The following is a 144,179-nucleotide window of genomic DNA, read 5'->3' on the forward strand; positions in this document are numbered from 1 at the left end:
ACTAACACTAGTGATAAAAAAAACAGTTTTGTTTTCTATTCAGTTTCATGTAATTGAAGCAAAATTTTTTTTCCATGCGATTTCCCAGTGGGGAAAAGCAAAAGTCACTAAAAATAATGTTTTTAGGATTTTTTAAAAGTTTTACTGAGGAAAACAAGTCGTATTACTTCCTAAATCCATGTTCACACTTTTGCATTTACCTGCATTTTTTCTGTAGCTCTTAACACCTGGTAATCTGCACTCTTTAGATTTCCTGGATCTTGTTCACATCACCATGGAGAAGTGTGATGTGTTTTTAGAAATGCTACATATTTTCAATATGCTACATATTTTCAACACAAAATGCTCTAGAATACTTCATTGTAAATATTACCTTGTTTTCTCCACAGGAAAATGCACCATATAGGAATCAACCCCAGCCATTATTTTACAAACTCCTTTTCCTGTTCCTTGATTCTTGCAGATGAAGCTGAGGATATATCTGAATCAAGTGCAGTTGAGGAATGCACTGAGTATTGCTACAAGGTCAGCCCCTGTCATTTAAACATTTTATGAACTGTTCATGTTTCATATTCTATACCACACATTCCCATATACAGTATTTTGTATTCATCCTTATTAGTTAAACTGTTTCATTTCATCACAACTGTCCTTTTGTGGGGAATAATTATTAATTTTTAGTTATTTATCTTTAAAATAACTGCTAAAATACTTTACAATAGTAAGCTATGTAATTTGAATTGTGTACAAAACTTGAATTGTTGCTGCACTGAAAATTCTATTCTCCCCTATTTTTTGTGGTGCCAGTTTGAAATACATTGAAGGTTACTTTATTATTGTAATTTATCTCTTTGATTTTCTACGTGTTTATACTTACACATTTCAATAAAGCCAACTGGTCACTGTTCCAAATATATTTTAATAAAGACTACTCATGATTCCAATGTTATTTTAATAACATCAAGTGCTCATAATGCTAAATTTTCAGGCTAAGTCTAACTTTTTGTTGTATATAGTATTTTTAGGCATAGGATTTTTAGGATTTTATACCACATGGTTATTTTTTATGCTAAATACTCACTAATTTTACATAATGGAAATGGAAAATTCAGAAATTTTGGAGATAATAACATCTAAATATAAGAGAATATAACACATAATCCTGGTATGCTGTATACCTTTTCTCCATGAACAGTTCCATTACTTCTTGGCATAAGGTGAGCCAACAATAGGGAATAACACCAACTGAAGATCAAGTTTCCAGCCAGAAAGAGGAAGAAGGCCAACAAAGCAAGACAAATACAGCAGATATATTTATAAAAAGACCTCTCCAATCACTGGCCTAAACTTGGTGGCAAGGTGCTGTGCTTTGTTCATCTTTATTAGAAGTATATTTATTAGAAGTTAAAAGCATTTTCCCTGAAATGGCAGTTGCTTCCACTAAAGCCTTGTTTGTAACTCTTTACATGGTATTCTCTGCATTTGTTTTAAATGACAGGTTATTTTGACTTTTAAACTTTGCTTCCTGTCTTTCATTTCTGCCACGAGAAGTTCCTGTACTGCATTTAGGGCTGCTGAAAGATACAGCAGCAATAGTCCAAATGCTGTATATTATGATAAGTAAAAGCAACATGAATATAATCTTTTTTATATGGCTTAACTAACAACAGGGAGGATCAAGGATGTAATGGACTGGAGATATGTCTGGTGTGATGCTCATCATTACTATTTCTCTTTCCATTTCTGGCAGCAACTTCAGCTATTCAGTGGCATTGCAAGGGTTTATTACTATGCAATATATATTATTATGTAGTATTATTATTTTCAATGTCATTTTCATGTTTTAAATATAGTGCAGTTTTGGTAGCTTTTCTGGAACATGGACACTGAATTCTTGAATATCACACATTTTATAAGAAAAGGCCGCCTGGTTTGGTACACAAATACAACGACTGATGCTACATAACACATCATCAGTGATGTTCCTGGAAACATCAGGTGTTTCAGGTCTTTCAACATCATACATCCTAATCCAGGTGACTAGCTGTGGCAGATCAAACTCCAACTTTTGTCCAGTTGGCACATTACTATTTTGTCCAGGCTCACTCGTCTTTTGAGCCTTAGCCATTGAAAGGCTCTTTCTGCTGTATCTGTTTTCTTACAGTTGGCTGTCCTCATCCCACATCCTACTACTGGTGGCCTTGACTAGGGAGCAGACTACCCTCCATTCCACTTGCTGACATTGCCCAACCAGTCCAGCAAGTTCAGTGAGCTTCCCCTCAGAGGCCTCTTCTAGAAATTCTTCCTATGGGCCAGCCGGCTCCTATTTCACCACTTGCTTGGTGGCCTAAGACAAGATGACAATGTCTGGTCTCAAGGTAGTAACGGCAGTATGGCTGGGGAACATCATCTATCATTCAAGGTCCACCAGCAACTGCCAATCTATTGCTGAGGCCAAGGTACCTAAAGATGTTTGCCCTATGGTTTTTGGTGGAATGCCTGCTTCAATAAAAAAGAGATGGGAACACTTGGCTGCTGTATTTCTTGCACTTATAGTTTCAACAAACCTCTTCAAGACTTGGCCATTCTTCCATCTGTAATGTTCCTCATCAAGTGTTTTGGAGAAGCCTAGTCAAGATGTGTTCCAAGGTGCCTCACTTGAAGATGAGTAGACAAACCAGAGACTCTGTTTAACCCCAAATACTTACTTATTGTACATATTCCAATCTGAACGTTGCAGTAATTATGGACCAGGTTCAGGTTCAGTGGTGTAGACAGTACTGCCTGGGTGAGGAATTTTATGCTGCATAGCTCAGATTTTCATAACTTCGCTCAGGTCATCTTCCTCTTCACCGCATCCACAAATTTGTTCCATGATCCTTGTTGTCTTATTGCGACTGCCCAACATGAGCTTTCTTATTTTGTTGAATTAGTTATCACTCATCCCTCCCTCCAATGGTTGTAATGTGGAGTTCAAAGGAGCTCTTTCCAGCTCGACCTCATGTCACTATGTCCACCAACCTCTTGTGGAATAGTCTTGCCTCAGCCTGTTGAACAGCCACCTCCGCCCTCTATTTTTTTTTTGTTATCACTCTAATTCCAGCTGCAGATACCTTTGGATCGATTGAGTGCCAATACTACATCACTTCCATTGTTTCATCCAGCTGTCTGCCTCTATGCAGGTTGCATGCACAGATGCAGCATCATTTATCAAGCTATTAAAAACCTTTTACAAACTCTTTACAGACTTCACTGAGATGGCTTCAATATGTGTTACTGCATTAATTCATCTGAACTTGTCTACTACTTTATCCTTTGCCGGTACTAAAGATCTCAGTTGGCTGGCTTGAAATGCACCCACCCAATGTCCACTGCATTAACTTTTCCGACTACAGTACTGCAAAATCCATCGACAGCCAGGAAAAGATTCTGTGGTAATAGTCAGATTTCCCATTAATGCCTTTATAAGTGGTTTATTTTAGGCAGACTTCTTTTTGGGGTATCTACACTCCGGCTCAGCAGATTCCACAAGCATGTTTATGGCAAGAGAGAACCAGATCACAGAGATGTTACATCCTATGTTGATATCAATCTCTGCTTTCTGCCAACTTGATGTAACTGCATCTTAGAAGACCCTTAATCTGAAATTGTTGTAATAATCTATGAAAAGAATCTCTGGCTCTGTTGGAAATATTTCATTAATATGAGCTCCACTTAGCTTGGGAGGCATAGAGCCTTATGCATTTGTTAGGTCTAACCACAGCACTGACAGATTTTATTTATTCTCTCTTGCTTGCACTTATAGTTTCAACAAACCTCTTCAAGACTTGGTCATTCTTCCATCTGTAATGTTCCTCATCAAGTGTGATGAGCCGCATCACCACACCATTATGTTCCAGGCACTCTGGCACCCCAGTTTTATGTATGCATTATTTAAACCCCCAAAGAGCCAATAGTGTGGTAAAGAATAAACACAATTTAGAAAAAAGGCATACACATGTCTATTGTCTTTTAAACTCTATTGAATATACAATTTTTGGTCTTCTCTTTTTCTGTCTCTCACTTTGTTTCTGTCTGTCTGGTTGGCTAGGTGGGGAAATATTTTCCTTTGGCCAAACAAAAAGGTTTTGTTACTGTATATTCCTCATCCACGCTCTACTGCCAAAAGTAAAAGAATAGTACTTTTTAATCTATTAACAACAATATATGTTCTGTTTCCTTCTGTCCCAGATGAATCAATTACAACCCTTTCAGCATTTATAGGTATGCCTTGTATATTTAGCGGCCCTGTCTATCACAAGCCTGTCATGAGAATTTACTGCCCAAGTTATTTTGAAGTCTCATATGCTGATATTCTCTTTTGTTTTCTCCAGATTGGATATCTGACTTTGGCATTTTGCCTTGATTTCTCTTAATTCTTCTGATCCAGTTTTATACATTCTACTAAACTAACTCCTATCTTTTAATCGATCATGGAAATGCCTTTCCAAAGCTATCTGTTGCTGTGTTTACTATCTACATGAAACGTTTTTTTTTTTTTTTTATATTGTCCTACACCTTCACTCACACGAAAATTCTTGGCATATAATTTTTTAAATCACTGCCAGATCTATCACCAGGGTGAATTCAAAATAAGAGCCCAGTGGTACAGTGAAAATAAATATATTAAAAAGAGATAGAAGCAAAAGAGCATACTGCCAACAAAAAAAGTAATACTTTGAACAAACTATAAACAGTGCAGTTGAGGCTAATGAGAACAGCCTTTCAAGACAGACTAGAGAGGGTTGGTTACAGCAGTTGTAGCAACTTTAGCAGCAACGTGTAATCCAGTTCAGTAGAGTCACCAACACAGACGTTAACAGTGTGGCAGAAAATGAAGCCATTGTAAACAATTCCAAACCTGAAGAAAGGGCCTCCTTTCCAGTCCTATAGTTTATTTGGCCTCATAAATTCAGTAACATTTCACATTTTGGCCAGAAAGTGGAATTAAATATGTTTAATTGATATACAGTACTTTAACTACAATATCAGGAAACAGTTGATTTCAATTTGTATGTTATATTTATTGAAATACAAAAATTAATATAAAGTTTTGGACTTATTCTACATTAATCTCTGTAACTGATTTATGATTTAAATATGTAATGTCCATTATTGGTGAGTATATGTGCCTGGGGCTGTCTTTGGTGAAGGTAGTGCAGTAAAGTTGTTGCACTGCCACATTGAAAACATTAGTGTTTGCTGCTTGTCTGTCTGGTCTGCTTGTACGGACAAAGAAGATAGCCATAGATGCTGTTTTGGAATTGACAGGTGATTGACAACAGCACCCCTGAAGGCTCAACAACCAGTTTTGGAGAAAATTTGCATAAGTGATGCAATTGGAAGAAAACCACCATCAAACTAGTTAAACAGATCGGCATCTGCATTGGCCATGTAAAAGGAACTATGGCTATGAAGACTTGTTTGGATAGGCAAAAGTCAGTGTTCACCTCCATAGTGACCTATAAAAAAGAAAAAGGTAAAACATAATCCTAGCTGTCAAACTGAGCTTAGTCAACACATGTCTTGAGCTTACATGTCCCAGGAAGAATGGCTTGCCAACTTACCCATTTTACAAATAATGAAATACCTATTTCTTTCAGTCTTGGTTTCTTTCTCTCTTATGATCCTGGTGTCTTTTGCACCAACTATCTTCTTTATTCTAGATTCAGTAAGCCATTTTCTTTATGGTGGCTTTAAATTCCAGGATAACTTCTGTCTGAGCACCAGAATCAAATCTAAATATGATTTTGGCTTCAATGATTCAGGCGACTTTACTCTCCTTCTCACTCTCTAGGCATTCCCATGGTGTGTGACTATTCCTATATTTGGGAGTGTTTGTTGTCACCTAGTAGGATAGAGATAATGACTGACCTGCTGCCATCCCTCATAGAATTTACCATTAGAAAGTGGTGTGGCCCAAAATTCACCTGTCATGGCACAATGTGTGTATCAATTAGGAGGATTTCTCATTTCTTGAAGATGTTCTGTGGTATCTCTCCGTCTCTTTCTGAGTACAGATCCTCTCTGGGCGTCTGTTAGAACAATTGCTTTCTAATTTCTTAAAGGAATCTCTAACCTTTTTCTCTCAGACTAGTTTCACAAGTGAAATTACTAACAGGAAAACCAGTATACTGTAACTGTAAAGTTTACTGATCCAGTTTGCTATTACCCTACTTATACCAGTACAGTGCTTGTCCTATGCCACATTGGTGCCATCTTTGAGACTGGCAATCTTTTGCAACCTGGATTTATACTGTACAATGTAATGCAAACACACTAGGAGGGTAACTAAAGTTTGGACACATATCTCCCTGTTTAATTGGTAATCAGGGAAATATATTCACCAATTTTGCCACTCTCTTAAGAACATAATTTAGTTCTTGAGTCAATCAAGATAATTGTGATGCATTTGTGGGTTTGTTTTGAATGTTACATCAGGAGTAAGTTCAGTGCTCTGAAGTTGTAGGAGCAAAAAGATGCAGCAGTCAGATTTCAGATCAGAGACTCCACTCTTCTTTGAGGCCCTTAATAAATAAAGTAACTTCCCATACATACTGTAGCTACACTGGAACATTTTGAACATGTAATCAATATAGTGACCACCAGGGACACTTATAAAAGCAAAAGATCTGACTCTTAATCAATTCTTTGAGTCTAGGCATACTGGCTCATTTACGCGAATCAGCCACAACATTAGAAACCACTGACAGGTAGGGTGAATAACATTGATTATCTTGTTATAATGGCACCTGTCAAAGGGTGGGATACTGTATATTAGGCAGAAAGTGAACACTCAGCTCTTTAAGGTGTTGTGTGAGAGGCAGGAAGTATGGGAACGAGTAAAGACCTGAGTGACTATGAAAAGGGCCAAAGTGTGATGACTAGACAACTGAATCAGAGCATCTCCAAAATGGCAGGAGTGTTCCCAATTTATAGTGGTCAGTACCTACCAAAAATGGTGACAGGAAGGATAACTGGTTAACTGGCAACAGGGTCATGGGTGCCCAAGTCTCATTAATGTGTGTGGGGAGCAAAAGCTAGCCCACTTGGTCCGATCCCACAGAAAACTACTGTGGGACCAATTGCTGAAAAAATTAGTGTTGGCCATGAGAAAAATCAGAATGAGTCATCAAATGAAGGCACTGTTTTAAAACTCCAAATAAATTCAGCATGTCTTTATGTGACCTATCTAATCATAGTTTTTCCTTCTGCGATGTCCAGCGAAAGTTTGTGCCCTAATGCAGGTCAAGACAACTCCCATATCATCTTGACAGGTAGCTTTTTTTTTCTTTCCTGTCAGAGGTATAACTGGAAAAAGGCGTCTAAAATATCTTTGTGCACTTTCACAGGCCATACTGGACTCTTTGATTTTCTGGTTTCCCTCCTAGGGTGTGTCCTAGTTCTTGTGCTTCTGGTATCTTCCTGCAATGACATCAGAAGTATCCCTAAGGCATACAGAGTTCTTAACTCCCTTTTTACTGTTGTCCGCTGTACCTCTAGTGTGGTTAGTACAAGCTGTAATTGTAAATATACTGTATGTACATATGACTATCCATTCATCAACCCATTTTCAGACCTTTTTACTGCAACTTTAGAGAAGGACCTATAGCCTATCCCTGCAGTATCAGATGCAGGAAAGTAGAGTGTGTTTTTGTGATAATACTGTATTTGTGTATGTATTATTTCAGACGTAGCAGTCTTGTGATTTAAACTATATATGTAACAAACTAATAACATTGTCTACAAATGCCTGGCTCATTTTGAAGGCCGCTTGTATCTTTGTAGTAATTAAGGTCAATGAATATGTAATTGAAGTTCATTTATCACTAGAAAGAAAGAAAACAGCATTTTCAGAATAATAACTATTTTTAATCTTTACATACCCTAAATGAAAACAATTAGACTCTAACTTTCCAAAAAATAAATTTAATGACAATATGCTTTAAGTTCCTGTTAACGGTTTAAACAATAATCCTCCCTAAGTATGGTCTCCCAATAGGGGCTCATGCGCTTCCTCCATGTCTAATAAAAGGAAGTCCCAGAATAAATTGAGGTGGGCCAGGGTTTTCCACTCACTAATCTGACTGCACATCTATGCTTAAGTCGCATTCAATCTGCTGGGTTTTTTGGATTGATAATGTTGTGTAAAATGAAGTCAATAACTCTGCTTCTGATTCTTTTTTCAGGTGAGTTACTGCTGTATCTTCTTTCTTCATGTTTAATGTGCTCCTTCAAATTGACCTTAAAAAAGAAAAAAAAAAACAAAACAAAACATAGGAAACCATTACTTCATAGGCTTGTACACACCCAAATGCACACACATAATCTGTTTTTTTAAACTGTGATGCTTGAAAATGTTGTCATGTATATAAGAAAAAAATGTTACTGGAAAACTGTTAATTTTTTTAAATATTTGTTTGGCTAAATGAAAAAAAACTGTATTTTTGTTGAAAAGATATTTGTAAAATTAGTAAAAATATCTTTGCTTGTAAACCGGATCCTTGTTAGTAATGCAAATGCTTTTTTTTCTAGGTATGTGTTTCTGAGATAGTTTGAACATTTAATGTATTATTTTTGGTGTACTTTTCATAAAAATTAAAGTAACAAATTATCTGTTTTTAAGTGAAACTTATTCTACAAGATAGAATATAAACACTTGAGTTGGACATTTGTGAATATTGTACAGCATCATTCTTGGTTTTCTCACTAACATCCAAACTAAAATGAAAGCTGCCAGGAAGCTATTCGAGGAAAATATTTAATTAACCCATTTATCTTGGGTGTAGGTGTATTTGTGTTTTTGCCTTGTGAGGGTGTAGTCCTTCCCATTGTTGTCAGGATATGCATTAGTGGCCACAGCTTTGCATGGTAAGAAACTGGGTGTAGAAGATTTTATTAAAGTTGGTGTAGTTTGGAATAATGTTTAGAGAATTACAGTGTTTTTATATCATTAGAGAAAACATTTGGAAAATAAATATTTTGGCATTAAGGCAAAGAAAGTCGATAGCTGAGATAAATAATAACAATTTCAAGCAGTCCAAGAACAAATGTATACATGCAGTAAATGCTTTAAAACTAAAAATCATAAGTTTAATTGTTTGTCATGATTGCTCTAGGTATTAATGTCTTGCTTAAACAATGCTGTAAGAGCCAATCTTAGAAAGTTAGTGTTAATGTTAATGTTAAATTTACATAAGCGTCTGCTTAATTTCAATAGAATATCAGTCTCTCCTAGTTACTTAGATTATGGTATAGTCTTTTACTCCCTGTAAGTTTACATGAAGTAGAACTTTCTTAGCTATATCTGTAAAACGGAGTGTTAATTAAGTCAGTTAGGAAATAGTCTCACTGCTACCTTGGACTGTTAGATAAGCTTGCAATCGGATATTGGCATACAGTTTTCTAACAATTCTACATGTAATATTACTGTATGACCAGACAGAGAGAAATGAAACAAGATAAATTAGGCCTTAAACAGAACTTAATTTAAACACAAACTTTTCTTCTCTTTGTAATATCAATTTTTCTCTATTTTTTATGAACTGTTTTGCTTATCATTTTTACTAAAACCTTTAAAAAGAAAACATTTCAGCCAGTCAGCTATCTTCCAACCCACTATATTCTAACACAGGGTCAATGGCAATCCCAGCCAGCACAGGCTGCAAAGCAGGAACAAATCCCCGGGCAGGGTGCCAGCCCACCATAGGGCACACACACCCATTAGGGACAATTTAGGATCGCCAATGCACCTAACCAGAGCACCCAGAGAACATGCAAACTCCACACAGGGTGGACCCGGGAAGCAAACCCAGGTCTCCTTACTGCGAGGCAGCAGTGCTACCACTGCACCACCATGCCACCTATGAAGACATTTGGATTGTGGAATTATTTGAAAAAGCATCATACTATTGCCTGTACTGTCCTATGAAGCAAACTAAATACTACAGAACTTTGGTAATTTTGAACAAACACAGCTACAAGTAAATGTCTGATAAAAACAACTAAAGAACCCGGACATCCCTCATATTACCAGTTATAAACTTGAAAGTAAGACTGTTTAAATATTTGCTTGTATTTAGGGTCACAGTTATTGGATATCTCCTAAAGGACCAAATTTTGAGTATTAATGTCTGTTAATTTAGAAAATTAATTAAATTACAAGGTGTCCAACAGATTTATCAAGCTCTGCAAGATATATTTTATCAAATTATATGAACTGTATTCATGAAGGGCAGCACGGTGGCGCTGCTGCCTTGCACTTAGGAGACCCAGGTTTGCTTCCTGGGTCCTCCCTGCGTGGAGTTTGCATGTTGTCTGCGTGGGTTTCCTCCAGGCACTCTGGTTTCCTCCTACAGTCCAAAAACATGCAGGTTAGGTGGATTTGCAAATCAAAATTGGCCTGGGTGTGTTTGTGTGTGTCCTGTGGTGGGTTGGCACCCTGCCCGGGATTTGTTCCTGCCTTGTGCCCTGTGTTGGCTGGGATTGGCTCCAGCAGACAACCGTGACCCTTTGTTCAGATTCAGTGGGTTAGAAAATGGATGGATATATTCATGGGGGTGTCGAGTAGATGCTCCTAAATGACAAGAGACCAGCAAATGGAAAAAAAGGCAAAGTGGGTTCAACACATAAGATTATGCTGTGATTCAAATGTTTGAAATGAAAGTGATTTGAAAATGACAGCAAAAATTCTGACTCCGACTCTGACTGGCTTTTCAACACTAGGGTATTTCAAAAAGAGAAAACTACAAGACAATAGGAATGTGGAGCACAGGCATATTTAAAATGTAAAATACATAGATTAAATATTTGAATATCAATATCAAAATCTGTTATTATATTTGAAAGTTAGTGAAATGTGAAAAAGAACACTTGAATTACTTAGGTTTAAACAGAGCAACTGCAGTATATTAGTACTTCCAAAGACGGGGTACAGTACAGTGAATTTTGTCCATCATAGTGAAAAGTGCCTCATGGCAAAGGCCCTAATCCTTACTGATACACATAAAGTAATGAGTGGGTCCTGATAAAAAGTAGAGCCACTATATGATGAACACAGAAGTGTGGGAATAGAACATTAGCTTAGTTAGGTGAGGAGCTACCTGGCAATTAAAAAAGTTTTGAGTGGTCAAATGATGATAAAACCCTCCTCACAATAAATTATAACCTCAAGACATACACTTCATCATCAAAACATGTGGAAGGTATTCCCATATTTGACAAGGCATATAATATTATAAAAAGAAGAAATTCTCTATGATTAATGCCCACTGTTTTCAGCTACAGTGGAAAGTGAGTCCTAATGCTTTGTGATAATAAGTTAACACACCCTAAATTTAAAGTCTATCTGCTTTGCTGGAAATTTAAATAAACGGCAATGGAAAAGCTTTCTTCTGCCATTTTAGCTAAAATGAGGCTATTGTTTCAGTGTAACCGAGACCACAGTGCTAATTCTGGACAGGAAGATTAGCATAAGCAATGAAAAGAGGCCAAGAGTAAAACCAAAGTATAAACAATTAAAACTTATTTTTAATGAATACAGGATCAGGAAGACAAGGCACACAGCATATGGGGAAAAGAATCCAAGTAAACATTTGTACAATAATGGCAGTAGGCCTAATATTCATGACCTTCTTAACAATGAATGCCTTTAGAGAAACAGATGTCTTCATGAATAACCATTCCAGTTTCTAAAATAAAGAATATAACTAGATATTTGCGTGGAGTTTGCATGTTCTTCCTGTGTCTGCGTGGGTTTCCTCCGGGTGCTCCGGTTTCCTCCCACAGTCCAAAGACATGCAGGTTAGGTGCACTGGTGATAATAGTAATTATGGAGATCATGAGAAAAGTAAGTAAAAATAGAAATAAGGAAATGTCCGTCAGTCAGTCATTATCCAACCCACTATATCCTAACAGGGTCACAGGGGTCTACTGGAGCCAATCCCAAGGAAATGTATATCTTAATTATATGTGTTAGGGGTAATTAGACATTGAAAGAAACTGGATATTTCAATAGAAGTCTTACAGCACCTTAGAAGGGGAAAGTCCAGAGCAGAACAAAAATTAATCAAGACGTTAGATGTTTCTGGACAAAATTTCTCAATAAAAATCCAATAAAATTTAAAAGATATAGAGATCATCTTAAAAATGGAGAGGAATGTGTGGACATTTTCATCGCTGTTAAATATTTGTAAGAATATTATTTTCTTTGTTATATTTTAACTGTATAGCTGGATGGATATTGAAGTTAATAGATAAAGTACAGTACACAGCAGGCTAAAGTATTTTATTAGATATTATTTGCATTTGATCTTTTTTGTGTTTTATACTTTAATAAATGAAGTAATCTCATTTAATATTAATTTGCCCTAGATTCTTACATTTTTCTGGTTTCATATGTTCAGATGGAGGTAGGTGGCCATATTAGGAGTGCCATTGAAGGGTTTAAGCAGGCTTAAAGATTTTAAAGACAGGTCTGTGAGACAATGGCCTACAACAGATAAACCAAACATGCTAAAGCCTCAACACCTAGGACTAAAGATCTGGAACTGTACGGTGACTTAAGGACCCTAAGTCCATCATTGCCACCATATGACTCACCACTTAGCCTGTGAAAGCGAGGAAAGATAACATGGGTATCCATCCAGACCAGGCTCTTAACACGTGCCTCTTCCTTTTAGTGCACTCCTGTTACCTGCAATGCTAGTTCTGAACTGAGATCCTTTTACATAGTTTTACAATAGCCTAATATTGCTCCTATTTTTGTACAACAGTACAAAGTCAATTATTTAAAAAGGTGCCTATCTCATTTTATATTTCACTGTAACAGATACCTTTACTTTGTTTTCATTTTCTTATTTAAAAATCAATACTACCCTTTCCACAGGCCACTGATCAGGCCTATCTCAAGCAGCCTAGACTTAGATTCAAAAGGTAAGCATGAGGCCTGCAGAAACAAAAAAAAAAAAAAAAACTGAGCAAAGGCTTTTAAAGTTCAAAATGTCCATAAATGGCCAGAATTTAAAGGACAAAAAAACTTTATATTTAATATCCCTACAATAAAAAGAGCACAAGAAAAACAAGTCAGGATACAGAAACAAGAAGAAGATTTTGCCTAAAAAGGCAAAACCTAAATGCAAACAAATTCAAGATATTGCAAAAACAGTTATAGTACCTACAAAACAAAAGGGGAGTCTAATCCAGAACATATAAATATGCACAAAATCACAACGAAAAAGAACCAAAGTAATAAAAACACACACTGTCAAAACAGCCGGGTCAACTGCAGCTTTTCCTTAGGTACTGCTAGGGATGGTCCTCCAGCTACAAAAATTTGTTGGCCATGCCCCTTGAGGCTCTACATAAAGAGGACAAGACAAAATGTAAAGAAATTTATGCAGATAGTCCTAACATAATACAAAATTGAAAACTAGATGACAACATATTAAATAAATAAAACACAGAAAGAACAAAATCAACAACATAATCATCAATACAATATACAATATAATATTCAAATGACTGCGGTGGGTTGGCACCCTGCCCAGGATTGGTTCCTGCCTTGTGCCCTGTGTTGGCTGGGATTGGCTCCAGCAGACCCCCGTGACCCTATTCGGATTCAGCGGGTTAGACAATGGTTGGTGGTTGGGTTATTCAAATGAGAGGAAACATGTTAAACAGAAATACACAACTGGGCCAGAGATAAAACCCTGCCTGAAATATAAAGTTACTTTTTTTATTTTCTGGTGCAGGTTAGATTTCATTGCTTTTACACCGTAGAATGCAGGGCTGTGATTCCCTCTATTCCTGTAACCAAAAATGGGTTCTAAAAATTAATTGAATGTAATATTAAACATTTTCTCTGTTATTGGGTTCTAAATAATTTCTTTTGAAAACTGAAGATTAACAAACAGAATAAAATTCTGCAAATGCAAAGTATCCTAAACAGGATCAAGTCTGCTAGAGCATGTGTACAATTAAATAATGTACAATAAAAGAAAAATACAATTTTAGCTACCAATCTAAGAATTATGAATCTCTGTTTCTGTGAGTAAAACATATACACCAGGTTGTCTCTAGAATGGCACTCTGCAAAGAGACCATGGAAAATGATGATGTCCCAATAATATTTAACAAAATTTTGAGTCCTGTTATAGATTGCAATTTCAATAATTAATTAAATTGTAGGAAACAAAAATCAGCAGCAACTCCAGAAACCTCTCAATGCATTTATTTTTACAAAGTTTTACTCCTTAATGTCTTTCGTGAATGTGTTGTCAGTTTTTATTTGTTTTGTTAAAATTGTGTTTTTTTATTTTGATGATTTCACACCAATATTTTATGCTTCGTTTGCATCTTTGTTTTGTCATCATTTTCTGGAGGTCAAGGTAACTCTTCATTCTATGCTAATGCTAATAGGATTACATATCAGATAGCAACTCACTTGGAGTTCAAAATTAATGAGGGGACTAGTGATTCAGAACAAACCAAGATGTTATTAAATGAAGAAAGTTTTAATAATATAAAGGGGGTTTAGCAGAGGAAGGTTTGAGGACATACAGTGAAGAGCCATTCTTTGCATGAAGAAAGAATAGAAAAAGTCACATAAGGTACCAAAAGTACCATATTTCAAGCTTTTAAAAATATATTTCCTTCTCTCTCAATTTAAATAAAATGTTCTACAGAGCTCACTTCAGACTTTGACTAAAATGTTGGGTTCAGTCAAACTATTGCCTTTTTAGTGTAGTGAATATGCACCGGACACTTAACAGCTTACTTACCCGTTTCTAATCAAAATATTTCTCCCACCTAAAGTTTTCTGCTGAACTTCACACTGCATCATTTAAATCAGCAAGTGGGGTGTATTTGTGAGATACAATTCAGTTACAGGAAAAAGAAGTTTGGCGATATTCATAATAACAGTTCAATGTTTAACTTGTTTAAAAAAAAAATCAGCTAAAATCATATATTTCATGCTTCAAATTCAGTCACAAATTACATGATCATATTGAAATGTGCAAAACATAATGCACCTTATCTATTCTTGACATACTAAGTGTATTTATTTACTTTTAGGACCAAATAAAGAAATATAAATATGACACAGATTCGAGCTTGAGTTTCTGAATAGTGCTATGTACAGCTACAGCTTTTCAGAAGGCAAGTACAGTACATTTTCAAAGACTAAGTAAATTGGAAACATCAACACGAAAATAGAAAACACAATGCAACATAAACAACATAGTGTATATCAAATATTTACACACATATCGAAATATCCTTATTTCTAAACATGATCTACTGCATTTGTTTTTGACTTAAGTATTTTTTGTAACAAACTCTTTTAAAGGTGAAAAGTGTCTGATATAATCAGACTTGCTTTTGATCTTTAAATCAGTTTATATAAGGGTGTCTTAATTTTTCATTCCCCACTGTATTTAAACAAATATGCATTTTTAAATTACTAAATTAAAATGTTAACAGTGCAAGTAAGACACCTTAAAAGCAGTAATAATAAGTTAATTTGGCAAGCAGAGGAGAAGAAAACAAAACTCCACTGATCCAGATAAGAAAAATAAACCTTTGGAGGGGTCAAAGCACCGCTGATCCTACCACGATTCCCAGCCCCTTCCTGGACATACTAGAGTGCATGTATGTAAAGCATAGTATTCACATTTAGTGTGGAATCGTGTGAGTCTGTGGGCTCGTTCTTTAATTACAGCTGCCTGATGTCCTTTCTAAGAACATGAGGTGGAACATTAGGTGTGTGTTATAGACACTGTAATGCTGACATTAGTTTTAATTGTAATGGGAAAACTTTAATTGTCATCAAATAAGATGGAATAAATGTATCCACTTATAAAAGGTAAAGGAGCAACAAGTAAAGTGGAGAGCTGGTTTAAACCTGATTTACCTGATACTCTTTTAATGCTGGATGAATGTCATCTTGTTTAGGAAGACAGAGATCCAGTGTGGCATGGAAAAAAGACTTTGGGGGGTGGGGGTCATCTAATTGAATGAGAAATGGTTTAAAAGGGAGCATATTACAGTTAACAATAGTTTGTAATTCAGATATTGAAATTGTGGCTTTCAGAATCCGTTCATATTATTTTCCCAGGGAGATAAATTATATCATCCTTATTGTTTATATTCCTCCCTCCACAAATGGGTACTTAGCAATGGAAATGATTCATTCTGTCACCAACACTTTAATGATGACTTATTCTGACCCTGCTGTTATAATATGTGGTGATAAAGTTCTATTAGCTTGTGACTTAAGGAAATAATTTGCCAAAATAACAAGCGGGACCTGATATATTCAAATGTTAAAGATTCCTTTAGATGTAAACTACTGGCACCTATAGACAAATCTGACCACAACCTGATTCATCTTATTCCCAGCTACAAGCCTATTATTAGAAGGCACCCTGTTACTGTACCACCAGAATAGTGAGGAAGTGGAGCTTGGAGGCTGCAATGGCTCTGAAATACTGCCTTTAAATGACAGACTGGGAAATGATGTGCGAGTATCATGAGAACAATATTGAGGCAACTCAGTCCCTGTATCACCGACTATATTAACTTTTGTGTCAATACAGTAGTACTCGCAAAGACAGTGCATTGATTTCCAAATAACGAACCCGGGATTATTGAGGAGCTAAAAGGACTTCTGATTGAGAAAAAGAGAGTATTCAAATTAGGTGACAAAAAGGCTCTGAAGAACATACAGCTTGTGCTAAAGAAAAAGCTGAGCGAAGGAAACGATGCTTACAAATAAAAAAAAAAAATAATAAAGAACCACACTCAGAATAACATGAATAATGTCCGAAATGGACTAGGTATAATTACTGGACTCTTGCAATCAGGGGCCCATGTGCTAGATGGGGATATGGACAAAGCTAATGTCTTGAACAAATTTTTTAATAGATTTTCCCTCCCGCTGCCACCTTCTTCTATGACAACTCTCCCCACACCATCCCTACAACATCAATAACTCCTACCACATCAACTGGAATGGCCAGTGACATGTCTACCTCTGACCATCAATGTGGACTGTCCATAACTGAAGACCAAGTATTGAGCCACTTGAGGAAGCTACACACAGGAAGAGCTGAAGGACAAGATAGAGTCTGTCCTCAAGTTCTGATGACCTGTGCTGACCAACTTTGTGTGTCCTCTGTCATCTGTTCAGTCTGTCCCTAAGGATTCATAAAGTGCTGCTGCTGTGGAAAGCATCCCGCATTGTTCCTGTTTTAAAGAAGGCAGGCACCTCTTCACCTAATGACTATAGATCAGTGGCAATTACATCGCACATCATGAAGAGTGAATTGGTACTGGACTATATGAGAGGTGGCAGACCTGCAGTTTGCCTATCAGACAAAGATTGGAATGGAGGATACAATTATCTATCTGCTCCACAAGGCTTATTCTCAACTGGACAAAGCTGGACAGCACTGTTGTGTTTTTTTCATAATCCATACAATCCAGTAATCCCTGTTAAGGGGTAAACGCAGAGCTATGCAGGTGGATGAGCTTATGGTTTCTTGGATAACAGACTACCTGTCAGGCAGACCGTAGTTTGTGAGACTGAAGGACTGTGTTTCTGATATGGATGTGAGCAACACTGGAGCATCACAAAGTACAGTTGTGTCTTTTCCCTTCACTCTGTACACCTCAGACTATAAATATATCACCAGGTCATGCCACTTGCAGAAATTCCTTATTGTTTATATTCTCAGATGATTCTGCACTTATGGAGTGTTTTGATAAAGGGGATGAAACAGAGTATAGGAGTCAGGTGGAGAACTTTATTTCTTGGTGCAAAAAGAATTGTCTGCAACGAAATATCAGAAAAACTAATGAATTGGTTATTGACTTTTGCCTCACCAAACAGCCTCTATATCTGGTCACTCTTCAAAGAGTAGATATAGAGGTGGTCCACTCCTACAAGGCTTGGGGTCCACATTAATGACAGCTTGGACTGGTCTAGGAACACAGAGGAACTATATAAGAAAGGGCAGAGCAGGCTCTTTTTCCTTAGGAGACTGTGTTCCATTAATGCGGGAAGTGACATTCTTCACATCTATAACTCTGTGATGTCCAGTGTGAATTTCTATGCAGTGGTGTGCTAAGTTTATAACATCAATTCAGGTGAGGTGCACCAATCTATCTATCTAACATCTTTTTATTCTATCTTTTTATTTATCTTCTTATAAAAATGGCAAGTTTAGAGGGGAACATCGTAGTCATAGTTGACTTTAATTACCCACATTTTAAGCCTTACAAGTAGAAAAAAACAAGAATAGGAGTTTTAGACATGATCAGTGACTGCTTTAACACAGTATACTAAAGCAACAATTAGGGCAGGGTCTGTCTCAATTTGGAATTCAGTAATAATCGGGATAGAATTGAGGGGGTAAAGGTGATCGAACCATTAAGATCTTGTGACCATGATATTATAGATTTCATCGTTTTTTGGTGGAGTACATATACAAAGACAAAAAAAAATTCAATTTAATTTTAGCAGGGCAAACTTTGAGCAAATGCAGCAAACCCTAAGTAGGATAAATTGGAATAAGCTTTTAGGTCATCAAGACAGTTGAGGAGACTTGTGGCAGGTTTTAAAGTGTTTTATATATGCAGGAAACGTTCATCCCAAAATATTGAAGCAGGAAGAAATCAAAGAAAACTCCAAGATGGATAAATATGTAACTAAAAGGGAAGTTACAAAGGGAAAAAAGCTACATAAGACTTAAAGGACTTTAAGACTTATAAGACACAGTGGAGTTTTTAACCAGATTGTTTAATTCAATCTTGAAAAGTGAGAGGATGCCTGAGGAGTGGAGAAGAAGTGTACTGATACCGATGTTAAGAGTAAGGGGGATGTGCAGAGCTATAGTAACTACAGTGGAATAAAATTGATGAACCACAGCATAAAGTTATGGAAAAGAGTAGTGGAAGCTAGGTTAAGAAGGGAGGTGATGATTAGCGAGCAGCAGTATGGTTTCATACTGGGAAAGGGCACCACAGATGCAATGTTTGCTCTGAGGGTGATGATGGAAAAGTACAGAGATGGCCAGAAGGAGTCACATTGTGTCTTTATGGACTTGGAAAAAGCATACGACAGGGTACCTAAACAGGAGTTGTGGTATTTTATGAGGAAGTCTGGAGTGGCAGAGAAGTATGTAAGAATGGTACAGGATATGTACAAGGGAATTTTTGTTCTTTAGATACATTTTTCTTAGCCTTGTTTGTGGTCTGTTCTTGGTTTGGGATGCTGAAGGACATTTTGGGCAGAATGATTCCTTTATGGTTATTGTTTTGAAGAGCTTTATTTTATTTAATGCTTTGTTTTGAAAAATCTGGATGCCATTTTGTTTTTGTCATACCATAGTCATAGTAGAACTTAATGAAAGAAAGAATCTCAATGTGTTTCTTTAGTTACTGTTTTGGCTTTTAACTCCTGCTATGGCCTAAGATTTTGACTTTGAATTACATTCTGAATCCGATGCTAAGTTTATTATTTACCTTTGGTTCCACTGCTTGCTGTTTTTTGTCTATAAATTTGGCTCATTAATTTCCTTGTACTTTTACATCCCTCTCAACCTTAGGCCTAAAATTGCAGTTTCTTATTGTTTATTTTATTGTTTGGGATGAATTCTATTGTGATTTATGTTATTAAATATGTTAAATATGTACTGTTTTATCCTATATTGAGTATTTCCTTGTTTATTTATTTTTTCTTTATTATCTTGTTATTTTAATTGTGCTGTTTCTAGTAGCTATTTTCCTTGCTTTTTATATATTCAGCCTAAGGAGGTTGTGCTTCATAAAAGTGCAGCTGGGGGATCACCCCTAATTCTATTTAAGAGCCTTTAAATTGTAATCATGAATCCTTCTTCTCACATTTTTGCCAGGCCTCATAAAAAAAAACCTACTTTTTTAATTCAAACTTTTTTTTTTTAGTTTTCAGAGATGCTAAATCATAACAGTCATCATAACTGGTACTCAATTATTTAATATTTATTTGTTTAAATATATTCCAATTTCCTTATACTGAATTATAATTATGATCTGAAATACTATCTTTAATTCTTTATTTCAATGCAAAATCTTGCCTGGAGAACGGGCCTGAGTTGCCTTGAAAGCTTGCATATTGTAATATTTTAATTAGTCAATAAAAGGTGTCATTTTACTTGAGTTCTCACTACATCCATAATGGCTAACACAGTACAACACCCTAGTACTACAATGCAAAATATCTAAATGTACAGGAGCAAGCCTCAAAATAAATATGGAAAAAGGTCTGTTTAATGGGCGGTGATTCTACTTGTATTAAGGAAATGATCTATCCTTCCATCCATTATCCAACCCGCTATATCCTAACTACAGGGTCACAGGGGTCTGCCGGAGCCAATCCCAACCAACACAGGGCACAAGGCAGGAAACAAACCCTGGGCAGGGCGCCAGCCCACCGCAGGACGCACACACCCACCCACACACCAAGCACACACTAGGGACAATTTAGAATCTCCAATGCACCTAACCTGCATGCCTTTGGACTGTGGGAGGAAACCAGAGCACCCGGAGGAAATCCACACAGACACGGGGAGAACATGCAAACTCCACGCAGAGAGGAGTTCAAAAGACTTTACCATTAGTTTGGCTGAATATGCACACAATTTGAAATTATAAAATGTATCATATACAACATTGCTATTTATATGTTTAATAGTTTATAAGTTCTTAACATTAACAGAAACTGTAATCTTTCATTCATTCATTCATTCATTCCATTCTGGGGCCAAAGCCTATCACATAAGTTTTGAGTACAAGGCAGAAACCAACTGCTCCATTAAGGAAAACATTCATACACAGAACCTCTTCAATTTATACTTAACAATTAACTTAAGATGCTTGTTAAAGAACATGGATGAAAAACTGATGTACCTGGTTGCTACTGTTCCCCCAAATTTTAATTTTAAAGCAAATGTTTTCATATACTCTAAATTGGAAATTATTTGCTGGGAGTGTTTGGGTTTAGAAACACCTCTGTGGGAGTGTTTTTGGCCTGAGTTGAAAAATAATTAACAATGTCACAACGTTTATTTAAAGTTATTTGAAAGCTTTGTACATCTTGCCAAATTATGAGTAATTGTTTGCTGTATATATCCAAGCAAACATCTCACAGTTGAAAAGGGTTCTTATAAATACACAAATTTTCTGTTTCAGTATAATCTGTGACCATTTGAGGAAACTGAATAGAATGTTAAATAGAGATGTTACCTTTTATTTTATGCATCACTTGGATATACTTCTGTACATCATAACACAATAAAATGTGTTTGTTTCCAGTGCTTTAGGAAACATACTATACACTCACTAATGAAACTACTCAAATGTAGCAAATCAGCTAAAACTGCTTTTTTTCTTTTGGGTATAGAAAGACACATTTCTTTCAAACCTATTTACAACATTTTTTCAAAGACAGTACAACTTTATAATAAATGCATTAGAAAAGATTAAAGGTATCTAATGAAGTATATATAGTAGAAACATGCCTGCAGATTCTAGTTTAAAATATGGAATCTGTGAGATCAGCTATTATCATTTGGTTTAATTCCAAGTGCCGTTTGTTTGAAGTTTTAGAGGAATATATTCCATCACAATTACTTTATGTCTTGCTAGCATCCTACTTTTGATTGTGCAATAGGATCTTTCTGACAATCCTTTCTACTCAGAATCACAAGCTGGAGTATAAAAGAGTATAAAAAATAAGACATTAAAGCAGGGGTGGCTGAATGCAGTGACAACACAAACTAAATTGGTAAAAAGAGCAGAAACATATCTCCATTGCTCTAACAATATAATTTTCCTCCACCCCTTAATCTCCAGTTGCACTCAGATGGCTTGGTTTAAAAGCAGTCTCCCTAATGCCTGTCTTAAGAATGCAAATTGGTCTCAGTCCTTTTAGTCTGAAACCATTTACTGCCACCTATTGGACTAGAAGTTCATGTCTGGTGTCCTGCCAATCACCATCTTTGAAAAGACAACATAGTCCTGTTTACCACTGTTTAGATTATGCGCTGTCCCCAGGCAGTTTTTACATGACCTGCCAATCCTCTTTAGCCTCATACTTTCAGAAGTAGTTCGGGGTTCTGCTGATTTGCCTGTGGTCTACTATTCTGAAAGAACACTTCTTTGTTACTTGTGCTGTTGCCCCTGTGTCTTGGCTTTCTGAAGCACCACAATCACGTATACTAATACTTGAAGTCAACTAGCAGCCCCTGTGTTCCCTAACTGGTATATGAGCGTCATCCAGTGCAGCTCTTCTTCTTACAGGAATGCTTTCTGTCTCACTGTGTTTTGAGCTGTTACAAACCTATCCCCAGACAAACATTTGCAAGTTGAGACCCCCTTCACAGTTTGTTTTAAGAAGGACACAGGGAATGCTACACTTGTGCATTTTTTCTAAAGAGTATCTCCTGTCATACACTTGAATTAGGGCTTTCGTGAACTTGTTTTGTTGCATTTTTGGAATTATACTTCATGCCTTTTTATTATTTGTTTATGTTATGTAATGCCATTTTGAGACTCATCTTGTTGTGTTTCTCAATATATTGTTGAGCTCTTGAATTGTAGGAGTTGTGTTGCTGTTGACAGTGACATCTGTTGTCAAGCATGTGATCAGATGTTGACAAAACACATGGTGTCATCTGCCCGCAAGATGATGGCAGGTTGTTAATATTCTGTTCGATCTTTTCTATAGACAAACCAAAATGTATGCTAGCCTATTTAGAGTTAAGATTTAAAGGACTATCAAAATGAGACTTGATGTTTTTTTAGAAGAATTAAGTGGATAGAACCTGGCAAGCTTTTTTGGGCTGAATGGCCTACTCTGTCTAGATTGTTGTAATGTTTTGAAAAAAAAAAGAAATTCAACTTAGTGTTACAAATTTTCTGGCTTAAAATCTCTTTTTCTTATGTACATTTCTGGCTGGTATTTTTGTCTTTTGGTTTTAATTGTTTATACTGTTACACACATGTCTCATCTGTCCCGATTATGTACTTGCCTACTTCATTCAAAAACCTAAAATTCCTTGGTGACACAATTTTAAATTTCTGTTTCAGCTCCAAACCAGTGATTTACATTTTGTGTCTCTTTCAATTCATAATATCATCCAGCATTGAAGAAACTGTTTTCCCAGGTACCACTGATTGTTGCATTTTACAGTGGTGCTGATTCCTTTATGTGCAGATGTATAGGATTTGAGAAGATGCACAGGCTGATACAAGGCACTAACTGATTTTACTCCTCTTAAATGTAGAGATGCCATCTTCCCCTTGCTTATAGCTCTATATTCAATGCTAGAAATTTTGTCCTGGATGGCAAAGTAGTGCAGTGGTGAGTGATCCTGCCTTACAGGCCCAGAGTGATGCGTTTGAGTCACAGGTTAAACAATGTAATTATGGAGCCTGCATTTTCTCACAATGCGTTCGCCTACATCTCAAAGAAATTTGTGCATGGACAAAGTCCAGGGGTCCACAGGCATGAAAAGACATTGTTCCTTCTCGCCCAATTCCTACCATTAACCAGAACCAACCAGTAGATATGTTGAATCAAAGTGTGTAATACATGCAAATGCAAAATGTTAATTTCCATTTATAGGACATCAAACAGAATCTAATAATGTCACTGTACTCGCTGAGGAGAGAGCACATACAGTATTACTTAATTTATGCAGGAATAAGTTGCTTAGGGATTAGCATGCCTTACATGAAGAGCTGGAAATCTGGGTAAAAGTACAGAAACCTGTACACATATTCAGTAATAAAACACAAATCCAGTCAAATCCAGTGATAACATGATTTGGAAAATAATGTATTCATCATTTGGCTGTTTTCCTTCACACAAATGATGAGAAAATCACGGCCATTTGTTTGCTTGAAATGAGACTGTCCTCGCTAAAGCCCAATGAACAGTGCTGTGAAAGATTTGGGAAACATGCAACATGCTGCTAACGCTCACAATCTTTATCTAAACATCTAGCGTTTCTGTAGACCTACAAACAATAATGCTTTGGATGGTATGGAAGTCAAGAAAGACAAATGTGATAACACTTATATAAGGAACAATTGTAAACCCCATTTTATACTTTTTTGGATTTATTTTTGGAATGCAATTTTTGATAATATAAAATGGTTTTAGTTTGGACAGTTTTTGACAGTTATTTGTTTTACAAATAAGGTTAAAGAAAAATTGTTTAAAATTATTCTTAAGTTGTAACCAGCCAGATTAGTATTTTGTAAATTTAAACAAGAGCAGAATGATTGTATACGGCTGAAAGGGTATAGGGTGGCACAGTGGTACCATTTCTGCCTCACAGTAAGAAGACTATGGTTTGTGTCCCGGGTCGTTCCCATGGGTTTCTTCTGGGCACTCTGGTTTCCTCCCACTGTCCAAAGACACGTAGGATTTGTAGTACTAAATTATTCCTAGTATGTGATGTGTGGGGCGGCACGGTGGTGCAGTGGTAGCGCTGCTGCCTCGCAGTTAGGAGACCTGGGTTCGCTTTCCGGGTCCTCCCTGCGTGGAGTTTGCATGTTCTCCCTGTGTCTGCATGGGTTTCCTCCGGGTGCTCCGGTTTCCTCCCACAGTCCAAAGACATGCAGGTTAGGTGGATTGGCAATTCTAAATTGGGCTTGGTGTGTGGGTGTGTTTGTGTGTGTCCTGCGGTGGGTTGGCACCCTGCCTGGGATTGGTTCCTGTGTTGGCTGGGATTGGCTACAACAGACCCCTGTGTTCGGATTCAGCGGGATGGAGGGATGGATGTGATGTGTGTTTGTTTGCCCTGCAATGGACTGGTGCCTTGTCTAGGGTTTGTTCCTGCCTTGTGCCCCCTGGGTTAGGCTCCTGAAAAATTGTTCAGGACTGATTGGGTTAGACAAAGATTGACTGAAGGGGTATATTTGTTTTTCTTCAAAATTATTTGGGGCTGATTTCCAAAGTTTTGTTTGTAAGTACTAAAAGGTATATTTTAATTTTGACCATATTGTTATCATTTTCTGATATGTATTAACTAGATATATGTTTTTAATGATATTTAGATTTTATTGTATTGTGTAAGAGAGAACATTGAAAAAGTTCATATTCAAAATGACCTAAGAATTTTCCTTCCTTCAGCACCTCTCAAGTGAGGTTCAAATATTTTTTAATGCTTAAAAAGGTCTAAAAAATTGCATACTAGTAATATGATTTTGCATTTGTGTATTGGTGTAATGAAAATGATGTTTCTGCGTATGGATTTGCATATGAGCCGTGTATAACAAGTGATTTAAAAATATTACCCAGAGTGCTGTGCGGCTCATCCTGATTGATGAGCTGATGCACACATGAAGACAGATAGATTGAGCTGTGTTTGTTTGGCAGAGAATGTGTGAGTGAGACACAGAGAGAGAAAGAGAACATGCATTTTGTAGATCTGTAATCAAATCTTATAGAGTAGTAGAAAATTAGTTTCAAGTTAAAAGAAAAGTGCCTGTGTTAATAATGCTATTCATTACATTAATTACAAAATAAAGGTAAAAAATACAACATAAATATAACACATCAAGTTGAAACTATTTTAAAAAGTGGATGGAATGGATGTTACACATATCATTTCTGTGCTTATTTGGAATTTATCTTTCTATGGTGACATTGTTGCATGTTAATTAGTACATGCAAGTTGGAATTTCAGTGTACACATGACAATGATGACTCTATATAAATCCTATACATATTTATATATAATTATTTTTACATTGCTATTTTGTTATCACAGGTGCTGCCTTTTTATTGTATTTTTTTCATTAAAGCAGCCTTATTGTTGTTGGAAAAAGTACTTGGTTGCCATCACATGACAAATGAAAGTCGTATTATGTGATGTCATGCCAAACAATGTGAACAAGATCTGTCAGCTAGCCAAAGCATGCTAACATTTCCACACAAGATCTATGACACATAAACATCAAGCATGATGATGACTGGCTACTAGAGCAGCCAAAGGAAATACTCTGTTGAAGGACAAACTACCTTAAGAAAGCCTGCAATGAGAAATTCTCATACCTGCCACTACCTACAGCCTAGATCGGAAAATGAATCACCATCAATATGGCAGACCAGCACATCTGGAAAGGCAAAGATGATGTAACCAATTGTTCATTCTACAGGCTAATCCACCCACCATACCAAACAATGAAAATATCTGAACATGCACTGGATCCATGTCTTTAAAATATTATTAATATTTTACCAAGCAATTGTGGCTTTGTGCAAAACTGTGGAACCATGGACCATCCACATGATAAGCTTTGATCAGGAAATGGGGAATGACAAAATACTATACAGTACAGTCTTATCTAGCTATTACTCAGCTTACATAATGTATTTGAGGTTTACTTTAAGTGGATACAGCTGTCATATCATATTGTCTCCACCACAGTATGAAGTGCTGCTGGACACTTGAACACCTTCCCCATCTACATTGGTGTTCATCAGAAATCTGCCTTCTTCTGTCTCTGCATGGGCACTGTGACCAGGTAACTCTAGATGAAACATCAGTGGTTGCTATTATATGCTGATAATGTTAAGATAGCTAGTGAGACATGAAATGGCTTTGAGTAACTATTGCAGAAATAGTAAACATGTCTCAATGAACTTTGAATCAGGCTTAATAAAATAATAACAGAGTATCTGGAATGGAGCAGTCAAATTAATGATACATTAAAGATTTATGATGCTGAACTAAACATTACTCCAAACAGTGGTACACTATTTGTTGCACATGCAACAGCATTTGCAGTCTGGATTTCAAGACCATTTCTCTTCACAACTGAAACCCGAATGCTACCAAAAGGTTATGAGACCAGTAGAAATGCAAAAAGCTTGATATTGAACAGCAGCAAAGAAGCATGAGCAGGCACTTCATACTGAAGATGATAACAAGGCTAGACAAAATGACAAACAATGATGTACACCAAATCCTTGGAGTAACCAAAGTAACTCATAAACTGCAAGAATAACAACTGATATTTAATGATTACACTACACAGCAATTAAATCTCTGTAGGCAAAACAAGTTTTCATACAATTAGGTGATTACTGCTGTCAACACTAGATTTTACATCAGCATTTCCCTCACTTAGGAAATGTCAGAGCTATCCCTAAGGGCTTGTTTATATTTCATACTTGTTTATGCACGCACATATCATGCCTGCCAAACGTTTCCAGCGTTTATTTGACGCACCCTCTGAGCACGTCCTCAGAAATTAACGCGATGCGTGCACGAGATGCAGTACCAGCAGTGTAATAAAAATCGAAATGTGACATCAGAGTCTCCGTTTACTATCTACATGTGACAGAAAGTCACTTTGATGATCCTCCGGGATTGATGTGCCTGCTTCAATGTTTGATGAATGGTTCAATAAGGTGAAGCGATAATGCTGACATACAAATACATTTGTGGTGCTTTTATATTCAAGCGTCGCATATTCCCCACCATAATGACATGATACTTTTTAAAGGTCTCACATACCATCTTCTGTGCTGTCATTTTTTTTTTTTGCACCTTCACAACAGCATCAGAATGTATGGCAGCGTATTTGAGCTACAGAGAAAGAAATTAAGGACATGGTGAAAAGGTGTATTTTGTGATTAAAGTGGAAATTTTGTTTTTAATCTCAAAATGTCCACTTTAACCTTGTAGTTTACTTTATCATTAAGGTAGACCATTGTAAACGCCATCTTAAAACCGACCCAGTTGTTAATCGCTGTGTGCTTCTGGGGCTTCCTCTTGACCTGACAGCAGCAATAGCCACATAGAACACATTACGTTTATAATATTCCAGCTCTCTGCACATTTAGAATCCTTAGATTTATACTTGATATCATTTTCATGATGAAATGCATTAAAGTAAATATATTACATTTTAAAGATTGTTAACTTCATTTAAATAATGAATACTGATAATAGCTACACATGTTGTGGCAGCACGGTCTGCCTCGCAGGAAGTCACGTATCCGATTACCTTGTTTTCCTTGCTAAAATGATGCAAATGTATGTGTATGTTTGTGTTCACCTTGCGATAAGCCGATACCCCATCCAGGGATTACTTCTGTCTCGTGCCCAATATAACTAATGGTTGGGATTAAGTTCATTTCTATGGTTGAGTTACAGGAGTGAAAAGCTATGTACCATCATTGAGACAGGTGTGAATTATATTTTCAAAAGCTAAATGACCTGGATTCTAAGGGAGCCTTTTGGTTAACATGCCTTTTTAATGTTTTGAATGTTGTGTGGAAGGCTGGGTAAGTGCTTCAAGACTTAGGTGGTGACTTCCATTTTAAAAAGAAAGGTAAGTCAATATGTTCCATTTATCAAACAATCACACTTCTTTGCCCTCCTGGGAATGCCTTTGCTGAGGTATTGGAATGAAGACGTGCCTTACAGTTTAACCTTAGATTAAGAAGACACTGAAAATTTCATCTTTGTGGTACAACAGAATAGCAACTGTTTCATCGTGCATATTTTAAACTTCATTGACAATTCTGTTTACATGAGTATTGCGGTTTTGGTAAAAAGCTTCTGACAATTGCAGTTTGTGGTATCTTGTGGAAGGGTACTACTTGGATTTAGATTTCAAGAATCCCTGCTGTATGCCATTTGGTCCCTGTATTTCTTTAGCAGAAGCTAATATTTGCCCTTAAGTTTATTTAGTATGGGCATGTGCCTCTGGCAGTGGTGCATTTTATTATATCCACTGTTAATAATTTTCATGGATGGGATATTAAGGCGAAGTTTAGGTTTGGAACATATTAAATTGACTATGATAAATTTTATATCTCTGCTTACAAGTGAAGTTGTCCTCTTGGTAAACACAGTAAACTCTAATGTATACTGCATTGATTTGTAGAGGGTATAATGCAATTAAGATAATAATAAAAATGTCAGTATATGTAGTTTGCTCCCTCCTGATAAAAGGAAAACAATGACCACAAGGGGAGGAGGTCAAGTACCTTGGATTCATGCTTAAGGGTGATGGTAGAGGTGAATGTGACATCGACAAATGACTTGATGCCATGATGGTTTTATTAACATGATACTGGTTTGTGATGCTGAATTCAGAGCTAACTCTTCAGACAGAGCATTTACCAGGCAGTCTATGTCTCTAGCTTCAATTATGGCCATGGGTCCTGGGTAGTGACACAAACAATAAGATTGTAATTACAATATGTCAAAGTAAAGGCTTATGGGCACATTCACTCTCTGTGTTAAGATGTGTAGCACAGGAAGATGCGTATAAAGTAATTATTTGGATCAAGAGGAGTAAGTTAAGGTGGTATGAGCATTTATAAGGTGGCGAATAAAAAGTAGCCCCATTCACAGTAAGTAAAAGTAATCAGGTAATGTTTTCATTTTGTTAGTTGTTACTGTATTGTTGTGCTTGCTGGAGATTAATTGAATAAGCACATTTCAATTGTGAAGATGTTTCATTCTGAGCACTCCTGTGGAATGCACAATTCAAAAAATGGTGAAAAAGTGGCGTGCTACAGTATTATGATCAACGGGAAGAAGTCTTTGTAAATGTATGCAGCACTTATAACAACAGACAGGTTATGATTTATTTTCATGAATACGGAATGGAACGTGCAAATTTGCATCACTGTTAGTGGAGACAATTTTTAGCACATCTTTTAAAATGGCAAATAATATTTTTAATGACATTCTCTAATAATAATAAAGTAACTTTTAAGTATAATATACTATTTTTTTATTATTTTATGAGTAATGAAACTCTCTATGACATTGACACCAAGACTGGGTTACTTTTACGAGTGTTGATTTGTACTCGGGATGACCCCTGACAGGCTCATAGACAAGGTGTATCAGGCAATATTCACTGGGAATAGACCCAGGTGAAGACCCATTACATGCTCATGAAATGATACCACTCAGATGGCCAAGGATCTTCTTGGAATTCCTCACAAGGAGCTGTAAACTATTGCTCAATTTAGGGTACTTATCTGGATCTATGTGTTACCCACAGCCCTCACTTGGGAATTACACTGAAAGCAAGTGACAGAATAAAACAACTGATCATCATTTGTAGCTCTGCAAAAATTATTCATAATGTATGTTTACAGTTACATTTTCTATTTTTTTTATTATATAGGCATACGTCAAGGTTACACTTCAGATGAAGAGCCTTTAACTACTACTTCTGCTACTACTTCTTCTGCTACTACTTCTTCTGCTACTACTACTTCTCAGTCAGGTATGTATAGTGGAAAATATAACACAATTTTTTTCACACATCCATATAAGCAATCTTTAAAGACCACTGTTCTCAAATGTTCACTCTTAAGAACCTTCAGGTGCAAAATGCAGATTGAATTTTGTCCTTCTTTCTTATTTTTTAAATAAAACAAGAAGAAGAAGTAGATATTTTATTTTATAAATCTATTATCTAAATTAAAAACACTATATATAAAAAGTAACTTTTTCCACAATATTTGAAAGTTTAAAGCAAATGAGAATTAGAAAACATAAATAATACAAAAGTGACACATTACAATAAAAATACAATATAAAAGTATAAATAAATAAATGTCCATCTCAATCCATAGGTAATCATGACTTTGCATCCAGGGGAAATAGTTGATTGTGACAAAAATGTCCATAAGGTCCAAGGAGATCAGTAGTTGTCCCTGTTGCTTGTAAAAAAATCCAAATGAATGCAAGGACACTTATCTGTGACTATAGAAATACTTTTGATGTCCACAGAGTTATTTGTGACTAGTACTAGTTTTGCAAAGTTCATTGACACATTTCAAGCAGAGCTCTTTGTCAAGGCATTTTTTGTTTGTTTTTATGATGTATTTTTTATTGATTTAAGGAACTTAACATACACATAAAAAAGAGAAAAACTGCATACCCCAAATGGCATCCAGTACCCACCCACAAATCCCCTCTCCATACACCAAAATGCCCAGAGCATAGCAACAGTTTTAAAATCAACAAATACCATAAAGAGATGGAGAGGAGGAAAATAATTAGGTAACAAAAGCATAACTGTCATATCAATGAGCATTGATTAAAGTTTTAATTTTTAAAACAGAGGTAAACCAATTCTCAGTGGCTTCTAAGGATATTTATTTTTTCTGAGAGTAAACAGTTTTAAATGAATTAGATTAAGAAAGGAAGATTGCAAATTGTCAAAAGAAAGAAGCTTGGGAGATTTCCAACAGGAGGCAACAAGTAATTTAACCATATAATGCCATGACAGAGCAGTTCATACTGGTAATGTGTCTATGGATCTCTGTATGAAGAAACACGTCCTAATATTTATGAGAAATTTATCCTTAACAAGTTTTCAACTGTGTCCCTTTGTTCTTGTCTTTTAAACTAACAGTCTCGATCCACAGTACTAATTCTTCTAATAATTATGAACACTTCAATCATGCCACCTCTTAATCACCCTATCCTTAAACTGAAAAGGCTCAGTTGTTTAATCTTTCCTTGTAAGTCATCCCCTGAAGTCCAGGAGTCAAACTAGTTGTTATTCTATGGACATTTTCTAGCACTTCTATCTGTTTTTTGTAGACTGGAGTCTAACACTGCACATAGTACTCCAGATGAGACCTTACCAATGCATTATAACTGGCATTGGAGAACCAATCCGACTCCCAATATAAAATACTAGCATTAGTGATGCTAATAATAATAAAAGTTATCAAAAGAGAAAGGCAGATTAATGATGTGTGTTTTTAGCATTTTTTGAAATGTTCAACTGTACTGGAATGGTGTATCTCTAGTAGTAAAGTATTCCAGATTTTTGTGAGTAGAAACAGTTGCATCATCAGTTCTTTTATGCTTCGCTCTCAGAATTCTTAGCAAGCCAGTTTGAGAGGATCTAAGATTGCAATTAGGAATGTAGGGAGTCATTTTAAGAAAGTGCTAGCTAGTTTATACAATTAAATGAATTTTTAAATCAATACTAAAGGACACCGGTGGCCAATGTAATGATGCTAAGACTGGTGAGATATGCTGAGATTTCCTCTGTTTAGTTAAGATTCTTGCTGCTGTGTTTTGCACTAATTGTAGCAAATATGTTATTTTTTGGTAATCCTGATAGTAGTGCATTGGAATAATCTAGACAACTAAAGACAAAGGCATGCGTTAACTTCTTACAGTGATAATAAAGATCTAACTCATGGAATGTTTCTTAAGTGAAATAATGCAGTTTTAGCGATATGATTAATGTGTGATTTTAAGTTTAGCTCTTAATCTAAAATGACAGAGACGGCCTAATTTCTTTCTAAGGTCCTTGCTTTTATTTTGCTGTCAATAATTAAAATTTTTGATTTCTCTTTGAGTTTAAGGAAATTATTACTCATCTATTCAAAAAGTCAAAAGAATTAAAGCCTCAGTGTCATCAGCAGCTATCAACAAATAAATCTGTGTATTGTTTGTAATAATTCACTTTAAGTTTTTATATGATAAGCCTAATGGGAGCAGGTAGATTGAGAATAATAAGGGGACCCAAAATAGATCCCTGTAGATCTCCATGAGTAATAACACAGATGTCTGATGTATAATTTCCACAACTGACAAATAATTTTCTTCCTGTGATTAAGGGTGGGCAATATGGCCAATACAGGAAGCATTGTAACACCTCAAACCCCAAACACAAATGCATCGACACAAGTTCTGGGTTCAAATACTTGATTTATTACACAAAAGTACCTTGCCAGATCATTCAAATTGGCACCAATCAAATATAGCTCTTCCTTCTCTCTGTTTCTTCTTCCTTCGTCCATCCACCTCTCTTTAGTGAGTGTTGCCTTCTTTCCTCTCAACTCTGACTCACTGCAGGAAACTGGACAGCTATCTTTTATTGTGGACCCATGAATACTTCCAGTGTCAGGGCATAGAACGAAGGAAGCACTGCCATGTCTGGCAGAAATCCTGAAAAATAGGGATCATGAATCCCTTCAGCACCCCCTGGTGGCACCCATAGGACCCAAGTGGATTGTTCTATGGGACTACAGTTCCCAACATGCCCTGTGGGCATCCATAAATGTAGCATAACCCAGGGGCATTACTACCTAGCATCCTGGGGGAAAATATAACCCAATTTGGCCATCTTCCCTTTCCTTCCATCAGACTGGGCTCCTGGCCTAGGTAAGAATCCTTGTATACTCCCTGCTAGGATCCCAGTCTTTGGATGCCATCTTTTACACATGATATAATTAAAAATGGCCACTGTTGCAGTATATATATCACAGGATAAATGATGTGCATATGCCTTTCAGAATGAATCCAATTTACTGTAGGTGCTTTTGTTCGCCCTAGTTCATAAATTGACAGCAGGTAGTTCTGCTATGATGTTTCTTTTTATAAGGACCATTTTAATCAACTAAAGTAATAATAGTAATATTAAAGGAAAAGGAGCAGGATTGAGGGAAGGGAAAATTCGAAGATGTGAATCATAAACAGTTTAGGAGGCAGGAGGGGTGGGGAGGAGGGTTGTGAATGTGCGCTGGGAGAAGCAGCGGCTCTGTCTTAAGGTAATGGAATGCCCGCTTCCTATAAGGCGCTGTTTCTTTCTTGACAAGCATTTCTACCAGTTGACACATTTCTACCAGTATACTGTGCACCCCTACCTATGATACACTGTAAAAATGAAAACAATTCAAGGTACTTCCCAGAATGTCTAACCCACTGCTTACGTGTGACAAATGGTGCTAAATGTTGCACTCAGGTCTTCAAGATCAATAACTGATCGATTATTTGAATCAGCATGAAGACATAAGTTATTGACTCCTTTAACCATGATTTGTAAGTACTGTACTGTATGATTTGGACTGAAACCTGACTGAAACCTTTCCAGAAAAAAAAATATAATTAAGTATTCATTTATTTGCTGAAAAACAATTTTTTTCTATAATTTTAATTAAAAAGGCAGGTTAGAAATAAACCTAAAATTGTCCAAGAGTGAAACATGATTTTAAGTAGTGACTTAACTATACAGCTTTTAGAGAGACTACCAGTGTCCAAAGAACAATTATCTTTATCTAATACATTGTTGATCAGTAAATCAGAGACATTTTTCTAAAAGCCTGTAGGGACTGGATCAAGACCACAAGTGAATGGTGATAAATGAGTAATTATTTTATGAAGCTCAGACATACTTATTTTAGTAAAGGAGTTTAACTACTGTGTTTACTACACTGAGTTTCAACTATGTTTGTTCTTGAAGTCTGTGGTATATTATATCTTGTATTAGATACTTTCTCTGAAATGAATGCTGCAAAAACCTTACATTTAGTTCCTGATATTTTAAGCATCCTTTCAACAGACTGAGGCAGTTTAAAAGACAGTCAAAGACTCTTGGATTTACTGCACTAGTTTTAAATTTGGACCCACTAATAATAAATGTTTACAGATTTCTTCTGTTTTTTTCCAAGACTGAATAAACAGACCACATGGTTCTTATGATTCATGGGAACTGTGGTTGCTAAAATTTAAATTGAATAAGCTTATTGGAACAGAGGAAACTGCCCAAAACATATCTGAGAAGTATGCATATTTCTTTTTTCTTCATATGTACTGTATGTATATCTTAACCCATATCATTCACATAAGTATATCTGCTTTCATCCATATATACATTGTGGGATCAGGCGCTATATAGACGCCAACCCAACACAGACTCACAGCGGAGACACAGGTAAAATGCACAAAAAGACTTTATTTTCTACAGACATGGGACACATCTTCCCCATGTCCCACTACACAGTTCCCAAAAACACACACAAAAGAAAAACACCACAAAAGTCACTTGTCCTCCTCCCGACTCTGGCACCTCAAGTAGTGGCTGCAGGCTCCTTTTATAGCCCACCTGGAAGTGCTTCAAGTGATAATTAACCTAATTAAGGCTGCACTTCCAGGTGTGGCTCCGTTACAGCCAACACGGACTCAGGAAGCCATGCAGCTCCCCCTGGCAGTGGCCATGAAGCCCAACAGGGATGAGCTCCGGTGTTCCACAATTGCGGCCCCGATGCAACCCAGGGGGCTGCCACCAAGTGTTCCAGGGAATGTAGTGTGCATCCCATGGCTGCTTCCCGGATCCAGTGTCAAAGGGGTATCCTGGCCAGGAATGGGTCCTGGCCATCCATCACAACATATGAAAAAATTTAAATATAATCAAATAAATGGGATTTGTTTCCCTCTAGTGGACAGTCAGATGATACTCTGTTTTAAAATATATGTGAATTCTCAGTACTTGGTAATACTCTTAGCAGGAAAAAGAAACCCATTTTAAACCATAACAGCAGGTATGATATTTTTTTAAATTTATAAAACACAATTCACTGTAGAATCAAATTCATGTGACAAACTGATGTATACCATGATTACAAACAAACACAAATAATTATCCTTTGAATCAGAAGTCGTTTTTAAAAATTTGAATTTCAAAAAAATGTATACCAAGACAGAACGCTTCCCAAGAAACTGGCTACCATATGTGTTCCTATCTAGCAAATTGGCTGACCATTCAAAGAAGTAAATCACTTTACATCATGGAAAATATAACTTTGCTTGATATTCTTATTCTAGCAGCAGTGTGTGCAAAGCAGGAACCAACCATGGAGTGGCTGCCATTCAATTGCAAGGATTACTGAGTCTCACTGTAGGCCAAATTAGAATTGCCAATATTTTCTTGAAGGTGTTTTATTTCTGGAATGGCAGGTTATACAAAAAATACTACAGAATTATTTGCATTAGGTTTTTTCCTGTGGATTTTCCCACTGTTTTATTTTTTCTTTTCTAAAATGCTTATTTTTTGCTTTATTATTTCCATGGTAAATGTGCTATTTAATTAAAATGTATTATTGTTATTATTATTATTATTACAAATTACATATGCTTATGTCAGTACAACACAACATGTAAATGTATTTTTATGTGTTGCTTGGTTTTTGCAGTGTAGGTGAAACAAATTACAGACTCGACAACAGGTGATGTTTTTCACAAGTTCTTGATTATTCTACATCAAGAGTCACAGAAAGTACAGATCCAGAGAGCACAGTCATTCGCAGCAGGCTGTTCCTCTGAACCCTGAACAACGGCTAGGGGGAGCTTTAAATACCCCTCTATCTTATGATTCCGTAAATGATGTAATATCTGAACTAGACATTATCTAAATTCCCCTTAAAACATACAGGCGCCTTGCACATATGCCCTGCAATCTTATGATCTTTCTTCTTTCCTGAGCCATGTACTTTGAGGAAGTTTAGCACTTGGGTAACATATTTTTGTCAGTTCAATAAATCAAGCTTTCTTTTTTACTGGCAGAGCACTGTTATGAAACTTAATTACCAAATACACAGAACACAAGGTGCCGAGGAGAACACTCTTCTTCTACAGCATTAACCCAAGTATCCAAGATAAGAATAGTTGTATTAAATAAATACAATATAAAATAATGATTGGCCTTTGAGTGTTTTCTTTAGGACTGTAAAATGAAACAACACATAATCGAACAAATTAGTGAAAATTTCATTTCTTCAGTCATCATTTACATACATTACCTATCCTCTAGTAGAAAGGCAGGGTAAGTGAATATTTATCACACTTTTAAGGAACTTTTTCCATGAAATGATGTATTGTTTTCCACTGCCAATGTCTGCTGCAATACATTTTTTAGAATATTGTATGTGATTGTTTTTGTGTTTCTACAATTTATTTTTTTCTGATTTTTTTGACTATACAGAACACATAACATCTAGGAATACTACCATAGCAGCTCAACAAGGTAAGTTTATTTTATATTTCTTGTTGTTTATAATAATCTCTTTGGGTGATAAAAACATACTTTGTATGAAAATATACCAGTCAGCCCAAAACAACTTATTGATTCCTATGTATCAAAAATAAGATGGCATAAGGTAATCCTCCAAGTACAACATTCAACTACTTTTTTTATTGAATGAGTTATATCTATCTACAGTTGTTTGTCAAAGTGTTTTTTAACATTAGTTATATATGAAACTGTTAATTCAGTTGCATTCATAAAGAACTGATTTTATAGTACAAACATTTATTTAACCAGTTCCTCCTAAATTTTTATGTCTGCTCCAAGTTTTTTTTTTGCTCAGGTAAAAATAGTTTAACTTTTGTGGTGGACGGCCAGGACACATGCCTGACCAGGATGTCTGGAAGGACCAGGAGAGGGACAATACCTCCCCTGAACCACAGGAGGGCCACCGCCAGGGGGGCCCAGACAGTTGTGGAGCCCTGTAGGCCAGCACTTCTGCCACACCCGGAGGTGCTGGGGGGAAGGAATTCCAGGGACCTGCACCAAGTTCATCGTAGAGCACCTGGAGCACATCTGGGTGAATATAAAAGAGGCTGTCTCCCTTGAGCAGAGAGTCGAGTTGGTAGGAAGAAGGTGAAGCTTGGGAGGAGAGGTGGAAAGGCGAAAGGAGAAGTCCGGAGAGGAGAGAAAGGACTGAACGAAAGGTGTTTGGTGGAAGAGCACTGTGTTGTGTGCCAGACTGAATTAATTAAAACGTGTGTGTTGGAAAATTCGGTGTCTGTCTGTGTCCGGGGTTGGCTTACCACACTATTTCAATCTCATCCCATACCTCATTTACAGTATAAATGAAAAACCAAATATGTATAAAAAGGTTTGAGTCTCCAACTTGGAGATTGCCATTGCATGGGTGTGTTTGACACAAAAATTATCAAAAAGGCAGTTGGATAGTGCTGAGTTGCAATCTAGCAGCACCAGACAGAAACTTCAAAGAGTTGCAGGGGTGTCCTTCTTGTTTTGACTTTTGGTGGTCAAATAGCATTCTACTGCAAGTCACAAGCTCTTTAATTCATCCTGAGACATGGGGCAATGGGGACTGTGGGGGAAAGTAATACCAGGCTTTTCACATGAGGTTTACCAATTCTATAAAAAGAAACAAACTGTGTAAACAACTGTTCCATCTCATTATCACCCCATTGTCTCCCTGATTCACTAAGCATTCAAACATCTCTGCAGAACAAGTAACTCCCCCAAGGCCAGGTCTGCTGTGAAGTCAAGAAAGGACACAGCTTTAAGTTTCATGATTATGAGAATGGGTATCAGCACTGGCATGTCAAATGCCATTGCAGTAAACAACTTTGTATTCATAGGTTTGTAGGTTTAGAAACCAACACTTGGAATTACTTGCTTTTGAACAATTACAAAGGAACATAGTTGGTAACAAGAACGAATACCCAGCTCAATCGTTAATGCTATAATTGGGTGACCACCCACTCTTTCATCAAGGCTTTGTTTCCAGATTCAGCAGTTTTCAGCTCAAGGATAACATGGGGTGTTTAGCACCTTTGAATTAGCACACTGCCAAGGCTGGTTTCAGATGCATCTGTCTGGACAATTAAAGAACAGGAAAAGTTAGGAAAAACAATACAGGCTTTGAAGTTAATGCTTTCTTAATATTGTGAAATGTTGTCTTGGATTTAGTGTCGTAATCCACTGTGTTTGGTGCTGTTTTCTTGTTAGTTCTGCTAAAGGAGTTGCACTTTCAGAAAAACAGGGCCCAGACCTTTGATAGTATCCTGGTTATCCCAGGAAGACCTGAATCTGCCTTTTTTGTTTGTAGCCATGGCCAATGTTCTGTCTGGTTTAATACTATATGCAACTGTCGTAAAATCAGTGGCAGTAGGCTGAGGTTTTGGCTTACGGCACATATTGCCATAGGACAGAAATAAAGAAAGATGTTTTAACCAAACTTTAGCAATTTTGTGTAGTTTAGTAACTATTACCTCTATTATCTCTGACTATAAGCATGGATTCTATTAAACCTTCCCCTGCTCTACAACTGGATGCAAATGCCAATGAAAACTGACAGAGTTTTAAGCAACACTTTTTTGCTGTATCTCCTTGCTATGGAAGCAACAGACCAGTCTGGGAACGTGTAAAGTAGTACTTTTCTTAACAGTAGCAGGCCCACACTCATTTGAAGTATATAATACTTTCGCAGAGATGGCTAATTGTGATGATCTGGAACTGGTAAAAAAAAACGGTTTGACAAATACTGCTCTCTTTAAAAGAACAACGTATGCGAGAGGTACTTTTTTTCATTCTAGAGTTCAGAAGGAAGGCAAGACCTTTGAATGTTTTTTAACAGACCTTAAACTAAAGGCACAAACTTTTAATTTCAAACATTTAAAAGACTTAATGATACGTGACCAGATTGTTTTTGGCATAACTTATAAAAAAGTAAGAGGACAACTTCTATGTTATATAGTGAGCTTGCCTTAGAAACTACAATCAAGATATGTCATGATAACGAGCTCTTAGCAATGCATTCTAAAACATTTGAATCTGGTGCTCTTAGTGCAGGTAGCTGAGAGACTGCCTCAGTTATTGTTGTGCAGTGAGATGGGGTGCGAGGACATTCAGAGAGGGCAAAGACTAATGCATTTACATGTAATCGCTGTGGCACCACTCATACTCCACAGCAATTCCCAGCTTTTGGGAAAAGATATGCTAATTGCAAGGGTAGAAATCATTTTGGAAGAATGTGTTTTTTTACTGCTCAACAAGAAAAATCAAAACCAGTAGATGCAGTTGATGTGGATGAAGATGAATAATTTTTCATAGGAATGGTTCATAATGTCACGGATGTGTATAGTAACTCAGCAAAGGAACTTTGGACAATCCATAAGAATATATATGCCTCTCAATGTCTATGGAACTGTTGTAACATTTAAACTGGATACTGTACCCAAAGTGAATCTTATAGGTGTTTGCAATGTAAAGAGTCTTCAAGACAAACCAAAAATTATACATAGATTAGTGACTCTGAAAGCCTATAATGAACAGGATATTCAGACTCATGGCACTTGCCAGTTGAATGCGCTGATAGACATGATTCTTTGTTGGCTTTGATGGCATGCAAAGATCTAGGCTTAAGTACAACAAATGTATACCATCAGTGGTCAGGGCACTCCACAGTTTGACAATTGGACATGGCTGGATAATATACTTGCAAAGTATTCAGATGTGTTTCGGGCTTTTAGTCCCCTGCCATTCACATATTCTATTAAACTGAAAGATGAAGCACATCCAGTAATTCATGAACCAAAAAGGGTTCCAGTAGCTTTACAAGATTCTGTACGGAAGTAGCTGGACAAGATAGTATCTTTAGGTATAATAAAGAAAGCTGAAGGGCCTACAGATTGGGTGAATTCAATAGTCTGTGTGAAAAAGAAAAATGGTGATATTCCTGTGTGTGTGGATCCAAGGGACCTCAATAACAATGTTTAAAGAGAAGAATATGAAATACCCAAGCAGGAATAGATAATGAGTGAAATGTCAGAGGCAAAAATCTTTTGGGTTTTGGCAAATTAGTCTGGATGACTCAAGTGCCAGGCTCTGCACATTTAATACGCCTTTTGGGAGGTACTTTTTTCTGCATCTCCCATTTGGCATCAGCTGCACTATTTCATAAGGCAATGGCACAAATTGTTGAAGGCCTTGAGGGGGTATGTGTTTATATTGATGATATTATTGTTTGGGGTTCATCAGAGCCAGAACATAATCTCAGATTGGAGAGTGAGCTTCAAAGAATTAAACAGTATGGTCTCAAACTAAATAGAGACACATGTAAGTTCAGAGTGAAAGAACTTACTTTTCTTGGAGATAAATTATTGGCTAATGGAGTTCAACCAGACAGAGACAAAGTTCTGGCTATTAGAAATGGATAGGCCCACTGAATAAAAGGGAATACAACATGTCCTAGGCATGCTCAATTATCTGGGAGTAGAAAGTGTCCCTGTATTTCACTGAACACTTTAGCCCATAGTGATCAACCCAAGTAAACACACAGTCTGTGAAAAGGCTAAGAATTGGTCTTACTCTGTTTGAAAATATTGTTTGTAGTAAATTACAGGGTTAAAACTAAATAGCTTAGCGGCATTTTTCTATTTTAAGACTGCCTAAAAGCACCGTTGCTGAGTCTGTTTTCTGCTTGAATGTGTACCCAGCAATCAATTGGTCCCCCGACCAACAATGTTGTTACCTGCCTTGCAGCCAGTGCTACTGGAATGATCACTGGCCTGTCTTAACGTTTAACTGGAAGGATGAAACTTACTTTACAGTATATTTCTAGTAAATGACAAATTTCCACTTGTACATTCTGAAACATGTAATCTTCCAAATCTAACTATCCATTTTGAAAACCTGCTTTATCCTGACCAAGGATGTGGGGAAGCTGGAACCGATCCCAGCAAGCATCAAGTAGAAGGCATGAATAATTCCTGAACAGGGTAATTGTCCATAGTTACTCCCAATCACTCATACCACAACAATCCACAACACTGAGAGAAAGTGCAGAGTCAATGCACCAGAACTGACCAAACCTTGAGCTACTATGCAGTTCAGATTAACATTAAGTAACATGATTAACATTATATGTACATATACAGTATATAATGTCAGTTCAACTACTGAGAATATCTTTGCAAAATAAGCCTCTTATAAAATAACACAATCATAATCTCTAAACATAGCAATGTATACATATACGAGTATATATATATATATATATATATATATATACATCAGATCTTCATGGGAAAAAAGTCATGCTGGATATCTATACTGATATGCACTGGGAAATGTGTTAGGAATGCAACAATGCCACATTGTTTTATGAAAATGAAAATGATCGACCTATAGAGGGCTGAATTCAAAGACACCCCGAAAATCAAAGTGAAAAATTGATGTGGCAGGCTAGTCCATTTTGCCGAAATTTCATTGGAGCAACTCAGAATCATACTTGGTAGTTTGTATGGCCCACACGTGCTTGTATGCATGCCTGACTGTGTCGTGGCATACTCCTAATGAGACGATGGAGGGTGTCCTGGGGGATCTACTTCCAGATCTGGACCAGGGTATCACTGAGCTCCTGGACATACTGAGTTGCAACCTGGCGGTGTCAGATGGATCAAAACATAATGTCCCAGAGGTGTTCTATTGGATTTAGGTCAGGTGAGCATGGGGGCCAGTCAATGGTATCAATTCCTTAATCCAACAAGAAATGCCAGCATACTCTAACCATATGAGGCCGGGCATTGTCGTGTACCAGGAGGAACCCAGAGTCCACTACACCAGCATACGGTATGACAATGGGTCCAGGGATTTCATCCCATTACCTAATGGGTATCAAGGTGTCCTTTTTGTCTAAGCTGTAGAGGTCTGTGCGTCCCTCCATGGATATGCCTCCCCAGACCATCACTGACCCTCCACCAAAGGAGTCATGCTGAACGATGTTACAGGCAGCATAATGTGCTCCACGGCTTCTCCAGATCCTTTCACATCTGTCACATGTGCTCAGGGTGAATCTGCTCTCATTTGTGAAAAGCATGAGGTGCCAGTGGTGGACCTGCCAGTTCTGGTGTTCTATGGCAAATACAACTCAACTCCACAGTGCCGGGCAGTGAGCACAGGGGCCACTAGATGACGTTGGACCCTCAGGCCACCCTCATGAAGTCTGTTTCTGATTGTTCTGATTCACACCAGTCACCTGCAGGAGGTCATTTTTAGGGTGCTCACCCTGTTCAAAAACAAATATTGTTTCTAAGTGTAGTACAATCAATCTGTAATAAATAAATAATCCATCAAAGCCAAGTGCATTTGTGGAGGTTAAAATCAATTCAAAAATATTCCCTAAAATGAGGTTAAAATTTCACAGGGAAGGAAACTGTTCTTTTAAAAATCCTGGTGTGCCCCTTTATCTTGGCGTCTCCTCCCCTTATCCTGACTAGACCTTGCAGGAGGAGAAGATGCCAAATCGCACAGCCATCCCTCTTAAACAGTGGGTCCGAGTCCCTGCTGCTCTATGGCTCAACAGGAGGGCTCCCCATCCAGACCCAAGCTCAGGCCCTTACTTTTCATGGACCACCAGCAAGGCTCACCATCCAAACCTTATCGACTCCCACTGCCTTCCCAGAATTCCTCAGAGATTCGCCTGCACCACCTAATCACTCCACCTCCCTGAATCACTCCACTGGAGCAATCCTCTACTACAAACCCTAAGTGCAGGCCACTCGCTCCACTGAAGGGCTTGCCTCATAGCTGCCCGCCTCCTCTCTCACTTGTTTGTTCTTGCACCTCCTCTCTCTGTTGTCTTTCTGCCTGATTCTCTCATCCCGTCTTTTAACCTCTGGTTTCTTCTCTCTCCTTCTGCTGATCTTTTTTCCGATTCTTGTGCCAGCTCATTCTTGTATGTTCCCATGGGCATCACATCTCAATCGTGCACTGCAGGAAGCCAATGAAGCAATTAAGACAGACTGCACCCTCACATGCAGGTGCGTCTTGCCCCAATTACTCTACAAACCCCTGGCAGCTGTGTGAACATGTACACCCACCCGGATCGAGCAAGTCAATTATTTATTTATTTATTAAAAATCAGCCACCTTTTTCTAAGCCGCGGACCCACTATACCACAACAAGGTGGCAGCATCCCACTGATGGGACACCCATATACTGTATATATATCTGCAGGGCAGACTGGGAATTGTAGTTCTATGGGACAGCCCTGTTGAGGTTCTTGTATGCTGACGGGGTTGGGCTATAAGAGATCAGTATGACTTCCTTAGCAGACTTACGCCTGATCCGGAGTGCTTCCAGTGTGCAAATCTGTAGCATTGGAAGTACTCCCAGGTCTGGCATAAAAGAAGCTGAGTTTCCTGAAAGAGTAGTCAGAGTTGGGAGGTGTGGACAAGGCTTCTATAGAGGTGTGAAAGAAGATAAAAGAGTCATTTTGGATATTTTTTTAATTAAGGAAGATAATTGGTAGAAAGGAGAATGTAAAACTAATAAGGAAGGTCTTGTATTTAAACCCGGGACTGTGTTGCGTAGTTGTGTCTGTGGGGTTTGGGGTGCTGCTACAGTGTTTGAGTGGTCAGTGTTGCTGACACCCAGCACCAGAATCCTGTTTTCAGGCTCAGGTTTTTTTTTCCTTGAAACTCCAGTTTTTATTTCGGGGGATAACTGATGTCTTTGAATTGTCCTTGTATTATTGAAAGCGTCATGTAAATGACACTTAGTCTAAGGTTACACATGATGCAGTGAATATTACTAACCTTCAGCACCTATGACTTTGAACTATTGCAGGTAGACATTCATAAATCATTTAGGTAAACATGTCCACTGCCAGTCTCTGCTGTAATACATTTTTTGAAATAATGTTGGTAATTTTTGTTAATTCTTTTCTTTTTTCTGTTTTTAATTATACAGTAACATCATCAACTAGTTCTTTTACCACAAAAACTACAACATGTAAGTGAATTATATATTTTCTGTTGTTTAGATAATTTTCTTGGGTTAAGCCTATCTTGTATGGAAATTTGCAATTCAACTAAATATAACTCAATAACTCCTGTGTATTCAAAATAATGCCAAGTTGACTGTGCTACATTAAACTATTTTGCTAGGAAATGAATTTCCTCTATCTACAGTTGTACAAAGAAATATTTTTTAAAACTCTAAATGAAATTTTCTTTTAACCACCTTTAACTTATCACCTAGTTTCATTTGTAAAGAACTTATTTCAAAGCTTCAGTGATTATAAACCTTATTAATTTTCTTAATTAGTTTCATTGTGTCTCTCCTAAATTTTGATTTGATTAGGTAGAAAATGTCCAGCTTTTTGAACCCCAACCATATAGGTCATATCTAGATGCGGCTATTGGCTGTAATCTGTAGTTTTCCTAATGTTGTTTTGCTTTTTGATAAATGAAAACTAAATTTACACTCAGTATTCTGGATGTCATCTCACACGAACAGAAAACAGCTTTGCTGTTTCAGACATCATAAAGCACTCCATAATAAAACTGTGGAGATCAGCTGTGATAATATTAGGAACATCCTGTAGACATGGGTGAATCATCATATCAAAATAAGTCCAGGTATAGCTACCTACTGCCATCTTTGCAAAGAACTAAAAGCAATTTCAAACAGTGTCACTGATTCACACCAATGGAAGGAAAATAGGTAATTCTTGCCCGCAAGCAAAAGCTCAGCCAGAAATGGACTGGATGGATGCAGGTAATAAAAGACTGAAATTGGTAGGTCATAGTGTAGCCATTATGTTGGAAAAATTGTAAATTAATTAATGAGATTAACATTAGAAGTTACAATATAAGTTAAAATCACAGAAATCAGTTCCTGTTAAGTGCTGCTCAAAAAGCTGACCTTTTGAATGGTTACTCATTAAAATAATTAGATAAATTTAGATGAGAACAGGCAAAGCTCACCAGTCCTATCTACTTAATTCCTCCAAAACAACATCAGCTATAGCTTTAAGGATCCCTACAATTCCACTGTCTAAAACACTACTTGGTAACTTATTCCATGTGTCCATAATTCTCTGTGTGAAGAAAAACTTCCTAATGTTTGTGTGAACTTTACCCACAAGAGGTGTCCCTGTGTTCTTGTTGCACTCATTTTAAAGTAGTAGTCTCGATCCACTGTACTAATTCACTTCATTTTTTAAACACTTCAGTCATGTCACCTCTTAATGTTCCTTTGCTTAAAATGAAACTGCTCTTTCAATCTTTCCTTATAACTCATCCCAAGCAGTTCTAGAATCAACAGTATCTCTTCTCTCGACTGGCCTCATCAGTGCATTATAAAGCTTGAGCGCTGCCTGGAAGTTGATAGTGATTAGCCTGTTATGACTCCTAAACGTTTCTCATAAGGTGTACAGTACTTTCTATTTTCAGTACTCACATTCAGTATTCATATCAAACATTTTACTTCCAATGTGTAATACTTTATATTCACTTACATTAAATTTCATCTGCCACAAATCTGCCCAAAAATGTATGCTGTCCATATCCATCTTTAATGATTCAATGGACTCCAGATTATCTGCCAATCCACCTAGCTTGGTATCATCTGCAGTCTGCAGTCATATAAATTTTTTAAACTTGTTTTCTTGCCATGCATTGCTCAATCTTTTCCTTAATATCTCCTTCCATTATTTTACCTGCGATGCATGTTAAGATTACTGTTCTATAGTTCATATACCTGGATCTGCCCGATTACCTTTTTTATATAAAAGAATAATATTTGTCATTTTCCAGTCCTTCAGAGACTACCCCAGTGCACAGTGACATCCTAAAAAATATGCATCAAGGGTTTATATTTTACTCGCTAACTTCCTTAAGTACTCAAGCTTGAAATGTGCTTATGCAACTTTCAATACAAAAATCAGGATTTATAAGAGAGCCAATGATGTATATTTGCACTGAAGAATTTTTTTTTGGTTTTCGCCAGTTTATATTTGCTGCCTGTTCTCAGTTCTTGGGGAAATGGACAACACATCAGGAATATCTCAACCAAGCTTTAACTCCATCATGTCTGCTGTGCACCATTAACTGACTGGCGAGGCACTGCATCTAGTTTTTGTATGGTGTGGGTACACATACATAAAACATAACATGTTTTTACCAACATAAAAAGGCAATTTGAAGCCATGTCCAGTTTACCTAATATAATCTGAGCCCTTTTCCCCCCTATTATTACAATAAGGTCACGTGGCAAGAATGAAGCTGCTTTTGTTAACATTGCACAGTTAAAATGACTGAGTCCCCATGATCAACCTCTCTCTTTTAGGTGACTGGTTTTGAGGGGGTACGTTGGGGCTCCTCATGCCTGCCTGCCCCCTCATTGTTTTCAGAGACTCCATCCAGCACTGCAAAGACCTGAAAACAGTTTGACACTTCCAATTTTGGGGTTGATTTTCCCAGAAATGTGCAACATTTTTCTTGTGCATAGTAAATGTGACCCACCAATATCTACCTGTTTGGTCTGGAGTCTCTCCCATGCCACCTTAGGGGTGCACACTATCTCTCTAAAGGATACCCGGGCCAGGTCCACCAGTTGTCTACTATCATGTGATTACTTACTCATAATGATGTGTTTAAATTTAACAAATGGAAGTGAAAATAGAATTTAAAATAAGTAAATATTACTTATACTGTTTATCATTTGTTTGATATGTAAAGAAACTGTTTATTTCTAAAAAAAATGCATTAAAGCACCTTAGAAGGGAATGTCCAGGGTGGTACAAATGTTAATTAAGAACTAGACTAGTAAAATCCAAACAATTTGTAGCAGAACCTTCTGATATAAATAGAATGAGATATATAAAATTTACAGATCATCATGAAGATAAAGAGAAAAGTTTAAAACTACAATATTGTTGAACTTTTGTAAGAATATTACTTTCTTTATTACTTATATTTTGAATGTAATTTTTTTTTCTTTCTTTTAATAAATAAGATATATTCTTTAAGTATTAATTTGGTATAGTTTTTTAATTTTAACTGGTGTCAGAGGTTCAGACGGGTGGTTTCAACTTAGTTGTTTCATTGAAGGATTTAGCAGAGTTAGGTATATTTAATACATCTCTATGAGACAGTCATCTGCAAATGGTAGCCAAATCTATTAAAGTCTCCACTCCAGATACTAGAACAAGAGATCTGGAACTGTAAAGTGGACCTTAAGGACCCTAAGGTTACCATTGTCTCTACATCTCTCACCTTTTAGCCTTGGAAAGAGCGACTGATAATCTGGGTGTCTCTCCAGGCCCAGATCTAGACACCAGATATAAACAACCATTCCAGTCAGATATAATGATTACGGTATTCATGACTATAGGTGTATCCAGGGTGAGAGACTTCAGGTTTGAACCCCCCACCCATATATTTTATGAGAATTCTGACTGATTGATCTTAGATAGAATTGTGATTCATGTACATTCTCATTTCCCCTTAAAATTAATTCATGACTACTCTTCTGTTTATTACTATGGTCTTTTGAGCATATAATAAAGTGAATAAAGAGGAATGTATTAAAAGTACTTAGTTGAAGTTTTAAAAAGTGATCAAATACTGAAACTTAGACATCTGTTGCCAAATAAAAACAATACCCACGACCAAGATTCAGTGGCCGCACTAGAAATAAAACCAAAGAGAGTAGTAAACACAAGGTCAGAGGTATTGGGTCATGCTAAAGTTTAGTAATATGACTGTCTGAAAAGAATATCTTCTTTTGCACTCATAAATTAATACTTGGTCTCATTTCTTCCCTTTCCAATTTGTTTCAAAAGTAGAGAAAAATCAGCAGCTCTAGAAGTTCTAAACAAGCTAACCCATTTCACAAAATTTAGGCTAGCAAGTTATTAATAATTTGGGATCTCTCTTCTATAAGAAAGTTTTTGAAGTAACCAGAGTAAGAGATTTAATTGATTCTTTTTTGTTTTGAAGAGCTACCTTTTAAAGACAGTGGACATAGAGAAAGGATAATCTTCCCACTACTCGCTTTAATTCCTTCAGAAAGGTTTCAGTCATATGTTGTGGACACAACACACAGTCCCGGGTTCAAATAAAAGTTATTTTATTTTCAGTATCTTAATAATTGTCTTGCCCACAGTCCAGCACAGTAGAGTATAAACCAATATAATAAGAAACAGACCCTTTCTTCTCATTCCACTCACCTTGGCAAGCTTTGTCCACCTCCTTCTGACTCCAGCTCCTCGAATGAGGTAGACTGGTTCTTTTTTTTACTTTGAGTTCAATAGCATTAAATCCCAAAAGCACATCCAGATTAGGCAGAGCAACCATAAAGTAGTAGATACCTACCCTGGCAGCACTGTCTGGTGGCTGATGGCTCACCTAACAGGGCTGTCCTTCTGGACTACAACCCCCATGAACCTCTGTGGGAGCCCAAACTGGGGACACAACAGCAGAGCACCACTACCTAGTCCTTTGGAAGACTCTTTGCTCCAACTGAGCAGTCTCCCATTGTTCTTAATCTATACCTTTATATTGTCCTCCTTGCCAGGTAAGGGTACAAGGGTTCATTCTGGTGGGGATGTCAGTCCACCCCTGCCATCAGTAACACTGTAGACATACAAACTCTCATTAGTGAAATTCTGCATTAATCCCCTAACTTCTTATAAAAAGTATGCACATTCCAAAATATTTTCCAAACATAATTGACATTTTTTTTATTGGTCAAGAGTAGCGAGCTCAGAGCACAAACCAACACACAAACCATAATGCTGTGCATTGCTGGCCAGTACTGACCCAATGGATCAGGAAACTGTAGACCTCATATCAGAAATAGGTTTATCTCTGAGGACACAGAGGAAATAATGTATGAAAAAGACCATAAAAATACTACCCATTAATCAAAGACAACAATAACTAACAAAGTGTATAATATCATTAAAAATGAATGCACAAGTCACTCTTTAAATCCAGATTCAGATAACTTGAGTCAATATGCAACTGGTTGCACTGACAACATCAAGGACACCTGTTCTATAACCCTCTAAATTGTATGTTGGGCAGCTTGCTATCACGAGGCCTAACCAGATCTTTTTAGGAGCAGTTTTATAATAATGCATAATGCATGAAGCACATATTATGATAGCCCATGTTTTTCTGTCTATTTGTTCATCTTTATGTCCGCATAAAACAACTCTGTCCCCAGTGGATCACTTTTGTTAAAATGTGGCAATATGGTACAGTTATTCTTTAAGGAACTTTGTCAGTTTAATTTTCGATGAGATGTCTCAACTACTGTAGATGTTGCTGTACAAAGCTTTGAATTTTGAAAATCGCCCACTGAAAAGAACTGGCATATCTATAATCTCATCTACTTTAAAACAGAGAAACATTTCTGTGACTTTGACTGTAAATGACTTTACTGTTTCAACTTTATCTTGCCAATAGATACACCAATTTGTATATTTTGCATGTTTTCCTCTTTTTCTCCTCCAATAGCTGCTACTGGCAGCAAACAGATTCCCAATACAAGTTACTTGCTGTCCTGAGCTTCTTGCATGGGTGGCTTAATGGGCAAACCTGTAAGCAAGTTAAGCTCAACATGAGAGGAAATATCTGCATCAGCAATTTTTTCTGCTTTATGAAGTCATCTCAGCTGCTTAAACCCAAACAGATAAGTGCACCAGCATTTCACTCTTAGCTATACTTTAAATCATAACTGGCAAAATAAATGTTCTTGCTAACCATAAAGGTATAAAATGTAAGCAAGCAAAACAAAAGGTTATCTATATATGTATGAAGTACCCAGTGGCGTGTAATTAATTATACACAAAGTAAATAAACATTTTCTCTTTATTAAACTGACACTAAAATAACCTCACAGCTTCATTATCTGCAGTTTATAACAATTCACTATTTCACTGATACTATAATTTACTAGAGTAACTGGACATCATGGTGACAACGGCAGTCCTGATTTCCGGCTATGTATCCTGATAAATAAGTGAAGAATAACAAAATGTGAAAGTTACAACTGGCTGTCCATCTCACAGTTTTACAGTGCTGCAAACGTTGCTTTGCTGAAACAAACATTACCTAAATATATTTACAACAGCGTCCAAGAAACTCTAATGAGGAACCCACTTTATTAACAACTTGTGTTTTTTTGAATATCAACAGGAAGAGGACCAAGAAGCATTCAAAAATAGCGAATACTTGCATTTATTTGTTTACACATAAGATACTGTATGGAATCATATCCATTTATTTGTGAAATTGCTTTTTTCATGTGCAATGATCCCTCTCTGATGATGATGAGATAAAGCAGTGATTAAACAAATAACAATGGGCTTTATGAGTGCCACATTGAATGGACTTACGTGCAACACAATTGTCCCAGTTTGAGACTTTGAAAATTTGGTCACCTTATAATTTACCATCAGAGTGCCACATTTACCTGATATGCATAATGGTCACTCACTGTAATGAAATTTGCCTTTCACTTCTGTTATTCCCTAACATTTGTCATAAGTGAAAAGCTTTTCAGGTCTCCTTTCATTAAAATTACTATTTGTTTCCTGCCTTGCACCCTGTGTTGGCTGGGATTGGCTCCAGCAGACCCCCGTGACCCTGTAGTTAGGATATAGCGGGTTGGATAATGGATGGATGGATGACCAGACCTATTCAAGCAAAGAAAGAATTAATTATAAACATTTACTTATTTAGGTTAATTTAATTGAAAATTGCAAGTTGTCACTGTTTATGAGTATGAGGCGTGTATGTGTGTTTATGTGCATGTGTGAGTGAGGGTAGTCTCTGTGATGGGCTAGAGTCCTGACCAGTATTATTTTAATTCTATTGCATGGAGTTATGGCCCGTACAACTAGAACCTACAAGCTGAACTAAGTACACTGAATTCAATGATATTAATTAGGAAAATGTGTCAATGAACAGAGCTATTGTCAGGTGACCAGTGACAAAATATTCCAAATTAAAAAATATGTTTTTTTCTGTTCTTAATAGTGTATTTAAACAAACTCTTTTTGATAAAGTGGAGATTATAACCAGCAGAAAATAATAATTATGCTTTATTTAGGTGATAAAATAAGCAGTTGAAAAATAAAAAAAACATGATTTTGCTTATAATGAAAATACTGTAATATGACCAAATTTATGATTTTTAACATATTTGTATCCAACCATGACAAAATATAAAATTATTTTGACTTTTAGTTTGCTTATTGATGGTTCAGTGGTACAGGGGTGACTAAGGCTGGCACCCAGCACCAAAGCCCTTTGTTCAGGCTGCATAGCAAGAGTTTGTGTGGAGTTTCACATTGTCCCCTGTATATGTGGGTTTTTCTTCTGCTACTTCAGTTTTTATTCCACAGACGCACTGGAGGTTAACTGATGTTTGTGAAATAGCCTTGTATAACTGAATGTGTCATGCAAATAGACTAGTACTTTATCCAGGTTTACCTATGTTGTTGCAGGTGTTCCTAACCTCCAGCATCCTAGACCTTGAACTCATAAAATTGGTTAAATGTTAAAAAAAAAAACCTGCATTGTTTTCTACTGCCAAATTCTGGCGTTATACATTTTTTTGAAATAATGTCTGTGATTGTTAAGTTTTTTCCTTTTTCTATTTTTTGGTTATACAGCACAAACATCAGATAAGGATACATCCAAAACAGTTGCACCATGTAAGTGTATTATATATTTCTTGTTGTTTATGATGGATTCCTTAGGTGAGATTTTGTATGGAAATATTACTATTCAGCTCAAAATAACTTGTCAACTGCTATTTTATGGAATACAATTTGAGCCAAAATTAAATAAGTAACATGATAATTATGGAATAAATAATTGCATGCAAAAGTTCAAATATGTATATACAGTATATATATATATATATATATATATATATATATAAATGAGTTAAAAAGCATAATTAAATAAAAGTCATCTGATTATTATCAAAAGTCATCTTTTATTAAATACAAAATCATTATTATAGAATTATTACAGATTTTTCTTCACAATTGCCTTATTTTTAAAGATCATTTTTATTTTACAGTGCAACTTTTCTGAACCGACCATTTCCAAATGGCTCTTTTATTAATTTCCCAATGCCTCTGTTTATGATGGTTTTGTCACTTGTTAATCAAATCAAAGACCACCCGGCTTAACCCTGACTGTGAACAGTAGGCTGCCTAATGTCTTTTAGCACTGTTGCTGCTGTTTATGACAACTTAATGAAATATTTTAAATACTCAGACATAGAAGTCCTCTCCAAAATGTTGATATTGATTAAAAAGTCGCTCCACGTTTGCCAAGAAAATGCCCATGAAGAAAGTACATAGACACATGATAATGCTAAATGTCCAATGATGGAAATTCCACATGACATACTTCAAGATGACCTTCAGTGCGGACATAGCATTCTATTGATCTTAAATCATCCAGTATGTCTTCATCAGCGTGAATAGGACCAATCTTCCTTCTGAGCATTCTGAATGTATCATCAATTCGTCTTTAAACAGCATTATGCTGTGGCCAACAGAATTCTCTTCAGATAGTCATTACTCCACTGAGGAGATCGATGCTTGACTGATAATAATCCATTATAAGGAAACAGAGGGGGAGCCTCTGCATTTCAAAAGTCTCGAGAACATTCAAGATGAGAGATTTTTAGATAGCGGATGTGTTGTTCTTGTTGAATTGGCGGGGATGAAACAGGGGAATGAAATAGAGGAAGAGACAGAACAGAAGTGAAAAGCCAACCACAGTTACATCAGCAATATGATGACATTAACCAGTGGTGTGGACAGATCAACATGCCCCCGGATATGTATGCTCTCTCCACTGCTCTTCTCCCTTTACACTAATGATAGAAGCTCTAAGGACCCCTCTGTCAAACTTAGCAAATATGTGGATTATACAACCATCATTGGTCTCATCAGGAATATTGATGAGTCTGCATACAGACAGGAGGTTGAGCAGCTGGCCTTTCGGTGTAGTCACAACAATCTGGATCTAAACACTCTTAAAACTGTGGAGATGACAGTGGAGTTTAGGAGAGGTCCCACAACATTATTCCTCCTCTTCATATTTAACACTACTGAGACAGTTGTGGAAATCTTTACATTTCTGGGAACCATAATCTCCCAGACCTTGAAATAGGACACCAATGTAAGGTCCGTTATAAAAAGGGCACAACAGCAAATGTACTTCCTCCAACATCTGAGGAAGTTCAGCCTTCCACAAGAGACATGACCTGTACTATTCTATTCTAGAGTCATGAAACAGGCAGGGAAAACTATCCTCAACTCTTCACAGCCAAGCTACAACCTTTTTGAACTTCTTCCATAGGCCAGGTGTTATACATTAATACATGCCAAAACAAGCAGATATCAGAATAGTTTTTTTTTCCCCACAGGCCATGAAACTCACAAATGGTTAATACAGCTTAATCACCCCCCATACCTCCCAGGTTTTGCAATACTGTTTACATATTGTTAATGCTTGTTTTTCAGTGTTCATTTCAGCATTTCTTGTACTAAGTTGCACTCTGCACTTTGTATGCATATATATGTATATTTATATCCTCTGCCTTGTTTTTTGTATCTCAGGTGTGTGATAAACAGCTATATTTATGTCAATTATTACTGGATAAATGTGTATAAATGTGATTCTGATTGTGATCTAGCAGTGAGTCCAACCAGGTGTTCCCCATGGATTGTAACAGTGAGAACAGTGAGGTCATTAGACTTTTAATGCTCAATTTATTGTTGTTTAATTAACGCACCTATTGCTTGGTGCAGTTACAATATGTTAAACTGTCTTTATAAATTTAATCTGGAAAAGTAACTATCATAATTGTCACTGCCTCTATGTTTTGCCAGTTCAAATGTGAGAAAAGTACAAGTAGTGTAGATTTTTGGTAGTAATTGACAGCAGAGAATTAGTCAATAGGAAGTGATTGGTCTTGATTGACAAGTGATAAAACCATCATAAAAAGAGGCATTGGAAAATACATAAAAGAGTCAATCGGAAATGGGCCATGTGGAAAAGTTGTGCTTTAAAATAAAAATGGTCTTTAAAAAAAGGCCATTGTGAAATAAAATCTGTAATAATAATGAAATAATGGTTTTGTATTTTATAATAGTTAGATGAGTTGCAACTACTATTTTTTCACAATTTGTTGAGTCACTTATATATATATACTGTGGGAAATCGGCCTTGACACGCACAGATACACAGACTCAAGCTCCGAACACACATTTTAATTTCTTCTTCTCACAGTACAATGCACCAATCACAACAATACTCAGCTCAGTCCTTTACTTGCTTCTTCTCCCTTCTTATTCTTTTACCGCCTTCACTCCTCTCTTCGCAAGCTCTGTGTTCTGCCTCCTGACTCTGGCTTCCTGAATGGAGTGAAGCAGCCACTTTTATAATGCATCCAGATGTGCTCCAGGTGCTCCCTGGTGATTTTCCTGCAGCACTTCCTGGTGTGGCACTCCGGGTGTACCTGCTTCCTGGTTCGGTAGCACTTCCTGTTGTGGCGGAAATGCTGCAGCCCATGTCTCCTGGGACATCTGGTCGCTCCCTGGCGTAGGCCACGGGCCCCAACAGGGTTGAGCTCCTAAGCTCCAATCCCATGGCCCTTATGCAAGCCAGGGTGGCCACACTCTAATGTCCTGGGGGAGGTATTGTCCCTCTCCAGGACTTTCACCTTCCAGGTGTCCCAGCTGTCTGCCACTATATATATACAGTACAGACCAAAGGTTTGGACACACGTCCTCATTCAATGTGTTTTCTTTATTTTCATGACCATTTACAGCACTCCATCACTCTCCTTCTTGGTCAAATAGCCCTTGCACAGCCTGGAAGTGTGTTTGGGGTCATTGTCCTGTTGAAAAATAAATGATCGTCCAACTAACCTGACTTCTGCACAACACAACTGCTGGTCCCAACCCCATTGATAAAGCAAGAAATTCCACTAAATAACCCTGATAAGGCACACCTGTGAAGCGAAAACCATTTCAGGTGACTACCTGTTGAAGCTCATTGAGAGAATGCCAAGAGTGGGCAAAGCAGTAATCAGAGCAAAGGGTGGCTATTCTGAAGAAACTATAATATAAAACATGTTTTCAGTTATTTCACCTTTTTTTGCTAAGTACATAACTCCACATGTGTTCATTCATAGTTTTGATGCCTTCAGTGAGAATCTACCAATGTAAATGGTCATGAAAATAAAGAAAACACATTGAATGAGGAGGTGTGTCCAAACTTTTGGCCTGCACTATATATATATATATATATATATATATATATATATATATATATATATATATATATATATACACTGTATGTTCCCATTTTATACAGTTATTCGTGCAAAGAGTTTTTTTAGCATGAAATTTTCTTTTTACTGCCATAACCAAATTACATTTATAAAGAACTGATTTTATAGAAATATTAATCAAAACCCTTATAAATTTGTTTATTAAATAATTTTACCATACTAAATGTCATTTTGTTTCATTGTTATATGGAAACAAAATCTACACACAGTAATTTGACAATTTGACATTTGACTGAAGGCACTAATGTTTAGGCTTAGCACATACAACACTGGGTGCAAATCCACTGCAGTATTTATTCAATGACTCCCAATCAAATCAAATCTGCCACTGCAGAATTTCCACTTTTGCCCTGTTTTTCTCTGGACTATTCAGCATTCTTATGATGTGTAGGCTAGACTCATTACAGCCTAAACTGGCTTAGAAAGAGAGAAGTGAGTACATTCTGTGATGGATTGGCTGTTTGTTTAAGGATGGCCTCTGCATGGCATCTGATTTCATTTTCAAAAAGTGGGTCCAGAAAATTTGATGAATACTAGGGGAGACCCAAATATTTCTAGAATCAGTGAATAGCACAGGGGTAGGGTGTAGTTATCAACTATGCTACTAGGTATCAACATGCCTCCTGTCTCCTGTCTGCCAAGTGCTATTGTGCTGAGCTGATCAAGATGCATATTTCTGGCATTCATCCTACAATCACTTTGGCAATTTTATTTCTAATAGCCGAAAAAAGCAGGTCATTGAACATCAAAACAATGATCATTGTGCTTTTTGATATTAATTAACTTGTTAATAAACAGTTTTCCATGAACAGATTTCTATCAGCAACATTATATTGAACTGCTAAGGTGTCTCTGGGTAAGTATCAGGGAAAAAAATTGGTGCAGTAGTGCATGCAAAACTGCTTTTTGCACCATGGCAGCATACCCACCCACACTGTTGCGCCATGTCAATACGCTCACTGTGTTATGAGTCAAAGAGTTTTTGACCAAAAACAATGTGATTGCTGCTTCACAACTCTCATTTTTGCCTGATCTTACCATTTATCTTTTATTGTTCCTGAAATTAAAATCGAGATGGAAAGGAAGAAGATTTGGTACTGTACTCTATGTGGTATTCCGAATTTAGGTTGTGCAATAGGTAGATCAACACACAGAAAATTACAGAATTGTTGATTTAGCTTACCATCCCAATATATAAAGCAAACCAGATTTGCTTGCCATAAGCCTCACTATTGGTGTAAAATCCAAACCACTGAAGAGTAACTTAGCTTCAGCTATATTTTTTAAGTAATCATCTCTGCTTTCCTTTTTATTTCTCCCCATTCATTACTAAACTGTCTATTATGGACCATTTTGTGACCCAAATACTTTTTTCTGCTAATGTTACTTCAACAACTACAACAAAAAAGCAGATTTAAGTTTCAAAATTAAATTCATTTATTAAAAATCAAAACAAGCTTTTGTTCAGAAATCACAAAAAAAGATAAGCAGCACATTTACAACATTCACATACAAATAACAGTGTGATTTAACCAGAAATATTAAAATTGTACTCTTTATATTTTACTTGACTCTATAAATCTGTAAACTAATATTAAATTGGAAAAATAAGTTTATAACCATAACACCTCTGAGTCAAATAATATAAAGCAGAACTTATTTTCTAAAATTTGTAGTCCACTGAAATTCATAGCTTTTTTGCCAACACGTCAAATTTTCGAAGAATCTTTGCAACTGATTAAGACCATCTAGAACTGGATAGCTTTGACAGTTAACTTGATGATCCAAATAAATTAATCGCTTTTTCTCCTTAAAAAGTAACATAGTATATCATTCTTATCTTGGCAGAAGTATGGGCCAGGGAAGAACCAACCATGGACAGAGTGCCAGTCTTTTGCAGGGTTGACAGATGCTTATACTAGGACAATTTAGATCTGACAATGTTTTTGTAAATGTGTTCCAGTTCTGAAACTGCAAACTAAACAAGAGGGAATACAGAATGTAGCTTTGCTGTTCCAGATACTGTAACATAAAATGCTCTACAATAAAACCTTTAGATTACATGGATTAATAATATAAATATTATATAGAGATAGGAGAATCAGCATGTAGAACTGAGTTCAGCTATAGTTTTCTAGTGTGGTCTTTGCAAAGAACCAAAAGTAGTTGATGCCAGTGATTCATACTAGATATAAATAACAACTGTTGAATCAAGTTAGATTTAATAATTGCAAAATGTATGACTATATGAGTATCCATGAGGAGTGCTGTTGGGTTTGAACAACCCCCAAATATACTTTCTACAAGAGTTCCAACTTATAAGCAAAAAATAACTCATGAACATTGTTATAAATTAATTTCATGAAATTTCTTCTAAATTAATTCCTGGCTGCCTTCCAGTTCATGACTTTGGTCAGAGAGTCTAAATTAAAGTGATTAAGATTAATTTATTAAGGGTTGTAAAATGGATGCTGTATAGCACCCGATCCGGCACAGACTCAGACTGAGGCATGTGTAAAACACAAGAGGACTTTTATTTTTCTTCAGCTGGAGGGCACGTCTTCCCTGTGAACCTCCCAGCCACAACACAGTCCCAAAGGACTTAAAACCAACAACACAACATAATCCAATCTCTTCTCTGGCACCACCACTCCTCCCAGGCAACCTCGTCCTCCTCCTCCCAATTCTGGCTCCTGAGTGGTGGATGCTGGCATTTTTTATAGCCCACCCGGAACTGCTCCAGGTGTTTGATCACTTGTTGCTAATTGCACTTCTGGGCGGGGCTGTAGAGGTGTCCAGGTTGGCTCGGGTATTCATGCAGCACCCCCTGGCGGCCACTCCAGAGCCCCACAGGGTTGTGGAGAACTCCATCTCCCATGGAACCCTGCGGGAAACTGAGGCACCATTGTCAACCAGGAAGGCTGCCACCAAGTGTCCCGGAGGAGGTACTGAGAAGCCCATGGCTGTTCCCCCGGAACATATGCAGCAGGGACGTCTCAGCAGGTCATGGGACCCGGCCGCCCATTATTTAGTTACGGTATTTAAAATAAAAAGTTTAAAAAGTAATCAAATAAAGATACATACAGAGGATTCAGAAAGTATTTAGACCCCTTTATTATTTTTAAATGGATGACTTCACCATTTTTGCCTGTCAACCAGTAGCCCAAAATGACAAAGTGAAAACATTTTTTTAGAAACATCTGTAAATTAATTAAAAATCGAAAACTGAAACCTCTCATGCACATAAATATTCAGACCCTTTGCAGCGGCACTGCAAATTGATGTCAGGTGCACCCTGTTAGTGCACATTTATAAATACAGTATAATGATTATGACAAACCATAACACATGCAACTTTTTATGACAAGCCAGATTAACAATTATAGATATCTTAAAATGGGTTTTGAAAAAAATGAATTTAATCAATTTTGGAATAAGGCTGTAACATAACAAAATGTGGAAAAAGTGAGGTGCTGTGAATACTTTCCGGATGCACTGTAGCTTCTGAGTATTAATCGGATGCCTTCACTACCTTCATTTTGATTAAAAACCTCTTGTTGTGAATGTCCTTTTCAATAATATGGAAAGTAAATGAATGCTGCTCACAAGTGAATGCGAATTAAAATCAATGAAAGTGTGTCTATGTCATGCTAATAGTTTGTTAGTTCCAGTAAAGTCATTTAGTTTTCTTCATACCATCAAATAGGTGGACATAATGCAAATAATAAGTTCTCCAGAACAGAACTCTAAATATGCTTAATATTAAATCCCATTTTTTTTCTTTTAGACACTGCTGTATTTAAATTCTAATATTGACTCTAATTGCTTTTTGCCAGAGTCAAAAATTCCATCCATCCATTCACGTAGCATTCAAGCATCAGGGCATCAGTCTCCATTTGTGCCAATTTACCAATGCCAGTTTACTTAACCTAACCTAATCTAAATTATAAAAATAGGTCACATACCCTGTGTGTGGGTTGTTGATAAGTACACACTTCATCTATCATTTAAAGGTGGCAGGAGTGCTGCGTAAGTCAAATGGAATGATTACAAACTACAAAAGCTCTTGTTCATTTCAGAAAACAGTATTGGTATAGGCTTCTGCGATAATCATATACACCTTTAGGCATTGCAGAGGTGCTTCCAATTCACACTGCTCTGCCAATTTTAGTTATGCTTCACTAGCAGCTTCTTAATCTCCTGTTTTTGATGCTTGGTTGGCCCTTTGGTGGTCCACTGCAGCAACTTTCTTACTGCCTACCGAGTCTCCCGGGACACCTTGATTTGATGTACATGCTATGCGGTGTATATCTTGCTGTAATTTTTTTCCAGAGCCTCACCATTTATAGCCTTTTAATAAACAAGGTCATGTGCTGTCATGACCTCTTTACTTATAGATGTACTAGCCTGGACCACTGTCATCCAAAAATCGTTCTTGAATTAGAGTGAAAATTGGGGACTATACAATGAATCTTAGGGGACTATACAGGTAGCTTGCATCACCCCCAGGAAATCCAGGCCCAAGATTTGTTATGAATGATGTCTGTCAACCAATGGAAATAGTCAAAGTCTACCATCATTTTTGTCCTTTTGACCAGTGCCAGTCCTGAGGTTCTTAGAAGTCACTGATTAGTGAGCTCCATGCTATAAGTTCTTATTAAGAGTTAGTTAAATTATTGAAATGGTGGATTCTGTCTATCAGGGTGTGACTTCGATAATCCTTAATGAAACAGTTCACGTACAGACTAACCAATGTGGCCCACTGTACCTTCTAATGTATCTACACTGTTGGGAGTATATTGTTCAAGTTGTTCTATTTTTATTATATTTCACCCAGCGATCCTGCCCTAGATGGTGTTGAATTGTCACATTTATGCTTATACTGTTTATTGTTTATGTTAAAAGTGTTAATTACTTAGTTTGTTTAAGTATCCTTTACTATGTGCTTGCATTTTGTGGGTGGTCTGCAAAGAGGAAGACCATCTGCCCATCACCGTCAAGGGACTGCCATCAACCCTACAAAGGGTAAGGAAATCCCACATTCCTTTGCAGTTCACTGTGAATGTGCTTGTGGCATGGTGTCTAGTGATTATTTTGAGTATTGCGATTTATTGAATTTTGTGCCCTTTGCCTTTTCATTTTGGGACTTTGTTAACTTTTGGGATTGCCTATTATAAAACCTTCACCTTCTGTGGCTTTTGTGCTGTTCAGAGCTTCATTATGTAATAGTGGCTTTTGTATAAATAATGTTTTTATTTATAAAGATTCTTTGTTGCCCTCTTGATTACTAACTGTAATTTGTCAGCGTTTCCCCCTCTAGTGGGCATTTTGAGTATTTCTGAAACTCTTCAGTTGATAACAATTTTTGGAGCTGGAGTGGGACCAGTGAGGGAGACATTATCATCAACAACAAGCTGCAGAGAAACTCACTTTTCTAACCTGCAATGCAAAGAAGCTTCTTCTGCAATTTACATGAACCATCAGATAATGTAAACTGTATTAATCCAATTTGGTTAAAAGAAAGCTTTAGTTTAGAAACCAAAAAAACATCCAACATACTTCATATTTACCTAAAATAAACACACACATATACAGCAGTAGTTATACACAGAAAAGTCTTCACTAAAGACAATGCCTGCACTATGTTGCATTTTCAAGCAATGTGTTCATACTGTAGTAGCTACTCTTTGTTCTTCTGTGTTGTTGAGGAGAAAAACTGTTGTGTAGTTGTTTTATCGTTAATATAACTGTTTCGCATTCATGTCATATCATGTTGACTTTGCACTATTTTTTATTTCTAAACAGCAACAACTCCCAGTTCCTCTTCAAAAAATCCAGTGACTGGTATGTTATTCATTTCTTTTCATTACAAAGCATTCAAAGGGCAGTACAGTATTAAATTACTTACTAAAAGTTTACTTTATATCATATAAAGTACCATGGCCAACAAATATGTTATTTTATTGTGTGGCAGTTTGATACTGAAGCCATCAATTACTGAAATCTATCAATTAAACATTGCAGATTACAGTATACTTTGTTTTCAAATCTCTTTCTTTGAAAAATGTACAGTATTACAGTATTACCAATAACTTTTACTCTTTAGTGAAAGCTTTGAAATTTAAAGTTCAATTCTAAAGTAGTATATTTTTTTTAATTATGATGGGTATATAAATGTCTACTGTAATAGTTACAGTGTTTTTTCTGTGCTGGTGGAGTGATAAAAGTGTTGTGTAGTCGTTTTAACATTAATAAAACTGTTTTGCATTCATTTCATGTCAACTGTGCACTCTTTCATTTAAAATTCTTTTTTTATTTCCTAAAAGCTGGAGCATCTAATTCCTCATCTAGTAGGTATTATTTTCTATTTATTACAATCCATTATCAGGAAATGTTTTAACTTACATACAATAGCAATAATGAGATATCATAACATGCTGTGATGTATCATGACCATCAACTGTAATCTTTTTGTTATTTACTAACTTCCAAATAAAGCCGTCAGTTAGAGAATGCCTTTAAGTGTATATACAGTATCACTATATAGCCAGTTGACTGACTGACTGATTATAATCTTCCTTCCAGCTTTAAGATAGATTATTTATAAAATTTTAGACTGGCATATTAGAAAGTTCAGTACTGAATAATTTTGTTATCTATATACCAAATGTAAAAAATTCTCATTGTCTAATAGAATAGCTTCCCACAAACAATGGAGTTCTACCCTGCACCGAAAACAGGGTCAGGGTTTGCAGATTCCTTAAAAATAGGAGTTTCAAGAAAGGCCCACTTGCTGAACTTCATTCTAGAGATTTAGACATAGGAATTTTTATGATCTCTCTACATGAATGCAGTAAGAACTCCATCTATCCATCCATTATCCAACCTGCTATATCCTAACTACAGGGTCACGGGGGCGCAATTCAGGAAACACACACACCCATGCACCAAACACACACTAGGGACAATTTAGAATCGCCAATGCACCTATCCTGCGTGTCTATGGACTGTGGGAGGAAACCAGAGTACCCGGGGAGAACATGCAAACTCCATGTAGAGAGGACCCGGGAAATGAACCTGCGTCTCCTAACTGCGAGGCAGTAGCACTACCCACTGTGTCACTGTGCCGCACACAATAAGAAGTCTCTGGTCTCAAATTGCTCTCAAGTCCATTAGACAAATATGAGGTTCACCTCTGAAAAGTGCTATTACTTTGGCAATACACTATCATATTTAATTATCAACATCAAAAATGTAATAAGAATCCAGTTTCATTATACACCGGTCATTCTACTTTTGGTATGAAGTGCTAACTGCTATGTCCTTAACTATGTTGCAACATCATAGCTAATTCAAATTAATTTTTAACATTTCTTCATTTCATACCCACCCTATCTCTTCTGAGCTTAAAATGATTCACACCTATTTGATTATAATACCATTAAGTGCAGTAACATAAAAATGAAATCTTTGCAAATTCAGACAGCTTCATTTATGATGGTTTTTTGAGCCACTGGACACCACTTCCATACCAAAACCTTTAGGATAAGGAAATGTGATTTTTCAACAGAATGAAAAAGCATAAATGTAAAAAACAAGACTTTTAATACTGTGATACATTTTGCTATTGAATATGGATGATTTTAAAATAATTTAAACTTTACATAAACTGTTACTGACACAGCAGTTAAACTAGATCAGTGGTGGATTATCTACTCTTCTTACACTTAATACAAAGTAATCCTACAGTGCATCCGGAAAGTATTCACAGCGCATCACTTTTTCCACATTTTGTTATGTTATAGCCTTATTCCAAAATGGATTAAATTCACTTTTTTCCTCAGAATTCTACACCCAACACCCCATAATGACAACGTGAAAAAAATTGTCTTGAGATTTTTGCAAATTTATTAAAATTAAAAAAACTGAGAAATCACATGTACATAAGTATTCACAGCCTTTGCTCAATACTTTGTCAATGCACATTTGGCAGCAATTACAGCCTCAAGTCTTTTTGAATATGATGTCACAAGCTTGGCACACCTATCCTTGGCCAGTTTCGCCCATTCCTCTTTGCAGCACCTCTCAAGCTCCATCAGGTTGGATGGGAAGCATCGGTGCACAGCCATTTTAAGATCTCTCCAGAGATGTTCAATCAGATTCAAGTCTGGGCTCTGGCTGGGCCACTCAAGGACATTCACAGAGTTGTCCTGAAGCCACTCCTGATATCTTGGCTGTATGCTTAGGGTCATTGTCCTGCTGAAAGATGAACCGTCACCCCAGTCTGAGGTCAAGAGCGCTCTGGAGCAGGTTTTCATCCAGGATGCCTCTGTACATTGCTGTAGTCATCTTTCCCTTTATCCTGACTAGTCTCCCAGTTCCTGCCACTGAAAACATCCCCACAGCATGATGCTGCCACCACCATGCTTCACTGTAGGGATGGTATTGGCCTGGTGATGAGCGGTGCCTGGTTTCCTCCAAACGTGACGCCTGGCATTCACACCAAAGAGTTCAATCTTTGTCTCATCAGACCAGAGAATTTTGTTTCTCATGGTCTGAGAGTCCTTCAGGTGCCTTTTGGCAGACTCCAGGTGGGCTGCCATGTGCCTTTTACCAAGGAGTGGCTTCCGTCTGGCCACTCTACCATACAGGCCTGATTGGTGGATTGCTGCAGAGATGGTTGTCCTTCTGGAAGGTTCTCCTCTCTCCACAGAGGACCTCTGGAGCTCTGACAGAGTGACCATTGGGTTCTTGGTCACCTCCCTGACTAAGGCCCTTCTCCCCCGATTGCTCAGTTTAGATGGCCAGCCAGCTCTAGGAAAAGTCCTGGTGGTTTCGAACTTCTTCCAGTTACGGATGATGGAGGCCACTGTGCTCATTGGGACCTTCAAAGCAGCAGAAATTTTTCTGTAACCTTCCCCAGATTTGTGCCATGAGACAATCCTGTCTCGGCGGTCTACAGACAATTCCTTTGACTTCATCCTTGGTTTGTGCTCTGACATGAACTGTCAACTGTGGGACCTTATATAGACAGGTGTGTGCCTTTCCAAATCATGTCCAGTCAACTGAATTTACCACAGGTGAACTCCAATTAAGCTGCAAAAACATCTCAAGGATGATCAGGGGAAACAGGATGCACCTGAGCTCAATTTTGAGCTTCATGGCAAAGGCTGTGAATAGTTATGTAGTGCTTTCTCAATTTTTTTATTTTTAATAAATTTGCAAAAATCTCAAGTAAACTTTTTTCACGTTGTCATTATGGGTTGTTGTGTGTAGAATATTGAGGAAAAAAAATGAATTTAATCCATTTTGGAATAAGGCTGTAACATAAGAAAATGTGGAAAAAGTGATGCGCTGTGAATACTTTTCGGATGCACTGTATAGTCCAGTGTGTAGTGCACATTTATAAATACAGTATAATGATTATGACAAAACATAACACATGCAACTTTTTATGACAAGCCGGATTAACAATTATAGATATCTTAAAATGGGTTTTGATATCTTAAAATGTCACTTAAAAATTTTAATATCTCCACTATATTTCAGAATGTCTGAAATACATTTTCAAACATCTAAAAATGACTTTTAATGAGGCTATGTATCAATTTTACATTATTTCAAAATAATATTTAGATATTTTGAAATAGCTTCCTGCCCTTTAAAAGATATCCTACAAATGCATCTTAAGCATCTGGAAATCAAATTTCCATATATATTAAAACTAGCAAAATACCCACGCTTCGCAGCAGAGAAGTAGTGTGTTGAAGAAGCAATGAAAAAGAAAAGGAAACATTTTGAAAATAACATAACACTGTTGTGAGTGATGAGTGTTGCTGTCATATATATATATATATATATATATATATATATATATATATATATAATATATATATATATATACACACACACACATAAACATATATATATATACATATCTATACATATACACATATATACACATACACATATATACATACATATATATATCTACATATATACACATACATATACATACACACACATATATATATATATATATACATACACACACACATATATAAACATATATATACATATACATACATATCTACATATATACACACACAGCTATTTCGTATCAGTGCAATACGCTGCTTGTTAAAACGGATAACTCCCGCTCTTACGTGCAAGTCTGCGTGGATATTATGAACTATCGATTTGTTCAAGTTCTATTTAAATTTTAAATAGAAGGAATTTTTATTTAGTCGACAGAAATATCTTTGGTAGGAATGGTAAAACAGACAGGAATATTATTCGTGAATAAATCAACTCAAACCTTAAATAACTTAAAAGAACAAACATTCAAATTTCTTTACTCTTATGTAAATTTATATAAAAATAAACTTAGATTTTAAATATCCCAAAAGATTTTGCTCTCCATAAAAATATATCCTTTCAAAATTATACAAATTCAAATATGAACATGCTGCATAACAAAACCTGGAAATATAAATAAAATGTGTTCCTTTCAGCAATAACAAATCAAATCATTAAGTTGTCTTTGCTCATATGTCATTTTAGAGCTGGACGCCTGGCATCTATTTTTGGCAACAGGTTCGTTTATGTTTGGTGTGAGGTTCTGTGTTGTGGAGATTCTCAGGATGGATTGCAGGTGCTCATCAGTGAGGCGACTCCTGTGTGCTGTTTTGTTATTCTTTATCACTGAGAAGAGCTTCTCACACAGATATGTGCTACCAAACATGCACAAGGTTCGAGCCGCATGTAGACGGACTTTTTTTGTTCTTCAAAGTCACCAAAGCGCCGTGCAAAGTGCGCTCGGTTTATCAGCAAAGTGCGTATTTGGGAACACCGTAGTGACGACTTGGTTTAACATTACTTGGCAACAGGGAAAGTTGCACTGGTGCATTTGTGTCTCCCATAAAAGCAACTTCACTTGAAATCACTTTGTGATTGTGCACGGGTAAAACGTCCGCTGAAGTGTCAGATTCTTATTTAATTCTTCTGCTTTCTGTATCTTCTGCATTGCATTCAGGTCTTTCAGCCTCACTGATGAGCACCTGCAATCCATCCTGAGAATCTCCACAACACAGAACTCCCTGATGTTTTGTCTCATAGTGCCGTCTTAGATTAAATTCTGTAATTACAGCCACATTAGCTCCACAAATGAGACACACGGGTTCAGTAAACATATACTCAGCCTCCCATCGGTTTTTAAAGGCTCTATTTTCAGAATCAACTTTTCTCTTCAGCATCGTGTGAGCTAGCTTCGCAATAACTTGCAGCATCATAAGCTAGACTTGATTAACGCGTAAGTGTTCGGCAAGGCAGCTGAAGCGCTGCATTATGGGATCTGTAGTTTATTGTGTTACCAGCGCTTCATATACCCGGCCATTAATAACAATAATACAGTATATAAAATGATCTCGCGGCTGGATATAATTACACGCCGGGCCGGATGTGGCCCACGGCTCTTGAGTTTGACACATATGGACTAAATAGAACTTGAAAAGATATATTTTTCAAATGTGATCGCAATTCAGATAGAGTTGACGCGACTACAGCCTGCATGCCTCAATAAGTCATCCTCCCTCGCTCTTACTTTTTACCGTTCATCTAATGAATACACTGAGTATGGCTTTACCAAAACAATCATTGATGGCGAATAAAGTATCCATTATTCGAGTATGTAGATCGGGATATATATATACATATATATATACCCGCGTATCGCAGCGGAGAAGTAGTGTGTTAAAAAGCTAGAAAAGAAAAGGGAACATTTTAAAAATAACGTAACATGACTGTCAATATACAGTATTTGTTTTGTGAGTGTTACTGAGTGTTGCTGTCATCAATGATTTGATTATCATTATTTCTTTCAATCAGGTTTGTATTTGTAGGATGTGTTGTGTTCAAGTTACATTCCGTGTTTGTCAATCGCTTGTAAAGATGACAGGTTTCATTCATCGATTCGTTTCTTACTGCATCAATAAACAGCTCGTCTTCTTCTTTATCCGAGACCTGACACACTGCATGCACGGGTTTTTTACACTGTCTTCCTTTAGCGGGACATTGACTTTTTCCACCGTGTGCTTTGTTTCCACAGTAGCTGCATTTATGAATATGCTTGTATGTATCAGACGCTTCATATTTTTGCTGCCTTTTCAATTGTGTAATTCGGTTTTGTTCAGCTCTTTGGAACTGTTGCTTTTATCTGTGCACTCGTCAGTTCACGTGAGCCGCTCGGTGTATATGCATCGAAGTTCCCCAGTTGTGCTGGTGCCATCTCGTGCTATGTCCATGGCTGTATTTAATGTTACCTTAGTCCTGGCACTTAAAACTTTCTCTCGCAGTTTCGCTGTGTTTGTGCCAAACACCATGCTGACCATCTCATCTTCCTCTGCATAAGCACAGTCCTTAACCCGTGAATATTTAGTGGGAGTTTGCTATTGGATTGCCGCTGACGGACGGCCTTATATGGGCAGGCACTAAATTACAAACGCCAGCGGCAGCCTGTCTATGAACTTAATTTAAAGTGTAGGTTTACATCGTGCTTTGTTTCCGAAGTAGCAGAACTCATGAATATGGTTGTATATGTCACTCGCTCACTTCTTATTGTTTCGCTGCCTTCTCAGTTATATAATGCATGTTTTCTTCAGCGCTTTTTGGAGGTCTTCCTGGTTTTCTATGTACTGCGTGATTACGTGGGAGGCGTGATGATGTCACACGAAACTCCGCCCCCACGGCGTTCAAGCTCATCTCCATTACAGTAAATGGAGAAAAACAGCTTCCAGTTATGACCATTACACGTAGAATTTCAAAATGAAACCTGCCCAACTTTTGTAAGGAAGCTGTAAGGAATGAACCTGCCAAATTTCAGCCTTCCACCCACACGGGAAGTTGGAGAATTAGTGATGAGTGAGTGAGTGAGTGAGTGAGTGAGTGAGTGAGTGAGTGAGTGAGTGAGGGCTTTGCCTTTTATTAGTATAGATGACTAGAAGACCTCTTGAAAACTGAACATTTTACAGGATATTATTTTGATCTCTCTTGAATTGAATTTAGGATATCCTAAAATATACACAAAGTTAGTTTAAGATATTTTTAAATATTTTAAATCTTTCAAATATATTTGAGATTTATAAAATATTTTATAATATCTCAAAGTAACCTTGTAACTATGAAACTTTATGTGGATTCGAGTCTGAAAATATGCACATGGCAAAATAAAAAATGTATATGGCAAAAATCGGGAGTGGTCTCTCCTAGAGTTTCTCGTATACTCAGATTTGGGGATGAATATTTTGAGTAGTAAACCACAAGACGGTGATTATATTTTTATATTATGTACATTAAAAAAACCATCAATAATAAGTCAAATCAAATTAATAATATATTTAACAATTATTACAAAAACAAAGTTGAATAAATCGGACTCTACAGCTGCATGAATAAAAAGTAAGATAGATAGATAGATAGATAGATAGATAGATAGATAGATAGATAGATAGATAGATAGATAGATAGATAGATAGATAGATAGATAGATAGATAGATAGATAGATAGAACAAACTTTATTATTCCCAAGGGGAAATTCACATACTCCAGCAGCAGCATACTGATAAATATATATATATATATATATATATATATATATATATATATATATATATATATATATATATATATATATATATATATATATATATATATATATATTAAATTAAAGAGTGATAAAAATGCAGGTATAACAGACAATAACTATGTATAATGTTAACGTTTACCACCCCGGGTGAAATTGAACAGTCACATAGTGTGGGAGAGGAATGATCTCCTCAGTCTGTCAATGGAGCAGACATCATCTGGAGATGATACTGTTTAGTGGATGCAGTGCATTCTTCATGATTGACAGGAGCCTGCACAGCGCCCGTTGCTCTGCCACGGATGTCAAACTGTCCAGCTCCATGCCTACATTAGAGCCTGCCTTCCTCACCAGAGTGAGACATCCCTCTTCTTTATGCTGCCTCCCCAGTACATCAACGTGTAGAACGCTCACAACAACCGTCTGATAGAGCATCTGCAGCATCTTATTGCAGATGTTGAAGGACGCCAGCCTTCTAAGGAACTATAGTCAGCTCTATCCTCTCTTGCACAGAGCATCAGTATTGACAGTCCAGTCCAATTTATCATCCAGCTGCACTCCCAGGTATTTATAGGTCTGCACCCTCTGCACACAGTCACCTCTGATGATCATGGTCATCGTGAAGGGCCTGGGCCTCCTAAAATCCACCACCAGCTCCTTGGTTTTGCTGGTGTTCAGTTGTAGGTGGTTTGAGTCACACCATTTAACAAAGTCCTTGATTTAGGTTCCGATACTCCTCCTCCTGCCCACTCCTGATGCAGCCCACTATAGCAGTGTTGTCAGCAAACTTTTGCATGTGGCAGGACTCCGAGTTATATTGGAAGTCCGATATATATAGGCTGAACAGGACTGGAAAAAGTACCGTCCCCTGCGGCGCTCCTGTGTTGCTGACCACAATGTCAGACCTGCAGTTCCCGAGATGCACATACTGAGGTCTGTTTGTAAGATAGTCCACGATCCATGCCATCAAGTATGAAACTACTCCCATCTCTGTCAGCTTGTACCTAAGGAGCAGAGTTTGGATGGTGTTGAAGGCGCTAGAGAAGTCCAGAAACATAATTCTTACAGCACCACTGCCTCTATCCAAGTGGGAGAGGGATCGGTGTAGTATATAGATGATGGCATCCTCCGCTCCCACCTTCTCCTGGTAAGCGAACTGCAGAGGGTCGAGGGTTTGGCGGACCTGTGGCCTCAGGTGGTGAAGCAGCAGCTGCTACATGGTCTTCATCACATGTGACGTCATAGTGACGGGCCGGAAGTCATTCAGCTCACTAGGACGTGATACCTTTGAGACTGGGGTGATGCAAGATGTTTTCCAAAGCCTCGGGACTCTCCGCTGTCCCAGGCTCAGGTTGAAGATGCGCTGTAGAGGACTCCCCAGCTCCAACGCACTGGCCTTCAGCAGTCATGGCGATACTCCATCTGGACCCACTGCTTTGCTGGCACAAAGTCTCCTCAGCTCTCTGCTTATCTGGGCTGCTGTAATTGTGGGTGGGGGGAAACTCTCTCCTATGCTGGCATCAGCAGAAGGATGGGTGGAGGGTGCAGTACTCCGAGGTGAGAATGGGTTAGGGTGGTCAAACCTGTTAAAGAAGTTGTTCATCTGGTTTGCTCTCTCCACGTCTCTCTCGATGGTGGCACCCCGATTCGAGCTGCAGCCAGTGATGATCTTCATCCCATCCCACACTTCCTTCATGCTGTTATTCTGCAACTTCTGCTCCAGCTTTCTCCTCTAATGCTTCTTCACCACCCTGACCTGGACTAGTTACTTCTGCACGCGCTTGAGATCATGCTGATCAACGCCTTTAAAAGCCTTTTTCTTCTGGTTCAAAAGTCCCTTGATGTCACTTGTAATCCATGGCTTGTTGTTAGCATAGCAGTGTACAGTTCTTACTGGAACTACAATGTCCATACAGAAGTTGATGTAGTCAGTAGTGCAATCAACAACCTCCTCAATGTTCTCACTATGTGACGCCTGCAGGATATCCCAGTCTGTAGTTCCAAAGCAGTCTCTCAGAGCCTGCTCTGCCTCAGGGGACCACTTTCTGAATGAGCGTGTGGATGTAGGTAGCTCCCTCACTCTTGGTTTGTAGTGAGGCTGAAGCAGAACCAGGTTATGATCTGCTTTCCCAAGCTCAGGCAGTGGGGTGGCGCTGTATGCGTCTTTAATGTATGCATACAGTAGGTCAATAGTCCTATTTCCCCGGGTGTTACAATCCACAGACTCTCTGGGCAAGTAATAGGGACGCAGACTTACGGCTAACAGTTCGATGTCCATGCAGCAAGTGGAAATTTTGATGTTTACATGTCCAGGGTTGCACCACCTTGTATTCACATAGAGAGCGAGTCCTCCTCCTTTTCGCTTCCCGCAGGTATTTGCGTCTCTGTCCGCTCTAACTGTGCTAAACCCGGGTAGCTCCACGTTGGCATCTGGGATGTTAGTTGTTAGCCACGTTTCACAAAAACACAGCAAACTGCATTCTCTGTAAGTCCTGACATTTTTCAGCAGCGCAGCCAGTTCATTGATCTTATTTGGTATTGAGTTCACATTTCCCAGGATCACAGAAGGCACTGAAGGCTTGTATTGCCACTTTCTCGCTAGCCATTTAGCGCTTAGCTTAGTGCCGGCTCTGCTGCCACGATACCGCCTTCTTACCTCGTCAGGTAAATAGGGAACCACACTGGCGCGGGCCTTTGTTCTTAGCGCTTGAAGTTGACTACTTAAAGAGATGAGTCTCTGCATGTAAAAATCCATGTCCAAGTAGTAAAAAGTAGTAAAAAGTGTCCAGGGAAAGAGTCCACATAAAAGAAAGTGGTAGGAGTGATCAGTGAAATAGAGAAAAAGGTAGAAAGATAAAATCGTACACAGAGCTGCTGAAAAAGCTACCATTCACTGCAGCGCTTGAGTCAATAATGTACTAGTGTAATGTACTAATAATGTAATAATAATAAGTACCACTTCCAGGTAGCGGAAATAGCCCAAAAGTTGATAGAAATCTACATTGTATACCTAATAATTATATGCAAAATTTGGTTGATTTAAGTGAAAGTGTTTCTCAGGTTATCGTGTTTATATACACACACACACACACAATTCCAAAAAGGGTATTTTCGGACTCAGGGAGGTCTAAAACATTGAGATTCATCAAAATCTCAACATCGAATTTTTGGACTATTACAATACTTTCCCTATACTTTGTATACGAGAAAGTAAAAAAATCAGATTTATGAAACATGGTATATACTAATTTTGTATGTAATTTACCCTTTATAAATCACCATCATCATGTAAATATGTACCTTGATTGCCTCTCTGAAATATGCATATGGAGCATTCTAATCAGCCTCATAGATATGCAATTAAAATGCAGCAGAACTTCATTGTCTGGTAGAGTAGACTCGCTCCTGATGCATTGAGACCCCACCGCTTACTTTTAAGAGTATCAGTCTGCAACTATAAGCACTGTTCTGCAATGGAGAGAACAAAAGCATATGTAATGACATGATTGCTGTTACTGTACAATGAATAGTACATTCCATATAACAAACAGAGGATTCGGGCAGTTACCTTACTGACAAGCCATATACCATGCACAGTACTGTCATGTCTGCTATTTTGCCTCAAAACAAATGAATCTCAGTTTGACCCGGGCCACCAAGCCACAATGTTTGCCAGATACATCTTGGCAACATAAATATATGTGCATCAATCAAATGTCACTGCTTATTGTTAACAAAAGTAGCTTTATTTTTGGTAGTTGCCCTTATTGATATACAGTATAAGTGTTGCTCTGATTTCATTAGGAGAATAGGATACTGCAGCAATTGCCTTGTTATGTTGGCAAAAGAATGTTACGTTTTATGTATGTGCACCCACACCATACAAAAACTGGATATAGCACCTTGCTCGTCGGTTAATGGCTTCCAGCACAGTGGTCTTGATGGAGTGAAGCTTGGCTGAAATATTCCTGACCTTTTGGCCAGTTCCCTGAGAAGTGATAATACATAGCCAATATAAACTGACAAATAACTAAAGTATATTCTGTACATCATATACATCACTTTTGAGGTGTGATATATTTGTCATGTCAATGCACAATGTCCTGTCATATGTCATGCAGTATAAACAGCATTGAGAATATACTAATTAGAAATACACTGTATATATTAAATTCAAGCCAACTGTTAAGGAAAGAGTGAGAGAGGTACAATATTCTAGGCAAATATTCAGTCTAGAGTCTGTTTCATTGTTTTCTGAAAAAATGAGGTGTCTTTTCTTAATTCAGAAAAGTGTTCTACTCAAATATAAAACTCTACTTTATCCATTAAATCTTTATGACGGTAAACTCATATGCCATATTAGAAGGCATTGATCTGAATGATAGTTTATTGGGAAATTCTAATACGTATCACTAGGAGGGTATGACAGCAAAACCTGAAATACCAACTTGTTTACAGGTTTTCCTTGATTATGCTCCTCTAAATCCCTTTGGTCAGGTCAGTTTAAGGAAGTACTATTGCTCAGCAGATACCTTAATTCAATGTAATGATGTTGTTTTGTATTATGTTTATTTTGACAATTGAATAACTGTTTTTTTTTTTATTTATTACATCCTAAAGCAGCAGCAGGCACAAAGTCCTTTCAAACAATTAATTCTTCCTCTGGTAGGTTTTTATTTTACTTTTTCCTAATATGATTTATTTGTACTTTAAAATTCATATTTTAATCAATTGTGATCTACCAAGAAATATGTTTTAATTATGTTAATTTGGAGATTTAAAAAATAGTACAAGATGCCAATGCAGCCAAATATCTAGAGTGTACTAGTTTTCAAATCCTGTTCTTTCAGAGATACAGCATGTGACATATTTTATAATACCATAAACTGCAATTTTCCTAAACAATTTGTTTTCCAGTTTACAGCTTTAAACCAGTTATTTACAAGAGCACACATTTATGATTTCAGTATCAAAATAAAATAGGTTTAAAATAGCCAAATTTTGCATTATAATAGCCAAAACATTTTTTCACTTTACTTTACATTACTTTTGTCCTGTAAATAAGATCAGGGACTTTTTAAATGTGTATTGCTTAAAAAGTACAGGCTACTCCAGGCAAGACAATCTTTGGGCCATAGTCCAGTTCTATTTAAAATAATTCTGCAGAATTCCCTTCCAGGTATTCTGATCTATATTATTTCTTTCAGGTATGCACCATGAAAATATATACTACTATAATACTTTGCAAAATGAAGTTATTTATTTATAATCATTCAAGATCTTAATAAGCATTTTAAAGAAACAAACATATTTATCTGTTATCAAATAAGCAGTTAAAAAATAGTTAAAAAAAGATTTTACAATTATTATAAAAATATATTACAAAAATTGAAATTAAATGAGCATCTATACAGTTCTGTGCAAAGTCTTAAGCCTATATAAAGAATTATGTAAAGTAAAGCTGCTTTTAAAAACAATAAAAATAAAAAGTATACATATCAATAAATTCTCTAAAGATCAGCAAACAGAAAAAAACCTAGATCAAATCATTATTTGGTGTAACCACTATTTGCCTTTAAATATCAGTTTTCTTAAGTACACTGTCATGGGGTGTTATGAGAACATCTTGGATAATTTATCACAGTTCTTCTGCATATATTGGCTGTTCTGCTTCCTTCTATCTCTCCAGATTATCCCAGACATCTTGACATTAAAATTAAGGGCCTGTGGAGGCCATACCATCTGTTGCAGAACTCCTTGTTCTTCTTTTTCCTGAAGACAGTTTTTTCATGACCTTGGTTTTGTGTTTGTGTAATTGTCCTGCTACAGAATAAAGTTGGGACTTATTTATGAGGAGCTGCTTGTACTTCACAGAAGGAACTCATTAATTCTAAATACCAACTCCATTTGCAGAAATGTATCCCCAGACCTGAAAGGAACCTCCACCATGTCTCATTGCTGAGTGCAGATACTCATTCATATAGCACTGCACAAACAAACTACCTCCTGTCTGAGTCAAAAGTTTCAAATTTTGACTTGTCACTTCAGAACTCTTGCTGCTAATGTGTTCTTGAGCACTGTTATTGAGTTTCTGTGCTGAAGTGAGTCTCTTGACTTTGTTTCCACTTTAGAGGAGTGGCTTTTTAAAGCAAATTTTCCATGAACATCTCTACTGTTCAGACTTTTGCGGACTGTAGATTGATTGTAGACTGTACTTGGATTCTGCAGGATTATATGAGTTCAGAGCTCATAGCAGTAGTAGACTTTTTCAATGGACATATGATATGTCCCTTGCCTGGTGCACTCAGTTGTTGTGGCTGACCACTGAGGTTTTGGTCTTCAACCATTTCCTTATGCTTCTCCAGAACATTTTGGATAGCAAATACTGAAATTCCTGACCATCATGAAATTTCTGTTTGAGAGAGACCTTGCTGAAGCATGGTGACCACCGTGTGTCTTGTCGCCATGTTCACTCTTGGCATGATGTGAGAATGTGAAGGTTGCTATTTTCTACTGAAACACTAATACACAAAAAATAACGCCTCAAACAAAATGTATATATTATTTTGGGTGTCTAGGACTTTTGCACAGTACAGTATGTTAGCTTGACTAATCTAGTAGGTGGGATAATTGGACTGCATTCTCACCTGAAACTCATACCACAAATATTCTCCCTCCCATTATTTTACTCTATTTCTCTGGCCTCACTACCCCTCTGCTAGTGAGTCTGTGTTTTAAACTTGTGTCTAAACTGCAAATTTACTGAGGCAATAACAAGGAGTGCACTTGGAGCAACCAGCTACCATTGACTATTAATCTCTGCAGGGACTCTTCTAACCTTAGTAAAGCATCCAATCAGCCTTCCAACGAAGAACTAGAGTAATCTTAACTTTCTCCTACTCTCACCCAATGTGCACTCCCTCTATGACAGCACATCAGAATTACAGTGTTTTCCTTCTTCCTAGTGCTCACTCTCTGTGTATAGCTCCTGCAGAAGCTCAAGCCAACAAGATATTTGCCCCATCTCACAAAGGCTGAAGACCCAAGTCAGTGAGGCATGGTGTGTGCATAAACAGAAATAGGAGCTGCATCAATAGGAACTGAAGTGGCAGATGGCTTACATCAATACTAGGAGCTCTCGCCTAGTCATGCATTAATTTTGCTTCGCTTGGCTGAGTGCCTTTATATAGTGTACAACCACCCACTCACGCTTCAGTTCTTCCTTGGAGAGTATGGTTCTCACTCCTGTACTGCTTGCATCTGCATGCAAAATGATTGGCTTCCCCATGTCCAGGAAGGTGAAAACTAGACCTTCATTCAATGCAGTCTTCAGGTTGTTAAAGTCTACCTCACATTCTATATTTCATGCAAACTGGTGGCATTTGTCAATGAAGAAATGAAAATGGCTAGCAAGTTCTGCAAGTAGGTTAGTTAGGTTTTTAAGGTACAACAAGCCTCTGAAGGCAGCCATCATGTCAGAGTCTGTAACTCAGATCAGTTCCATACCCCAAAAATTCCACTTACCTGTTCAATAACTTACACTTCTTGGAATTATGTTTAAGACCTGCCTGTCTAATATACCCAGGTACTCTGTAAAGGTTCTATCCACTTCAAAGTTAGGAGAGTCCATCAGCAATTTGTCCAAATTTACCATATAATGCATGCATGGAATGGTGGTCTGTATATGCTACATCTGACACTTATAGGTGGTGAGAGTGTTGCATAGACTAAATGACGACTATGAACTGCCAAAGCTTCAGCCCAATTGAAACCGCAGTATTGGAGTAGACTTCCAGGGATAACTCCACTTGTGTATGGCAGCGGTCCAGCAAACTAAGTCAGTGTTAACCTATTAGCCTAGGGTTATACAATTCTTTCTGAGTACCACTTATTGTGATTTTTGTTCTGATTAATGCAGAGTCTACTTCTTTTATTATTTTGTAAATTATTGTGAACTTTTTGCTATTTATTAGTGTTATTTTAATTATGTCACTATACCCTCATTTTCTGTATAAGTTGTGAATTTAATAGTCATGTCCAAAAGAACAATGAAAAATAGTAGAAGGACCATAAAATGAAGCTACTAAAGGGCAAAACAAAGAGTACTCTGATAAACTGGATAAGGTCAAAATCAGCAAGAAAAAAAAAATCAAAGCAAAATATTTATATGGCTGAAACAGAGGTTAAAGGAACCAAATAAAAGGTCACAACAGTGATGCGCAAACACGTGACGGCATTAAGGTATTTTTGCCACAATCAAAAAATGATGGTGACCAAAAAACAAAAAAACAAAAAGTATTGCAGAAGTATCAAGAATGAAAGAAAAAATAATTTATATTGTAACAAAGCATAGATTATTTCAGAAACAGTAAGTAAAAAATAACATAATTCAAAATGTTGAAATCATGGATGTGCCCATCAGGTTTCCCAGTGTGATGCAAGTGAAACTGTTACACTAAACTAGGATCATGAATATCCAAAAAAGGCACCCAAGAACCATCGCCAGGAGTATATGCACCAAATAATAAACTGTAGCACCACACCAATGTGAATCTAAAAATCTTCTGAATTTCATTTTCTTGCTCACTCTCCACAGGAGGTGGTATTAGCCACTTCTTCTAAACATTGACTACAATGTATTATTTTTTGACTTGGATGGGTTTTAAAATTAATTGGCAAAGTCAACTGAAAGGTAACTGGCCAGATACACTTATTAACCTTCAGACTGAGGTCTCACTTTGTAACCCACTCCTTCTTCCCACCCTAAACTGTGAGGCAGGTTATTTTACCATCTGCAAAGTGCTTTGCAGTTGTTCTTGCTGACATCAGGTTAAACCCACTCCAACTATCCTTCAACCTAGTGATGTACCCTGCTAAACTCTGAATGAACAATGACACAGTATGTAGATTGAGCAAATATAGTTTAAATCTATACAGACATTTAAAAGGTAACATCTTGATTGAACAAATATATAGCACTTTGCATGCAGAATCTTGTTCCAGTTATCCTGGCCATTAGATTCTGGGTGATAACCAATATTTAACAAGATGAGGTCCACAGTTTAAAATAATTGAATTCAGAATCCCATGTATATGGAATATTTCTTTAATAAAAATATCCTCCAGTCCCTTAAATATGGGTAACTTTATCAGTGGAATGACATTGATACACTGAGATAAGCAATCTACTACCACTGAAATCACTGAATCCCTGCAAAGCTCACAGATTCATGATAAAGTTAATAGCAACTTCCTCCCAAGATTGACCAGGAAGAGGAATAGGTTGTAATAAGCCTATAGGAGAATCTTTCCTGGTCTTAGCTCTACTTCAGATGTCACAAGCCTTCACAAACTCTTTTATATCTCTGCTATTTTCCCATCAAAAACATTAACAGTATTTGAACAAAATCCTTGGTTTGTGAGATCCTACAGACATACAATGATCCCATCATGAAATGTTACTGTTTGGAACAAAGCTGCAGATGGTTGTTTGTGAGGTAGCCTGTGTGCAAATTGATCGGTGTTAGCTGCACATCATCTATTAAAAATAAAATCAGTGACACAGGCAGTAACCATTCTATATTAAAAGAGGAAATTATACCCATTGTTGGGTAAACTTCTTAACATCATTTAAATTGTGACATTATACAGAGCTGGCAGCAAGAATAAAAAAATTCTGTGACATTATGTGGAATGTGGCGTTGGTACTGTATACTTTTTTTCCATGTTAAAATACACATACGTTCGAAAAAGAAAATCAGAACAGCAGTAGTCACAGAAAGAAAAGACCTAACTAAAAAGTGTCTACACTGGCAATATAATGTGCTCATGCAGTGGTAGCTTCTCTTTGTTATTCTGTTTTGTGTAGTTTTATCAAATGAAAAACTATAAAGTTATATATATATATATATTAAATATATATTTTAAATTTATATTTTATGTATAAATAAAAACTACAAGTTTAATATAACTGTTATGCATTCAATTCATGTTGACTTTGCACTATGTTAATTAAAAGCATTTTTATTCCCAAGAAACAACAAAAACAACTCCAGCAACATTTACAACTAATTCAACAACTGGTATGTTATTATTTTCTTTTCACTGTAAAGCATTCAAAGGGCAGGCTCAATTTACATACTATAATATTATTTTATGCCATAATATAGTATATTGTGATATTCTGTCATGAACTCTAAATGTTACCTTTTTATGCTGAGGTAATTTGATACTGAAGCCATCAATTACAGAGATCCATTAAGTAAATATAGCAGAGTACTATATACTTGTGTATCAAATTGAGTTCTCTGCAATAACCTTCACTCTTTAGTGACTATGATTTCTAATAGTTCAAACTGGCACATTGGAAAGTTCAATACTGAAGTAATACAATTTTTAAAATTTGACTTAATTAGGGTATCCATATGCCTACTGTAATCTATTTTGATGGTCTAAAATCAGGTAATTTTCCTGCACACTGCTGATTCCTGCCTTGTCCCAAAATAGGTTACATCGGAGATGAGCATCATGTGCAGGCTTCTGAAAATTATTTTACTTTAGCAGTAATGATATCAAATGTAAAGCAACAATGCCCAAGATGTATCAAGATTCCAATTTAATTATACACCAGTACTTCTATTGTTTGGGAACTGTAGGGTGAGGCACTGGATGCTTTCAGAATGTGTCTAGATGAGATGTTCATCAACATTGCTAATTGTTAAGCATAATAATGATACTATCGAGCTATATAAAAATTGGATCTTTACACATTAATATAACATTTATCATATATTTTTTTAATTTCCATTTCACTTTGGCATAAGGTATCAACAGCGGGAAGAATTCTTCTTCCACGGAATACAAAAGTAACAATTTTTTCAACATCACAAATTGTGAGTACTATACCATACTTTATTATTGAACATGGATGATTTTTAAATAATTTGAACTTTAAATGAGCTGTCACTTCCACTGTTGTACAACCAGTGTAATGAAGGATTACCCTTTACACTGCAAACACTAGGTCATCCTTGAGTTCAGGACTTTGTGCACATTAGAAATATGGTGTGGTTTGTACATATTTTGCTGTCAACACTAGACCAATCAAAATTCAACAACAGAGTCAAGAGTGGAATGCTATTATTTTTAGTAAAAATGCAGGTGTCTTGCTTTGCTCAGAAAAGTTTTCTTCTGAGAAATAAGATTTAATTTTGTCCATGAAATCCTTATGATAAAATTTCCCATATGTCATATTAGAAGGCATTGGTCTGAACAATGAGGTCTTTTAGTTATTTTTAAACACTTACCACTGGGAAGTTGGGGAGTATGATAGTGCTTATTTCAAAACCTGTAACACCCACTTGCTTACAGGTGACACTTGATAATTCTCCTTAGCATCTCTGTGGTCAGATCAGTAAAAGGGAATGACATTGTTAACTTTAATAGAAGTATGAAATTTGTTTTGTATTATTCTTATATGGTAAAATAAACTAACACTATCTTTAAAAATGATTTTCTTTAAACAACTTCAGCAAACAGATCATCTCTTGCATTCTCAAGTTCAACTACAACTCCTTCTAGCATGGGTAGGTTTTTATTTTGGTTTGAAATCCTTTGCAGATATCATAGATATGAAAACAGACCAAAAACAAATACTTTCATCTTGGCATAAAGAAAGCATATTTAGATCAATAACAGATTGTGAAATGGATAACAGGGCTAAAGTATATTACTTCAGAGAAGTCCTGGCACACAACCTATTGCTAATCAAGGGAAGGGTCAGATTAGGCACTACAATATAAATAAATATGAGAATATCTCATCATCTAAACCTGCACTAGAAGGATTTAAATGTTTGTTACACTACAAGTGTGTCCTGAATGGGTGGACATCTCTCTTGTATCAATGCTGTACTTTAATACTGTGACTATAGGCATTATACTTGTTAAACAATATGATATACAATGTACAAAATATACAAATCATTTTTGTATGAACTGAAATATTCCTTTTTATCTATTTCCTTAATATACTGTATATAATATATATACTGTGGAAGATAAACCCCGGAACACAGACAGTCAAACACCAAATGTCTAAAAACACACACGTTTATTTCCATCAGTACCTTCCCAACCAATATAGTGTACAAATCATTATCCAGCTCACAGTCCTTTTCCTTTTCTCTATTTCTTCTTCACCTTCACTCCTCCTCATGTGAGCTCCATCTTATTCCTCCCAACTCTGGCTCATCTAATGGAGTGAGGTGGCCCCCTTTATAAAGCCCCATATGTGCTCAAGGTGCTTCCTGATAGTCTTCTGGAAGCACATCCTGGTGTGGTGGAAGTGCCATATGAGCACCCGGGAGCACTCCGGGTATTCCTGGAATTACTACTGGCAGCACTTCCAGGTAACGTGGGTCCTCCTCCCCATGGGCTCACCACCTATGGGAGGGGCCAAGGAGGTTGGGTGCAGTGTGAGTTGGGTGGTGGCGAAGGCGGGGACCTTGGCGGTCTGATCCTCGGCTACAGAAACTGGCTCTTGGGGCGTGGAATGTCACCTCTCTGAAGGGGAAGGAGCCTGAGCTAGTGCGCGAGGTCGAGAGGTTCGGCTAGATATAGTCGGACTCACCTCGGCACAGCTTGGACTCTGGAACCAATCTCCTTGAGAGGGGCTGGACTCTCTACCACTCTGGAGTTGCCCCGGTGAGAGGCCGAGCAGGTGTGGGCATACTTATTGCCCCGACTGGAGCCTGTGCATTGGGGTTTACCCCGTGGGCGAGAGGGTGGCCTCCCTCCGCCGGGTGGGGAAGGGTCCTGACTGTTGTTTGTGCGTATCGCCAACAGCAGTTTGGAGTATCCACCCTTTTTGGAGTCTCTGGAGGGGTTGCTAGAGGGCATACCTTCTGGGGATTCCCTCGTTTTGCTGGGAGACTTCAATGCTCACGTGGGCAATGACAGTGAGACCTGGAAGGGCGTGATTGGGAGGAATGGCCCCGATCTGAACCCGAGCGGTGTTTTGTTATTGGACTTCTGTGCTCGTCATGGATTGTCCATAACGAACACCATGTTCAAGCATAAGGGTGTTCATATGTGCACTTGGCACCAGGACACCCTAGGCCTCAGGTCGATGATCGACTTTGTGGTGTGTCGTGGACTTGCGGCCATATGTCTTGGACACTTTCGGGTGAAGAGAGGGGCGGAGCTGTCAACTGATCACCACCTGGTGGTGAGTTGGCTTCGATGGTGGGGAAGATGCGGTCAGACCTGGTAGGCCCAAGCGTGTTGTGAGGGTCTGCTGGGAGCGGCTGGCAGAGTCCCCTGTCAGAAGTAGCTTCAACTCCCACCTCCGGCAGAACTTCAACCACGTCCCGAGGGAGGTGGGGACATTGAGTCGAATGGGCCATGTTCCGTGCCTCTATTGTTGAGGCGGCTGACGGAGCTGTGGCCGCAAGGTGGTGGTGCCTGTCGTGGCGGCAATCCCGAACCCGTTGGTGGACACCGCGTGAGGGATGCCGTCAAGCTGAAGAAGGAGTCCTATAGGACTTTTTTGTCCTGTGGGTCTCTGGAGGCAGCTGATAGGTACCGGCAGGCCAAGCGGAACGGCTTCGTTGTTGCTGAGGCAAAACTTCGGGCATGGGAGGAGTTTGGAGGCCATGGAGAGCGACTTTGGACGGCTTCGAGGAGATTCTGGTCCACCGTCCGGCGCTCAGGAGGGGAAGCAGTGCAGTGTCAACACCGTATATGGTGGGGATGGTGCGCTGCTGACCTCGACTTCGGGCGTTAGGGTCGGTGGGAGGAGTACTTCAAGACCTCCTCAATCCCACTAACATGCCTTCCAATGAGGAAGCAGAGCCTGGGGACTCTGAGGTGGGCTCTCCCATCTCTGGGACTGAAGTCACCGAGGTGGTCAAAAAACTCCTTGGTGGCAGGGCCCGGGGTGGATGAGATCGCCCGGAGTTCCTTAAGGCTCTGGATGTTGTAGGACTGTCTTGGTTGACACGTCTCTGCAACATCGCATGGACATCGGGACAGTGCCTCTGGATTGGCAGACCGGGGTGGTGGTCCCCTCTTTAAAAGGGGACGGAGGGTGTGTTCCAACTATAGAGGGATCACACTCCTCAGCCTCCCTGGAAAAGTCTATTCGGGGTTCTGGAGAGGAGGGTCCGTCGGATAGTCAACCTCGGATTCAGGAGGAACAGTGTGGTTTTCGTCCTGGTCGCGGAACAGTGGACCAGCTCTTCACCCTTAGCAGAGTCCTGGAGGGTGCATGGGAGTTTGCCCGACCGGTCTACATGTGTTTTGTGGACTTGGAAAAGGCATTGACCGTGTCCCTCGGGAATCCTGTGGGGGTGCTCGGGAGTATGGGGTACGGACCCCTGATAAGAGCTGTTCGGTCTCTGTACAACCGGTGTCAGAGCTTGGTCCGCATTGCGGCAGTAAGTCGAGCCCGTTTCCAGTGAGAGTTGGACTCCGCCAGGGCTGCCCTTTGTCACCGATTCTGTTCATAACTTTTATGGACAGAATTTCTAGGCGCAGCCAGGGTGTTGAAGGGGTCGGTTTGGTGGACTCAGGATTGGGTCACTGCTTTTGCAGATGATGTTGTCCTGTTTGCTTCATCAGGCCGTGATCTTCAGCTCTCTCTGGATCGGTTCGCAGCTGAGTGTGAAGCGGCTGGGGTGAGAATCAGCACCTCCAAATCCGAGACATGGTCCTCAGCCGAAAAGGGTGGAGTGCCCTCTCAGGGTTGGAGGAGAGATCCTGCCCCAAGTGGAGGAGTTCAAGTATCTCGGGGTCTTGTTCACGAGTGAGGGAAGAATGGAGCGTGAGATCGACAGGCGGATCGGTGCGGCATCCACAGTGATGCAGGCTCTGTATCGGTCTGTCGTGGTGAAAAAGGAGCTGAGCCGTAAGGCAAAGCTCTCAATTTACCAGTCGATCTACGCTCCTACCCTCACCTATGGTCATGAGCTATGGGTAGTGACCGAAAGAACGAGATCGCGAATACAAGCGGCTGAAATGAGTTTCCTCCGCAGGGTGTCTGGGCTTTCCCTTAAAGATAGGGTGAGAAGCTCAGTCATCCGGGAGGGGCTCAGAGTAGAGCCGCTGCTCCTCCGCATCGAGAGGAGTCAGATGAGGTGGCTCGGGCATCTGATCAGGATGCCTCCTGGGCGCCTCCTGGTGAGGTGTTCCGGCACGCCCAACCGGGAGGAGGCCCGGGGAAGACCCAGGACACGCTGGAGGGACTATGTCTCCCGGCTGGCCTGGGAACGCCTTGGGCTTCTCCCGGCAGAGCTGGAAGAAGTGGCCAGGGAGAGGGAAGTCTGGGCCTCTCTGCTTAAGCTGCTACCCCCGCGACCCGACCTTGGATAAGCGGAAGAGGATGGATGGATGGATGAGCACTTCCAGTTGTGCCGGAAGTGCTGTATTCCAGGACACCTTAATTCTCTGGGTACCCCTTGGCGGTGGCCACGGGCCCCAACAGGAATGAGCTTACCAGCTCTGTTCCCGTGGCCCCAATGCAGACCAGGACAGCTACCCTCTCGTGGCCCAAAGGGGGTATGGTCCCTCTTGTGGTCCTTCCAGGCATCCTAGCTGGGTAGGGTCCCGAGCCATCTGCCACTATATATGTATATATATATATATATATATATATATATATATATATATATATATATATATATATATATATATATATATATATATATATATATATAGTGGTGTGAAAAACTATTTGCCCCCTTCCTGATTTCTTATTCTTCTGCATGTTTGTCACACAAAATGTTTCTGATCATCAAACACATTTCACCATTAGTCAAATATAACACAAGTAAACACAAAATGAAGTTTTTAAATAATGGTTTTTATTGTTTAGGGAGAAAAAAAATCCAAACCTACATGGCCCTGTGTGAAAAAGTAATTGCCCCCTGAACCTAATAACTGGTTGGGCCACCCTTAGCAGCAATAACTGCAATCAAGCGTTTGCGATAACTTGCAATGAGTCTTTTACAGCTCTGGAGGAATTTTGGCCCACTCATCTTTGCAGAATTGTTGTAATTCAGCTTTATTTGAGGGTTTTCTAGCATGAACCACCTTTTAAGGTCATGCCATAGCATCTCAATTGGATTCAGGTCAGGACTTTGACTAGGCCACTCCAAAGTCTTCATTTTGTTTTTCTTCAGCCATTCAGAGGTGGATTTGCTAGTGTGTTTTGGGTCATTGTCCTGTTGCAGCACCCAAGATTGCTTCAGCTTGAGTTGACGAACAGATGGCCGGACATTCTCCTTCAGGATTTTTTGGTAGACAGTAGAATTCATGGTTCCATCTATCACAGCAAGCCTTCCAGGTCCTGAAGCAGCAAAACAACCCCAGACCATCACACTACCACCACCATATTTTACTATTGGTATGATGTTCTTTTTCTGAAATGCTGTGTTCCTTTTACGCCAGATGTAATGGGACATTTGCCTTCCAAAAAGTTCAACTTTTGTCTCATCAGTCCACAAGGTATTTTCCCAAAAGTCTTGGCAATCATTGAGATGTTTCTTAGCAAAATTGAGACGAGCCCTAATGTTCTTTTTGCTTAACAGTGGTTTACGTCTTGGAAATCTGCCATGCAGGCCGTTTTTGCCCAGTCTCTTTCTTATGGTGGAGTCGTGAACACTGACCTTAATTGAGGCAAGTGAGGCCTGCAATTCTTTAGACGTTGTCCTGGGGTCTTTTGTGACCTCTCGGATGAGTCGTCTCTGCGCTCTTGGGATAATTTTGGTCGGCCGGCCACTCCTGGGAAGGTTCACCACTGTTCCATGTTTTTGCCATTTGTGGATAATGGCTCTCACTGTGGTTCGCTGGAGTCCCAAAGCTTTAGAAATGGCTTTATAACCTTTACCAGACTGATAGATCTCAATTACTTCTGTTCTCATTTGTTCCTGAATTTCTTTGGATCTTGGCATGATGTCTAGCTTTTGAGGTGCTTTTGGTCTACTTCTGTGTCAGGCAGCTCCTATTTAAGTGATTTCTTGACTGAAACAGGTGTGGCAATAATCAGGTCTGGGGGTGGCTACGGAAATTGAACTCAGGTGTGATACACCACGGTTAGGTTATTTTTTAACAAGGGGCAATTACTTTTTCACACAGGGCCATGTAGGTTTGGATTTTTTTTCTCCCTAAATAATAAAAACCATCATTTAAAAACTGCATTTTGTGTTTGTGTTATATCTGACTAATGGTTAAACGTGTTTGATGATCAGAAACATTTTGTGTGACAAACATGCAAAAGAATAAGAAATCAGGAAGGGGGCAAATAGTTTTTCACACCACTGTATGTATATATATATATATATATATATATACAGAATATATATATACAGTATATATATATATATATATATATATATATATATATATATATATATATATATATATATATATATATATATATATATATATATATATATATATATATATATATATATATATGTATGTATGTATGTATATATATATATATATATACCTGTATATATATATATATAAACTCGGTGGTTTCCAGAAAGAAAAACTTTATTTGAATACAGCCAGAACAAACATGAGTCTTTTTCAGGTGTGATCTGGGCTCAGTGTCAAAACCGGTCACCACAGTTTCGTCTCTTTCGATCAAAAGAACACAAAATCTTCCTCTTCGGGAGCGGGAGCCCCAACTGGAGCAGAGGATATCTGGTGGAGAGACAAGGCAGTGAGACAAAAATGACAGCTGCGGTGCGGACTTTTAAATGTTCGAAGCCCCACGTAGTTAACCCCGACCCAGACAGGCAAACCACACAAGTCCAAATACACACGCTTTTTATTCACTTTTCTTTTTTTTCTACAGCACACAATGCACATTCCCCAGCACTAACTGCTCAGTCCTTTCTTCTTCTTTCTTTATTTTTCTGCCGTCTCTACTCCTCCACCTCCCGACTCCGGCTTCTTGAATGGAGTGAGGTTGCCCCTTTTATATTGCATCCAGAAGCACTCCATGTACTCCCTGACAATCATCCTGCAGCACTTCTTGGTGTAGCAGAAGTATTGCATGTACACCCGGAAACACTCTAGGTGCACCCAGATCTTCTTCTGGCAGCAATTCCAAGTGTGGTGGAAGTGCTATATTCCAGGGATATGTAGTTGTCCAGGCACCCCTTGGCTTTTGCCATGGGCCCCAGCAGGGTTGAGCTTCCAAGCTCCAATCCCATGGCCCTGATACAAACCAGGGAGGCTGACCTTTCGTGTCCGGAGGGAGGTATCGTCTCTCTCCTGGTCCTTCCATAAGAAAGGCAAGGGCCTCAGCCATCCTCCACTATATATATATATATATATATATATATATATATATATATATATATATATATATATATATATATATATATATATATATATATATATATATATATATTATATATATATATTTATATATATGCAACACAGTATCTGTCAAATAATACAAAGAGCACATGGCACGTGTTTCATCCTTATTGGGGCTCGTCAGATGTACGCACTTTTGTATCCTCTTACAGGGCATTGAACCTGTACTCTTTGTATTATTTGGTATATATATTTCTGTGAGTGTTTAAAAAATTCTTAAAGAGAAAAATCCAATAGCAGGTAGTTCAAGAAAAAAAAAATACGGTTATGTCCTGGTATTGTGCCAAAAATGTAGTAGATCGTCTACTTTTTTTGTTCTGTAAGCGCAAAGGTTTTGAGTTTGTATTCTAATTGCAGTGAAAAATAAAACATTTTGTACATCTCATGTTTTGTCTTTTTTCAACAGGATCAAATGACAAAAACTCTTCAATTAAATTAACCACAGGTAAGTTATTTTTATTTTTATGTATTAGGAATTCATAGCACATTAAAAAGATGAAATATATTATGTGGTAATATGGCATTAAATATATCATATTTCTTTTAACATTCAAATGTTCCAAGCTATAGACATGACATTGCTGAGCCTATTCACACATACGCATCCAGTGCTTACGCACACAAAGAGGATTTTACATTCATTAATTCAACAGAATACTTTCGGGGGAAGACTATAAAAACATCAGAACAATGGATTGCATCTCAACCTGGAATTGTGCATTTGCTACATTGTTGCTTTTGTTTTTTACAATTATTTTAAAGAGTTTACGTTATTTTGTAACATATGAGCAATGAAGACATGACCATATGTTACATAAAGTTTACCTTAATATGATATTTGACTTGATTGCAAAAGTATTCTGCAAACTGAAAAAAGTCAAATGATATCTGACTTTTTATCTAAAATTAAAGAGCAAGACAGTCCAAAAGGACTAAAGAGGAAGAGAAGACCCCTGCTTCATTAAGTCTTTTCTAACAGATTCATATGAAGGGTTACAATATAAAACTATTTTTTACTTAGGTAATCTTGGGAACAGAAAATATGTTTAGCATACCAAATCACCATATAGAAAACAGTGTGCAACTCCACTCGTTAACATTACTATAAAATAAAGCGGGCCACAGGATTTAAAATTGCAAAATGTAGATGTTTTAAGTTTATCATTTGCCTTTAAATCCACGTGTTTATTAATTGGGTTGAGGACCTACTGTAAGTGCAGTAATGCCATTGGCAGCAACAAATAGTATTTTCTCACTTTACCATATGAAATAAAATATTGAAGACTTTCTGAAGTGCTATAGAAGTAATACAAAACACATGTATAAATGTAAAAAATGCAACTAAATGTGAATGTACAAATGTAACTGTGCTAAGTAAAATATATGTACAGATAAATTTTATATATTTCCTAGGTGCACAATCTATATTTATTCGTTTACTAATTTAAGAGTATATACACTGCTGAAGTGTTATATCCTCTAAAACAACAGTGTTCAAAATGACCACCCATCCAAGGTTGCTTCCAACTTTGCACCCTCTGTTGCCATAACAGGAACGAGTGCCTTATAACCCCAAAAAGGATAGGGAATGGTTAGAACATAAAAGCTGTAAGTTTTAATAGGCTAGATTCTTGTAGTGCTGGTGAACAGCTACTCCAACATCGAATTAGTATGCAGTTTTCATTTTTATAGAACTTTTTAATTCAGAAATAATTTTCTTTAAGCCCTGCCCGGGGTTTGTTTCCTGCCTTGCGCCCTGTGTTGGCTGTGATTGGCTCCAGCAGACCCCCATGACCATGTAGTTAGGATATAGCGGGTTGGATAATGACTGACTTACTAACTGACTGATTTTCTTTAATTTTTTTAAGGAATTGCAACTACTGAAAATGATTCTCATATGAAGCATTCATCTGGTAAGTTTCTGTTTTTGGTTTATAACACAATCGCTGAGAAATGATAAGATTGTATTTCTAAGTTCTTGAAATGGTTTAAGCAAATATTCACTTTATAAATTTCAAATTAGCAAATCTAATAGATATATACATATATACAATGCATGAAAAAAAAAGAATCTTAAAGGAATTATTCTGAAACAAAGCACACTAACAAATGAGTGTTAAACATGAAGTTTGTCCCAGGGAGTCATTTAGAATAAAATTATAAAGAAATCAACAGCTAAGTGGAACTTTCTTATTCAGTCCAGCTCCTTGCTAGACAACAGTCGGCATACTGCCTTATTCCTCACCTCCCTTCAGTGCTCAGAAACAGAGTACTCCTGTATCAGTTTTCTTTCTACTTTTGTAGTCAAAAGTGTTTCATTTATTATATTCTATTATGTCTTTTAATAGTCTGAAAAATGACATAGAAGAAAAAGAAAAAAGTGAATACACAGTACCTGCATACTGTTTGAAATGTTTATGTAAACCAACATTTATCAGACAGTAAGCCATGGGAAAAACAGGAGCTACTGGATCCCAAACAAATTAGTCAAACTGATAAACAACATCATGTTGGTGCAGTGGGTAGCGCTGCTGCCTCGCAGTTAGGAGACCCGGGTTTGCTTCCCGGGTCCTCCCTGCGTGGACTTTGCATATTCTCCCCGTGTCTGCGGGGGTTTCTTCCCTTTGTTTTCTGCCTTGTGCCCTGTGTTGGCTGGGATTGGCTCCAGCACACCCCCGTGACCCTGTAGTTAGGATATAGCGGGCTGGATAATGGATGGATGGATAAACAACATATCCCACTCAGAAGTAAAAATGTATTGTTAATTTATAGTAGGAAAGTTGTAAGCTTATAACCTTAATTTAAATAAAGGGAAACTGAGTAATTGCATTAAGCACAAATTAAAAAACATATCGTTAGAAATGAGCTGCTGTTAGCCAACTTAGCATGGAATTAAAAGTAGAGTATGTATGGGCATCACTGTAAAAACATCATATATGCCATTTATTTACATTCTGAAGACTTTTACCTGCTAATGTTAAAACTGTTATAAACCTGACATTCATGATTGTCCACAAACATCCACAAATGTATTTGTAAGACTGTTAATGAGTCAACGGGTTTGCAGATTCACCAGTATTAGTAGAGGAAGATGAGACAAGAAGGGTATTCACAAGTCAAACAAATAAAAAGAAAATATAGAGAAAGCCAAGAGTAAAGCTCTGTGTCAAAAGCTTCCTAACACACACACTGATGCTAAACAAGTAAATAAGTTACAGTTTTAAAAATAAAATGAATTCCACAAAACAAACTGGTAACACAGCCAGCCTGTCAGGAAAGCTAAGCTCACCTCTTTATATGAGATTTTAAAGGCAATTAAATGGACACAAATTTAAATTTTTTGGACCAGACTAAAAAAAATTGCATTCCTTTTTCATTGCATAATTAATCAGGCATATGTGTGCACTGTATGTGTTAAATGACTTCATCTTTTTATTCTACTGTTACCATGTTAGGAAATGTAAGAGGTCAGAAAAGGGATAAATGGGTGTTTTATATTTGTCAGCTTATATAAGCTTTCTGGATCTCAATGTAAAAATGAATAGATTCCCACTGAGTAATGTTTCTATACAAATCACTCCTGGGATGAAGAAAATATGAACAGCTGGATATGGCCACTGTAAAAATATGGATACTCATTAAATCTGATGTTCTATGACAGGAAGATAAAATACAGAAAACAGCACATGGTGCAAAAAGCCCTCACAGTACCTATAATTAGTTTGAAAACTGAAGCTAAACAGCAGTCTTATGTTGAGCTTGCAAATGCTTACTTCAACCCTGACTCTGCACAGTTAGTTAGGTCACCTGCTGATTTGAAGCTCACAAATTATGGAGACAATAATATGCAAAAATCTCAGACACAGAGGAAAAAATGACTTAAAAATGGAAAGCAAAACTAGAGCAAAAAATGGTGGAGTCAATTGCAACGTTTAAAATGATCTGGTCACAGCTCTAGTTTTGTTTGTCTCAAAATAGCAACTAAGAAAACATGATCATGCCTGCCATTCAATGTCTTCACTTAATATGATGTTATGGTGTGTTATCCATCTTTAATCCCTGGAAACAATAGCAAATATACAGCAAACAAAGCAAAAAGAAAAACACAAATAAGCCATTAGCGCGAAAGCAGCAGAAAGTGAGCTTAAATCACTGTTCGACAGAACAAGTTTACATAAAAATATGTTAAGGTCAAATGTGCAGTGAGTTGCAGTAGACAGAACTGCATGGTCAGTAGAAGATTGAATTGTATTTGTGAGCAGCCAGTAATTGGAAAAGAAAAAACTTTAATAGGGCCAAATTGAAATCCAGAGGTAAAATGAATAAATGAAAGCAATGTGATTTAAGTCTGATTTCATGCAAAGTTGTGATTAGAACTTCTTACCTTAATATTATGAAAATTAAGCTAATCACCATCTGTGAATAAAGTAATTAGGAAGTGTTAAGATTTTTAGGTCTTATTGAAGGTGTGGAAAAATAACATTTGGGAAATTTCTGTTACAGCCACAACTGAAAAGCTGTATAAAAGCCCAAGGAGAAATGTAGAATAAACAAAGTAGGGGCTGTAAGTACAGTACCAGCAGCAGCCATGGAGCTGAAAAGTTAAAAGCTTAAAAGTGAAGTGCTAGGAATTTGCAGGGTAGAACTAACAGAAGTAACCCCAGTAGCAGCTTGGGCCAAAAACATTAGAAGCAACAGAGGTTTGGAAAGTAAATTTATATATATATATATATACATACACAAAATTACTAAAAGCATACATTGCACATTAGTCAAACAACAGCTAGCTATACTGTATACATGTATATATGGCGATTTGGGATTTTTGAACAAGGATATCTAACAAAGTGTCCAGTGACTCTTTTGCCACATTTTACCTTGCAACAGATGTCAGTCTGCTCACACAGTACAGTAACAAGTATATGGAAATTTGGAACAATGGTCTCAACCTTGTTACTGGAACAAATATACCAGCGATATTTTCACCTGATCCTTTTATGAAACTCTTCTTACCTTATTATTCTATATTGGGATAAAAGATTTGAATAATTCATTAATAAATTAGTTCTTACTACAAAAGAAAGATAAAGAAAAAAAAACCACTGAATTTAGATACTGTGACATTTTTTTAAGATTTGAGGACTAATTTCCATCCATCCATTTTCTAACCCGCTGAATCCGAATACAGGGTCACGGGGGTCTGCTGGAGCCAATCCCAGCCAACACAGGGCACAAGGCAGGAACCAATCCTGGGCAGGGTGCCAACCCACCGCAGGAGGACTAATTTGGATCTCTGAATTAATTACTCACTTTAACAGCTCAAATAGGAAAGAATAAAGCTGTGTTACCAATCTGTTTTGGATTGTCTGCATTGTCTTCCACACCCCACTAGTTAGGAAGTTTTTGATTGCTTTAGAAATGTTCTAGTAGGCCTGTTGAGTATTATGAAACCATTAATATTTGTTACATGATATGTATTTAACATTTGGTGTGCAGTAAGAGGAACATCTGCATATATTCTCATAATTTATGTGCTTATTTATTTTTACAGAAAATAAAATACTGTGGGTGCTCCTTCCAGTATTTGCTGTTATGTTGGTGGCAGCCATAGTATTTGTGAAGTTCAAGTGCATGAAAACACACACAGAAAGTCCAGGTAAAATAAAAAAAAAATCATTTTCTTTTGTTCATTCCAATGAAGATTTTTACTTATTTAAGTAAAGTTTTCAAAATAATGAGATCAGGTTAGTAAGAATTTCTGACTCAGTATTTGATGCAGATAGGCTCCCCATCATGCATGGACCTTTGTTAAGTTTCATTATAGAGCTCTCCATTAAAATGCCTTACACCATGAATGGCACTCATTACAAAGAAAGTGCTTGTTACATGTTACAGAAATAAAGAGAAGTGTACTGTTATGCTTACAGTGTGCTGTGGATCACAAGAATTAATGTTTGAATATTTTTAGAAAATTGGTCAATGATAAAAATACACATTAAAAACCTTAGGTCAACTGCTATACTGCCAATGGCTTAGCTTCATTAAAATCTTTCATTTGAAACCCTCAGATAACATATAAGGTACTGCCTTAACAACAGCTAGGAGTTAAAAGAAAGTATTTATATATGATTTTGTGATTTTAATTTTGAAATTACACTTATTGGCAAATGCTCAGCAATATAATGAAAAGCTCATTTGCATGATATTTATACAAAGATAACCAATCAATTTAAACATCAGTAAAAGCCACTTCAGCAAAACTACACACAATGCAAAGTTACTACAACTGAGTACAGAATTTCAAGAGTATGGAACAGCTTATAGAAAAAAAGGAGTATTCTACTTATGCACTATATGCAAGAAAGAAAAATATGTTCTTGACCTCCTTAGACACCAAATTGTGTAAATGTTCCTGGGTTTTTGTAAAATCTGTTGAAATAGGGGTCTGGATTGTCTTCACCCTTTGTTGTAATGCACAAAAACTACAGCAATCTGTAATGCCTTTATATTAAATTAACTAATACTAATGAAGACTCAGAAAAGTTTCTTAGTCATCTGAAAATGTTGAGGCATAGATGTGCACTGTTTATTGCTGGGACAACAAAGGCACTGTGGATACTTTTTGACTTATCCTCATACTTAAGCAATAAAGAAATGGCATATACATTTAAAATATACATTTAGTTGCGCTGTGCAACATACAGTATTTATATATATAAGGATCAAAATTCTGTCCATTAGCTATGTTCTTCTGATTAGGATCATAAGGGCAAAATAAAACAGTTTTCAAACCAAGATAAGAATGTTTTTTCAAATTGTATGATTCAATTCATAGCATGTCTTATTTTATTGGTTCATATATTAACAAGTAAAAATGACAAATGTTTTATGTTTGTATCTTATAACCAGATGCAGCTGAAAGTAGTAAAGAAATGTAAGTTCTCTTGTTAATTGTATTTACTATTTTTAAATATGTAGTATGAATGAGATTCTCCACAATTCAGAAAATAGCATGAAGAATATAATTGGTTAAACATTTTAGAAATATACACTGTAACAGAAAAGGGAACCCTTGTGGCATCTTTTCATACTTGGAATAATATGAAGAAAGTTACAGGTGTCAAAAAGGTGCTTATTTACATGGTCACACAACAGAAGGACACAAAATACAGAAAAAGATCAAACACACCTAGGCTGGGACCTCATGTATAAACGGTGCATATGCACAAAAATATTAAGTACACCCGTTTCCATGCTCATGTTGAGATGTATAAAAACTAAACTTGCTGTAAAGCTACACATATTTTCACAGCAGCCTCAGACCATGTGTACACATGTTTCTGCTCGGTTTTGGAAATGGGTGGCACCCAGCATCAAAGCAGTGCTACTGTTTTGTGTGGTTTCCCTTTTTTTTTAGAGTCACATCCATGACAAGGGGTGTATCAAATACACCAAAATTAATTGCATATCATTTACAAATTTAAGGCACTTCATTGTAATTAGTCTGTAACAATATAATAGTGCACAGAATGGCCAAACTATTCCAACTACCACAGCAGCTGTAGTGTTGTTACAAGACATTGCAAATGGAAGAATTAGAAGAGTGCATATTTAGAGATAATACTGATTTCTTGTCCAGTGATGATGAATGACTAAGTTGATTTAGATTTCCAAGAGCTATCCTCTTTACAAAGGCAGACATTGAGAAATTGTACCTGTTCCCTTGCAAGTTCTGTCCACCCTCGGGTTTTAGCCACAGGAGCTTTTCAACATAAACTGGCTGACTGATTGGGTATTTCTCAGTCATCACTGAGTTGTGCTATGCCAGCTGTATAGGATGGTATTATCCCCTTGTCATCCAGATATAAAATATTTCCTTACAATGTGGTTGAACAGGCAAACATCAAAGTACAATTCACAGTAACATCCATTTTTACAAATTTATGAAGTTGCTTATGTATATTGAAAGCATTTACACTCTATTAATGTGCAAATTATCTGTGATGCAAAAATGCATCTGATTAATGTAATAGTAATAGAAATAGTAGTGTGGGGAGCAAGCCTTTAAAATGGTGTTTTGTGTGATGGTTGGCTTCTCAAGAATAAAATAAATTTAATATTACTCCTTTGGTCATAATTCTAAGTTATCTGTATGATATAACCATATAACATCATTACTTAGGGGATAGTGGGCACCCGCTAAGAACATGGCTTCCCACCCTGCTCGCCAACCCACTGACTAAGTGACATTAAAATGACAGTCATAAGTGTCTCGCCAATAATTGCAGCAGCTCACTGATCAAACGGTGTGAGACCCAGAATTCCGCTGCCTCCTTCAGTGGTGTTGACACTCAGACGGTGAGCTGCAACTAGCCTTTTCACATTGGCTTTGATATCTAACCACTTCTTTTTTATTTCAGGCACTGTGTGACTTTCTGAACTTGAACTTTTGAATGCCTTCACCACACTGTGCCACTCCATCAATTTCATTCTCTTGCTTATACCACTGCTTAAGCCACCAAATAATGTTTTCCTTGCTTCTACTAAACTGAGCAGGATCTTCATTTTCCATTCTTGCAGTGCTTTTGCCAGTGTCTTTTAACAAAACACTGAATGGAAGGGGCTACTTATATTGATTAGCATGGGCTGTAGGTGTGTGCATGTGCATTAAATGGGATTTATAAAGAGAAAGTTCATAGAATTTGCTGACACACAGCTTTATGCCTCTGATTTTTTTTGTTTGTATGCCATGTTTTAGTATGAATTCTATGCAAAGCATTACACGAGGCCCCAGCTCTCTCTCTCTCTAGGTCTTCTTAAGTGGGCTTACAATTCTGTCTCACATGGAGATGCCTCATCCATGCCTAGTATCTTTCTAATCCTCCATGGACCCTACCACTAATTTCTGTCTCACTCTCTAAAGGGCCCTAAAAAAATTATTTTGTGGCGTTTTGTTACACTTGGCAGGTCTTTTGTTGGTAACGCGGATCGGCATTTGATGAATATAACAATCAAAACTAATTTAGGCTAACTCTACTCAGTGTAAATTTGTTTAACTTTAACCATGATCTAATGAAATTCCCACAAAAAGACAAAGTTGGCAGTATTTTTTATTTCAAAAAGTGTTAGAGAACTAATTCTAAATCTCTGGGCTTAAACTTAATGATTGTCAGGGCCATATTGTCCCAGTGAAGAAAGATTGGGACAAAAATCAATTTTCCTTGAGTTGTTATTATAGTATGTCATACAGTATGTGTAAACTTTTCCATTACAGTAGTCATATTATCACATCACCTTGAGATCTCTATACATCAGCTAAGGTGCATGGGCCACCCTATCAAAAAGGCCATGGAAAAAAGTGGGATCCATAGCAAAGTTGAAATGTTGAAACTATTAATACGAACATGAGTCCTAACCTCATTTTTGCCAAAATGCACCTAGCAGAATTTCTGGGATCATTTTCCCTGAAAAGATAACTCAAAACTGAAATATTCAGCCTGCACAGATTAAGTGTGGCATGCCCAGAGAACAATGCATGCTACAGTAAGAACCTAATATCAACAGTCAAGCATGGTGTTAGTTGCCTTATGGTTTGACGATGCTTTGGTACAGGAGCTGTATAACGCTTTATATTTGAAGAAACCATGAGCCACACAGATAGAAATGATTAAGTTAAAAGAGTTTTCAGAATGATTAACAAATGGACATTTTAGAATGCCTAGTCAAAATCTAGGCTGAAGGCCACTTATTAAGGATGCATGCTTGAAATCCCATAAACGTTATACAGAAGAAGTTATACAGTAAATAGTGGTCTTCTTTATAGCATTGTGAGAGACAATCACAGGTAATGTATGCACTTTTTTATTGTCGTATAATGGGTTATTGAAATCAAGCAGAAAAATAGTGTTTCACAAGTAATGCATTGGGTGTTGCACAACTTTCTTAAAGAAAAAATGAAATATATTTCAAACTTTTATGTTATTGGTTTACATAGGTACTATTTCTGGTGATATCATGTTGTGATAATAATCACTATGTACTTTTTTTGCTACAGAGTAGCGTGAAATTAGATAAAAACATCACAGCCAAGTGGGAGAATGCTGACTAATCAGATGACCCATCCAGCAACGAAAATGTCGGTGGCATAGTGGAACGCTTCTGACATCTTGCTGGATCCTCCTCATTATAAACACTCACACAATTACATATATGTAGGATTCATGTCAGAACTGTCTGGTTATTAATACCTTCACAAACTCTGGTTTTTGTGACCATATTGGTCAAGCAGACATCAGCACTTCCCAAAACAACCTGCTTGTGTCTTTCACATGTTTTCTGTTTTCCCTAACCTGACTTACATCTGTGATTTGTCAATCTCCCTTGCAGGCTCTCTGTCTCGGCTAAATTGCATGGATTTGTGAAATAAATTTCACAAATTACATTTGGCACAAATAACCTTCTTGTTACACACATGTAATTATTTCTATATCTAACATACATGTAATTGTCTTCAGTCAAAGCCAGGAGCATATCTAAACCACTTTGGGTTAAGTTAGAAATGGCAAAGTTCAGAGATTCAGTGAATAGCCTTTGCTATAGACCATCAGATTCTCATATATCAAACAAAAACATGTTTTCATGAATGAAAAAATGTTTAAAATATGTAAAAGAAAATTGAAATAATACTTTTACTGCAAGATTGCCTCCTCGACCAATCTGACTTAAGGCCAAAATGATGTAACTGCCATACTTTATTTCTTACTATAAATAAAGAAAAACAAAAGGGCTTTATCTTTTCAGTAGTAGAAATCAAAATATTGTTAATGCTGAAATTATCTTCGATTGTCTAAATTAATGAACATCAAAACAAATGCACATATTTACAGAAAGCAGTTTTTTGGTAATGAGGAATAGCCTACAAAAGGCAAAATGGAAAAATAAAAGCACTGCTAATATAAATATTGTATGGTGTTACTTCTGATTGTATGGTCTACTGTATATTCTGATTTTGATGAATAATTGTATGGTGACATTCTGGTTCAAGGTCAATCCATTAAAAATAAAATTAAAACAAAAGTAGTCTAAATAGATGTGTAAAGGCATTAACAAAAGACCAAAAAGTTAACAGTAGAGGAAATTTAACAAAGAGAGAAAAAAAAACATTCACACCTAGAGGAATATTACAATCACCAAGTAGCATGTACAGTTCTGGATACTATACTCTAAAAGAAAGAAAGCATGCGAAGGAGCTCTGCAGGGAGTAGATTTAATGATTTTCATGACTTTGATCATTTTTTTCACACTTCAGAATATTTCTTACTGACATTCACATGTTTTCCATATTTCTGTGTATGACAATTCTGCATCAGTCATTACTGTAGTTATAAATTATTATAGAACTAGTTGTTTTGGATTTGCCACTACACACTTTAGTTTTTAAGTTAGGTATGTCTCTATCTTAATTTTGATCTTTTGACCTGTCATTCCCTGCTCTTGTCCCTGCTACTTTCTGTTTCTTAGCAGTACAACTGAAAGCAAGTGCATCCTCCAGCTAATGGGGATTTCTGATATATATCAGGTTAAAGGAATTAAATTCCTTTACAAAAGAAATTATAAGTGGACCTAATCCACATCTTCAAAATTTTTAAAAGCACTGATAAACCTAACCCAGCAGAACTTATTTAAAAAATGAATTAATGACTCAAAGACACATGTGGTAATATCAAGAAGAAATGGAAGAAATTTAAAATGAGGGTAATGGACCAGGTAGTGACTGGCTTCCAGAGGGAGAGGCAAATGCCTATTAAATTTAAAAGTCTGCCAAACTAATCAAAAAATCAAAAATGTATCCAAATAGTCAAATGTAATCAATCAATAGTCAAAAATTCCTGAACCTTGCCTTTGATCCTTTGCTTGTTTAAGCTGGTTGTCAGTGTTTTTAGATTCTTCTGTCAGTTTTACAATGTGTGCTATCATCTTATATAATGGCTGTGTGATAAGCATGAAAAACTTAATTAACTTTAGAGAAGCTTGCAGGTAGAAATAAAAAATGTTACAAGACCAGGAAATAAAACTGGTCAAAAGGCAGGCAAAAGCAGGAAGAGCAAAATCAAGCAGCAAGCACCAAAATAACAGACAAAAAAAAGCAAAAGTCCTAGCTAGTTTGTTTAGAATTTGTTGGACATTACGCATACCAAACCACCATCTTAAATACTTATTTTGTGATGATGACATGTGCAATATGAGTGAACATTTTGTAGCAACCAGAGAAACAATTACGAGGGATATTCAAAAAGTTTCTGCACTTAAGTATTTTCATTGGAAATGGTGAAGGAGGGAGGAGGAGTAATTGGTCAATAAAAAGTTGGTACAACGCTGGGAAAATTGCAAAGGAAGGTGACTTTGTAGAAAAGTGATGCAATTTGTTTTTGAAATTCTTAATAAATAGAGTTAAAAAAAAGTGTGGAAAATTTTTGAACATCCCTCGTATATACAAAATGGCCACATCAATAAAAACTGGGTGTGAAATAGTAAAATCCACATCATAAAGGTGATGTTATGATATCGGCATAATAAATATAAAACTGACAGTTAAAAATACTTGTTAAAAAAAAGAAATGACTAACTGTATAAAAAATAATAACCATGACAAAATCATGATAAACATTGCTGCCTCTATGGAAATACTGTAAAAATGGTAGCAGCTGTGAAGAAATTAAACCACAACATGGCGACACAGTGACATTACCAATTACACCAGCAATCGCTTTCAAGTGCACAGTGTACATAAACATCCTTTGTGCTCTAAAAAAATCTTTAAACCCAATCAGTAGTTAATCTTAACTGTTGAAAAAAAACCTGATGATCTGTGCCTGTATTTATTAAGTGTCTCAGAGTAGGAAATCATCCTAACTGGCTCAAAAAACTCAGAGTGACTTAAATTTGGTCCTGCTCCTAAGAGTACTAGTAGTATAATTTTATCAAATTTCCTAAATTAGAAAATTACTCCTAACTTTACCAGGATTTAGGAGAGATAGTGAGCAGAAGATGGCATTCCGTCAAAGAACATATTTCTATAAAGAAGAAACATTTGGAAACACTGGACAACAATGAACTCATAAAAGGATATGGAATAATATTTGTAACAAATCTTGTATGCCATGGGATCGGTCCATCTACTGAAGAAGCCATGCGCTGTCAGACAAAATTGAAGTCTTTGAAACTTTGTTTTTGGACACAGGAAAAAATGCAGGTTTGCATTAACAATGATTTTGGAACATCACAACCAACGATTTCTCATATTTTGCACCAAACTTTAAACATCCTTACCACGGATGAGGTAGTATGCAGATTTATACATACAGTATACACAACACTTCATATAAAGTAATGTTAAAAAAAGTTGCATTCCAGCAAATCACTGGTTTTCCTGGAGTTACTGTTGTGACTGATGGCACACACATCAAGATCATTGCCACATTAGTAGATGAGCATGCATATGTGAATTGCAAGCAATATCATAGTATCTACAAAAATACAAACTGTACTCTAGTACCCAACATATTACCTTAAAGATGGGTGAGGCTGGATGGGTGATTGACACCGAAATGTCACACAGGTACACTGAGCTCTGCATTTTAAAAATCCGTGGAACATTCACCTTTTATGTTACAAGCCTGGGAACACTCAAGAAGGTAAACATAGACTACTTGAGCATTAGAATAATAGAGCTTCACAGAAAATAACAGAGTGATCTCGGAGAGAAGCACGGCATGCAACACTGGAAGATGATCAGGAATACTGATAAGTGAATGTGACTTCAGCAACAGTGCAGGAATAGCTGTGACTAGTTTCAGTCACTATTATTTTACAAGGCATTCCTCATGGCTGTAACAGCAGGAAGGTAATTCTACTAAAAGTACAGCTGAAAATAACTCATTGTTAAAGAAATGTCCCCATTATTGGTCTTTGCTGTCATTCAGTCTGTGTGTCCTGGTGGTTCTACCTCGGTGCTTATTACAGTATTGTTCTTGATGTTTATTGTGAAGTGGCCACAATTACATGAAGCTTAGCAGAATACCCTGCCTTATTATGATTTTCTTCTTCCTCTTCTACTCCTTCTCACTGCTACCTTCTGGCTCAGGGTACCATAAAATGTCAATGTCAATTTATTTATATAGCACATTTAAAACTACATTGGAATGCTGTGGCCAAAGTGTTTTACAATAATAGAATAAAAAGAAAACATACAAATAACATAAATAACATAAATAGAAATAAAATATATCTCTCTATTATAAAAAAAAATCCTCGAAGAAACACAAGGGCGTCGAGACGTGATCTTCACGTTAAGATCACAGAAGACATTTAAAAGAAACCGCAAGACGAAAGAGATTACAAAAGCATCGAGACATGATCTTCACGTTAAGATCACGGAAGACATGTAAAAGAAACTGCGAGATGAAAAAGACTGGCCACAAAGCGTCTCGCAGTGACCTTAAACATGAGACTTTGTGCCAAGAGATTGACCCAGGACCGTCTCGCAATGACATGGAACATGAGATTCTTGCAAGACACGCCCTACTTACAATCAATATCGAATAAGCCAAGAGGCAGCAAAACATTCAGTTGTCTAAAGGATTTGAGCACACACAGTTCCAGGGCTCTCAGTGCATATAAAGTGTATAAGGACAGTATGTTATATATGAAACGTCAACAAATAAGCGAAGAAGAAAGCAGTGTGAAGAAAAGAGACGTTGGAGAGAAAAAAGAGCAAAAAAGAAAAACAATAATCTAGGTTCAAATTTAGAAAATAAGGAAAGTAATCATCAGCCCGGAACAAGTGGAATTGAAAAAAAAAAAGCACATCCAATCCGGCTCACAATTAAAAGACAGAGTAAAAGACAAAGTAGAACTTCACAAAGACATTCACAAATGTTGGCTCTATACACATGCAGAGCAGGTTAGAGATTATGAAAGCAGTGGAATTCGAAAGGCTCAAAAAAAAAAAAAACAAAACGGTACGATACACAAGTGAAGAAAGTTAAAGGATATGAAAGTAAACTACCTGGATTGGCACCCAAGTGCAGTGGATGACACCTCAGCACCACACTGGAACAGTGTGAGGTTTGTTTTTGGAGGCTGGAGTGCGAATCCTGCCACCAACCCCAAAGTTTCCCCTGTATGTTGGAGGGCCTGCTTGCTGGGCTAGATGCAGATTGACGTCACATTCAGGACAAAGCAATTGCAGGTGAAGGGTCTTATGAAGTAGAGCTACTTCTAGCATTTACAGGATTTGAATTGGTAAGATAAACCTGAAAAAAATGGTCCCAAAACATGACAGTATATAGACTCTGCTTCTAGCTATACTTTCTTTTTCTTTTACTTTCTCTCATAATTACATTCTGTGGAATTCCTCAAAATGTATTTTATAATCTAGCATCGGAATCTGTTTTGTATGAACTTTAATATTAACTTTAATTGATGTTACTAATTTTTAATTATGCTTTTCCACATATAGTAGTTTCAGGACTTTAATCAAAAGTATTCACAATTATTAAATATTACAATTGTACTGTATATAAATCCTATAGCATAAAACCAAAGCTACTATTACTCATAAACTGATAGATAAACAAATATGCAAGTTAACAGATAAAAAGATGTAAGTGGGTACGAAAGGTAATAAAGTTCAATAACTAAATATGTCCAGATAATTTGTGTGATATTTTTGTAACACTTTTTTTAACTAATAATTATTCTTTTTTTAAACAGAAATTCTGCCAACAAAGACAGTGTAATGCTTCTTGGTCTGAAGGCAACTGCTGAAACTCATGGTGGGTGCTTGAATAAAATACATTGGGCATTTAATTAGATAGATAGATAGATAGATAGATAGATAGATAGATAGATAGATAGATAGATAGATAGATAGATAGATAGATAGATAGATAGATAGATAGATAGATAGATAGATAGATAGATAGTACTGAAGGCACTGGATAAATCAAAAAACAAAAACCTCACATTTCTGCCAGCTATGCCCAAGTGAGATAAGCCTTGCGAAGCCAACAGATAGTTGCCTCCTCCACTCCAACCTTTATCTGATAGGCAAATTGGTCCTGCAGTTTTTTCTGTGTGTAGATTCTTCAGGTGTCTCCTCACTTGGTCTTCAGTTATATACAGCCCATACTGATGGTGAGAGGGAGACTCATTACTGGCAATTCCAGTTGAAATGGAAAGAGTTGTTTATGTAGTAGAGATGGAGAGGAGGGACATGTCATTTGAAGAAGAGTATGCCCATTCTTTAAGTGTTGGTTTTGATTTAATTTATCTTAATATTCTTTTGGAAATTCAACTACCATATTCTGTTTTATGTTTCTTTTAATTTGCAGGATCTGGAAGATAAAATGAAGATCATCAGTAACAACAGAAATTCCAAAGAAAATTTATTTTACAGTAAAACTTGTTATTTTTCCAAATGTGACAAAGCAAATATATACAGTTCTTTTATGAACAAGAGCAACAGGCATGAGAAAATGTCATTGTACATTTTTGTAATTGAATCCATAAATTAAGTGCATTTTCATCACAAAGAAGTCTTGCTTTCTTTTTACAACGCGACACAAAATCTTCCTATAGATGAATCATTTGAAACTAAATTTGAAACTTATGCACATTGTGCTTTATTTACTTCCTACCTTTTCTTTTCACATTTTATGATGTTACTTCAAAGAATGCAAGTAAAGAAGCCACAACCATACTGTATACACTGTACTGAATGAAAAAGTAAAAACACTGCACTTCCTTTACTTGTTTCTCCACTGCCATTATTTTGTGTCCTTTTTGCATATATTAGTCTTTTTATATTGCAGTTTATTATTTAGGATTTGCTAATGAATTGAGCAATAAGAAAATTGTATTTTAGAATGCAAATAACGAAAATAGAACTGCTTGGTGATATAGGTAGTTGATTTTAACAGCTTAATCTGGTGTATTAATGATATTCAAATGGTCTAGACAAGATGCATTGAGTAACATTTTTCATTACAACCAATTTTACAGTTGTAAGGTTTGTGCCTGCCTTTTAAGATTGTTCGTACTTAGCAACTTGCTGCTGTTGTCCACTTTATGCGAATGCAACAATACATTCAGTATATTTACGTTGTGTTAAAATATTACTTTTCAAAATACAACACAATACATGTTCTTTTATAGTTCCATATTGACAATTACACATCCAAACTTTACATAGACCATCACTGGATTTTTAAAAAATCTTCATATACGTAGAACTGATGTTTGCTTGAGTCATTATACTGAAAACTCTGCTGAATATATTTATGCTACTTTTAAAATGGAATATAGGCAAAACATGTCTGAATGGACTGCTGCATTTCATTCTTTTCCTTTTAGTTTGAAATTTGTATTTGACTAATGCTTTTTTGTATTTACTTAAATAATTTGTCTTCAGTATAATTCTGTACAATTGGGTGACTTTATTAAATATCATTCAAGTTTAATGCTATTTTCTAATCATTATTAAATAATTACAGATACAGAACAACTCTATATAAAATAATTTAATGTTTAATTTAACATAATTTTATGTACAATACACTGTGTGCTAATAAACAATACTAGTTACATCAATTAACTTTCTTGATTTTGCCACAGTGCATCAAAGAGCTCTGAACAAGTGAACTGTGACTTGGTACAATCATTTGTTTACTTTGATCTATATTTGTTTTCTTTAACACTAACATATATAGCTGAATACTACTGATATTGCATAATCACATTTTTTAAATTTTGCCTATATTATAAAAAAATTATTGGAGATATTAATTTATTTCCATTTTTAAAAAATATTACTCTAAAGTTCAATTTTGCCTAGTTGGTTATAATATTTTTATTTTGTTTAATGTTCAATTTATACATTCAGGAATAAATAAACCTTAATTGAATTTTGCATTTTGGGGTTCACATTATGTGACAGCCTTGTATTTTGATTCAATAAAATTATTGTCGAGCTTTTATTTGAGCATGTTTTGATATTTACTTTGTTATATATGATATAGATTTATAATAATAATACTAATAATCAGTATTATTTAATTTTTTTTACCGAGATTGTGTGAGATTGTAATTTTTCTTACAGTCAGATACCTTGCTCTTTAAAAAATTCCTGAATAAGATAAAGTGGAGAAACCAAGAAGTGTGTTGCTCCTTCATATTTCCATAGACTCAGGTTTGATTCCTAGGCCAATCACTGCCTTGTGGATTTTAAAAATCTGCCCATTTTCCTCATCGTTACATGACTTTTTCCCTGTGTAAATCCTGAGCACCAGTGGGCAAACCACATGTTTTGTTGAACCTTCAAGTGAAACTGAATAAACATAACATGAGATGCATCTACACATTTTAATACATGCTCCTATATTTAGCACTTCCGAAACATATAATATTGAGAAAAAAAAACAAACCATTAAATGTGGTATGCCCAAAAGTGAGTGTGCCTCTAGTTGATGCAGTAAAGCTTTTTATCTTTTAATTTTTAAGACCTCAGAACTTGATTTACTTGATAGGCTTTCAATTAAACCTTGAAAAATAAATAACCTAACCTATTAACTTTTAACGTTGTTGTGTTGAAGATATATTCAGAGAGAAAAAAGTAAAGTATTTCACAAAATGAACATCTTATCATCTGTTTAACATTAGGGGTGCTTCTATTATGCCTTGGGGTTGTGTGCAGCCAGTGGCACAGGAAATATGGTGTGTTAGGAAGAAAGCATAAATTCAGCAAAACGTCAACAAATTGTAAAAGCTAATGTCTCAAGTGTACTGTTAGTGCAAGTAACTGATATGAGTTAAGACAATTTTAAAAATTCAACATGCATCTAATACATTTTTACCTGGAATCTTTTTTGTTGTTTTGGAGGCTTTGAATATTAAAGAGCAATAATCTCCAATAAACACACGTTATCAGCAATACACTAATAACCCAATTGTGCTCCACTCACTTAGAATCTGGAACCAATGTAGAAAGCATTTTAAGATGGAGAAGCTTCTATCTGTGGCACCTCTGTAAGAGAACCACCTCTTTCAACCTTCGCAAACAAATGCAGTTTTTAATATCTGGAAAACATTTGAAATTAACTTGCTTAGAGATCTTTATATAGACAACGTCTTTGCATCCAATGAAAAATTACATTCCTAGTTTAACATTCCAGCTACACATTACTTTCACTATCTTCAAATCAGGAACTTTGTTAAACAGAACCTTCCAGATTTTCCTCATCTTGCACCCTCATCCATGCTGGAAAAAATATTGCTCAATCTCAAGGACTTAGACTCCATCTCTACAATATATAAAACCATTTTACAATCCCTCCCTTTCAAAGATCCAAGAGGACACTGGGAAAAAGATCTCTTAATTAATATATCAGAAAAGGAGTGGAAAGTAGCAATGCAGAGAATTCACTCGAGCTTCATATGCACAAAGCACACAATTATACAACTCAAAATTATATATCGAGCACATCTGTCTCAACTAAAACTCTCCAAAATGTTTCCAGGGCATGATCCAACCTGCGAACGCCGCAAACTAGTTCCAGCCTCACTGGGTCACATGTTCTGGGCCTGCACCAAATTAACATCATTCTGGACGAAACTTTTTAATTACCTTTCAGACAGCCTTGGTCTCACAATCCCTCCTAACCCATTAACAGATGTGTTTGGTGTTCTTCCAGATGGGTTTAAGGTGGAGAAGGACAAACAAACTGTGATTGCATTCACTACACTTTTGGCACGCAGACTTATTCTGATAAACTGGAAGAACCCAAACTCTCCTCTTTTAAGTCAGTGGGAAACTGATGTGTTATACTATTTGAAATTTGAAAAAATCAAATACTCAGTTAGAGGATCCGTACAGACTTTTTTTCAAAACATGGTAGGATTTAATGAGTAATATTTTAAAATAAGCTCATAAAGCACAGAGAATTTTTTAATTTAGGTATGTTTACAGGTCTTAAATTTCACGCCGTTTGGCTTGCTCTCTCTCTCAGGGATGGGGATCGATTTGTTCTTAACTCAATTTTTCTTTTTGTAAAAACTTGATTGATTTCTAAGGATTGTAATAAAATTAATAAAAATAAAAAAATAAAGATCATTTCAGAATGTGTATTTTGTTTACAGGTAACTCCAGGAATTAATATATAATTTGTTATTATTACAGCTTCATTAGATAGTCCCTTTGTTGAGGCACAACTCCCAGGTGTTGTAAACCAGAAAGATAGACTTTTAAGCATCTGTGATTGTTTAGAATTTATTTGAGTGTATTAGTGTTCCTGATTGATTTTTTTTTCAGAATATGTTGCTATCTAACACCAAGTAAGTGAAGAAATTGAATCTGCAAAGATGAGGATTATTTCAAGATGACAATAATCCAAAATATACCTCAATACTACTCATAATATATTTATAAAACACATGATTAAAGGATTTGCATGAGCTTCACTGACTTAAATGTTATTAAACATCTGTGGGCAGATTTCACACATAGTTCATACAAGAAAACCTAAGAAGATAGAAAAGTTCTGCAAGAGCAGAAGAGTGGTCTAAAAATACATTTGGAAACTCTGATTTCTGTCATATGAGGTGTTACTAAGTACTGACTGACAAGATGCCTATACTTTTAATACTTTCTATGTGTAATACTTTATATTTGCTGACATAAAATTCCATCTGCCACAAATCTGCCCAAGCCTGTTTCCCATCCAAGTCCTTCTGTAATAATTTATATATATTAAAAACTAGCAAAATACCCATGCTTCGCAGCGGAGAAGTAGTGTGTTAAAGAAGTAATGAAAAAGAAAAGGAAACATTTTAATAAAAATAATAATAAAATAATGTAATATGATTGACAATGTAATTGTTTTGTCACTGTTATGAGTGTTGCTGTCATATTTATATATATATATATATATATATATATATATATATACATACATATGTACATACAGTATATATATATTCACATACATCCACATATATATACATATCTACATATATACACACATACATATACACACATACTTACACATACATACATACATACATACATACATACGCAAGCATATATATATATATAAACACACACATACATACTGTATATACATACACACACATATATACATATACATATATATATATATATATATATACATATATACATATATATATATATATATATATATATATATATATATATATATATATATATATATATATATATATATATATATATATATATACCAATGTAATAGCTTTGTCACTGTTATGAGTGTTGCTGTCATCAAGGATTTGATTATCATTATTTCTTTCAATCAGGTTCGTATTTGGAGGACGTGTTGTGTTCAAGTTATATTCCGTGTTTGTCAACCGTTGTAAAGATAACAGGTTTCATTCATCGAAGTGTTCACTACCCAAATTGGTACTCGTGAATCTAAGATGTTTAACAGGCATTCCCGGTATTAAGTTGTGGATTTGCCGCGAATATTTATCGGCAGCGTGTCTATGAACTTAATTTAATCTTTCCCAGTCCTGCAAAGTCAGTTCACGTGAGCTGCTCGGAGTACATGCATTGAAGCTTCTCAGCTGTGCTTGTGCTATCTCGTGCGATCTCGCGATGTCCATGGCTTTATTTAATGTTAGCTCAGACCTGGCATACCAGCAATTTAAACTCCATTACAGCAATTTTAACTCTGTTACAAAGTGAACAAAAGTCTCGCTTAAACCCTGCGTCTTCTCATTAAACTTGTATCTCGCGAATATCATATTCGTCGTGGGCATGACAAACGCCAGCGGTAGCCTGTCTATGAACTTAATTTAAACTTTAGGTTTACACCGTGCTTTGTTTCTGAAGTAGCTGCACTCATGAATATGCTTGTATGCGTCACTCGCTTCATATTCTTTTGCTGCCTTCTCAATTGTGTAATGCGTTTTTTGAACAGGTTTCATTCATCGAAGTGATCAGTCGTACTGTGTTCACAGTCAGTTCACGTGAGCCGCTCTCTTGTGTGATCTTGTGATGTCCACAGCTTTATTTAATGTTAGCTAAGACCCGGCACTTAAAAGTTTCTCGCTACAGCATTTTTAACTCCATTACAAAATGATCCAAAGTCTCATTTATACCTCGTGTCTTCTCATTAAATTTGTATCTTGCGAATATCATATTCGTCGTGGGCATAACAAACGCCAGCGGCAGCCTGTCTATGAACTTAATTTAAACTTTAGGTTTACACCGTGCTTTGTTTCCACAGCAGCTGCACTTATGAATATGCTTGTATGCGTCACTTGCTTCATATTCTTTTGCTGCCTTCTCAATTGTGTAATGCGTTTTGTGTTCAGTGCTCTTTGTAGCTCTTCCTTGTTTTCTATGTACTGCGTTCACAGTCAGTTCACGTGAGCCGCTCTCTTGTGTGACCTTGCGATGTCCACGACTTTATTTAATATTAGCTAAGACCCGGCACTTAAAAGTTTCTCACTACAGCAATTTTAACTCCATTACAAAGTGATCCAAAGTCTCGTTTATATCTCGTGTCGTGTCTCAGTTCACGTGAGCCGCTAGTCCTTCACCCGCGAATATTTACCTTATATGGGCAGGCACTCAATTACGTGGGAGGCGTGATGATGCGGGATGCAACTCCACCTCACACGGCGACTGAGCTGCAGGCTATGGCCGTACATATGGATGAAAGTAGTTTCCAGTTATGACCGTTACGCATAGAATTTTGAAATGAAACCTGCCTAACTTTTGTAAGTAAGCTGTAAGGAATGAGCCTGCCAAATTTCAGCCTTCCACCTACACGGGAAGTTGGAGAATTAGTGATGAGTCAGTCAGTGAGTGAGTGAGTCAGTGAGGGCTTTGCCTTTTATTATTATAGATAGCAGCGGCCCTAGCACTGATCCTTGTGGAGCACCACTCTTAACATCAGCCATTTCTAATAAGGTTCCTCACACCATCACCCTCTGCTTCCTGTGTCTGAGCCAGTTCTGCACCCATCAGGGTAGTTAATGTTGGTAACCTTTGCTTACTGGGATCTGCACAACAGTTATCTCAGCATTGATGAGCTTGTGAATCAATTAACATCTACTTGTGTGGATATTTTGAATGTTGTAGCTGCAATTAAAGAAAGGAAACATACGCCCAGAGCACAGCTGTGGTTTAATAACGTTATGCGTTCTCTAAGACGGACGTGTAGGAAGGCTGAGAGAAAATGGAAGATGGATCACTTCCAGATCTCCTATGGGATCTTCAAAGAGTACCTTGTTAATTATCAAGAGGCTGTGATGACTGCAAGAACAATGTTTTTTTTTTATTCAAATGTTATTGCGAACAACTCTAACAGTCCTCAAGTATTATTTAGTGTTGTTGATGTTGTGCTTAATCCATCTGGGGGTCATGCAAATGCTGGGTCATAACTCTTTTGTAGTGACTTTCTGCAATACTTTATCAGTAAAATTACTGATATCAGAGCTAACATTGTGCCTATTGCACAGGATCCTTTGGTGGGTGTCAATCACTCTGCTATACTTTAATAAGTTTCACTCAGTCTCTTTTTCGGACCTTGCGAAAATTGTGAGTTGTATAAAGCTGTCTTTTTGTCCTATGGATTTTATGCCTGCTCGATTCTTTAATGGAGTGTTTGATGTAATTGTTCCTAATGTGCTGTCAATTGTTAATAGCTCATTGCAGACTGGGCCTGTTCCTATGTGCTTTAAACTTGCAGTGATTTAACCCCTGTTAAAAAAGGTAAACCTTAATCCCTTGCTTCCTAGTAACTTTCGTCCCAATTTCAAATTACCATTTCTCGACAAAGTGAGAAAAGGAAAAAGGGAAAGTTGTGGGTTCCCAGTTACAGGCTTTCTTGAAGCGCAACAATATTCTTGACAAGTTTCAGTCAGGACTCAGAACATTTCACAGCACGGAGTAGGTACTAAGAGTAACAAATGATCAGCTGCTGGCAGCTAATTCAGGGAGGTGCTCAGTGCTAATTTTATTGGATTTTAGCACTGTGTTTGATACAGTTGATCATGACAGTCTGATTAACAGGCTTGAGCATTGGGTTGGTATTTTGGTTACTGCTTTGGTTTGTGGATTACCTCAAAGGTACAACATTTTCTGCTTCTATAACGTGTGGGGTGTTTTAGGTCTGGTCATTCTTTTCTTTATATAGTATGTTACCATTCTGCTCTATATTAAACAAGTACTGTATAACATTCTGTATCACTGCTATGCTGATAATACCCTAATTAACTACCTATCGCAACAGGGTGAAATGGAGTCGGTGACAAAGCAATTTAACTACTTAGATTATATAAAACACTTGATTGAATGTAACTTCCTACAGTTAAATGAGTCAAAAGCTGAAGTCATTCTATATGGTCAACCCATTGTTACCCAAAACATTGCTAGCACATTGGATCCACTTGACCTGTACTTAAAGCCATGTGCTAAAAGTCTCAGGGTGATCTTAGGTTCAGGTTTTGAATTTGACAAACAGATCAATGCTGTGGTAAAAAGTAGCTTTTTCTATCTCAGGGTGATCAATAAAGGCAAGCTGTTTTTGATGTACAAAAACTCATTTATGCTTTTGTCACATCTAGTTTGGATTATTGTAATGCCCTGTATGTCATGGTATCCCATATGACACTGTCTCACCTGCAAATTCTGCAGAATGCAGCTGCTAGTGTTTTGTCCAGCAGCAAAAAATGGGATGACATTGCTCCAGTGTTGGCCCATCTTCATTGGCTTCCTGTTAGTTACAAGGTGAATTTAAAGATTTTAGTGTTTATTTTTAAAGCCCAACATGGGTCAGCTCCACCATATTTAGCCTGTCTTCTTGTTTCATATTTGTCAGCCAGGCAGCTGAAGTCTTCAAATCAGGTGTTGCTCATTGTCTCATGTGCACGGTTAAAATTAAGGGGCAATCAAGCCTTTGTATTGGCTGGTCCTAAATTGTGAAATGGTTTGCCCCTTGTAATAAGGTGAGCTCCTACACTTTGAGTGTTTAAATCTTTCAATTTACAGTATATTGTTTATACTGTGTTCATCTTATGTATGTATTTTATTTTAGATACTTTTATATAAACTATTTACATGTGTGTGTTGGCATGTGTGTGTGTTCATGTGTATATAATGTATTTTTTTAATAATTCCTTAACTTTCTTTTATTTCTTATAGTTAGCTCTTATTCTATGTAAAGCACTTTGGTCAACTTTTAGTTGTTTTACATGTGCTACATAAATAAATAAAACCATAAAACAATAAGTATTTGGATTTTACTTTGTGATAAATTATTTTACAACATTTAAGTATGAAGTGAACTGGTATGACAGTATTAGAGAATAAGACCACATTATTTTGACTGATGATGTATATATACATATACAGGTAGTCCCCAGGTTACGGACATCTGACCTACGACATGCAAATGGGGCTGCAGCTGAGACGCATGCGCCTCAGTAACTGCCGCTCCGTCATCTTCAGTCTGGGGACGCTGCAAGCGGTGGCTGGATGGAGGCTGGAGGGTGGCGATTTTGCTACTCGCACAGTGTAGCGTCCCTCAGGCGGCAAGCGGTTTTACTGCCTGCCCACCACACACAGCTGCTCGTTCTTTCTTGGTGGGCGGCTGGTAATGCTGCAAGCGGTGACCCGGTTGTGGCTGAATGGAGACCATTGAGGGTGAACAGGGCAGCGAGGGTAGCATTGTAGTGGGCCTCGGATGGCTGCATATTGAATTGGGGAGGTGGTGCGGCGGACACTATAGGCAGCATACTGTAGTGGAGGTGACTGTGAGGTGGGCTGGTGATGAACCACCCCTCGCTGCCCCCATTCATTCTCAATAGCAAGCCTGCTTGTACTATTACGCACATAGCAGGAAGTTGTCTCTTCTCAGTACAGGGTGGTCCAGATCTAATTATGCAGATCCAGATCGTCTGGATAACTTTGATTTATGCAGGGACGATTCCAGTTTGGCGTGAATACGATTCTTCATGTCGTCAGTTCGCACACTTCTTGATGGTCCGGGATTTTTCGGGTGATTTTCTATATAATAAACTGAATAAGTTATAGTGTAATGAAAATTGCATGAATAGATCTGGACCACCCTATATATCCGACGTGTTGATGTCTGGTGCCTTCCTGCTGTGATAACATGTACAATGCTGTGCAGAAGAGCTCATCTTAACCTTTTGTCTTCACCCTTCAAGAATGTCTCTGAAACACAAATCCAATGCAGGTGCTGGTGATATAGTTAAAAAGAGAAAAGCCATCAACATTGAAAATAAAGTAGAAATAATAGAAAGGTCAGAAAGAGGTGAAACTCCATCATTCATTGGCAGAGCACTTGGTTACAGTCGGTCAACAATAGCATGTATTAAAATAATGTAAATGTTCCGACTTACATACAAATTCAACTTAACTACAAACCTACAGCCCCTATCTCGTATGTAACCTGGGGACTGCCTGTATATACAGATATATATGTAAATGATTTGGTTAAGAATATAAGTAATAAGATAGTTAAGTTTGCATTTAACACTTAGGTGGATTGGCAGATAATCTAGAATATGTTGAATCATTAGAGAGAGAATTAGACAGCATACAGGCTTGTGCAGATTTGATGCAGATGACATCATTTTAAGTAAATACAAAGTATTACATGTATGAAGTAAAAATGTGAGGTTTTAATAAACAATGGAAGGTCTGAAAATCAAAGTACATCTTATGAAAAGGATTTGGGAAATATAGTGGACACGACACTATCAACTGCCACATAGTGATTGTGGTCAGCAACACAGGAGCGCCACAGGGAACTGTACTTTCTCCGGTCGTGTTCAGCCTATATACGTCGGACTTCCGATACAACTCGGGGTCCTGCCACGTGCAAAAGTTCGCTGATGACACTGCTATCATGGGCTGCATCAGGAGTGGGCAGGAGGAGGAGTATAGGAACCTAATCAAGGACTTTGTTAAATGGTGTGACTCAAACCACCTACAACTGAACACCAGCAAAACCAAGGAGCTGGTGGTGGATTTTAGGAGGCCCAGGCCTTTCATGGAGCCCATGATCATCAGAGGTGACTGTGTGCAGAGGGTGCAGACATATAAATACTTGGGAGTGCAGCTGGATGATAAATTGGACTCATCTGCCATTGTGTAAGAAAGGACAGAGCTGACTATACTTCCTTAGAAGACTGACTTCATTCAAAATCTGCAATAAGATGCTGCAAAAGTTCTATCAGACGGTTGTTGCAAGTGCCCTCTTCTACGTGGTGGTGTGCTGGGGAGGCAGCATAAAGAAGAGGGATGCCTCATGCCTGGACAAACTGGTGAGGATGGCAGGCTCTATTTCAGACATGGAGCTGGACAGTTTGACATCCGTGGCACAGCGACGGGCGCTCAGCAGGTTCCTAACAATTATGGAGAATCCACTGCATCCACTAAACAGTATTACCTCCAGACAGAGGAGCAGCTTCAGCGACAGACTGAGGAGATTGTTTCTCCCCCACGCTATGCGACCCTTCAATTCCACCTGGGAGGGTAAATATTAACATTATTCAAAGTTATTGTCTGTTTTTACCTGCATTTGTATTACTCTTTAAATTTAATATTGTTTTTGTATCAGTATGCTGCAGCTGGAGTATGTGAATTTCCCCTTGGGATGAATAAAGTATCTACAGTACAGTGCGTCCTGAAAGTATTCACAGCGTATCACTTTTCCCACATTTTGTTATGTTACAGTCTTATTCCAAAATGGATTAAATTCATTTTTTTTCCTCAGAATTCTACACCCAATACTCCATAATGACAACGTGAAAAAAGTTTACTTGAGGTTTTTGCAAATTTATTAAAAATAAAAAACTGAGAATTCACATGTACATACTGTAAGTATTCACAGCTTTGCTCAATATTTTGTCGATGCACCTTTGGCAGCAATTACAGCCTCAAGTCTTTTTGAATATGATGCCACAAGCTTGGCACACCTATCCTTGGCCAGTTTCGCCCATTCCTCTTTGCAGCACCTCTCAAGCTCCATCAGGTTGGATGGGAAACATTGATGCACAGCCATTTTAAGATCTCTCCAGAGATGTTCAATCAGATTCAAGTCTGGGCTCTGGCTGGGCCACTCAAGGACATTCACAGAGTTGTCCTGAAGCCATTCCTTTGATATCTTGGCTGTGTGTTTAGGGTCATTGTCCTGCTGAAAGATGAACCGTCACCCCAGTCTGAGGTCAAGAGCACTCTGGAGCAGGTTTTCATCCAGGATGTAGCGGTCAGAAGCCGCTGATTCACACCGTTGTGTGTGACAGTGATTTATTTATTTTACACGAGGATTACCAGGGACAACCCCAGCCTTGGCACGACACACACACACTACAGAGACAACAAAGAAAACACGCTGGGAACTTAAACGATAAAAAAGTATAATGAAATTAAATTAACTAAATGGAAACAATAATAGCACCCCTGATCCTTTCGGCGATATTACATTTAACAGATAAACACGACAAACACGCAGTAAAGTCCATGTATGAAATGATCAGCGGTGAAGTTATGTCCAGCGATTTGTATGAAGCGAGGGAAATGGAAAAAACACAGTCCTACCGGTAATTGCTGAAGTATGAAGATAGATGAATGGTTCAGGAGCAGTCCTTCTTCCGTGAAAGCCAATGAATCCAGACACCGTCCTCAGTAACAGTAGACAGGTAGACAAATGATTCCAGACCCCAACAACAATACAATCCAGGACACGAAGATGTATAGCAGAAAAACGGTACGCAGTTCAACAGATAAATACAAGCACCAAACAAACAAAACAAACTTTTTTTTTTCTCTTCAACCCCTGCCCTCCTTTTAAACCCCTCTGGCCACCTTTGACCCCAACAGCCCCTGCAAGGCCTGCTGGGAGATGCAGTTCTAACTAATGGTAGCACTGCTACAATCCCCCTCCCCAGGCTGTGGTGTACGGCCGAACCAAGGCTTGAGGTTAGCGATGTTAACAGTGTCTACTTTCTTCGTCCCTGGCAATCCCCACTCCACCACATAGGTTACTGGTCCTTTCTTTTGGACTATAGTTGCCGGGCCGAACCACTTCGGAGCCAGTTTAGCTGTGAATTTATCGGAGGCTTTGGAGAGGGGATGAGTCCTGATCCAGACTCTCTCCCCAACTGAGAATTGCACAGGCTTATGTCTCCAGTTGTACGATTGAGATTGTCTGGACCGGGACCTCACCATCCTCTCCTTTACCCGTTGTGTGATAAGTTGTAGTGTTTGCAAATGATCATGTATTGAGGTGTCTGGATTGGGTGGTTTATGATTAATTATCCTCTCTAGTGGACCGTTTAGCTGTCTGCCTAAAGCTAACAATGCAGGGGTCTCACCCGTAACCTCGTGCACCGCCATGTTCAATGCGAACCGCAGCTCAGGCAGCCACTTTGTCCAATCCTGATGATGGTCTCCGACGAAGGATGCAATCATTGTCTTCAGGGTCCGGTTCACCCGCTCAGTGTGATTAGATTGGGGATGGTACGCTGTTGTCTTCAGGTGCACCACCCCCCATTGCTTCCAAAATTCTTCGGCCTCTGAGCTGGTAAACTGCGGGCCCCGGTCTGAGATGATGTTCTGCGGCACCCCCCATCAAGTAAAGATCTCATCCTTCAGGGTGGAACATATCTTCTTGGCTGTGGCATTAGCCATAGGGAATAGCTCCACCAATCGGGTAAAATAGTCCACAACCACCATCAGGTAGGTCTTCCGGTCCTTACTAGTGGGTAATGGTCCCATTAGGTCCACGCCTAGGCTCTCCCCCGGGGTAGTGATGGTTACTGGCTGGAGCTGTCCTGAGGGGAGACCAGGTGGGGTTTTGTATTGCTGACAGGTGGTACAAGTCTGGACATTGGACCAGACGTCTTTGCGTATCGTCGGCCACCATGCCACCTTCAAGATTTTAAACAGTGTCTTAGTACGTCCAAGGTGACCACCGATCGGGCTGTCATGGTAATACTATAGAAACTTGGGCACATATGTCTCGAGCACTACCAACTGATAATGGTAACCCCGGTCTTTTGTTGGAACACAGCGATAGAGTGCCCCTTGAAGTTCCCTATAATGTATGCGGTCAGACCTCCCCCCTGAGCCCTCTCTCAACCCCTGACATACAGGACTGGCTGCTTGAGAGTGAACAATTTCCTGCATGTTCAGGGGAAGATCAGGCCAAGGGTTAGAGATCGATACTGCACATACCATCGGTGCGGGCTCGTGCACCCGGGATAAGGCATTGGGCACCACATTAGCACAACCCTTCCGATAGCACACCCTGAACGTGAACTGTTGGAGGCGCAAAACCCACCTTGTTAGCCTAGATGTGGTCTTCGGGCAATTGAATACCCAGGTCAGAGCCCTATGGTCGGTGTAGACTTCAAAGGATGTCCCCTCCAGGAAGTGACGCCACTTTTCCACTGCCCACACGACAGCGAGGCATTCCTTCTCGGTGGTGGAATAATTATACTCGCCACCCTTCAGTGACCGTGAAGCATAGGCCACCACTCTCTCCTCTTCTTCATTCGTTTGAGCAAGAACGGCGCCGAGCCCGAGGTCACTTGCGTCTGTGTGGACCTGAAAGATTCATTTGGGATCAGGACTGGAGGTGATATCAATGCCTGTTTGAGTCTTTCAAAGGAGTCCTGGCACGTTGGTGACCACTCCCAGGGGGATCCCTTCCTTCAGCAGCTGGAACAAAGGGGCAGCGATGTCGGCAAACCCATGCACAAATTTGTGGAACCACCCAGCCATCCCCAGGAAGCGCCGGAGACTTTTTACATCCTGGGGCACTTGGTAGTCCAAGATGGACTTAATTTTCTTTGGGTCTACCCGGACCCCATCTGCTGACACCATATGGCCGAGGAAGTTCAGATGGTCCTGTAGAAATCTACACTTCTTGGTGTTGAGTGTTAGATGAGCCTTCTGCAGTCGCTGGAAGATGTGGCCTAGGTCCTTCAGATGTTGTGAGACAGATGGGGAGAATACGATAATGTCATCTATTTACACAAAACAGGAATTTCCAAAGAGTCCCTGGAGGACCTGCTCCATTAGCTGTTGGAATGACGCCCCAGCAATTTTAAGTCCAAAGGGCATCACCCGAAACTGGAACAACCCCTCCGGGGTGATGACGGTGGTCTTCTCCATGCTACTCTTCCCCATCCTCACCTGCCAATACCTGGACTTCAGATCTAGGGAGCTGAAAACCGCTGCCCCATGCAAAGACTCCAAGATGTCATGTATGAGGGGCATGGGGTAATCATCAACATCTGGTCGACCCACTCCTTGATTATTCCTCTTTTCAGAGGCGACACTCTGTAAGCTCTGTGCCGAACAGGGACAGGGTCGACTGTGTGAATGTGGTGACACACCACCTCAGTCCGACCCAATTTGTCTGTCCACACCGAGTGCCACCATCTAAGCAGCGGCTGAACGAGCTCCGGCTGTTCAAGAATAGCCTTCTCTACTGGGCTGGGCTCGTCCACCAACTGCGCGAGGTAATAACTCAAGTTAGGCCAAACCAGATTACCTTGAGCCTTCGTCCCAAACCGATGGAATCCACCCCCCGGCAACTCATACTCCAGCCACGACAGATGGATGGTAAGACCTACCGACACAAAAGAGTCCATTCCCAGTAACAAGGGCATTGACAGGTGGTCATCTTCCAGGATGTAAACTTCTGTCTCCCAGTGTGTCTCATGTAAGCAGAACCTCATAGGAACCCTGCCCTTTTCCCCGTGCGCCCTTCCATCCGCAAGAAAGAATTTTACTTTTGCACTTTCCCTTAACTGCTCATGAGGCACTTTAAACTTTTCCCACAAGCTGTCTTTCATAAGGGTATAAGTGCTCCCTGTATCTACGACTGCCTCTCCAGTGACACCCCGCACTTGTACGGGCACCACTAAGAGGGGCAAGGTGGCTTGCACCAGGGTGAGATTGGCCCGGGGATCCACTGGGGCTTTCCCTCATGGTTTCGGACAGGGGACATCTCGAGACGTTGGACCCTTTTGAGACCCACTAAGCCCGATAGCCACCCAATCCTTTTCCACTCGGGACCCCACCTTCACCAACTCATTGACCGATTTCACGACCCCCCTCAGAGTAGCGGCCACCCAAGGGTCACATGCATCAAGGACACGTCGAAATATCTCTTCCTCACGCATGTCAGATCGCCACTTCAGACACAACGCACGGAATTCAAAGACAAAGTCCCGGAGGCTCTGCGATGGTTTTTGTACAAAAGTCCGGAGCTTTTCTTCCAACAGTGCCTGGTAATCGTCAGAGAGGAATGCATTCAGGAAAGCAGCGCGAAACTCCGCCCAGGTGTTGTACTTGTGCTGCTCAGCAAATCACCAAGAGCGTGCCGGCCCGCTGAGTGCCGTGTTCAGGAATCCCCGCAACTCGGCTCCACTCAGAGGATGCAGCTCCACCTAACATGTCGACCTCCTCTACAAAGTCGACAATGCCCGTGGGTGCACACTGAGGGGCCAGCTTTGGAAACTCCATTCGCGGCACCGCAACGGACAAGGCCTACTGTCCCCAGTCGTTCCTCATTCCCGCTACAGGAGTCGACTGCCCCAGTGGCTGCGTGACGGCACACCAGCTCTCTTGCACCTGATCTCCTGGCTTCCAGGCGCTGCACACACTTCACGAAGGACTGTTCCAGACGCTGCACCCTCACAACCGCCTCTCCGGTAACTCGGGCGGCTGTGGCATCGATAAGGTCATGGACAGTTTCATCACGATTGAGAAAACTGCGGGCGATGTCATCAGCCCGCGTCTCTAGCTGTTCTAGGCGCAGCGTCAGGTCTTGCAGAAGTCGTCCCTCGCCGATCTCGGGCTACTCCGGACTGGAGACACACAGGGTATCCAGCAGGCTCAACTCCTCCTCGAGAGGGGCTCTGACCGTAACATGACGCGGCCTAGGCAGCGGACGCACATCAACCAGTGGCCCACTTAGTTCAAGTTCCTTGCCCTGCACTGCGCTTACAACAGACATGCTTCTGAAAGAGTGTTAGTGAAGTCGCACTAGAAGGTGTCGTAAATAACCCTGGCTCCTACCCGGCTCGCCAAAATCTGTAGTGGTCAGAAGCCCCAACAGGCCCTGTAACGACTGCTGGGAGATGCAGTTCTAACTAATGGTAGCACTGCTACAAGGATGTCTCTGTACATTGCAGCAGTCATCGTTCCCTTTATTCTGACTAGTCTCCTAGTTCCTGCCGCTGAAAAACATCCCCACAATATGATGCTGCCACCACCATGCTTCACTGTAGGGATGGTATTGGCCTGGTGATGACCGGTGCCTGGTTTCCTCCAAATGTGACGCCTGGCATTCACACCAGAGTTCAATCTTTGTCTCATCAGACCAGAGAATTTTGCTTCTCATGGTCTGAGAGTCCTTCAGGTGCCATTTGGCAAACACCAGGTGGGCTGCCATGTGCCTTTTACTAAGGAGTGGCTTCAGTCTGGCCACTCTACCATACTAGCGGTGGATTGCTGCAAAGATGGTTGTCCTTCTGGAAGGTTCTCCTCTCTCCACAGAGGACCATCGGGTTCTTGGTCACCTCCCTGACTAAGACCCTTCTCCCCCGATCGCTCAGTTTAGATGGCCGGCCAGCTCTAGGAAGAGTCCTGGTGGTTTCGAACTTCTTCCACTTACGGATGATGGAGGCGACTATGCTCATTTCTTCAAAGCAGTAGAAATTTTTCTGTAACCTTCCCCAGATTTGTACCTCGAGACAATTCCTTTGACTTCATGTTTGGTTTGTACTCTGACATGAACTGCCAACTGTAGGACCTTATATAGACAGGTGTGTGCCTTTCCAAATCATGCCCAATCAACTGAATTTACCACAGGTGGACTCCAATTAAGCTACAGAAACATCTCAAGGATGATCAGGGGAAACAGGGTGCACTTGAGCTCAATTTTTAACTTCATAGCAAAGGCTGTGAATACTTATGTACATGTGCTTTCTCTGTTTTTTTTTATTTTTAATAAATTTGCAAAAACCTCAAGTAACCTTTTTTCACGTTGTCATTATGGGGTGTTGTGTGTAGAATTCTGAGGAAAAAAATGAATTGAATCCATTTTGGAATAAGGCTGTAACATAACAAAATGTGGAAAAAGTGATGCGCTGTGAATACTTTCCGAATGCACTCTATCTATCTATCTATCTATCTATCTATCTATCTATCTATCTATCTATCTATCTATCTATCTATCTATCTATCTATCTATCTATCTATCTATCTATCTATCTATCTATTGTGAAAAAGCCATTAAGAAGGCTGAAAGAATGTTTGGCTACATAGCATGATGTGTAGAGTACCAGTCCAAGGAGGTTATGCTCAAGCTTTACACTCACCTAAAGGATCATTAGGAACACCTGTTCAATTTCTCATTAATGCAATTATCTAATAAACCAATCACATGGCAGTTGCTTCAATGCATTTAGGGGTGTGGTCCTGGTCAAGACAATCTCCTGAACTCCAAACTGAATGTCAGAATGGGAAAGAAAGGTGATTTAAGCAATTTTGAGCGTGGCATGGTTGTTGGTGCCAGACGGGCCGGTCTGAGTATTTCACAATCTGCTCAGTTACTGGGATTTTCACGCACAACCATTTCCAGGGTTTACAAAGAATGGTGTGAAAAGGGAAAAAACATCCAGTATGCGGCAGTCCTGTGGGCTTAAAATGCCTTGTTGATGCTAGAGGTCAGAGGAGAATGGGCCGACTGATTCAAGCTGATAGAAGAGCAACTTTGACTGAAATAACCACTCGTTACAACCGAGGTATGCAGCAAAGCATTTGTGAAGCCACAACACGCACAACCTTGAGGCGGATGGGCTACAACAGCAGAAGACCCCACTGGGTACTACTCATCTCCACTACAAATAGGAAAAAGAGGCTACAATTTGCATGAGCTCACCAAAATTGGACAGTTGAAGACTGGAAAAATGTTGCCTGGTCTGATGAGTCTCGATTTCTGTTGAGACATTCAAATGATAAAATCAGAATTTGGCGTAAACAGAATGAGAACATGGATCCATCATGCCTTGTTACCACTGTGCAGGCTGGTGGTGGTGGTGTAATGGTGTGGGGGATGTTTTCTTGGCACACTTTAGCCCCCTTAGTGCCAATTGGGCATCGTTTAAATGCCACGGGCTACCTGAGCATTGTTTCTGACCATGTCCATCCCTTCATGACCACCATGTACCCATCCTCTGATGGCTACTTCCAGCAGGATAATGCACCATGTCACAAAGCTCGAATCATTTCAAATTGGTTTCTTGAAAATGACAATGAGTTCACTGTACTAAAATGGCCCCCACAGTCACCAGATCTCAACCCAATAGAGCATCTTTGGGATGTGGTGGAACAGGAGCTTCGTGCCCTGGATGTGCATCCCACAAATCTCCATCAACTGCAAGATGCTATCCTATCAATATGGGCCAACATTTCTAAAGAATGCTTTTAGCACCTTGTTGAATCAATGCCACGTAGCATTAAGGCAGTTCTGAAGGCGAAAGGGGGTCAAACACCGTATTAGTATGGTGTTCCTAATAATCCTTTAGGTGAGTGTATAATGCACTGGTGAGGCCTCTTCAGGAGTACTGCGTACAGTTTTGGTCTCCAGGCTACAAAAAGGACATAGCAGTGGTAGAAAAAGTACAGAGGTGAGTGACTAGAGTGCTACAGGAGATTAATTATGAGGAAAGATTAAAAGAGATGAAGCTTTTCAGTTTAAGCAAAAAGAAGAGAAAACATGATTGAAATGTTTAAAATTATGGCGGTAGAGCATTATCCCACTCTACATAACTCGAAAACAACCACAAAATAAGTAAAATCATTTTGACATGCATGCTGTCATTCCATGTTTGGATCTTGTTTTGGCTTTACACAAAGTTGTATGGTCATGTCGAAAGAGTGCCCAGGCCCAGAACATTAAGCGCAGTGTGAGTGCAGGCCAGTGGGGGAATAATCATGCTTTGACATGGCATGGAACAAACATGTCTAGTATTGATTACACCCTTAGAAGAATTAAATGCATAAGAACGGCGAGTTCTGTTGGGCTGAATAGCCTATTCTCATCTAGATTGTGCTAATGTTCTAATAAAACAGTAAATAATCAGTGCAAAACAACAATAAAATAGTGAGCATATAATACAGTATTGCTTGGAAATTTGTTTGTTCATCTATCCACCCTTTAACCTACTTTTCCAATTAAAGGTTAGGTATAGCCTACCCCTAAATCATAGGGAACAAATATGAAAACTTGGACAGAGTGTCAGTCCATTGCCATGCATCCTCCCACACAGACACATTCTTGCTCATACTGGGCCAGTTTAGAGTTACAAATTAACTTGACAAGCATGTGTTTGGGATGTAGGAAATAAAAATGCATAATATTTTGTCATAGTTACCAGAAAGCAGTCAAAATGTTAAATGCTTCAATGAGTAAATATATAGTACCTTGCAAAAGTGTTTGCGTCAATAACATTCTTTTCATTTTACTGAATAGCAATCATGTACTGAAATGTTACTGTTAGTGACAGTTTATTTAAAAGAACTGAAACTCAAGATTAGATTTTTTAAATGTAATGTTTTATATTATAAAAGAACCTAAAGTTAACAATGAAATATTCTGTTTGTATCAATATATTGTATTTAAACCCTATACTTTTACATTTGGAAGAGGCAACTTTTGAAGCAATTGGCATGTTATCAGCTTTGCATGCAGTTCACAAGTGATTTTGGCGTATTCTTCAGGTTTATTTGCTCCAGACCACTGAATGAGATGATGGTTGTGTGTAATAATGCTCTACTGGGGGGGTTGCGTTTCTTGTTAATAATAGCTCATGTAATTCTATATTTTATGCTGTTTAATAGTTCATTTTTTCTATATCTTGTTTCATATAGTAGTATTCATAAGTTATTACTCACCCTGAAAAACAGGGCTCACAAAAATGGAGAGATGTGTGTGTAAAGGTTTGCTTCGTATTGAAATATTGTATAATCATAATAACAGAAACATTCTATGGAAAACTAAGAAAATGTCATATTCTGGCATGTTAACTCTTGTATTCCTTCTTTCTGTGAGACGCCACTTTTTTTTTTTTAAATCAAATAGTTAACTAGAATGGTCATCTATTTTAAGGGCTTTGGGCAGGTTTCTCTAATTGGTTTTGTGCCATCCAGACTACGGCATTTTCCCAGAGAATTATCTTAGAGGAATTCCATCCTTTATCAGGTATAGATAGGACAGCATTCACCAGCAACTGGGTTAAATTTTTAGTAATGCAATTTTCTGGATGTATTCCATTAAAAATGCAAAGATATTTATTCTTGTAAAAAGATAAACAGATGGAGGCTGGGGACTCCATGATAAAACAGTACAGCGACAATGCACAAGTCTAATAACCTAAACTAATCAATAAATGAAAGTACTGGTAGGTGATAAAACACAAAGACTGTAAAAATTACACTAACTCGTTACCACAGAAGCAATCAAAACGCTTAATTCTTCCCTTTTTCTTTTGTTACGGTCTTCTATTTTAGCTAACTCTATTCAGAAGAATGTGACTTACTAAAAAATAAGTATAACACTACCATCTACTGTATAGCAAGAGAAATGCAACTTTCTTTGAAACGCCGCAACATTGCTACAGAAATGTCTCTGCACTTATACGTTCATCAAAATTAACTGTAAAGGTGTTGCTTTTTAAATTTACCTCGATGGGAATAAAATATACATGACTAACTGACTAGGACGGGTAAAAGTTACGCCGTTTTCCTGGACAGTCTATTTTGTAATCATCTTTTGAATACACAATGTATTAACATGTGTCTTGTATTAATGCACAGTACCTTAGTGCTTTAAATCGATAAGCGAGTTATAAAGTGGAAGGGGAAAAAGCATTAACGCTGCTATTCATATCGCATTCGCTTCCCACTACTGTTACTTAATGAATCCTTAAAACAATTATGAAATTAAAAGCAGCACATAATAAATAAATAGATAATTTTATAAATAGGATGTTGCATATACACAAGCATATTCTCACTTTTCACTTACACCTATTAAGAGCACTAATAGGGGGGTTTCGGGGTCTTGGTACAGTGCTGTACTGTACAAAGATGGTGCTCACATTGTGACAGTTTCCGGTAGGAATTGCTTGAACTCTCGCGTGATTCTTTCCTTCTTTCTTTTCCGGTTACGTCGGCTACAGGTACATGACGGCTGCTGTTTTAGAGGAAGATGCGGAATCATTTAAATCTTCATTAATCGACTATTTTTCTGATCCAGTATAACTTATTTTACGTAAAAAGTTGTGTATATGTTTCAGTTGTAGATTATCGTTTGTATTTGTTCGGAATAAGTGGACAGGGAAATCTATATTAAATGATGTGTATGTCGGGTCGTGGGCTTTGCCGGAGAAGTGAAGGCCTCGATTCAAATGTTCCCAATGTTATAACATGCAGACTACATTTCTGCGCATGAAAATAATTACGCTTGTTTGCTATCTGAAAGTATCGAAAACATGATTTGGTGTCAGTTTAGTCACTAACATATAATCAGAATATGCGTTTAAGGAGACAACACATCCAACAATCACTGTGCATTTTATTCGTGTCGCAGTGATGTAACAAATGCTCTTGAACTACGAGATTCCGATACTTTTTTTTTTTTTTTAATTCTACATGGCTTTGTAATGCATTGCATGTTAGTGCCCTTGTTATCAACGATGACTTAAATATCATTATGTCACAGGCAAAAGAAAGAGATGGTTCAGCGCCTGACATACCGTCGTAGGCTATCCTACAACACCGCGTCAAACAAGACTAGACTGTAAGTATACCTTTCCAAAGAATCGGTCATTGCATCTGTAGACGCAGAATACACATTTAACCCGTTTTCTCTTCTGAAAAGGTCACGAACACCCGGTAACCGAATTGTCTACCTGTACACCAAAAAGGTCGGGAAGGCGCCCAAGTCAGCTTGCGGGATTTGCCCAGGAAGACTTCGAGGTGTAAGTATATCTGCTTACTTTTTCGCTGTTTGATTTGTATATGTTGATGTTGCATACCCATCCATCAATCATTCCTTTTTTGATGTTCATTTAGTCACTGTATACACATTTCTAAGAAACCAATCTTTGTATGTATTTCAATAGTTTTCGTTGTGCATTTTGGGATTCCCACGCCATTATTTATAAATTGAAGGATATAGTTGTAAGTTTAATGATCAAGTCAGATTAAAATTGCAGTTGTTACACAAACCAAAACTGTGGTTTCCACCAAATTCAACAAAAATTTTTATATCTGGTTGTCTTGTGGTTTTTGTTTTTAAACTAAATCTGTGTTTAGAAACTAAATTATTTACAGCTGCCTTATGTTTAAAGGTTGAACCAGTCCTCAGTAGTTTGGGTGTGCATTGCAGGACAAAGTCTCTTCAAATACTATCTTAAGTTTAGAATTGCCAATTAACTTATTCAACATGTCCTTTGTAATTAGAAGTGTGAGAGAGTCTAGGATGCTATCTTGGCTCTGATTCACAGATGTGCAAGATGCACACTGGCAGCACCCTTTTAAATCTTTTGAGTATAGGACTTCAGAATTGTAAGATGGCATCACTGACCACTGAATGGGGGAAAAAGACTTGAAATATACAGTATTAGTATATTTTGGTATGGGTCAAAAGAGCAATTTCTTTGAAATCTTTATTTTGGAACAGTTGTCAATAGGCCTTTCTTAACACTAGAATTACCAGAGCCTACGAAAAAACTCGTAATTCCGTCCCACCTTAAATCGCTTCTTAAAATCGTTCACAGCTCTCCACCAGCGTCTTTTGTCATCTAAATGTGCTGATAAAAATCAGGCTGCAAGCAGCCGGCTATTCCATCCCCCCACCGACTTAGAACGGGCACAAACTTCTCCCAGCTTATGCCTTGATTGATTATCTAGGAGTGAAGTGGAGTTTTAGAGTGGAAATAATAGATCATTATTTGGAATACACGCATTTCACGTGTGTTCCGTTTCTACAGTAATCCGTGAAAACACATTTTTAAAACAGAAACGTTTTTCATATTGTAATAGTAAATGACAAAATGTAAGCATAAACTATATAATGTATGAAGCCTAAAGTCCAAATATCAAACACTTTCACAAAAGGTACACATATAACAGAACAAGTATGCTTTTATTCAAAAATATAACTGCAGAAAAATGCCACCTTAGCATGCCATATTGACACGTACGAACTGCAGCTGACACAGTAGCATAATGGTATCAGCCGCTGACTAGTATCCAAAAGCTCATGAGTTCGATCCCACATGGCTCAGTTTTGAGAAGTAAACTGCTCTTATTCTTACTATTTTAGAATAAAAACATGCATTTGATTTCAGTGTGTAACAGCCAGTAATTTATGATACTTGTAAAGGTTAGTTTTTTTATTCACTTTTCATTCTCAGTCTCAGTCGTGTTCAGGATCCTTCCCTATCCCCCATCTGAGAATGCTGTTTTCACATAAAGATGCGCGTGGCTCTGCAGCGTACTTGTGACTGCATTCTCGTACCAATGCTTGCGAACTGAAGTGCCTGCGCGCACTTTTCGTGGCATTACACGTCTATTTTTTTTAGCATGCCCGTGTCGCTCAAACACAGGAACATATGTTGGTGTACAAGAATAAAAAACAAGTGCACTTTTATTCTAGACTATAAGTGAAGAAAAATAAAGCAAGTTACAGTAGGCGGTTGATACGACAGCTTGCGTGGTGCAATGCTAAGAACTGCTGATTTCGATCCGTGCTATATAAAATCATCACATTCAAATATTAACAATTTCCACACACCCTTCCTACATTCACGACATGTGTACTTGTTGCAGTGTACACATCTCTCTGGGCTATGGTTCCTATTACACTGAATGAGCACCTGACATTGTACTTTCTTCCCTATATAAATAACATTCGAGTATAGCGTCTCCAAATAAATCACATTTGAGTTATAGCGCGTCTTTATGTGAAAACAGCATTGTCAGATTTGGGGGGGAATCGTGAATGCGACTGAGAGAATGGAACTGAATAAAAAAAGACTGAAATCAAATGTATGTTTTATTCTAAAATAGTTAAGTACATGCAATATTATTTGAAAGCGAACAGCGTCAGATCGGGCGCATATTCAAACCCGATCTGACGCTGTTCGTTTTCAAATAATATTGCATTAGTGCGATGATGTTTTTACATATATTGTCTCTTTCATTCATCTTGCGGTTTGTAATCAGTGACCGTGTTTTTTCCCCGATCTTGCCAGTTCTCACATGTTGCTGTATGGTGCTGTTTCTTTTGTACTCCAGGACATGCAGAGGACAGAAAAGTACAGAGCAGTAAGTTCAGCGCTATATGCAATCAGACAGACAAACAGGCAGAGAAGGCACTAGATATATAAATAAACAGGGAAGGCACTGTATAATAGATATATAAAAAACAGCTAAGGGGATAGATATATAGATAGGTAGGAAGGAAAGGCACTATATGATAGGCAGACAGGGAAGCTCCTATATAATAATAAAATTACTGTTATTACTATGTAGATAGACAGGGAGTTCAGCGTCAGGCGTGTATTCAAACCCGATCTGACGCTGTTCGCTTTCAAATAATATTGCATGTACTTAACTATTTTAGAATAAAACATACATTTGATTTCAGTCTTTTTTATTCAGTTCCATTCTCTGTCGCGTTCACGATCCCCCAATCTGACAATGCTGTTTTCACATAAAGACGCGCTATAACTCAAATGTGATTTATTTGGAGACGCTATACTCGAATGTGATTTATATAGGGAAGAAAGTACAATGTCAGGTGCTCATTCAGTGTAATAGGAACCATAGCACAGTGAGATGTGTACACTGCAACAAGTACACATGTCGTGAATGTAGGAAGGGTGTGTGGAAATTGTTAATATTTGAATGTGATGATTTTATATAGCACGGATCGAAATCAGCAGTTCTTAGCATTGCACCACGCAGCTGTCGTATCAACCGCCTACTGTAACTTGCTTTATTTTTCTTCACTTATAGTCTAGAATAAAAGTGCACTTGTTTTTATTCTTGTACACCAACATATGTTCCTGTGTTTGAGCGACGGGCATGCTCAAAAAATAGACGTGTAATGCCACGAAAAGTACACGCAGGCACTTCAGTTCGCAAGCATTGGTACGAGAATGCAGTCACAAGTACGCTGCAGAGCCACGCGCATCTTTATGTGAAACAGCATTCTCAGATGGGGGGTAGGGAAGGATCCTGAACACGACTGAGAATGAAAAGTGAATAAAAAAACTAACCTTTACAAGTATCATAAATTACTGGCTGTTACACACTGAAATCAAATGCATGTTTTTATTCTAAAATAGTAAGAATAAGAGCAGTTTACTTCTCAAAACTGAACCATGTGGGATCGAACTCATGAGCTTTTGGATACCAGTAAGCGGCTGATACCATTATGCTACTGTGTCAGCTGCAGTACGTACGTGTCAATATGGCATGCTAAGGTGGCTTTTTTCTGCAGTTATATTTTTGAATAACAGCATACTTGTTCTGTTATATGTGTACCTTTTGTGAAAGTGTTTGATATTTGGACTTCAGGCTTCATACATTATATAGTTTATGCTTACATTTTGTCATTGACTACTACAATATGAAAAACGTTTCTGTTTTAAAAATGTGTTTACACGGATTACTGTAGAAACGGAACACACGTGAAATGCGTGTATTCCAAATAATGATCTATTATTTCCACTCTAAAACTCCACTTCACTCCTAGATAATCAATCAAGGCATGAGCTGGGAGAAGTTTGTGCACGTTCTAAGTCGGTGGGGGGATGGAATAGCCGGCTGCTTGCAGCCTGATTTTTATCAGCACATTTAGATGACAAAAGACGCTGGTGGAGAGCTGTGAACGATTTTAAGAAGCGATTTAAGGTGGGACGGAATTACGAGTTTTTTCGTAGGCTCTGGTAATTCTAGTGTTAAGCCAATTTCACACATGGCCAATGTTTTTCTGGAAAAACTTTCTTGAAATTACTCTATGTATTGAGTATATGCTAGTCATTTTAATAAAGATGTTTAAAGAAAGAGCATTAGTTGGTGTAGTAGCTAGTGCTTGTGCCTCACAGTATTGTTAAGTGTGGCTTAAAGTTTGTAAGATCATAGTTATATGAGAGAGAGTGCACACTGTGAAATAGCATGTCCACATATATTAAAGAAAAACAAGATTTGATATTTATACAGATAGAAATAGCAAAAACTGCCTCTCAAACACCAGAATTACTGAAAAGAGAGAATTCTCACTTGGGGAAAAATTGAAGTGCAGTCACAGTGATTAATTTTTGAATTTCTTCCACTTATTTTGAATAATCCATTGACTGAAAGTTCATCGTGATAGGGCGTAAGTGAAAAGATTTCCAGCATTGTTCATAATGGTAGTGTTCTCATTCTCTGCTTTACTATCTCGAGTGAGACAAGAGTGCATCCCATAACCAAGGCTGACTTTTTATCTAGCTTGTCGATTCAGTGTGCCTATCCTGAGGTGATGTTACCAGCCTAGCACACCACAGCTTAGAAAATCAAACTGGCCGTTACAAATATAGAATGTTTAAGGTGGGGCGGGCAAACTTTAACTTTGCAATAATTTATTCAGTGGAAAATCAACAGATGTTGTTTTCGTCAGTAGAAAAAAATAAGTAAACACTTGGTACTAATGAATGGTTTTGTCCCCTTTGGTACAAAAAACCTCAACTGTAACTGTCTTAGTGTCTTGACATTGTTTTTTTTCCGCATCCGTCCTTGCAGAATTTTTATAGCTCTGAAATGATCGAGGGGGTGTTTTGGATGCATAGTCTGCTTCAGACCCCTTTTGGGTTTAGCCAAACTGGGTGCTTTGGGCTTTTAACACTTGCTATTGCTAATTTCTGTCCAGAACATACAGTTCTAGAAGGGCTGGTTTTTGCTTTAGGTGTTCTTGGACAAATTCCTTCCTGATATCAACAGTGACAAGAGCTGCCTGTAGCTCCTGTGGTGGCTGTGGAGATTTTGGACTGCTTTCAGTATCTTGCATTCTGCTCTTGGTTTGCACTTGCTGGGTGGAATTACCACTTGATCTTATACACCAGATTCTAGTTTTAGGTATTTCTAATTTTGAAATAATAAGAGCATCTCTACATTTAGTGCTTTTTTCACATGTGAAATTGCCTTTTTATGTAAGATGGATTACAAAATGTAAATGTGGCATGATGGTGGTTATATCCCCTATATCTATAGATAATGTGAGTAAAGATCAAATCTTTATGTCCACATATTTAAACAAAAATTCTGACTTTACTACCGTAGATCCCGGAATACAAGCCAACCCGGTATATTGGCCGACCCCCTTCTCTACCTACTAAATTACATGTATTTGCCGCTACACCCGTCAGAACCTTATAGACATCGGTGTCCAGAGCCAGATATCTGTTTCGAGTGTTTTTCATCACACGCACAACATGCCAGACAACATAGCGAGACCAGCAGGCTCTCCGTGGATTGTTGTCAGGTCTAGGAGACGACACAGACGGAGGAGGGAAAGAAAGCAGAAGCGGGGCCGCAGATCCGGCGTTATGCTAAGGCTAAAAAACAACAATACAAGCCTAATACAGAACTTTTTTCTGCACTGAAGGAGCTGCTTTTAATCTCATTGTAGATGTGTATAATGACAATAAAAGGCATTCTGTTCTTGAAACAATTTCATACTGTACTCGCCATTTAATTTGACATCTTTGGGCTGCAGGAAGGGAGGAGGAGGAGATATTTCCACACAATGTCCATCTTCGTTTCGATTGTGATCACTTTCTTTACCTTTTCTTCCTTCCTTAGCAATTATGTGTCTTGCTTGCATGGTCTTAATGAATTTTATATATATATATATAAAATAAATAAATAAATCACTGCAATGACCCAAATTACATACACAAACACATGTATCTGGGCTCTGACTGACGCTACTAACGCTCTCGGTTGTTTGTTTACAATCGCGCAAGCGGATACACGTGACCGCATCCGTTTCGTAACGCAAGATGTTGGTCGTAAATCAAAACAAAAAATTTTATTCTAAACTTCCCGATAATTTGTTATACATTTTATTAATAAAATCAACAACTAAAACACTTTTTTGAATAAATTCTTTATTTAAAGTACCAGCATGAAAGTTACTTCTTCATCTGAAAGATGGCTCTGTGGTTTCATCATTATTTACTTCTGTATTCATCGGCAAAACCGGCATTGCGCTGGAAATCTTGAATCTGAAACGATACTCATTGTATAAACCGACCCCCAAACTCCAAGCCAAAAATCTAGGACGAAATTCTTGGCTTATATAATGGGATCTACGGTATTTATTACATCTTTACTGTTATTTTTAAGAATATTATAGAAAAAAAGGCTTCTTAATTCTGTATTTAATTACAGGCTGCATACATTCAGTATGAATAGTATTTGTTTGAATGTGTGCAGTGTCTGCATGTCATTATTTGCAGGGCAATGATATGGTGTTAAGTAAATAGTCCTGATTAGGTTAGCAGAATACAGCACCCAAAACTGGATTGAGCACTAGTGCACCAATTTATTATGAGCCACACTTGCACACAAACTGGATAAGATTAAAATGAGACCCAGGTCACTGGAACCTTGAGGCAGAAGTAGAAGCAATTATGCCCTCTTGTTGCCTCATTTTAAAGCATTATTTGCACAAATGATTAAGCAAATTTCATACAGAAATTGCAGGTGTGTAGATATTAACTGCTGCTATGTAGCCTGAAAAATGAATAAACAGAACATTGACATTTATTTCATTAATCATTTAGGAATGTGGAAGTATTTCAAAAAGTGTTTTGGTCATTGCTTAAATTCTAAACTACTGTTCTTTTATGAGTTGTCCCTGTGGTATTTACAAACTTCTCTTTGAATATGGTATCCGCTTTCAGTCAGAAGCTTAGTTTGTTAAAAAATGGAAAAAAAAAAGATCTAGAACCATCTAATAGCAGTTTGCCCTTAATTCTTTGGTTTATACATCCTTTTTAATTATTGTGATTCTAAGTATTGCTTAGTTGAGTCTTTCTTGGACTCTACAGTATAAGATCACCCAAAAATTTGTATGCTTAAAGAGTGGGAAGTTCACTGAGTAAAGCCAAAAAAGTGCATCCAACCTGAAGTAGGACTCAGTGTCAACAGCAGAGATGCATTTGTGCTAGCTGTGAGAGATGAGGATGTTTCACTGTGATACATAGTCATCTCCTGATACATAACATTATCAGTTACTTTCCTTGTATCTGTATCTTCGTTATAAACATTACTAAATAGATTTTAAAGAGCAGTCTTTACTGATCTTACTAGCATTTGATTTTTTTCTCTCCTACCTCCTTTTGCCAGTTATGGAGGAATATTTTGGAACAAAATTTCTAATGCAAATGTACTTTGAAATGTGATTTTCATGAAATCTGAGTACAAATCATTACATTTTTTGTTCCTTATTTCTTTATATATTCATTTGCTCCTTGACATCGCACTCAACATGATATGAGCTTTGAAATGAACTCAAGTTGAGGGTGGGTCTAAGAAGTACTTTTTTCCTCCCGCCATAACCCCCGACCTATGAGTAGACATATGGATTGACTTGGGAATCCTGTGTTTCATGTGCATGTTCAAAGTTCTGTTTGCATCAAATACAAATGCAGTAAAAAGCACAGAATTGCTATACAAAGTAAATTCTGAATTCATCATTAGGAGTTTGTATCTGAAGTGTGTCCTTTAAGTGTGTTATTTGATGGCCAAAGGTTATGTCCAATACGAGCAGTTTACCAATCAAAACACTTGCAACTGTAACCTTCTTTCTCAACTTTGACAGATGAAAATGATTAATTTTATTTCAGGGTTAAGCTGTTGTTGCAAGTGTATTACTAAAATACGAGGGTAGTCCCCACACGCAGCATTCTGCAGTTAATCTGGTTGAACTCAGTCAAATGAATATATGGATGCTTTGCTGAAGGACCTCACCGTTGTTGACCAATGCACCGTAGTGAGATTTCTTGGGGTACAGAGAATGAAACCGACAAATTCGCCATTTTGCAGTAAAAGAGGAAAGCTGTGAAATATTTGCTGCTCCATGATGATGCATGTCTCCATGCAGCGACCTCAAAGGGAGAGGCAATGCAAAAGCTACACTTTAAACCCCCCCATGCAGCAGCCCTGATCTAACACAATACAACTATGGTGTCTTTAGTCCACTTAGAGGCTCCATATGATAACAGGCTCAACTGTGATGAAGTTAAGGAGGTGGTTTTGACTAGGAATTGAGAGCAACTGAAGAGCTTCTCCTCTGAAGGAAAAAGTTAGCTTAGTGGAACAATATAAGAAGTGCATCGAACTTCAGGGAGAGGGAGACTGTATGGAGAATGATACAAGAGTTATTTTCATCTGCTCACAGTTACCATTGTTAAAGGGAAAGTTGCCTTTTTTGATTATCCCTCATAAATGAACAAAGAAAAAATTTGATAAATAAGCAACATAAAATATTTTGTGACCTATTTATGCTCATTTTATTTGTCACATTCCAGTAATTTATGCATTTCATTTTGTCCAGCATTTCTCTATAGCCAATCCCATATCTGACAAATAAAACTGAAAGCATGAGTCAAGGTATGCTGCATTTCTGAGCAGAAAGGAATGTTTAAATGTAGAAGTAGCATTTTTCAGGAACATCTGTTTTTTGTTTTTTTTTTTGTTTTCACATATTTTACTTCTGGCATTACACCCTTTTATTGTCTTTGTTTTATTGATTCTGTTTAAAGAAAATAACATTTCATATCATCAAGACTGTTTTACAACAAAAAAAAGGTTACATCTTTTGTTCAGCTTGCATAAAAAATGTTTCTGAGGCGTAATCGTGGATGCTGTAGGAAATCTTCCTGTAGATGTTTCAGTTGCAATTTTAAAAGGTTTGTTTTAACGGCTGGCAAAATCTGTAGGTACAGATCAATCCTAGTTTTCATAGTACTGTAAGGAAGTTGTTAAAGCACAGTTGAAAGATAATTATGTATATATTCCAACTTCTAGAAATCTACTTTTCAAAATGAAAGTCTGTTCGTTTTTTGAGGTTTGTGTGGAATATTTTGCGTTACAATGAATGAGGTGTATATATTTTAGGGTATGATTTTTATGTTGCATTATTGGATACAAAGGAGCTTATTGCACTACTGATATTAAACCCTTTTCTTGTTTTGCTAGATTTATTTTAAATATTTCTTGTATTATAATGTTCTGAATTGCAGTTATTGAAGAGAAAAAAGTAAATGTTTTATATATCAATTTTATAGTTGGCTTTGTTAATATATTGTTTACTGCTTTTACATTTGTCAGTGGTATTTTTGCCTGCATTTATACAAACACAGATATTTAATTCCTTAAGTTTGTCTTCAAAGCATGAGCAGTATTTTGTCATTGTACCTTTCCTTTTACAGAATGTTGAGCTAAAAATAAATTAATCTCAGTTAACATCAGTAAGTGGTACAGTTACTGTTACATAAATGTACAATTGTAAAAGCCACATCCTTACCATAGAGCACTTTGGTAATGTTTTTTTTGACTTTCATTTATTTTTACATTTTGATCACTAATTGTTCCAGATTTTAGGTTGTTATCTTGGCTCTGATTCACAGATAACTTAAATCCTCCCATGGGTACTATGGCTGGGTATCCTCACGTTTCCAAATTACATTCAATTATGATTCACAAAGGCCTGATTGGATTCCAGATTTGATGGTGTTTCAGTTGATGTATGATGTCAGAGGGGTTTATATTCAGGGTGTTTTAGTTTAAAAAAAAAAAAAAATTGTTCTGGTAGCAGCACTATGTTTAAACTCTTGATCAAGGTAGTTGAAAGCAAATTTTTATGTTTTAGTTCAGGATTTTCTTTAATTGGTTCTTTCTTGGAAGTGTATTTAAGGAATATCCAATTCCTTGCCTTTAAATATGTGGAGAAGAAATCTTTCAGTTTGGATTATGTTTTATGGTATGATATTGGCAATTGCTGTATAGGAAGTAACTATGTACAGGTTTACAGACAATTAAAAAAATTTAATTTAAAAATGTTATGCATGTGTGTTATTGTAGTTTACCCAAAGTGTGAAATGCTCATGATTTGGAATTAAAAATTATAATTTATTTTTTTTAAATAGATCCGTGCTGTCAGGCCTAAAGTTCTAATGAGACTTTCGAAGACAAAGAAACATGTCAGCAGGGCTTATGGTGGCTCAATGTGTGCCAAGTGTGTGCGTGACAGGTAATTGCTTACTAAAAATTCTTTTTAATCTGTAAAACTGAGGTGTTTTTTCACAAAATAAAACGGTGGATACTATAAATCAAGTCTTCTGAAATGCTTGTAAATAACCAGTTTCATAAGGCACAATTGGGTTTTTTGCTTAAATGTACAAACTAGAAGAAATATTAGTGTCAACATTTTCAACAAATTATAAAAGTTGTTTTTTGCTGTAATAATTATAGGAAGAGGTTATTGCAGCTCTGGAAAGGTGGTTATAATAATTTGACAGCTACACTATGCATTACCAGGATGCCATATAGATCTATTCATATATGTGAATAATGAACTCCATCAAAACTTGTAAAGAAGTGTATCAGAATGCAACAGTTTTATTATCTAAGCAGGTTAAAAATATGAAGAAACTGTTACTTTATTTTGACCAGTAACACGACTAGGTTATCATAGGCACCACACAGGGAACAGTCCCACATGTACCACAAATAACACATTTCTTTGCACTGTCCAGACTTGTTGCACCCTGCTCATTTGGTAGTTGGTGTTTGTGCTCAGTGGGCAGTTGAATGTCCATATAATGCAGTCCTGAGAGTCACGAACAAGTTGATCCCATTATAATGAAGACACTTTTTTGGGAGAGCTATCCAAATTGATACCAGAGCCTACAGGTTCCACATCCTCCAGTTGATCATCACTGTCTCAGTCATAGTCATCATCTTCAAAGTGTTCATCTTGCCACAAGTCTAGTTTTCAAAACATCAGCAACTTTATGCCTTTTCAGTGAAGGCATAACGGCTGACTGTCTATAGCATTATTTTCTGCAAGCTTTTGACACCAAAAAAATTGTATGGCTATCCACTAGATGGCAGAACTGTAGTAGGTAACAGAGACGTGCCAGCAGATCTTACTAAAGCAATCTTTAATTTATAGTGCCAGAACCATCAGATAGCAATTTGGTTTTGTAAGGAATCCAGTCACTCCTATGTAGATCTGTGTGTTGCAAACTTTTGTACTAGAATGGAATGGAAGTTTAATTTGTTTAATGATATGAGTTACACAAGTGGTCATATTTTATACATTTTTCCAAAAGTTCCATACAAGCTTTGCAAAGGGAAGTGTTATTTATAAGTATTCAGTGTAAAAATGTTGGTGAACAAATTTTGGAAACCAGGAGTATAGTGACCTGTTATTTTACTGCTACTTATTGATGAAACACATTGAGAAACCAACTTCATGGTAATATAGGTGACATTATATCCACCACTCTAAACATTTCTATAAATAATACTTTTAAAGAATATGCACAAATTATTCTTTAATCAAAGGAAGCCATGATTTTTATCAATTTTGTAATGTTTTAATTGACATGACTCACTGTTTAAGTATGCACCTTAATTTTTTTTTTTTCCCCCCCCATTTCCACTTTAGAATCAAACGTGCTTTCCTGATAGAAGAGCAGAAGATTGTTGTCAAAGTGCTCAAGGCACAGGCACAGAGCCAGAAAGCAAAATAAATGCTATTTGTACTTGGTGAATAAATGTAAAAAAAAAAATTAAAGTTTGCTTTATTTCACTTTTTTGTCTTGAGATAATATGTAAATTGCTTATTCTTAAATTCTGCATTCCTCACATTACTTAGTAAATTAAATCAAATTATTTTAAGCTTATTTTTCCACATTCTAAATTTAAATGTGGTTACATTTTGCTAGAACAAATGTTCTTCAGTGGAACTTACTAGTTACTCATTATCATAATTCTAGCCAGTCCTGTAGCTGAAAGATGATTTGATTTTTTTTCTTGTTGACTCAGTTTGAAAAAGGAAGAGGTTAAAATATTAGTTGTTTCAACTATAATGTTGGAATCCACTAATCAGTATAGTATTCACTTGAAATGATAGTAAACAAAGCCATACTGAACAGTATTGTAATTAATATACTAGCGAAGTGTGTGTGCTTTGAGTGTATTTGTATTGCAGCGGTGCCTCGTATTTTGAACATTTCAGAGTTTGGATGCTAAATTCAAGAAATATTTGATCTGGAGTTTGAACAGTGCTTATTCGAACTGTACACAAAGTGAAATAAAATGCCCCAACAGATGGCACTTACATACCAAGCATAAATGTCATTAGTTTTGTGTCCATTTTGTTTGTCTCTCACTCTGGCTGTGAAGGCATCCGTTACGTTACACTTGTCTGTTTTCAGTGCTTTTTCCACTTAATGTTATGGTGTGTTTGGTTATATAAATAACCCCTAGCTATTAACCCTGGCATCCAGGAGGAGAGTGAAAGCAACAAAGCCTAAGAGGAAGATTTTTGTATCCTCAGTTGAAAAAGAAACTTGCTGTGAAACTTGCTTATTTAGCATGTTTATGGAAGGTGACTCCCCTTCCATATAGTAGTTCTCTCCACCAGCCATATAGGACATCACCTCTCCTCACTAACATATAGTAAATGCACTTCTCATTTTATTTTACAGTATTTATGTATTAATGTGTTTTGGGCATTCTTTTACTTTAAATGATGTGTATTTAAATTTATTGAAATGGTATTGTTTAGCAGCTGGGAATGGATTAATTCACTTTACATTATTTCTAATAGGGAGAAATGATTTGGACTTAGTTAGATTTCAAACGGCATCCTGAAAATGAATGAAGGTCAAAGTATGAGGCACCACTTCATATCTTATTATGATGTACACAAATTGCCAAACATCAAATCTTCTATTAAAAAGCATTTTATTAAAATCTTTTGCCGTTTTTAGTAGATTTAAGTATTTCTCTGGTCAGTTTGCCTGTAATGCACACACAATTGCAGTGTTTTTTTTTTTGGTGTTTTTTGCTGTATCAGCACGTGCTTCTAATCTCTCCTTAGCATTCTGTTGCAACAGTATAATTTAAGATTTTACGAAAATTGACTCAAATTCATTTTGTGTTTTGAATCATTTGTTGTTTATACAGAAGTTAAAATGTACTCTCTGGTAGCACTTTAAAAAAAATAAAATAAAAATTGTGTTAGATCTATCAACTTCATAGGACCAATCATAAATGTTTTGCATTGCTTTATAATACTGTTGATGGTTTTGCATTTGGAATTTGTTAGGGCGAGATGTACATTTTTGAGCAGGTATTCTTTTGCAGTGTTTGAAATGCTTAATGCAGTGACAATTATTCTAGCCAATCATACTGGTATTGAAATGAAACACAATATGAGCTTTGACTGTGACCTCAATTAATCCTCTTGCTTTTATCAACTGTTACATCAATAAATACAAGTGAACCCTTTCCAGTGGCAGCCATCCATGCCTAAGCCATAACACTGCATGTACAGTGTTTTCACAGAGGAGGTAATATTCTTAGGATCCTGATATGGCCACTCCCCCAAAACCCACACTTCTTTCCATTTCTGTGATACATGTGAATATTAATCTAATTTGTCCATAAGGCATTCCAAAACCTTTTATTTTTTTATGTACTTCAAAACAAGCTGTACCTTGGCACTTCTGTCAAGGCTTACCAGTGGGTTGCATCTTGTGCTGAGTCCTCATGATTTTGTGCTTGCAGTCTTGGACACAGCTACACCTACATTCACCTGTTTCCCACAACCATGAGTCTGTCTTCTTTATATACATTGACATCTCTTTGATCCTCCTGTTCAGATTAATTGCATAGCTTGACAATGCAGTAACACACCTGGCTGGGGAGCAGGTATAATTTCAAACATAGCAAAATAAAAGAGCTGTACATAACATATGCAACACTTCGTCCTCAAGATTACCAATTCTGGCAATATGTACACTGTGCCAGACATGGCTTTCTGGTGATAAAAGTAATCATAAAATAGGGGTGAGTTAGTTATTTTACAGCCTAAATACATCTTTCTGTATTGGTAAATGGCGAGTATAGGAGATGCTAGGATAAAGGGAGTAATCCTGTAGACTTGCAAGTTGCTCCTTTAAGCCTATGCCTGCTATTGAGTAAGGAGGGGAAAAAAGAATGAAGTATGGAGGTACAGAGGGAAAGATGGCTGTGACGATAAAGGATAATAGCAGAGCTTAGTAAACCATGTTTGGTTGAGACAACATCGTAGTCCTGCCAAGTCAAACCTCCTGTCAATTAGTGTTGCATGTTTTTTTGGGTTTTTACCATTGTGTTTAAAAAAAAAAAAAAAAGCAGAGAGGCATCTAAATGCAGACTGGTAAGTAGAAGGGTAAGTGAGAGGAATCCTTGAGCTTACAAAGTTAGAGAGGCTGTATTTTTCATGATGGCTAGGCAAGACAAAGAGTGAAGTAGTGTTTACCTTTGATTAGGTAGAAACATCAGTTTTGATACATTTGCAACAATTAGTTTTGTGTTCTGCACCCCTTTAATGTAGATCCACTACCTCCCCACAAGCTTATCTGAATGTGCTAGTAACTTTGAATAGAAACTGGCTCATTATTCATAGGAAAAATTGTGTGAAGAGGAGGAGGAGGATTTCCTTTTTGTTAAGAAAAACTCCCCAGTTAATTTTAGTCCTAAACAGGCATAAACTGAAGAAGCATTACCTAGGTGAATAAGAACCTTCTCTGCATGGAGACAGATTTTGAGATCTGTGGCAAGATAAATGGTGGTGGCTTGCCCAATTGCCAGTAGTTCAATGGATAGATTGAAGGGGACAAGGACAGCAGGTATGTGTATATGATGCTATATTTTAACATTGTAGAAAGGGTATTAAGAATGAATTTCTGAGAACTGCTGTGGGGCATGAGTATAATGTTCTAATCCAGTACATTATATAAATCCATTATTAAATCTTGCTCTCCACGTCGCCTATCACAAGCAAATGCAGTTGGTGATGTTATCAAAAGCCTTGGCATCAAGTAAGAATAGTGCTTCTGGACTATTGATACCTGGGACCGAATCCTCTGATGCTATAAATCAGTTTAGCAGTAACCTTCTACAACTCGATAGCAAAAACTTTAAAAGGTTAGCATTCAAGTATGTATATGTATATATGTGTGTATATATATATATATATATATATATATATATATATATATATATATATGTATATGTGTCTGTCTGTCTCTCTCTTAAGCGCACGCCTCTGTGTCTGTGTCTCAGTGTGTGTCTGTCTCAGCACCTTTGTGTGTGTGTGTGTGTCTCGTGCGCACGCACCTGTGTGTGTTTCTCTCTCAGCACACACTGGGAATGCACAGGAACAAGCTGAACACGTGCCGCGTGGCCCCGCGCATGCACACTTCACCAGAAGAGACACACACACGGTCACCTGGACACACACAGGGGTTTATTAAAGAGGATACATATATGAATATATGTATGTATGTATATATATATATATATATATATATATATATATATATATATATTTTGGCATATTTCAACTCGGCCCTAACTTTGCTCAAAATCCTGCCTAACATTCCAATTTCTCTTATTTTGGTGTCTGAATAAGTGCCATGTCAGTTTTCAAAATGAGTGCAGTGAGAAATTGAGCAAAATGACACCTTTTATTGACTAATTAAAGACATTACAATATGCAAGCTGTTGAGGCAGCTCGGGTCCCTTTATTCAGGGAAGATGTAATACAGAAACTGGAATTCCCTTTGTTTAGACAGCAGGACAGATCTAACATTGGAAATCCTTTAAGTGAGACATCTTAGATGTAAAAAATTAATAGACCTCTCCAGGCTAAGATTCATTTAGCAAGTGAGGAGAACAATAGATAACTGTCCAACAAAGTCTTGAAGTTTCTGATGAGATTTTCAATACAATGTTAAGTCTGTAGACAGGTTGTCTGTGTCAGTTCGAGAGAAGCAAACAGTCCTCATATCTGGCCATAAAACTCTGACCTGTCATTGTTTACACATGTCTTAAACAACTATTATCATACACTGATAATTTCATTCATTATTATTTATTATATTACATATCTATTGACTATATTTATGTATCTAGATTGCAAATACCATACATTGCATCAATGTTCATATTGCTCACTACACATCAGTATTTGCTGCTGCTTCTTTGTCTTGTCTTTGCACAATGTCTTGTCTTGTTTGTGTTTTAATTTTACATTTAAATTTTAATTCTACTTTTAATTTATTATTTGCACGTCATTTTGTTACTCTGTGGACCCTGAGCTCCACAATTTCATCTATCTGTATACTTGTATATGGTTGAGATGACAATAAAGTTCACTTTGACTATTTAAACCTTGTTGTAATGTGTTAAAATTTAGCATGACTTTAACTTCTTATTCTTTTCTCTCTTGTTCTGAAGTTCTGAAGTTGCCCATAAGCACTGTGACTTTTAAAGTCCCTCTCGCAGTGTCCATGGCTTTTGAAGTGAGCTGCTACTGGAACATCTGTGTTCCCATGCTTGATGTGGAACCTGTGTAAGTTCATTGTTTGGTGGGATGTTTGTCCAGCCTCTCCCACAGAGAGTGCACTGTTGGGACATTTCATATAGAGAATTAGGTAGACCACATTAGATGATCTGTTGGAAAATTATCCGGTTTTTTTTTATGTTCTAGTTGGCATTGTGGTATAACTGCACAATCTGTATGATAAATGTAAGGACATGTTTTACATCTTTTCTATAGGCAGGGAGATGTCCCATTTAGTGTTTGTTCTCGTAAGGAGCCTTCGGACAATTAGGTTTGGTTTGGTGGTTGTTTTTATGCCAGGAAGGGTGGTTCTGGAAATACATTTTTCAGCATTTTGTCATTGTTTAGAATTGGCTGCATTTTTTTTATAATTTTTCGAAGTGCTTCAAGATGTGGGTTATAGGTAGGTAGGTAGGTAGGTAGGTAGATAGATAGATACATTATTAATCCCCAAGGGGAAATTCACATGGTGACAACAAGGG

The 144,179-nt window shown here is 37.6% G+C and overlaps 2 protein-coding genes across 3 annotated transcripts; both read left to right on the forward strand.

Annotated features, from left to right (window-relative positions):
* Positions 1 to 8,111: 8,111 nt before the first annotated feature.
* On the forward strand, positions 8,112 to 105,891 carry LOC120532801 (cell wall integrity and stress response component 2-like). 2 transcript variants are annotated; one of them, XM_039759184.1, is made up of 17 exons: positions 8,112 to 8,228; positions 30,253 to 30,354; positions 36,859 to 36,900; positions 44,386 to 44,427; positions 52,109 to 52,150; positions 61,624 to 61,662; positions 62,145 to 62,168; positions 74,079 to 74,123; positions 79,493 to 79,540; positions 80,282 to 80,350; positions 80,990 to 81,043; positions 88,260 to 88,298; positions 89,722 to 89,766; positions 93,405 to 93,509; positions 94,763 to 94,787; positions 103,628 to 103,689; positions 104,248 to 105,891. In XM_039759184.1, the coding sequence occupies exons 1-17, from the start codon at positions 8,180 to 8,182 to the stop codon at positions 104,259 to 104,261; spliced, it is 846 nt and encodes a 281-aa protein (XP_039615118.1). In that variant the 5' UTR covers positions 8,112 to 8,179; the 3' UTR covers positions 104,262 to 105,891. The 2 variants fall into 2 exon arrangements, with proteins under 2 accessions (XP_039615118.1, XP_039615119.1); XM_039759185.1 differs by having other exon boundaries at positions 74,082 to 74,123.
* A 20,791-nt stretch (positions 105,892 to 126,682) lies between these two features.
* Positions 126,683 to 138,888, forward strand: rpl34 (ribosomal protein L34). The gene is made up of 4 exons (XM_039759186.1): positions 126,683 to 126,807; positions 126,889 to 126,988; positions 137,219 to 137,322; positions 138,745 to 138,888. Exons 1-4 carry the CDS (start codon positions 126,743 to 126,745, stop codon positions 138,827 to 138,829), a joined length of 354 nt encoding a protein of 117 aa, XP_039615120.1. The 5' UTR covers positions 126,683 to 126,742; the 3' UTR covers positions 138,830 to 138,888.
* Positions 138,889 to 144,179: the final 5,291 nt, after the last annotated feature.

The sequence above is a fragment of the Polypterus senegalus genome, chromosome 7, assembly GCF_016835505.1.
Source record: "Polypterus senegalus isolate Bchr_013 chromosome 7, ASM1683550v1, whole genome shotgun sequence".
Lineage (NCBI taxonomy): Eukaryota > Metazoa > Chordata > Cladistia > Polypteriformes > Polypteridae > Polypterus > Polypterus senegalus.

What these genes read in the sequence shown, in the direction of transcription:
- LOC120532801 (XM_039759184.1), top strand. Translation starts at nt 8,180, where the DNA reads ATGTTGTGTAAAATGAAGTCAATAACTCTGCTTCTGATTCTTTTTTCA. An exon ending in TACAACTAATTCAACAACTG is followed by an intron (nt 79,541 to 80,281) that starts GTATGTTATTAT and finishes CTTTGGCATAAG; the next exon opens with GTATCAACAGCGGGAAGAAT. An exon ending in TACAACTCCTTCTAGCATGG is followed by an intron (nt 81,044 to 88,259) that starts GTAGGTTTTTAT and finishes TTTTTTCAACAG; the next exon opens with GATCAAATGACAAAAACTCT.
- rpl34 (XM_039759186.1), top strand. Translation starts at nt 126,743, where the DNA reads ATGGTTCAGCGCCTGACATACCGTCGTAGGCTATCCTACAACACCGCG. An exon ending in GCGTCAAACAAGACTAGACT is followed by an intron (nt 126,808 to 126,888) that starts GTAAGTATACCT and finishes TCTTCTGAAAAG; the next exon opens with GTCACGAACACCCGGTAACC. An exon ending in GCCAAGTGTGTGCGTGACAG is followed by an intron (nt 137,323 to 138,744) that starts GTAATTGCTTAC and finishes TTTCCACTTTAG; the next exon opens with AATCAAACGTGCTTTCCTGA.